The 144,179-nt window shown below is 38.4% G+C and overlaps 2 protein-coding genes, 1 long non-coding RNA gene and 1 pseudogene across 8 annotated transcripts; 2 read left to right on the forward strand and 2 right to left on the reverse strand.

Moving 5' to 3' along the window:
* Window positions 1-2,738: 2,738 nt before the first annotated feature.
* On the reverse strand, window positions 2,739-11,566 carry LOC139030233 (uncharacterized). The gene is made up of 2 exons (XR_011482530.1): window positions 11,117-11,566; window positions 2,739-10,747 (listed from the first exon to the last, which is right to left on the reverse strand). It is a non-coding gene; the product is annotated as an uncharacterized lncRNA (long non-coding RNA).
* Window positions 11,492-105,206, forward strand: PPA2 (inorganic pyrophosphatase 2). Of its 6 annotated transcripts, XR_011482529.1 has the most exons (13): window positions 11,496-11,705; window positions 27,042-27,106; window positions 30,987-31,031; window positions 36,519-36,572; window positions 37,973-38,092; window positions 45,520-45,606; window positions 53,583-53,709; window positions 74,383-74,510; window positions 76,793-76,878; window positions 87,745-87,814; window positions 90,086-90,422; window positions 101,698-101,734; window positions 103,000-103,207. XR_011482529.1 is itself a non-coding variant. In XM_070452258.1 (12 exons), exons 1-12 carry the CDS (start codon window positions 11,522-11,524, stop codon window positions 104,885-104,887), a joined length of 1,248 nt encoding a protein of 415 aa, XP_070308359.1. In that variant the 5' UTR covers window positions 11,492-11,521; the 3' UTR covers window positions 104,888-105,206. The 6 variants fall into 6 exon arrangements, 5 of the variants coding, with proteins under 5 accessions (XP_070308359.1, XP_070308360.1, XP_070308361.1 ...); XM_070452258.1 differs by lacking the exons at window positions 90,086-90,422; window positions 103,000-103,207 and adding an exon at window positions 104,643-105,206 and having other exon boundaries at window positions 11,492-11,705; XM_070452260.1 differs by lacking the exon at window positions 90,086-90,422.
* On the reverse strand, window positions 72,711-74,164 carry LOC110142136 (small ubiquitin-related modifier 2 pseudogene; annotated as a pseudogene).
* A 26,532-nt stretch (window positions 105,207-131,738) lies between the features above and the next one.
* On the forward strand, window positions 131,739-134,961 carry LOC110142139 (centriole and centriolar satellite protein OFD1-like). The gene has a single exon (XM_070452263.1). The coding sequence runs from the start codon at window positions 131,840-131,842 to the stop codon at window positions 134,849-134,851; it is 3,012 nt and encodes a 1,003-aa protein (XP_070308364.1). The 5' UTR covers window positions 131,739-131,839; the 3' UTR covers window positions 134,852-134,961.
* The last annotated feature ends 9,218 nt before the right edge of the window (window positions 134,962-144,179 follow it).

Consider the following 144,179-nt stretch of genomic DNA (forward strand, 5'->3'; position numbering starts at 1 on the left):
ATCTCTCTTGTCTAGTATCTGGAGAAAGACTCAAGCATCATTTTTAAGATGGAGAAATTTGTCCTTTATTGATAATGAGTTGAAAATGAAAGCCAATAGGAATTAAGTAAAATAACTGAATTTACAGGTAAGAACCAACTGTAGATTTCCAAAAGTTATTCAAAAGGCATCTTAGTTTAGTCACCTCCATACTCATCATTTTAAGGTTAAATTACCTTGTCACTTTTTATTTATATGTGTTCTTTCCTTTTTGTAGTTTTAAAGACGGTGAATGGGAATTTAATTTTAAGTACTACTTATGTGGGTTTTTCTTTTTTACTTACCAAAAATAAATTATTTCTTAGTCACTGAAGTAAAAATGAATAAAAAGGAAAATGATTTCAGCAAATAGAGCTATAAGTTATTGGCATTTTCTTTCTTAAAGACATATGGTAATAGTTTTCTCTAGGGAAACCTCATATATCTGTGATAAAGTGGACGGCACTGTGATACCAAATTCAGCCAAGAAGAGTCTAATGAGACTACTTAGGTAATTTTGATATTATTTTCACATATAAAGTTTTTTTAAGAAAAAGATTTTGAAATAAAATTTTGTATAATTAAATTTTATTCCACATAATTTATATATATGTTATAATAGGATGGATATATTTTTTAGTATATATAGAGAGCTTTTAAAAGGTATATATACTAGAATCATGCACCAGACTAACAGTCTAGCTAATAGCATACTTTGCTAAAAAGTTCTCCAAAGACCACTGCATACTCATTTCTTCTCAAACATGGAAGTAGTGAGCAGCTGTCAGAGATTTTTTTGGTGGCTTATGGTCTGCTTGACTTTAGGGGAAAGGCCTCCACTTAACTTCACTTCCCCACTTCCCTTTGCCCTCCATCAGATAAGATCAAACTCAGTCCTAGACAGTTCAGACAGCCCACCGGCTACTGCTGATTGAGCCACTGGCTGGTCCAGCCGAGGAGGATATTTTTGACATTAGCCTGACAGGAATTTATGAGCCCTGATTGGTCTTATATGAAAAGGCCTGGGGAATGTAGAATTCATGAATGGCTCTGATAAATGATGCAGGTTTCCATAGCATGAATAGCACGTATAATTGCTGCTGCCTTGCTCCAGGTCCTTTGAGAGTTCAGATCCTAAACTCAAGGACCATCTCTCCTTGAGGGGCTTCTAACCTGAGACCCAGCTGGGGCTGAGAGTAACTTATTCCACAAAATTTATAACTCCTATTGTTTAAAATTGTGTTAATTAAGTAATTCTACTTTGTGTTAGAGGTATTACTATTTATCTTGACTGCGGTGGAAAAGTTCTTTATCTCAAAGAATACAATATTAAGTGTCTTTATGAGAAGAAAATATATTTTAGAATTTAGCTTAAAAGGTAATAAATATACAATAAACTAGCTTCAGAAGTATCTTCTGCAACTACATGTCTGTTCAAATGTGCTGTATGACACCAGGTACCACTGAGCAAATGTTAACATAATTTTTATATTTTGTAAAAGAAGAGATACTTTTTAATAATAGGAAAAAACTGAAACCTGCTTAGACATAATAGCAGATATTGGTTTTCCAAATAAAAAAAATTTAAAGATATAACATTTAGTTTTTTAAAAAGTGCAGTCATTTTATCCTTTCTTAACTGATGCTCAAAGATACAAGTCACTACTTGTAGCTCAGTAAAGAATCTGCCTGCAATGTAGGAGATGTGGGTTAGATTGCTAGGTTGGGAAGATCCCCTGCAGAAGGAAATGGCAACCCACTCCAGTATTCTTGCCTGGAGAGTCCCACGGACAGAGGAGCCTGGCAGGCTACATGGGGTCACAAGAGTCAGACACGACTTAGCAACTAAACCATCACCACTCCTATTTTTTGCCCTCCAAATTATATCTCCACTCACTTTTCTAACTTTTTTTTTCCATTTTACTCTTAACTCATTCTTCCTTAGCTCCACAATTCTTAGTTCCTTTTTTCCCCTCCATGTCCAGTCATCTTTGTCCTTCTTTCTCTGAGACTGTTCTTTTCTGTGTGCTGAATTTATTCTTTCTCCTCCACCCTGGAAATTTTTTCCTATATCAGCTTCTCTACCTTTCTTATTAACTCCATGACCACAGAAGAGCCTCGTGTTTCCCATCATTTTTGTTGCCACTCCCACTGTTCTCACTGTATCTTTCTTGGACTCTTCCAGTAGCCTCTTAATCAGACCCCTAGACGTATACTTGCCCCTCTCTAGTGGACACTCCAACCAAGGTGATACCTACAAAAATTGAATCACAATATCCCCCAGCTTAAAATCCCTCACTGGGTTTCCAAAGTATTTAAGATAAATTTCAAAATTCTTAAAATGACCCATAAGTTTCTACTTAATCTATCTACTATTTTCTCGTTAACCACTGTGATCCATCCAGTGTGGACTGCTTTTTGTCCTGTCTTCCTCTCTTACTTTCAATCTGCCTAAATTTTTTTTTTTTTTAAATGAAGATGGTCAGAGTAGTGGTGATTCTTCATAAGTGTCTTAGGCTTATAAAAAAGAAAAGAGACTGTCCACCTGGGGGTTGAATGAAGCTCTGAAAATGGTTGGCTACTGGAGAACCCAGAAAATGCTATAGTGGAAGGCATCACTCTTTCTGTAAGATCATCTGAAGCTTTTGAAAAATACTAAAATAATACATGCTATTGTAACAACAAGAACAACATAACTACTCAGAAGTAAACTTCAGAGATGTCTTTCCAGATTTTTCTCTGCATTTATTAGTGTATACATAAACACAGGCAGATGGTGAAGGACAGTGTAGCCTGGTATGCTGCAGTCCATGGGGTCTCACATGAGTTGGACACAGCTGAGTGACTGAACAACGACAAAAAACACAGGTAAGTTCTTTTTTAGACAAACACAAATTAGAACATCTCACCCCAAAATAGCTGAACCTCAGAACAGAAGGCCAGAAATAGAGATGCGTTTATGATGAACCCCTATAGAATTTTCTACTTGCTTTTCCTGTGGACTATGGGGACAGTTACATGTGCCAGTCCATTTAACAGTTTAATTTCTGCCCCCGAACCCACTGTGGAAATTCAGCTTGGTCCCTGCAAACTCCAGTATACTATCTAACAGCGTTGCTTGCTCCTTCACGGAGGAAACTGTCTCACATTGAGAGAGACCTTTGTTTAGAAATCCCAGGATGAGCAGCAGTGTAACTAACTACACCTTCATCTTGGTTTTATCATCATTAAACTCTTTCCAATGCAATGTACAACAAAACACAAAGGCTTCTTACTCTATTTTGCATTTTTCTTGTTGCTAACAATGGGGTTGAACTTGTTTTTATACATTTGTTGATAATGTGATTTTTCTTTGCATTGCCTACTTTTGTCTTCTACTCTGTTGGTTATTGGGTTATTTGTCTTGTATTGATTTGTAAAAGCTCGTCATAATATTGAATATTGGGATGGATATGGACATGTGTTGCCCAGACCCTCCTTTCATGGAGGAGCTTGTAGTCTCAGCCGCAGGGAGTACTGTTAGCCGAGAGCCGTCAGCTATCAGGTCCTTCTGGGATGGTGTCAGAAGTGAAAAGCCATGTAGCCCAAAGTCACATCCTCACCACAGTGACTGATAGCCAAAGACTGTCATGATGATTGAAAGGTTTAAAGGTTCAGCCATTCTGGCCCAATAGGAGACAATCTTGACAGGCTCCCTGTGGGGTCAACCAGAGTTGTTCTTTGGGTCTGTGTTGCAGCGAACTTCTCCCTTGGCCAAATCCTAAATCCTTCCCCTGCGTTCACAGAGATTATTCCAAAAGTACTTCCTAACAAATATTCTGTCTCAGGTTCTGTTTCCTGGAGAATCTGTCCTGCCAAAAATATATATATTTCATATGTTGTGGCAAATGTTTTCTCAGAAAACATTTCTCAGGCACATATTGCCTTAGGACCTTTGCACATTCTCTTCCTACATCACTTTACCTGTACTTTACCTACCTCGCCTTTAGGTATCAACTAAAATGTCATATCCTTACTGAGGTCTTTCCTGTTCTTCAACCTAGATCAAGTTTCACTATTATTTTCTGTCATAGCTTCCTATGTTTTCCTTCATAGCACTTATCTCAGCTTTTAATCCTATCAATAAATTTATGTGATTATTGTTTATGCCCAAATTCTTCATCAAATTCTAAACACCATATGGATAATAATGTTCCTATTTTTCATCATTCTATATCCAGTTACTATCATAGTTCCTGACACATGAAACATCTTTAATAAATATTAGTTAAATGAAAGAAGGGATGAAAAAAGGAGGGAGGGAAAAAATGAGTTCCCTTTCTAAAAAAACTTTCTCAGGTATGGAAAACTTTCCAGGTACTGAGTTTCTAATATAAGCTTCATCAGCTGAAATTGTGAAACCATTCTGCATTCTTTTATTGGACCCTGAGATTCTTTTGTGATATGAGCATTAGGTTTGATATAAACTAATCCTGTTCATTTCTCCTGGCCTCAGATATGCAGATGGCACCACCCTTATGGCAGAAAGTGAAGAAGAACTAAAAAGCCTCTTGATGAAAGTGAAAGAGGAGAGTGAAAAAGTTGGCTTAAAGCTCAACATTCAGAAAACTAAGATCATGGCATCTGGTCCCATGGGAAATAGATGGGGAAACAGTGGAAACAGTGTCAGACTTTATTTTGGGGGGGCTCAAAAATCAAAATCACTGCAGATGGTGATTGCAGCCATGAAATTAAAAGATGCTTACTCCTTGGAAGGAAAGTTACAACCAACTTAGATAACATATTAAAAAGCAGAGACATTACTTTGTCAACAAAGGTCCATCTAGTCAAGGCTATGGTTTTTCCAGGGGTCATGTATGGATGTGAGAGTTGGACTGTGAAGAAAGCTGAGCACTGAAGAATTGATGCTTTTGAACTGTGGTATTGGAGAAGACTCTTGAGAGTCGCTTGGACGGCAAGGAGATCCAACCAGTCCATCCTAAAGGAGATCAGTCCTGGGTGTTCATTGAAAGGACTGATGCTGAAACTGAAACTCCAATACTTTGGCCACCTCATGCGAAAAGTTGACTCATTGGAAAAGACCCTGATGCTGGGAGGGATTGAGGGCAGGAGGAGAAGGGGACGACAGAGGATGAGATGGCTGGATGGTATCACCGACTTGATGGACATGAGTTTGAGTAAACTCCGGGAGTTTGTGATGGACAGGGAGGCCTGGTGTGCTGCGATTCATGGGGTTGCAAAGAGTTGGACATGACTGAGCGACTGAACTGAACTGAACTGAATCCTGTCCATATTTTTTTTTGCAATGGGTTACTTTAAATTTATTTCAAAGAACTGCCTTTGGAACCCAGGGTTCTTCTGAATCCAATTGGAAAATCTTTATTCCATATAATTAGAATAGTATAAAAGAGGGAAAAAAGGGAGTTCTATGGTTAAGCCATTTAAAAACAGAATTAATTCCCATAGCTCAAGGCCTAAAGGGAAAAGCTAGAAAAGGGACAGAGAAAATGGGTTGTCTCATTAGATTTTGTTCAGGACCTATTATTACCAATTTAGCAGCTCACCCCTGAATTGGATTAGAGTATTACTATAATTACTAGATTTATAATATTAAGAGGGATTTATAATGTGTCATTTGAGGCTGAAATTTCTCATGATTATTTTAGCCTAGAAGCAGTAACAATACTTAATCAAGCAAAACTTTCTATTTTTTTATGCCATTTAGCAATGTGTAGTTAAATCACATATGATTCTTGTATGATGGATAAATTTTATTACATCCAATTTAGTAGATAGCCAGAAAGACCAAAAGCTTAATATCAAATATATTCTGCATATCACTGGGACTTGGTTAAAAACAACTTGATTATCTTCTATTTTTAAGAGGTATATGGGCCTCAGGACACGGACTTATTTTCACATATATACAATCATTCAGAAAAGGATTTCCACATGCTAACAACATCTTTTTTTTTCCCCCAGACAAAGGGGAATAAAACTAATTTCTCATCTTTCAGCCAATTACGTATCTACTTGCTGGGTGAGTTTGCTTCTTGAGCCATTTGTTTTATCAAATCTTGGATCAATATCTTTTATAAAATAGGATAGAAAAAAAATAGAGGACACACAGATGACTTATCTGCTCTTCAGTTACAGCGATCTTTAAGAGGAATCCAATTCACCAACATACTTTATTCCTTTGTCCTCTATTCTCCTATTCAGCTCTTCTTAATCACTTCTACCAAATTACTCCTAAGAGCGAAGGGGAAATAATAGATGCCCCTTCCCCTAACTAGATGTTTGCCACTGGGGATTCTGAGGTAGAATTTTGGGGGTCAGTGAGCTTGGATTAAAAATAAGGATTTTCACATACCTTGATTAAAATTTAGCTTTTATGAATGTAGGCAACAAGCCCTATAGTAGTGTTAGTACTATCTATGATTTTTTTCCAACAGAAATGGTACATAATTGTTAAATTATTTTCCTGATATTGCAGATGTCTCTGAAGATCATTTATACCCATCATTACTTCAAAATTATGATAGTTATTAGTTTGATTTCACTTAATGCTTCAGTGAAGAAGCACATCTAACCGTTAGTTCACAATGTTTTTTCTAAAGTATTTTTGTAAATACATTTCAATGTAACTGGTCTACTTTTTAGCTATGTGTTTTATTTTATACATTTACAAACACTGTTTTGAGGAGTTTTATAGGCCTTACAGGCAGCTAATGGGGTATATAGAACAATAATGATCAAGCATCTATAAAATATTTATTTTCAAACTTCCTAGACCTAACTTTTTCCCTTTTCAAAAATTCAAGTGAAATTCACATAATATATAGTAAACCTTTTTAAAGCATAAAACTCAGTGGCATCTCCTGCACTCAAAATATTGTGCAACCAACCATCTCTCCAGTTTCCAATGTTTTTAATACCACAGAAGAACACAACTTATCCTTTAAGTATTCACGCCCTGTTCTTCCCTCTCCCCATCTCTTGAAAACTACTAATCTTTTTAAAAAATATCTCTAAGGATTTGCCTATTACGGACATATCATATGGAAGGAATCATACAACACGTAACTTTTTGTATCTCATGGCTTTCACTTAACCTTGATGATTTTGATGCTTATCCAAGTTGTAGAATGTTTCAGAACTTCATTCCTCTTTATGGCTGAATAATATCCACTGTATGTGTATACCTTAACTTGTTTATCCAACTCAACAACAAAAAGACAAATGATCTAATTAAACTATGGATAATGAACTTGAACAGACATTTTTCCAAAGAAGATATACAAATAGCCCAAAAAAGAATCACACAGGAAAAGATGCTCATTGGTCATTAAAGAAATACAAAAAAACAGAATGAGATACCACTACACACCCAGTAGGATGGCTATAATACATTTTAAAAAAGGAAATAATTATGACTAGGATGTAGAAAAATTGTACATTGCTGTGGGAATGTAAAATGGTACAGTTGCTTTGGAAAACAGTTTGGTGGTTTCTCAAGTTAAACATAGAATTGCCTTGTGACCCAGGAGAAATGAAAACATGTCTACAGAGAAACTTACATATGAATATTTATAGCAGTAATATAACAGCCAAAAGATGGAAATAATCCGAATGACTATTAATGGGTGAATGGATAAACTAAACTTCCTTTTTAATAAGAAATCTTTTGTAGCAACATCTTTACTTTCTTGAAATGGAATTGATAGATAATAAAAGCTACTACACTGATAATTTTAGAAAAAGTCAATGTAATGCCTCACTTTCATATAAAAAAGATGTAAAAGGAAAATAGTTTGTAATAAAATCATACATATTTTAATATTCAAATACTCAGGCACCAGCCCTTGTGATCTATGAAGTAGATGTATGTCGGCACCCATGCAGCAAATCAAAATGAATTAAGTTGCAGGTACAGACTGATACAGTATTAGAGACTCAAATATCATGAACATATTAAAAATGCAAAAATACTTTGTGACATATAAAAAATGACATTAGTTTTTAAACTGAGATAATTTGGGGGAAAAAAACATTTTGCATCTAAATGAATGTCTGGAGGGAAATTTGAGAGCAATGAAGGACATAGGATAATACTTTCTAGGGTAGGGTTTCTAGGATTTTTGGTGTTTTTGATATTAGGAAACTTTATGGTGTTAATTTAAGGAAGAATTCTCTGGGGAAAATTCTTTTCACCATTTTCAAAAGAAAGCCATTGTTTAATTATATTCGGTCATAAAAAAACGAAATTTTGTTATTTGTAACATCATAAGTGGACTTGAGGGTATTATGCTAAGTGAAATAAATCAAAGACAAATACTATATGATATCACTTATATTTAGAACCTAAAAGAATACAACAAACTAGTGAACGTAGCATAAAAGAAACAGACCCACAGATAACAGAGAACAAATATGTTGTTACCAATCAGGAGGGGGAAGGAAGGAATGGCAGGAAAGGGGTAGGGGATTTAGAGGTACAAACTACTATGTGTAAAATAAATAAGTACAAGGACGTATTGCACAACACAGTGTATATAGCCAATAATTTATAGTGACTACAAATGGAATAGAACCTTAAAAATTGTGACTCATTATGTTGTACCTGAAAGTTATATAACACTCTATGTCAACTATACCTCAATTTTTAAAAAAGGCCATCATTTTGAATGCCACAGAACAATAACGCCTAAGAGTCACACACCTGGAATGTTTGATCTTATTCTAAGAGTATCTAGATCATTAGAAAATAGCCCACAACTTTCTCTCAATAGGATTTTGTCTCATTGAACATCTGAACTTCAAAGGTTGATGGAACAATTACACTCTTTTTTCTATATAAGGAAACAATAAAATTATGCTGCCACTCTGATATAAAAGAAATTTCCCTCTTTTTTAATGGGAGAGTCCACTATATAGTTTTTCACCTAATCAAGATGACACATTACAAAGCAACTACTGTTGACAGAAACATTTTAGGATCTATGACCTAAGTAGGGAGTCTGTCTATTGACAGTATCTCCTAGAGATCTTTTTGGGAACTTGGGTAGATCAGTCTCTTAATTTTAGCTGTCATGAAACAGTAATTGGAGATGCTGAAAGAACTCAGGTACCCAAGAATGTGAACCTTGTTCACAGCTGGAGTAGAAATATGTAAAACTTCTCATAGACCTAAGGAAAATTGAACTATAGGAAAAGAAAATGACACTTGTGGCAAACTGCAGGTTGTTCTCCAATTTCCGTTTTTTCCATAGTAGTATGGTTCCTAATTTTTATCTGGGCTTTTGATCATCCAGAAAAAGGACTGCTAGTCAGTTATGGGCAGTCAACTAGGTGCTGCTCAATGGGATGCAAATATATGTGGTATATGCAGTATCTGGGATGTGTTGTTAAGGAAACAGCACATCCTACTTTTTTTTCTTTTTCTTCTTTCTTGCTAGGTAGAATGAAGATGTCATGCTTGGAGCTGTGGCAGTCATTTTGAGCTACAAGGTTACCTTAGGACTGGAGATGGAACACATCAGTGTAACAGGATAGAAATAATGTGGCTCCCTCATTAGGAGAGCCCTGTATCACTTACCTCCAGATACTGATGTTGATCAAAATCCTGACTACTGCCTAGACAGACGTAAGTACTATCCTCTCTATTTAAGCTACATGCTGACTACAGAGTTACCTTGGTAGGATTTCTGCCTTCAGATTTTTGTGAGTAAAAGCTTGTTTGCACCAATTTTTAAACATCTTATTTTATCTTGTTAACATTAAGAGCCAGAAGATGTAGTTTGTAGCCATGGAAGAGAGTGGTTAACTAGTTTGAATTGAATCAGATCTGTACTTGTGAGTTAATTACTAGAAATTAATTAACATAATCTACATAAAAATGTTTGTCTTATTCTGCAAGAGCCAGGATTTTAAGTTAGATTTATATTTTTCATGAATTTATGTATTCATTGTACTTAACATTTCATTTATTAGCTAATTTTTGTTATAGTAGTTTAAGAGATTATTTTTAAAATGGCTTCTCTTTCAATTAAAACTATTTCATTTAGTTTTTGCAAAGATTGTAAGTGAACTTTTTTGCCTCTTGTAAAATTGTTACTCTTCTCTTTTTAATTTTAACTAAAAATGTATTGAGGTATAGCTGATGTACAATATTGTTTCAATATTATGTTTATGTTGAACATAAAATTACTACTCTTGTTTTCACTTTTATAGACTAAATAACTGAAGTATTTAATTTTCTTTAAAATTTTAATTTCTAATGGAAAAGTATCCTATTTAATGTTCTCTTCTGGATTCTCTGATTCTGATTTATTATGGGCATTGACCTTTATATTCGACAAGTCACTGATAAACTGGTGAAGGTGGAGGAAGGAACCCATGTAGACTGAGATGAGGGAAGAATATGAAAAAGAAGAGATGATACCTGTAGATGATATTTCCATAAATTTTTCTGGAAAGCTGATAATTTCATATGTCCTTAAGCTTAGAATTTCATATGCTTACGACAGAGGTTTGGTAGAGAGGGAGTTCCAGGAACTCCCAATTTAACTCAACAACAAAGGAGCCATTATCTATGTAAGGCATGATGGATGCGCCATTCTTCACTAAATCTCAGATCTTAAGTGCTTGGCATGTAGACAATCCAGTGGGCAGATCAGGGTGAAATGCGGAAGTTTACAAACATAGAGAGGCACAGTACCAGGTGCCACTGTAGGAAAGAAAAGAAAAAGGAATGATAAATCACCTCTACTTGGATTAAGCATGAAGGCTTCATGGAGAAGGCATTTGAGGAAGTGACCATCTGGGGCTCTGTAACTCATGTCAAGCCTTCACAAGGAGGCCTGATTACGTCTCACAGTGCCGTTTTCATGTGTCTGCACGCCTGTCTCCTACATTGGACAGGATATAGAGGGTGCTTGGGACAGAGCAATCAGTCAATATTAAGTCACCACGGCTGGGTGGCCACTAGTGGTAAAGAACCTGCCTGCCAATGTAGGATACATAAGAGACACAGGTCCGATCCCTGTCGGGAAGGTCCCCTGGAGAAGGAAACGGGAACCCACGCTAATATTCTTACCTGGAAAATCCCATGGACAGAGGAGCCTGGCGGGCTACAGTCCACGGGGTCGCAAATAGTTGGACACGACTGAAGTGACTTAGCACACACGCATGATAAATATGATCGTAAATACCGTCTGGATGAGTGAGTGAAGGAGTGAATGCATGTATACATTAATAAGCGGCAGTGAGCTCCTCAAGGGTGGTGGGTCTTGAACCTCGGCCTCGCTGCGGGTACCCTTGTGCCATCCTGCCAAGTTGCCAGGCGCTCTAATTTCTAGGAGCAGTCTCCACGCCAGCGTGGCGGGGGCGGGGTTCCAAACCTCCGCCCGGGAGTGCCCACTCCGGGCAGTAGGGGGCGCCGGCGCGCGGCCGGGCGCGTCCCCCGGCACCACCCGCGCGAAGCCGGACCAGTGTCTACGCCATGCGCGCGCTGCTGCTGCCGCTGCTGCGCACCAGCTGGGCCTGGCCGGTGGGCGCCGCCGCCGCCGCCGCCGCCCGCCTGCCGCGGGGAGCCAGCGCAGGGCCCGGGCCGCGTCGGACCATGACCCTGTACCGCACGGAGGAGCGCGGCCAGCCCCACTCTCCCGATTACCGCCTCTTTTTCAGTAAGTAGGTCGCGGGAGGCCCGCCGCGCGTCGCACCCGAGGTTGGGGATGCGAGCGTGGCCTCCATCCCTGCGTCCGGCGGGCACAGCGCGGTCGCCGCGCGGTCCAGGCCACGATCCCGCACTCGGGGGCCCGCGCCGAGCCGCGGGAGCTGCGAGCGAAGGGAGCCGCCAAGTCCCCAGTCACGGAGCGCAGAGACGCAGGGCGGCAGGCGGGCCCGCGCCGGGTCACCCTGAGCGGGGGCCGCGGTCACCTACCCGGGCCCGCAGCCGTTAGCCCGGCCCCCGCCGGCGTTCCGGATTCAACTGCGGTGAACGGAGTTCCCGGGTCAGCCCGCCCTCCGGGTGGGCGTAACAAAGCTTCTCCGGCTAGGGCCGCTGGCGATTGGAGAGGCAGGCGGGACTTCGGAAATGCTTGGTCCAGCTGTTCTTCTTTTATGGGGCGGGGCTCTGAGGAAAGCGCGCTCAGCCGCCTGAATTTAATACTCGCGAGTTTGCACGTTGAATGTGATCCACGATCAAGGACCTCGTTGGTTCCAAAGTAACCCCTTCTCCCCCAAATTGAGCAAATCCAGAGGGCGAAGCGACATAGGACCTTGACCTGGCCAGCTAAAATGGGAAAGACCCAGGTCTCCCTTAGTCTCTCTCTCTCTTTTTTTTTTTTTTTGGCACCTGTATGTTTCACTGTGCAGGTTAGCTATGATGTGAAGTAGCGAGGTTGGTTGAGTTGTTGTCCTCCCTCACTGATCTGAGGACCCCCAAGGGAAGTAGTACCTTTTTTTTTTTTTTTTGTAAAGTCGGCCTTGCCTTACCGCAAATTAGGAATGTCAGCTCTAGAGACTTTGGGTTTCAGCTCGAATCTGGATTCTTTAGCGCTTAACTCTGTGATCCTGGACGAGTTTCCAAACTTGCCGAGCGTTGGTTTTTCTCATATGTAAAATAGGGCTGTGAGAATTACATGGCATAGTGTATGCAAAGAGATTAGTCACAGGGTCTAGAATATAAATTCTGTTGTTAATACTTGTGATCATTTTTGATACCTGTAATTTACAAAATGTTTACACGTTCCTACTTGAGCCTTGGGTGGAGGCGTATTTTATAGGAGAGAAGAATCAATTTGCATAGTTTTGTTGTTACTGTCTTTGGACTGGAGCAGGAAATGGCAACCCACTCCAGTGTTCTTACCTGGAGAATCCCATGGACAGAGTAGCCTGGTGAGCTATAGTCTATGGAGTTCCAAGGAGTCGGACACGACTGAGCGCCTGAGCACACAGGCACGTGGTCATAAGGCAGCTGATACTAAAATTCCTGTTTTCTTTAAAATTTTCTCCATATTCTTTTCCATCCTTATTTGGCCAAGGCTAATGGAGTAGAGAGGAACCATTAACAGGAAGACCCACATTTCTGATGGATTGTTGCAAAAGGTTACAACATGCTGGTTTGAGGAATAGCTTTCCATAGTAACAGTGTTACAGATTGGCAGATTTCAAAGTAGATAGAGGCTGTCTAACTCCTAAGATGGTGAAAGTATTTTAGATTTGTTATAAATACAGTAATAAATTATAGACCAAAAAGTCAATGAGTATTTATGAAGTCTGTGCTGGACCTGTTAGATGTGGCACTGAGAAAATTTTAGTTATGGGCCCAAGAGGTTCATAATATCAATATAATTAGTTAAGGAAAATATAAAAACACTAAAAAATATTTTATTTGAATGTTGGCTGAGAAAAAAACAGCCTTGAGGATCTTGGAGCATGTGGTGTAGCCTACTGAGCACTGACTTTGGAACGGAGAGTCCTAGGGTCTTGATTCCAGCTCTACAATAACTCGCTATGTGCTGTTGGCAGGCCGTGGCGTCATCTCGCATATGGCCGGTGTCTGTAGCTGTGAAAGAAAGCAGCTGACCTGCCAGTGATCTTCAAGGCCCTCCTTACTCCGGTATTCCCTGGAGGCATCGGATGACTAAGAGACACTCCTGACGTTACCTGTTAGGCATTTCTGAGATTCTGGTGACCTCTTGCTGCCTTGTGGTTTTTTTAGCTGCCTTGTGTTTCAGACTCATGACTTTTCTATAGCTGGAATGCCACAGATAAAATATATTATTATATTTATATCTCACTCAGTTGAAATCATTGACAGAAAAGAAGAAAAAAGATTTTACTGAGGTTGACGGGCAAAAGTTGGAAGCAAGTAAAGTAGTTTGGAGGAGAGACCAGGTGGTGAGGTAGTTTTCGAGATGGTTGGGTTGAACAATTCCTCAATTAAACGCCAGATGGCATCCTTGACCCAGGACAGTTTACGATTTGCTGGAAGGGGTGGGACAAAGTGAAATGAAGCCCCTTTAGTGTTAGGGGGTATGCTGGAAACAGCAATTTTCTCTTTATAAAGATAAATAAATTGGATATTTTTTCTCTGGCAGTATCCATGAGCAGTAGTATGGTGCAGTTCTCTCCCTTCAAAGAAGAGCATGAGTATACCACTTTTTTTTTGAAAAGTGTTGTTTAGTATTATTTAGCAGTGAAATCATTTTCCACATTTCCAAATATTTCCCAAGCCTCTGTAATACTAGTGAAGTTGGGAGGTAGGCTTTTTTGAATTTCATTTCTGTAAATGGTTCTCTTTGCCATCATTCAGAAGAATTAGAATAAATGATAGATGCAGGACTTGGTTTTTCCCTTTTAACTGGTGTTAAACCTTGTAGGAATAGTATTGACGTGAGACAAGGTGGCGGGGAAGAGCATCCTGGTGGCAATCATGAGGCCTCTTGGCCCTGTAATTAACTTTTTATGGGGACTTGTGTGAGTAATTGAACTTCTCACCACCTCATTTTATTGAACCATAGAAAGAGGAGATCGGAATCAGTCATTTTCTAAACTGCTTAGTTGAGCACAAGTATCCCATGGTGTGTTACTAGATTTTCTTTAAAGGAAGAGCTTCATGGTTTATTAAATTAGCAAACCGCTTCCCATTTTATTACCTTGGGGAGTCACAGTGTGTATATTAAAGTTCTTGGAAATTTGTATGTACCGTAACTTGTCCCAAACTTTTGAATCCCAAAGCCCCTGTTTCTCGGGACATTTAGAGTTTCATAGAGTTGTATTTGGGAAGCACTGAGTTCTAGATTAGTAGTCAGAACACTTGGGTTGTAGAGGGGTGGGATGGGGAGGGAGACGAGAGGGAGGGACGTATGTATACCTATGGCCGACTCATGTTGATTTATGGCAGAAACCATCACAATATTGTAAAGTAATTATCCTCTAACTAAAAATTTTTTAAAATGAAAAAGAAAACTAGGTCGTAGGCTTGACTTAACTATACCTTGGTCATCACTTGACTTCCTTTAGCTCAATTTTTCCATCGGTAAAGTGGGAATAGCACTGATGATTTTATAGAATTGTTGTGGCAGCTACATGATACCATATATATAAAGATTATCAGTGTCTCATGTGTGGAACATGGTTAATGTTTAATATGTATTATTTCTTTTTCCCTTTTGACTTAAGACACTAGACCAAAATTCTTGTTATATTTTATAAAGGATGAGAACAGTGGGATATGGATAGAATAAGATACTTTATGTATCTTATTAATCTTAATAAGATACTTTATGTCCCAGTTTATTAATTCCAAGTCTTAGGAGTTTTAGTGGGTACTGATGACCTGCAATCTTTTGAATTAGTTGTGAATCATGATGAAGTAAGACTTGTTCATATAGGACTAGAGACATAGCATTGTATACCAGTGTTCATTTGGTAGTCTGCCTGTGTTTGTTTTGTTCATAACATATAATTCATTATTTTAAATTTTTTAAGTTTTCTGAAAGGATGAGGAGAAACTACACTTTTCATAATTTGGATTTTTGTTACTGTGGGATAAGTGACTGGTTCAGTTAGAGAAATAATGCCATAGGTAATTCCAGTTGCTTTTATTTAGCATGAGAATGAATCATGCAGTTTTTTAACAATGAATTTGTTTTATCATTTATAATAAGCATATGTTTATGTTGAAATTATTATATGTTTTCTTTTTTAAGTACATCATTTGAATAGTAGGAGCAATGTCCCACTGAATGTACCACACATCTGGACTTAATAAAATTTACAATGATTACTGCACAAAAGGTGTGTTTTGAGCCTTAAATATATGAATTCTTATAACCTTTTTTTTTTTTAAATTTTGCCTATGTCACAGAACTTGAATTAACATAATAGAACATAATGGTTATTGTGTGGATATAGAAACATTAATTATATTTATTTGGTTTTTGTCATTGCTACAGCTTCCAGTAAGAATCTCTTCAAATAGTTTTAGTAATCGAATGTGATAGTATGTTGGTACTTGGCCTACATGTCGCTATTTGATGTATATAATACATATAATCAGATACAGGTTTTGCAGTCCATTTGATTTTCTCACTTGCTGATTTAAGTGAACTTTCATTCTGAAACAACTTGCTATTCTAAGAGAAAAACATGTAGATAACTTACAAAGTGATAGAGTGAAATCTCATTTCAGTCCAGTTGAAGATAAAGTTTTGATGTTGTTTGGCACTCTCTAATATGTGTTGATGGGCCTGATAGAATTTGTTAGCTTATGCTTAGTAGGTATGTACTCTGATTTTTGACAATGTGAAATACCACAATAAGGTGGTGGGGTGACTCCCATTGTTTTTCTCTCTCCTCGTAAATATCCAAGTGTGATAGTAGATGGATAAAAAAAGATAACCCTGAAACAATAAGAAGGAGCTATTAGAGCTGGTGATTGCAGAATATTTATAAAGAAGAGAAGCAGATGGAGGTGTGGTTATTGGTGAACAGGCACAGAGGAAGTCCCAACTGAAGTCTGTGTGCCGAGGGTCTGCAGTTTCAGAGGAAGCTGAGCTGCTTTGCAGAACCTCAGGGTCTGAGGACATGATGTTGTATGGGGGGAGGGTGAGAGAGAGAGACGTGTGGAGCTTGACTGGGAGGAGCCGTTTAAGTGGTCTACGGAATGGCAGGCACTTGGGTGTTTACTGCAGGCCTGGGGCTTAGGCCAGGGACCAGTTCCTTCCCCAGAAGTTGAAGGACGTGCTTGGAGATCAGCAGGACAACCTGATGGGGTTGCTGTCCCTCTGACTCAGGGATGTGAGTGTCACAGCCGGCTTCTTAAGCACACATCTTCACGGAAAGCTGGCCCGTCACCAAGCCCCTCCCACACACAGCAGCCTTTCCTAGGCTTTTATTCTTAACTGTAGACCAACTTGTCAGGGGTCACCTTCACACAGGTTTTCCTCACTGCTACTGCTGTCTACCACACTGCTTTGTCAAAAGGTGACCTTCGTGTGGCAAATGTAATGATCAACTGAAAATTCTCCTCTCAGGTGAATTCTCAACAGTATTTTCACAGTCTAACCCTCTTTCTGCCTTGAAATTTTTTTTTTCCCCTCCTGGGACAACACTTTCTTTTATCTTCTTTTGACGGCTTCTCCATCAGCAGTTTCCTTTGCCGGATTCTCTGATCTGAACTCTAACCTTTGAAATGGCCCAGGACTCAGAACTTTGCATGTATGTCTATCTTTTCTCTCTCTAGGGCAGGGGTTGGCAAGCCCTTTCTGAAAAGGGCCAAATAGTAAATAGTTTAGGTTTTGCAAGACCAGTGGTCTCTCACAAACTACTTAACTCAGTGTTGTAGGGCAAAAGCAACCAGCAAGTAAAGGTATGGGTATGGCCGTGTTCCAGCAAAAGGCTGTTCATAAAAGTAAGGACAGCTCTTGAGCTGGATTTGGCCTGTGGGCCAGAGTTTCTGTTGTTGCTTTTGCTGTAGATGATCCCATCCATTGAGATATCTCTGCCTCCCAGATTTGCAATGTTAGCCCTAGTCTCTTCTCGAGCTCAAGATTTACACATGCGGTAAATGTACTCTGTATTTCCACTGAAATGCCCCAGAAGTTAACCTAAAGTTAATGTGTAGAAAACAGAACTCCCTGTCCCCCACCCCTACCCAACTATTTCTGCCTTCACGCCTATGACCAGTAACTTAGGAACCATTGTTGTGGCCACTCTCACCCCATATCTAGTTACTAGTCTCTCCCTTCAGTCCAGCTTTTGAAATGTATCCAGAAGACAGTTACTCGTCTCCACTCCCACCCATGCTCCTGTATCCATGTCACCAACACCTTTCACTTGAGCGATTGCAGGGGCCTCCTGGTTCTTCACCCTGCTCCACCACTGTCCCCTGAGGTCTGTTTTCCACCAGAAGCCACGAGATGTAAGTGTGATCATGCCGGGTTCTGCTCTTACTGCTGCTGCTGTAAGGTCCTGTGTGACCTGATCCTGGGCTTCGCCACTGAGATCTTTGCTTACCGCTCCTCCTTGTGATCCCTGTGCTCCAGCCACCCTGGCCTCCTAGGTTTCTCCAGCCCGGCCTGCATCTTCTTGCCTCAGCCCCTCTGCGCTTGGCCTCGGGCAGTGTTCCTCCCTAGATGTCTGCTTGACCCTCTTCCTCACTTCCTTCAGCTTCCCTGGCATTTCCATATAAATATCTCCTTCCACTATTCTTTTCTTGCCCTATAGCTGATCAATTTAAAAATATTTTCATTGCTTCTATGCACCAACCTCCAACCAGAATATAAATTCCACAAAAGCAAGGAATTTGTGTATCTAGTACCCAAAACAGTGCTTAGTATACTGTATGTGTTCAGTAAGTATTTACTGAATGAATGATTTTAGGAAAACCTTATAAACGGGAAAAAAGAGAACCAGAATTTTTCAGAGTCACACAGGTATCCACTGAATATCAGGTATCCACTGGTTTCAGAAGGGATTTCAGAAGAAGGAAGAGGAGGCTATGAAGAAAAGGCCGTGAAAGAACAAGAGCTTTTGGAGATTAAAATCTGATTAAGACACAAAAGTCGATAGAGGGGGTAGTGGGTCAATTGGTGTTCTGTTATTTTAAGCCACCAAGTGTGTGATAATTTGTTACAGCAGTCCTAGAAAGCTGATACAGAGAAGTTAGAACATAAGGTAAAGAAATCTACCAGAAGGTGGAACAAAATGTCAAAGAGACTGCAGGAAAAAAAAAAAAAAGGTAGAAGAGACCTAGAGATTTACATTAGGAAGTCTTAACATTTGGATACTATGAGTTCCAGAAAGAAACAACAGACAAAATGAAGAATTTTCAAAGGAATAATGAAAGAGACCTAAGAATTTAAGTACCCAAGTGTTCTGAGTCCCTGACTCTTTACTATGAAAACTCAGAAAACAGAGGCTTTTATAAAGAAGACCCTAAAAGTCCCTGGGGTTGGGAGTAGAGGAAGGAGGGAGAACATGTCACCTGCAGAGGACCGAGAACAAGCTGGTATCTGACTTACTAGCAGCCGTGAAAGCTCAGATACTGGAGTTACGCTTTCAAAATTCTGAGATTGTTTTCCTTCTAGAATTTACCCTGGCAACCATTAATCCAGGGTGTAGGCTGAATCAAGACATTTCAGGAATTTAAGGACTTTGCAGACTTACCTCCCGTGCCTCCTTTGGTACACTACACAAGTTAGGAGTATGCTCTTGCAAAACAGGTAAAACAAAAAATGCTGAAGGCATGGAATCCAGAAAACAGATCTAAGCTGGAAACCAACAAAGCAGAGTCTCAAGGTGCGAAGAAAGCATCCAATCCAGATTGCAGCAGAAAGTATGAGATTTCCAAAGGGAGCTATTTCGTTAGAGAATTCCATAGTTCTGTGGAAGCTGTGAGACATTTGAATAATTGATAGATAATGATTACAACTGACTGAGGAAGGAAGGAAGAAAATTAGAAACACAACTCAAAATAGAAGTTGAACAGAAAAGGAAATTACCTGTAAGATTCTACTTGGCCAAAAATCAACATATAGCAATGCTTCTTAAACTTGCCTGACTCGTATGCTTACTAATAATATAGATATCCAGATTTCTCTTCTTATGATTCTGATTAACTAGGTGTGAGATCTGCTCAACAAGCAATCCAGGCTTTTCTGATCTTTAGGAAATACACTAACAGGAAAAGCATGGAAAACTCAATAGGATTATAGGACAGTTTATCAGCTTTGAGGTGAAAACATGTAAGTGCAGAAGATAGAAAATTAGGAAAAAGAATGAAGGAAGAGAAAGAAAAAGCCTGTTAGTTGAGTCAAGAAATGCTGTATATGTTTTGATGAAGCAAGGAGTAAAGCTGTGAAGTATTGGCCAGAGAATTTAAAAGGGATTAGGTTGCAGTCAGATGAACTAAACTGACCTTTCAGAGCTGAAATCAGTAGATAATATTCTAATATTGTAAATTAAAAACTATATGAATATATGACAGTATTTGAAAAAGTAAATTGGCAACAACTTGGTTTTAATTCTAAAGAAACAACCAGTCTGAGCTGCAGATAATGAAATTCTAACCTGAGATTATCACTACTTTATTCTGAGGCTCTAAGAAAGGGCTGTTTCTGATGTGTGCTTCAGTTCTATCTTTAAAAGGTGGCATATGCTGCCACAGTGCTTGCTGCATGTACCAAGTCTGTCCATGGCTCGTGGGCATGGTATGGATTACCCCATTCATTTTAGCCAGGATCAGAGAGAAGGCAATGGCACCCCACTCCAGTACTCTTGCCTGGAGGGTCCCATGGGCAGAGGAGCCCGGTAGGCTGCAATCCATGGAGTCGCTAGGAGTCGGACACGACTGAGCGGCTTCACTTTCCCTTTTCACTTCCATGCATTGGAGAAGGAAATGGCAGCCCACTCTGGTATTCTTGCCTGGAGAATCCCAGGGACAGAGGAACCTGGTGGGCTGCCGGCTATGGGGTCGCACAGAGTCGGACACGACTGAAACGACTTAGCGGCAGCAGCAGCAGGATAGATAGCACAGGTTTCTCTATCTAGAAGTGGAGTGGTCCTATGAAATCATCCACCAGCCGAAATGTTCTTAAGGAGCAATACCTTAGGAGACCTCTTGCCAACGAATGCACAAGATAAATGGAGAGAAAGCACAGGTGCTCAAGGACATAGTTCAGAGCTCTGGCAACTTGCTGCTGAGATGCTGAGTAGTTTCCAGGAAAGGAGCTTGCCTGGCCGCTCTCTCACTGCTCAGGGCTGCTGGATGCCTCCATTTCAGGGCTGCTGAAAACACAGGGAATGCTGCTTTCATTTCTTCTTCTTTTTTTTTTTTTTTTGTAAAAGTGAAAAATCCTCTTTGGATTTTTTGTTGTGTTGTTGTTAGCAAAACAGACACTAATATAAGTCTTTTATAAAAGTGAAGTGGCTTAAACCAAACTTTTTGAAAAGCAGGGGATACCAGAACCTATCTTTAAACCCACCTTTAGAGAATCTTAATGCATTTAAGAATCTTAATGCATTTAATGTTGCTTAGAACTCAGCATTCAGAAAACTAAGATCATGGCATCCAGTCTCATCACTTCATGGCCAATAGATGGGCAAACAAAGGAAACAGTGAGAGACTTTATTTTTTGGGGCTCCAGAATCACTGCAGATGGTGACTGCAGCCATGAAATTAAGACGCTTGCTCCTTGGAAGAAAAGCAATGACCAACCTAGATAGCGTATTAAAAAGCAGAGACATTACTTTCCCAACAAAGGTCCATCTAGTCAAAGCTATGGCTTTTCCAGTAGTTGTGTATGGATGTGAGTTGGACTTTAAAGAAAGCTGAGTGCTGAAGAATTGATGCTTTTGAACTGTGGTGTTGGAGAAGACTCTTGAGAGTCCCTTGGACTGCAAGGAGATCCAGCCAGTCCATCCTACAGGAAATCAGTCCTGAATGTTCACTGGAAGGACTGATGCTGAAGCTGAAACTCCAGTACTTTGGCCACCTGATGTGAAGAACTGACTCATTTGAAAAGACCCCGATGCTGGGAAAGATTGAAGGTGGGAGGAGAAGGGGACGACAGAGGATGAGGTGGTTGGATGGCATCACTGACTCGATGGACATGAGTTTGAGTAGGCTCCGGGAGTTGGTGGTGGACAGGGAAGCCTGGCGTGCTGCAGTCCATGAGGTCACAAGAGTCGGATATGACTGAGCGACTGAACTGAACTGAACTGAACGCCTTTCAGTGAAACCTAATACCATACTTATAGTGCTGACTCCAGAACACTTCAGATGGATTCTTATCCTTCCTTTGTATGTTAAGTCAGTGGTTAGCTCTCTGATTGTGCCAAGAGGACTTCTTTGTCTTTCAGTTTATAGGATGATGCTGATCCTGATAGTGTGTAGTGCGCCCTAACTTAGCTGTAGGCATTGTTCACATCTTAGCACTTTTGTATTCTGACATGTAATGCATTGCCTTTTGCATACTAAATTTTGCATACTACTTAATTAAAGGAAATTGAGAAAATTAAGTGTCAGAGAAATCGAGTGACTTTATCAAACTCAGCAACTACAAGGCAGCCTCTTGCCCTCTGTATTCATTGCTCCTGTACAAATTTATCAGTATTATGCCCATCAAAGCATTATAATTATCAGAGATCTAAGGCACTATTTTATTTTCCCAGACATTTTCCTTTTTTTTCTTTATTATTATGTTTTATTTACACTATTTCATGACCCAAATGGCTTCTAGTAGGTTTGGTTATCTGAGTCAAACCATTCATTTACCTTTATATTCTTTTTGCCTTCCAGAATGGCAATTAGAAAATTATTTTAATGTGTGTTGGCACTGCCTTAGTGTTTGAATATATTTAGATCCCAGTTTGAAGTGGTAGATGTCAAAGAACACTTCTCACAGATCTTTAGCTTTTAGTGATCACAGTCTAGCCCTATTTCCCCTCATACTTGAGTAGCTCATATTTCCCTTACCTCTTAATATTTGTTGAGACTTGTCCCCAGTTAACAAGAGCTTTAGGGAAACTTACCAGCAAGTCAGCGTGCTAGAGGTATCATTTAGTCTTATTTAATTCCAGGTAACCCAGCTATTCTGTAGAGTTTCCTATACTTCATTAAGTTTAATAACAAACTTTCCTGGTTTGTAGGACTTCCTGAATTCTTAGAGCTGAGGTTGTTAATTTCCATCAGTGATAGGTTGCAAATGTCACAACCTGTAGTAATGTGCTAATCTCTTTTGTTCAGAATTCTACCTTATCTTTCTGACTTAAAGTAGAGAAAAGAATTGCGGGTGGGTGATTGTTATTTGGAGTAAGTGCTCCTATTTATATGTTAAAATGTACTATATTTTTCTAAACTGCCTTGGTACAGAACAGTCTGTCACTCCCCCAGATTTTCTCCTGGCTCCTCTTTTAAGTCAACTCCACCGTCTCCCCTCAACCTCTGGCAACCTCTGGTCTGGTTTTTATCCCTATAGTTTTGCCTTTTCCAAAATGTTATCTTATTGGAGTTGTTTGAATCTAGCTTCTTTCACTTAGCATAATTGCATTATAATTTTTTCCATTTTCTTTTGTGTATCAATAGTTCATTTTTTATTGTGGACTAATTGCTGCTGCTTCTGGACTGCCATTGTGTGGGTTTAGTAGTTTGTTTATCCATTTACCAGTGGGATATTTGAGTTGCCTCCAGTTTTTGTGATTGTTGAGTAAAGCCCCTATAAACATACACTGAGAAGTTTTTGTTTGAGCAAAGTTTTCATTTTTCCTAGTTAAGTACTTAATAGTAAAATTTCTGGATCATATGTTTATAAGAAACTGTCAAACTATTTTCCAAAGTTGCTGTATTGTATTCAATTCCCCACCACTATATTTTATTTTAATAGGAAATATGTAAATGTGACCCGCTTAAGTAACCTTGTTATTTATAGAAAAGTAAGTAATCTTGCAGCAAACTGATAATTTTGTTTTCTGTTCTTTTTAAAAAAAATTTTTTTTTTATTGAAGGATAATTGCTTTATAGAATTTTGTTGTTTTCTGTCAAACCTCAACATGAATCAGCCATAGGTATTGTTTTCTGTTCTTTGTGTTGCTCATAGATGTCTTTAAAATCAGGCAGAGAATTTGAAATTTGATGTGGTATGTGAAAGAGAAGTTTTTTTTTTAAGGTGCATCCTTTTTAACTGATGGAAAAGAGCTTCAGTTCAGGGAGAGTTTTATATCCTTTGCCACTTGTGTGCTTTTTCTTATCTTTATCATAGTTTGTGCATCGGGTCATACATAAGTCACTTTGTTGCTAGGGTGGGAAAAGGTAAATTATATTAGCAGCTTGTACAAAGTAATGAAATAGTAATAGAGATATTTGCTCAGCACATATTAACTGAATGCATACTAAGTGCTGGGAAATTTTCTGGGTTCTGAGGATCCAGTAGAGAGCCTCATAGAACAAACAAACACAGCAACAAAACGTCTTCTTTCTTCAGGAATGTTAGTGATAAGGGTAAGGAAAACCCACACGGCGTGAGAAGAGGAAATAAAATTTTGGTGGAGTGTAGGCCATTGTTAAGTTACATATTTCTAATTTTATTGGACTGAAGGCATTGTTTGTATTTCTTCATTTGTTTAAATAAACTTTATTTTGGAATAATTTTAGATTGGACAAGGTTGCAGCAATTGTACAGAATTTCAGTACATATCTTACCGTGTTCCCTAACATTAACATCTTTCATTACCACTGTGCATTTGGCAAAAGCTAAGAAACCAACATTGATACATATTATTAGCATTTGGGTGTCACTGATTTTTCCACTAATGTCATTTTTCTGTCCCAAGATCCAATTCAGGGTGCCACATTCCTCTTAGGCATTATATTACCTTAGTTTCCTCTAGTCTGACAACTTCTCAGTCATTCCTTTCCTAAGTTTGTTTCTTGATGACCTTGAGACTTCTGAAGAATATTGGTTAGGTATTTTGTAGAATGTCCCTCAGTTTGGGTGTATCCAGTCTTTTTCATGACGAGACTGGAATTACGGGTTTGGGGGAAGAACATGGCAGAAGTGAAGTACCTTTATCTCGGTGTATCAGGGGATCCGTGCTATGAACACGACTTGTCCACTGGTGATGTTGGCCTTGATCGCTTGGTTAAGGATACTGATCATCAGGTTTCTCTGCAGAAATGTTTTTCCCCTTCCACACTCTGTTCTTTGGAAACAAGTCACTAAGTCTGGTCCACACTTGAGGAATAGGGTAAGCTTTACTTTTTTGGAGGGGAAACATCTACATATGTTGTTTAGGATTTTTCTGAAAGGAAGATTAGTCTCTTCTGTCATCTTTATTTATTTATACAATCATTTATTTGTTTTACTATGGATCATGTACATTTATTGTATACTTTGGATTATAATTCATTACAGGCATACCTCATTTGGTTGTCCTTTCCTTTGTTGTACTTTGAAGATCCTGAACTTTTTACGAATAGTTTTATGGCAGCCCCGTGTCAGGCAAGTCTGCCCATGCCAATTTCACAGAAGCGTTTACGCACTTGGTGCCTCTGTCTCACATTTTGATAGTTCTTGAAATGTTTGAAAGTTTCATTATTATAATATTTGCTATGGTGATATGTGATTGATGATCTTTGGCGTTACCAGTACAATTCATTGAAGACTCAGATGATGGTTAGCTATTTTTTTTTTAGCAATAATGTATTTTTTTTAATGTATGAATTGCTTTTTTAGATATAATGCTATTGCACACTTCCTAGACTAAATGTAGTGTAAACATAACTTTTATGTACATTAGGAAATCAAAAATTTGTGTGACTTTCCTCATTGTGTTATTCGCCTTACTAACAGTGGTCTGGAACCAAGCCCGCAGTGTCTCCAAGGTTTGCCCGTAACCGTTACTTATTTTGTTACTCAACTTGCTCCAGCTTTGGCCTTTGGGAGCTCTTTCAGGTTGCCTCCTTTTCCCTTTGATATGCCTGTGAGTGAGTGAGAGTTGCTCAGTCATGTCTGACTCTTTGCAACCCCATGGACTGTAGCCCACCAGGCTCCTTTGTCCGTGGAATTCTCCAGACAAGAATACTGGAGTGGGTCGCCATTTCCTTCTCCATTGACATACCCATAACTTTTTGCTTTTTTGAGCACTTGGTCACTTTCTGGTACTCCAGAACATTCCAAGCTCATCTTGTATTTTCTTTGCCCAAGGTGTAGAATAAGCCCCTTCTTCAAGAAACCGCAGTTCTTTTCATTGGAGAATGGAATTTAGAAACCAAGATTTGGGTGTTCTGTATACTCGTTGCTACTGGAGTGTTTGCCAGTCCTTAATTTGTTTATCAAAATATTTTAAAAGTCTAAATTTGAAAGTTATACCAAAGAAGTAGCAGGCCAGAAGTAGTACATACCTTGACTTTGGAAATTACAAAGTGAAAATTTTCTATGGCCATATTAAGCCCAGCTTTTGGAAACACACATTCCAATAAAAGTATGCATTCATATTTTGTTTAAATAATATATACTTTTAGATATATTTTACATATATATTTCAGTATGCAGTGAGGATAAAATAGTTTTGGTTATTGAAGTTTGTTTTTGTTTTAAGCTTACCTTAATATTAGCATCCTTATCACTCTGAGTGGAACAAATGACTTGTTTCTTTTAATTTGGTAAGACTTTTAATCCTTGTTTCATGTGGGTTGTAGGCAGAAATGAGGAATTATGTTGTTAGGTTTCTCTTGGGAAAATTGACATCACTTTTAACCCAGTTCACCTATTCATGAGCCTCTTTTTGAAAGTAAGATTTTTTCATATTTGGGGTTTTAGTCTAATTTATACACTTTTTACTCTGGATATTTAAGCCACAGGGATAAGTGAATGGTTTCAGCAGCCCAGATACAGTTGATTTGGTGTGTACAGCAGTCCCCCTTATTTGTGGTTTTGCTTTTCACAATTAAGTGTAAAATTGCGTGCCACTGTGTTCTGAGTAGCATGATGAAGTCTGGTGCTGTCTGCTTTGTCCCTGTCCTGGGCATGAGTCATCCCTTTGTTCATCCTTAGTAGGTAGATGTCTTGGTTTTCAGACCAACTGCCCAGACAGAGCTTGTGTTCAGGTAACGCTTATTTTACTTAATAATGGCTCCAAAGCATAATGATGCTGGCAATTTGGATATTCTCTTACTATGCCTAATTTGTAAATTAAACTTTATCATATGTAGGTGTGTATAGAAAAAAAAAAAAACCTATGTGGGGTTTGGTACTGTCAACACTTTCAGGCATCAATTGGGGTCTTGGAAGGCAACCCCCAAAGATAAGGGAAGACTACCGTTGTTCTCCTTGGTCATCAGACTAGAGCAAGTTTTAAAAGTTGAATTAAATCTTAAATTGGGAGTTAAAGATAATTTTGAAAAAACATTAACAGCTTGTTCAAAATTTAAAAGTGGGTAAGAGTATAATTACTCTAAAGAGTAAGCTAGTTCATTGCTTTAATTCTGTGTTTTTGTTTGTTTTCCTTTGCAGAGAATGTAGCTGGTCACTACATTTCCCCCTTTCATGATATTCCTCTGAAGGTGGACTCTGAAGAGGTATTGTTTTAACTTGTTTGGTGCATGAAAATATATACTTCTAGTATCACCATAAGATTCTTTTTGAAAGCATCTCAAAAAGAAAAGTTGTGGTTGGCAGTCAAGAAGGGCAGAGGAGAATTAGCATCAGTTATCATTGTAACAGGATTATAAGCCTTCTTTATGAATTAGAGTTTGGATAAGAATGGGTTTCTTCCAGAACTTGGGAAGAAAGAAGTGTTAGCAGTAGCCTATGACACTTAGAATTTGGTAGCAAATAAAAATCTAAGGTTAAGAATTTGGGAGGTTAACAAGAGGCTTATTTTTAATAAGAGCAGTAGTGGTATTAGTAATAATAAAATAGTAACATTTGTGGATTATCTTCTGTTTGCTAGCCACCGTGTCAACATATGCCATTTTATTTAATCCTTACAAGTTGCTGTTATCATCTCCAAGGACACTGGAGCTGAAGTGTCCTTGACTTGGACACTTTGACTGTCTAAGGTCACATAGCTGGTGAGTGACAGAACAAGGTTTTGATTTAGCATTTCTGACCACAGAGTTCATGCTCTTTAACCACTCTACAAGACAGATGCTAGAAAGGTACAGTTGGAAAAATGGTAGTCTTTGAATAGCTATTCTTTTAGAACCTGAAATTACTTGAGAGGTGGGAGGGTAGAAGGGATGTAAGTCAGGCTGGAGGGCAATCTGCTGAAGATGGAACTAAGAGGGGCCCAGAATATTGGAGCATTCCTCGGGCTCTCCTGACTAGCTGGCGAGATGGCATCATTGGTAGTGGACTTCAGTTGTCACCGCAGCCTTGGCAGTTCTTTCAGTGAGATCCAAGTAGTTAACTGGCTGTTTTCAGTAACCAGAACTACATTCCAGGGTGAGATTCCGTGGGGCTGGTTAGTGGGGTTGGGTTTTCCAGAACCGTGGTGGGATCAGTGTGGAGCAGAGACCAGGGAAGAAGTGGGAAGCTGCTGCCGCTGCAAGTCTGGTCTGACCTTTCTGGTGTTACCCCAGGGGCCGACTGTCAGGGGTCACAGTAAGCTTCCGGAGCATGGGAATAGGATTTATGCTGCCTCCCAGGTCTTCACAGGGTGGGACTGTCCATAGCAATGAGAATGGGGCGACGAGAGCCAAGAGTTACCGAGTGCTCCGAGTGCTTAGCCAGGCACTGTGCTCAGAGCTTGACTTGCGTCATTTCAGTACGTCCAGGGCCACTGTTACCATTTTTATTTTGCTAATGAGGTGAAGTACCTTGCCCATGGTCACAAATCTGGTCTGTGGAGATGAGATTTGAACGTAGGTGCTATAACTCCAGACTGTAATTTTTTTTTTTTAACGTTTCTTCGGGTTTTATTTTAAATAATAGCAGGTGTGAAGTCAAGAAGACAATAGACAATGGTGTCTTGATATAGTAAGCAAAAGGAAAGGTATTTTATTCTAAACTATTATTTGCAAACACATTTAAAACTATAGTCATTTCCTATAATGTCTATAAAATTTTTCATAAATAATTATCCCAGAGACATCCAAGGAAGAGGACGTTCAGCAGCATCCTCAACAAAGTCTGTATCTTAGCTGCTCTTGTGTAATCCTTCTAGCTCACTACTTCTGAGTAGTATTCAGCTACAGGACAAGGAGTCATGTAATCTGGAGAGAGAAAGAAACCGGTGAGAGAGCATAAAGAACTCTATAGTCCTGTGTGTGTCTCTGAGTGTGTGTGTGTGTGTGTGTGTGTGTGTGTGTTCATGTGTCTTGTTTTGGCCAGTGAGCTGTCCAACCTAGGTACCTCACATCTCCCAACCACTCTCTTTGATTTTGGCTTAAAGAAGGTGCATTCATCCATTTATTTGTTAATTAATTTGTTCATTCAGTAAGCAGTTATTGCATGGTTACTATGAGTCAGACAGTATTCTAAGCACTAGAGTTGCAGTGGTGAATAAGGTGAATCTAGTTCCCTCTCCGCCAGAGGAAACTAACAACCTAAAAATAAACAAGTCAAACAAATACTAGTCAAACAAAGGTGCTAGAAAACTAGAAGTGAGCAGTGAAGGTAGGAGTGACTAGTGGGTGCTGCTTCCTGTGGGGGGGCGGTGAACTGTGACAGTCTCTATACCTAATAGCAGTAGCAGTGATAATAGTATTAGAGGGAGGAATTGTGAGGTAGGTCAGGGTGTAAGTGGAACAAACAATGGGCTTCATACATCCCACTGAGTAATAATACTCTGCCTTAGGAGGATGGGTTTTGGGGAACATGAGATTTGGGCGTATGAAAAATTGATATGGCAGAACAAAGTGTAACAGGTTGTGCAAATGAATTCTGGGCCTGTGGAGATTGATACACACAGTGGTTGTGTAAATAGGCTTCCCTTGTTCGCAGACATAATGATTAGAACTCTTGCACATTATACTTTGGGTAGTGGTACTTTAGGAAAAGAAATAATGCATCAGAGCTGACTTGGAATAATTGTTTTTCTGTTTGTTTCCTTCATTAGCTGTTTTGGTGTGTAAAAGTTACATATAATGTGTGAGCATTTGGGAATGGTGTAATTTTTCTTTCCAACCCGCCACATAATGCTCTTTTAATTTAAAAGTGCTTGATGGAGACTTGGTAATCACACCTTGGTGGAAATCACAGGCAGGAGGCGCAGCCGAGTACTTTCATGGCTTGTTAGTCACACTCCCTGGAGTTTCATTTCAACAATGAAATGACTGTTTTAAGCATGATTACTGGAAACTGCCAGTCTTTCCTTAAAGACTGAACAGAGCCTTTGCTTATTTTATAAAAACTAGGAAAATACACTTGAAAGGGATTTAGCTTTTCTAATAATTTTTTTATGTAGCACTTTGATGCTCATGCACTGGAGATGCAAATGCGGAGAGAAAACTGTACTGGGCGTTTGGTGGATTCTCTTTTGAATCAGGTTTCTGGAAACCTCTGGTGGAATGTTTATACTATAGGCATATTTTTATTGCTCTATGGTCAGTACAGCTGTATTCTTTCATGAAATATTAGAGTCAAAAATAGCATCTTTTAAAAATTGAAGTATAGTTCATTTACAGTGATTCAGGTATATAGCAAAGTGATTCAGTTTTATATATATATATATACATATATATATATACACACACACATATGTTCTTTTCAGGTTCTTTACCATTATAGGTTATTACAAGGTATTGAATATAGTTCCCTGTGCTATACAGTAGGTCCTCGCTGTTTATCTATTTTATATCCAGTAGTGTGTATCTGTTAATCCCAAATTCCCAATTCTTCCCTCCCTGCCTTCCCCTTTGTTGATCATATTTGTTTTCTATGTGAGTCTATTAATATTTCTGTTTTTATAAATAAGTTCTTCTATGTCATTTTTTTAGATTTCACATATAAATGATAGTTTATGATATTTGTCTTCATCTGTCATACTTCACTTAATATGTTAATCTCTATTTCCATCCATGTTGCTGCAAATGACATTATTTTGTTCTTTTTTATGACTGATATTCCATTATATGTGTATAAAACATCTTCTTTATCCATTCATCTGTCAATGAACATTTATATTGCTTCCATGTCTTGGCTATTATAAACAGTGCTGCTATGAGCATTGGAGTCCAAGTATCTTTTCAAATTAGAGTTTTTGTCTTTCCTGAATATATGCTCAGGAATGGGATTGCTGGATCATTCTTTTAAGGAATCTCCACGCTGTTCACCATAATAGCTGCACCAGCTTCCATTCCCACCAGCAGTGTCAGAGGGATCCCTTTTCTCCACACCCTCTCCAGCATTTATTATTTGTAGGCTTTATTATGATGGCCATTCTGACCAGTGTGAGATGGTACCTCATTGTATTTTTGAATTGCATTTCTCTAATAACCATCTTTTCTTTTATAGGAAAATGGCATTCCTACAAAAAGAGCACGAAATGATGAATATGAGGTACATCTAAAGGTTTTTATTTGTGTGTATCACTTAATATTGTCTTTTAAAGACCTTGACGGTAGTCCACATTTGTACAGTGATGCTGAATTATTTTCCCTTGCAGAACTTATGAGTGCATCCTGATGTTTTTCTTCTAGTCTCTGTTTAAGGCAGCTAGGGACAACATTACTATTTTACTTTATTCCCTTATGGGAAAATATATATAACATGACATTTACCATATTATTTATTGTACACTTTTTAAGTGTACAGTTCAGTGACATTAAATTCTTTACCATGTTACACAACCATCACTGCTATCCATCTCTAGAACTTTTTCATTTTCTCAAACTGAAACTCTGGACCCATTCAGCAGTAGCTCTCCACTCCACGTCCACGCAGCCCCTGGTAACCACTGTGCTACTTTCTGTTTATGAATCTGACTATTCTAGGATTCAGGAATATATGCTATATTCCAACTATGTGCTAAATAAATACATTCTAAATTCATCTTTCAAGTATATGCCTATCAAATTTTTAATTTTTCTTGACTTAGGACTAGAACATTTGACTGATGTCTGTTTCTTTCTGTTGATGCCTTTTTATCTTGCTGATTCCAGGAAACATTTCCTGCCTCTTCCTTAGCCTTCTTTTCCCTTCCTCACCTTATTGCCCTCTAGTCTCAGCTGGCTGAAACTTTTGACCCCAGCCTTTGAATCTCCTTCTAAGCATAGCTGTGGGGCTGTTGAATTCCTATCAGCTTTGGCTGCCCCCCCCCATCTTGTATTTTACTAAACTGATATTTGTCAGAATGGTCCTAAACCATCTGCATTGGAACTGCTTAGGGCACTTGTTAATGTTTCAGATTCCTGGTCCATTCCATATCTAGTAAATCCATGCGGACTGGGGAGTCTTCACACTTAACAGGTGTTCTCTGCTCAGTCACCTTGTGTCCGACTCTCCGTGACCCGTGGACTGTACCCCTCTGGGCTCCTCTGTCCATGGGATTTCTGAGGCAAAACTACTGGAGTGCGTTGCCGTTTCTTTCTCCGGGGAATCTTTCAGACTCAGAAATCGAACCCTTGTCTCTTGCATCTCCTGCATTGGGTAGTGGATTCTTTACCACTCTGCCACCTGCAAAGCCCCAAACAAGTGTTCCGGGGCATCCTCTGCACTCTGAAGTCTGAGAACCAACCACTGCTTTACATAATGGATAAACAAACAGGCATTCAGGGGCTCAAGTCTTCATAGGTCCCTAGAGACTTCGAGTGTGACCCTGAGAACAGTTGTTCCAGTGGGAAAAATTGTTGACTGAGTATATATATACTAAGTACGTATATCCTGAGTACATATATGTTTATGTACATGGTGCACACTCAGTAGTGCTTGGTCTGTGTGACCCCGTGGACTGCAGCCCGCCAGGCTCCTCTGTCGGATTCTCCAGGCAAGAACACGGGAGTGGGGTGCCATGCCCTCCTCCAGGGGATCTTCCCAAACCAGGGGTTGAACCCAGGTCTCCCACATTGCAGGCAGATTCTTTACCATCTGAGCCACCAGGGAAACCAACTTAAAATTTAATTTTTAGAACATAGTTTGTGTGTTGGTGACTATCTGATTTTTGATTCGAGATATTTTTTTAAAATTCTTTTCTATTTCTCCCACCCCTCAGGCTGTGGCAACTACTTTTCTACTCTCTGTCTATGAATTTGGCTTTTTAAAACTTTTTAAGATTCTACCTGTAAGTGGTGCCATGCAGTATTTGTCTTTTTCTGTCTGATTTCTGTCAGTGAGCATAATACCTTCCAGGTTCACCCATCCTGTCACCAAGGGCAAGATGTTGTCCTTTCTTACACTTGATACTATTCCCTTGTGTATGTAAAAAATGTATTCATTCATTTGTTGAACGGCACTCAGGCTGTTTCTGTGTCTTGACTATTGTGAGTAATGCTATAATGGGCATAGGAATATAAGTACCTCTTCAGTATCCTGTTTTCCTTTTTATTGGATATATATACAAAAGTGGGATTTCTGGGTTATGTGGTAGTTCTATTTTCAATTTTTTGAGGAACCTCCATACTGTTTCCCATTGTGGCTGTACCAGTTTACATTTCTACCAACAGTGGACAAGGGTTCCTTTTCTCTACATCCTCGCTGATGCTGTTATTTCTTATCTTTTTTTCATGATAATCTTTCTAATGGGCATGACCTGGTATCTTATTGTGAGTTCGATTTGCTTTCTTTCCCTTGATGATTAGTAATGTTGGCCATCTGCATGTCTTCTTTGGAAAAGTATTTAAGACCTGTGCCCATATATTTTTGATGGATTGTTTTTTTGCTGTTAAGTTACATGATTTCTTTATATATTTTGCTTATTGACCCTTTAACAGATATATGACTTGCAACTGTTTTCTTCCATTCCACAGGTTGCCTTTTCATTTTGCCTTTGCTGTGCAGAGCTTTTTACTTGAGTATGTTCCCACTTGTTTATTTTTGCAATTGTTGCCTTTGCTTTAATGTCAAATCCAAGTTTATTTGATATTTTAAGGGTTAGAAAGAGGATAGAAGGGTTATTTCCTTTTTTTTTACACCTCAAGAATATAGATGATGCAGTGTTAGAGAATCTGCCTGCCAATGCAGGAGACACAAGAGTTTCATTCCTGGGGTCAAGAAGATTCCCTGGGGAAGGAAATGGCAACCCACTCCAGTATTCTTGCCCGGGAATTCCCGTGGACAGAGGAGCCTGGCAGCTCCAGTCCACGGGGTTGTAGAGAGTCAGACAACACTGAGCGCACACACATAGAAAATCTTCTGACTGCTTTTTCATCCTTTTTTTTTTTTTTTCTGCAATAAAAATAGAAGGGAAAAAAATAGAAAAAAGAGCTGAAGGAAGGGGTAGATGTCCCTAACCCAACTTTCCGAATTTGAAACATGTCTCCTTGTGTCTTTGTGATTTTCTAATAAATTTCAGCAGGCCACTTTTTTTTTGTAATCAGCATTAATCTTAGAATAAGCAGGCTAACGTTGGCTTTAAAACATTACAGGTCATGTGCATTTTAGCCTGAGAGAAGAAAAGCAGACTAGAAGTACACTCCTAGTGATCAGGAGCAAATGGTGAGGAAGAGCGTAGTTTGCAGGCTTACAATTCAAACCTGATCCATTGTTCTCTTGGTGTAATTCAAGTCTCTGTGAGGGGTTTTGGTAGGTGTCATTCTTTCTATAAAAGGATTGGCACTAGCTTTGTCTTCTGTGTCGCCTCTGAGTATTCATCTGCATGCACTTCTTCTCCTAGAGCCAGACTTTCTGGGATGAATAAATTATGTGAACATCTGCCGTTTACTTAGGTTTTTCTTTTTAACAGCTCCTTCAGACATATTTAAACAGGTGTTGGGGTACCTCATGAAAGAGCATGGAAAATGAAACCTAACAGCAGGCCTGTATATACGGTTGCTAAGATAGATATGAGACATATTTCTAAGGAGCAGTTGTTGAGAATGCATTCTCAACTTTGTTCTTTATCTCATTATGAGTATGCAGTTTTGTCATGGTAAACTTCAGTCTCATCTAGAAGAACTTAAAAACCATCATTACTTCTGTGGCTTGATTTATATTTAATTGTGTAAATGGCATTCTTTGAGTTAGCAGCTTTCCTGCTTTCACTAAGAAAACCCCAGATATTGTTTGAAGTGAAGTGAAGTGAAGTTGCTCAGTCGTATCTGACTCTTTGCGACCCCATGGACTGTAGCCTACCAGGCTCCTCTGTCCATGGGATTTTCCAGGCAAGAGTACTGGAGTGAGTTGCCGTGCCCTCCTCCAGGGGATCTTCCCAACCCAGGGACTGAACCCAGGTCTCCTGTATTGTAGGCAGATGCTTTTACCATCTGAGCCACCAGGGATATTGTTGAGCAGTACTTTAAACCAGAGGTTCTCAACTCTGGCTGCATATTAAAATTGCTTAGGAGCTTTTAAAAATAAGCAATGCCCTGGCTTCACTACAGAGCCACTGAATTCAAATATGTAGGAGATGGGGGCTCTAGAAATCTCTTTAAAAAAAAAAAATAAATTCCAGCTCTCCAGGTAATTTTACTGTGTGGCATAGTTGAAAATAACTATATTTAATCACTGCTTCTAAAATGGTCTGTGGTGAAAGGTAGTTTTTTGGTTTGTTTATTTCTAATCTTTTGTGAACTGGTACTGATACTTTTAAAAAGTACAATCAAAATGAACTATTAGAAAAACTTAACTCAAGTTCGAAATACTTATTAATAGGTTTGACAGTCATAAAAATTACTTGGTCAAATTGTTATCAATGTTTCTAAAGGAGCCGGTAACTGTCAACTTGCAGATTAGCCCTGGTCCATGTCCACACTTGGACGAAGACTGTTTTAAACCATTGCTTTGATAAGTTGTTAGTTACTGATATCAGAATGGGAGGCAAGCCAACTTTCAACATAGACTTTCTCTCTCTCTTTTTAAAAAATAATTTTATTTGTTTATATTTGGCTGCGCTCTGTCTCCTGCTGTTGCTTGGGCTTTCTCCAGCTGCAGCGAGCAGGGCCTCCTCTCTAGCTGAGATGCGGAGGCTTCTCATTGTGGGGGCTCCTCCTGTTGTGGAGCACAGGCTTTAGGGGGCATGGGCTTCAGCAGTTGCGGTTCCTGGGCTCCAGAGCACAGGCTCAGCAGTTGTGGGGTCTGGGCTCATTTGCTCCTTGGTATATGGGATCTTCCCAGCCTAGGGATCAAACACATGTCTCCTGCATCGGCAGGCGGATTCTTTGCCACTGAGCCACCAGGCAACCCCTAAGGCTTTTTCTTTGTAAGGCCATTACTGTTAGTCACCACTGACCTAGAGTGTCAAGTACTCTACGAGGTCAGAAGCAGTAAAAAGAGGCAGTGTTTCTTCTGTAAGTTTAGGGAATCAGAGATCACTAGATAATGTAAGCTAGGCTTTGTGACTCTTTGTAAGCTTTGTAACTACCTATACTGATGGCCTCAATTTTACATTATGATAATTCTAACTTGGATTTAAATATTTTTTTATGATTTTCAAAATATTTTATTTCTTAATTGTGTATTTTCATTTAAAGCATGTAACTGATCTTCACAGCCTTGTGTGGGATGAGGACAGAGATTATCACACTTACTTTATAGACTAAAAAAGTGAGACACTCAGCGCTCACTTCTATTTTAGTTGGAAAGTAATTGAAACACGTCTCTCGGCTCCATTCTGATTCTGTCCCTACCAAAAGGTATTTCCAGAAATGTATTAACTTCTAACACCATGTAGTAGTGGTCAAGTAATACAATCAGGCTTAAATTCTGTTCTGTTTTAACCAACTGCTTCTCTAATTTTTTAGTAGGAATTTAAGGCATAGGCAGATATATAATGCAGACTTTTTACATTTTTTGTAGGAAAAAAAGAAAACATTCTCATGCAAGAGATAAGTGAAAAAATAAAAGATGACAACATTAAAAAAATGTTTTCTTTGTTGTTTTTTTAAATTGCAGAATGTGTTTAACATGGTTGTGGAAGTACCTCGGTGGACAAATGCTAAAATGGAGGTATGAAATATCCTATTAACATCAAATGAAATAATTAATAATGATATAAAATTTTGTTTCAAGTTGTTTGTCATAATATTTTGAATTTGGGATGGTTGACAAGCTTCTTTATAATGAAGACAATGGAAAACATTCTTGTAAACATACTTTGAATCTATTTTCAAAAAAGAAAATATTATTCAAAGCTGAATTTACACTTTAAAGAGACTATATTCTCTTTTGCCTATTTTGTTATACACATATTTATTTAATTTTCCTTGACTCCTGTGTCTTTGAAAATAGCAAATACTTTTAAGATTTTCTTAAATAGGTTCTGAGATGTATTTGTTCATAGACACAATTGCAGCATATTTGAGGCTGACAATTTTGGTTCCTGAGGACTTAATTCTCCTTTAGATTAAATTTAACTCTAAGAGGAGTGAAAGTGTTTTTCTGGCCAACTCTTGATTTCTGAGTATTTTCTAAGAGCATCTGCTGTTCCCCTGGTTAGTTTTTAAAATTAATAATATTTTCTTGATTTTTCTTGATGGTGTGAACCTATCAAGAACTTAACCTTTTGCTTTTCAGAATTTTATCGTTTTATCTTCAGTTAAGTCAGGTCGCTATTTCTGAGTGAAATTTAATTTGTGGTACTTTGCTTAGTTATCTAAGTCTTCTGTAACTTTGGATGTAGAGGTAGGTATTATTTTAAATGTTTAAGTTAAGATAGTTTTATCAGTATATGTTTTGCAGATTCTTTATTTGGAGAATGATTTCTCTAAAATAGTAGGTTTTTCGGTTAATATTTTAATAGGAAAAAGTAATTAGATTCTTCTTTTGCTCTTTTTGCTTTTGGTACAATGTTTTATTATTCTTGGCTACTCTCTACCTCACTTGGGTGTAGGATCAAGAACCTGTGCGATCCTACCTAATTTAATCAGTGTTTATTCATTCAAACATGGCTTCAATTATTTTTTGTTTACTTTTGTAGGATAGGTGTTTTTTTTTTCCCTTGGCATGGCAATTTGAATATGATTGAAAGGTAACTTTAAAATGAAATCACTTAGTGAAAAATCTTTGTTATAAGATTGATGGTAGAAAACTCAAGTAGTAACAAAAAGCAAGTTGATTAATCCTTATCTTCTTGCCATTTCAATAATATCTATTATTTGTGTTAAAAAAATGAGTTCATAAGTAATAGAGTGCCTAAATATATTATCCTACGTTTCCTTCCCAGATAGTTTAATACAAAACAGTAAATTACAAATAAGAACCAGCTTAACTTATTTTAAAGTTATCTTTGATCAATAAGTTGGAATATGAATATTTAGTCTGATGATGGCAGATTTAAAAATCATGTTTGAATATAGGATTAACCATTTCTTATGCCCCACACCCCTTTGCTCCCACAATCTGCTTAGATTGCCACGAAGGAACCATTGAATCCCATTAAACAAGATGTGAAGGATGGCAAGCTTCGCTATGTGGCAAACATCTTTCCTCACAAGGGTTATATATGGAATTATGGTGCCCTCCCTCAGGTAACATTTTTGTTATAATGGTAAAACTTCTCTGTCTTCTGAAAAAATTTACCTTGTAAATCCTGTGAACTACTTGAATTTAAATTGAGGACATGTCAGTGTGAGAGATTTGTAAATTTAAAATTTTTTTAATGTGGAATTTTATTGTATCAATAAATTCTTTTTCAAACTGTATATATGTCTGTACTCAAATTCTCAGAGTTAGGTATTTAGAATACTCATATTTGGCATTTTGAACACATTTCTTTTTCTGGGCCTGGCTATTAAGAGTTAGTGGAAAATATTTTATTTCCTTTATCTGCAGTCATTTTTTTGGATATGACAAGTTATGCTTTTATATACATTCATACATGACAGCATGAATTTTATTTTTTAAACTTTAACAGATGAACCTATTAAATTGATACCTCTTTCAGAACTCATTGTGAATTGAATAAGGCAACTTAATTATATACTATTAAAAATTTATGATTTTTCAGTAGGAAGCAATGAAAACAATGGTTAAGTGATGGTAAAGCAGCATTCCTATTAGAGAGTAACACTTACTATTTGCTTTTATTCCTTTTTTCTTCTTTTTTTTTCCTTCCCATATTTCCTCATTCCTAGGAAGTGGTAACTTCTTCCAGATAATTTAGTGAGTAAAACTCACAATATGCAGAATCAGAAATCTAGGTTTGGATACATAGAGAAGCATCTGCCTTTATGTTTATAAGAACGTTTAGAGCATCTGTCTATCTGGTTATTTTTATATTTTAATTTTATTAATTTTAATATTTTGTGTGAAATTCCAAGATGCTTTTTGGGAAATATCTGAGAGAAAGGGGTTCTTGTTTTATCTAACTCAAAACAAAAAAAACCCAGCTGCCCATGTAGAATAAACAGTTGCAGGAAAAGAAAAAAGAAAATTGTTTTCTAAAGAGTCAGACTGCCTTTGATGGCAGTTAGACCACCCACATGGATACATTCTTGGTTAAAACAGGCGCTTCTAAAATGGTGTGCTAAGAATGAGGATGTTTGTTGAAATAGACCACAGGATTCTGACTTTCCAGGTGCCTAAGTAGACATTCTGTTTGACCTGGCAGTGAAAGGGTGCGAACATTTTTGTTAAGCTCTGGGAATACTGTCTGCAGAAGATGGAGAGATGAGGGGAGGGCCTCACAAGCCACTGAATTAAAGGAAGACATAAATAGACCTTTGAAAAGTAGAATAGTTGCTGTTCTTACTATTATGTGGTCTTTTTTTTTTTTTTTTAAGCATTTACAGTCTCCTGGAGGTGGGATGATCAACAACTAAATTAGTGGCTACAGTGGAGCATAATAGATTCTGATTAACTCATCTTTTGTAGTTCATCTATTTAAAGTCCTGACACATTTTTGTATTCCTCTGGATGTGTTTGAATGTTCAAGGTGCTCTTACATGCTATTATATTAGTCTGTAAGGTGCAATAGTTCTTCAGCTAGAGCAGAATTAGACTCTTAATGTTGGTTCTTAATGTCCCCTGCATTCACCACTGCCTACTGAAATTTCATACTGCACCTCATATCCAAAAGTACCATTTTTGTCCACATGAGAACCTTTTAATGGTTTCCTATTGCTGAAAGGATAGACTGAAGCATTGCTAACATAGCTCCTCAGCCCTTCATGGTCTGGCCCTACTTCTGCAGCCTCATTCTGCAGCCTTTGTCCTCCTCGCGTCCCTCCCACCACAACAGCACCTTCAGCGTCTCCAGCTGCCCTTGTAATTTTCACACTGGCCCTTGCTTCACAGAGCTGTTCATGTCTTCAGGACCCGGTGTTTGAGTACCTGATGTTTGCCAGAGCATGTTCTAAGTACTGGAGGTAAAGCAGTGATAAAAGTGACAAGAATTCTTGTGGAACTTTTATTCTAAGAGACAGAGAGACAGACGAAAAAAAGTAAAAACATATAGTATGACAGATGGTGGTAAGTGTGTTGGAGAATAATCAAACAGGAAACGGGTCTAAGGTGTGGTGGAATTGTTGCAGTTGGGAGGAAGGCCTCAGATAGGAGCTGTTTTCTAAGAGGAGACCAGAAGAAAGTGAGAGGGTGGCGTCTAAGGAAGTGAGTGCCATCCCAGGCCATTTAGAAGAACTCATCAAGAAACATGAGGTATGAAAGTCTAGAGGTGGAAGGAGGGCTCGTGAGTCTGAGTAGCAGAAAGGAGGCCACTGTGGACAGGATGGGAGTGAGGAAGAGGAAATGGACTTGTATTCTCGTTGCCATTTTTAACCAGAGATCTTTACTCTCTTTTTAGACCCGAACTGATGATGGTGGTGGTGGTGGTGGTGGTGTGTGTGAGTGTGTGTGAGTTCTCAGCAGAAAAATGTACCATAGATTGCACAGAAGTTAAACACCAAGCAAAACTAGCTACATTGATTCATGTTTATATAAAGTTGAAATTAGGCCAGTTGTTTATGGACAAGGTAATGTACCCAACTGTCTGAGTGGTAAAGAACCCACCTGCCAATGCAGGAGATGCGGGTTTGATGCCTGGGTGGCAAAGAGCCCCTGGAGAAGGAAATGGGAACCCACTGTAGTATTCTTTCTGAAATTTCATGGAAATTTCATGGACATAGGAGCCTGGTAGGCTGTCACAGAAGAGTCATACACAACTTAGTGACTAAATAACAACAAACATACTAAATAACAACAAACATACCCAATATTTTTTATTTTTATTTTTTGCTTCCTTGTCAACGTGAAGACAGAGTCAGCCTGTTAAATTGAAAGCCAGCCCCTGGCCCATTTATGTTTCTGATCTCATGTCCAGCTTCTCCTTCTGCTCCTCCTCCTGCTCTCTCACCCAACACTGGCCTTCTCATGATTCCTCTGAGGCTCTAGGCATACTCCTGCCTCAAGCTTTCACACTCGCTGTGTCCCCCACTTGGGACATGTTTTCCCGGTGTACACACGCCCTCCTTCCTTCAGTGTTTGCTCATCAGTTGCCTCCTTCATGATGTCTGCCTCTAACATCCTTTACTGTTTTAACCCCGTGTACTTCCATTGTTCTTCCGTACTTTATTTTTTTTTCCTTTTCCATTACACCTGTCGACTTCTTACATGCTATATAATCTGTGGTGGTTTAGTTGCTAAGTCATGTCTGACTCTTGAGACCTCATGGACTATATGTAACCTGCCAGGCTCCTCATGTCCATGGGATTCTCCAGGTACGAATACTGGAGTGGGCTTCCATTTCCTTCTCCGGTATGTAATTTAGTTGTTAAGTTTATTGTAAATGTGTTCTAGGTAGAATGTGGTCTCATGAGGGCAGGGATTCTGTTTGTTCTGTTTGTTGTTGTCTTTCAGTTGCCCCATTTAGTGTCTGGTGCTGAGTTAGGTGATCAGTAAATATTTGGGGGATAAATGAATCCACGAATGCATGGTGTGTGTTGCAGATGGTTCATAGGCATGTGTGGGTAATTGGATTCTGCTCTTCTCTTGTGATTCCTCTTGTAACAGCGGGAACTTTGTTCAGAGCAATTACCAAGCCAACCATGCTTGGAAGAACATTGCAGCAGCAGGAGACTGTTTACGTAGAAGCCTCTCCATTTGGTCATCCGTGTGCTCTCGTTATTTCAGACCTTCACCTGCCTGGACTGTGTAGCCCTACTAATATCTTCTCCTGCGCTGGCAATGATGACTTCCTCAAAGTTTGAGTTTGGACTGGGCAAAAATCATCTTTGTTTGTCTTCCCCTAATTGTTCATATTTCCCACATATTATTCAAGTGTTGTGACTTTCTGTGTAAATATTTAGAAGACTTAATCTGAATAATCTTAAAGGACTGGAATCACTAACTTCAAAATTTCTTCAGTCTTACTGGTATATCATTGTGTTATTATTTTGAACTTCATTATAATCTGGTTCGTTGACCCCAAGTTTCATTTTGTACTACTTCTTAGCTTTATAACCTGAAACCAGTGACTAAATCTAACCAGGCCTATTTGTTCATCTGTGTCATCCTGCCATCTTCCCCACAAGGTTATTGTGGAATTTGAATGAGATGATCAAAAACAAGGTTCACCCCTCAATGAGTGTTGGATGGTATTATCTCAGTGATGATACTGTTGCCACTGGTATTAGGTGCTACTAGTGAAATAGCTTCTGCTCCACATTGAAGCTGGTGAAGTACAGGTAGAGGTTGAGCAGATCTTACTTGACTTGGAGATAGGAGTTCTGATTGATCAGGACGTAGTACTCAAGAAGAATGGTACTCAGTTCTGTACCATTCAGTCATATTTTGGAGAGACTGAAGGGCCAGAGCATGGTGATTACTGATGAATTGGTTAATATTTGTAAGATTGTAAGGTAATGATCTCAGATACCTGCATGAGGATGAGTAGATTTGTTTTAGGCTAGATCAGTAGTCTGTGTATATTGAGTTTTTTTTTTTATATAGCTTTATAGCTATGCTTTGTATTAATTTAACATTATTTGTATTCCTCTTGGGAGATTTTTAAACTTTTTTTTAAAGCTTTTCATGGATCCTCTGCTAAAATTTTTCTGTATACATAATATGTATACATATATACTGCTAGGTATATCCCTGTGAGTCAGATTGCTAAGTTCTGAGTTACATACCCGTTTATTTTACTAGGTATTCCCAAATTGTTTACAAAAGAAGTTGTAACAATATACGCTCCTACCAGCAGTAGCATTTCAGGCTTCTTACATAATTATGAGTATTTAATGTTATCAGATTTTTTAAGTTTTTGAAATAGCAACTCATTTTGGTTTTAATTTGTATTTCTGTGATCAGATTGGTTATCTTTTCATGTACTTATAAGTCATTCATGTTTCCTCTTAGAATTATCTGTTCCTGACTTTGACCCATTTTGTATTGTGTTGCTTTTTCTTACTTAGTTGTAGAAGTTATTTTAAAGTCTGGATGCTAGCCTTTGTCAGTTTTGTGAAAAAAATATTAAGATTAGGAATTTCATCTTATATTTTTTTGCCAGCTTGACTGCTTTCCTAGTTGTTTCCTTGCTTAGTTTTAAGCCTAGACATTTAAAACTCCACTAGAGGGTGTAATTCAAGTTTTAACTTTGTCAAGATTTCTCCTGGTGATTGCTTGAAATTATACTGTATTTTCAAGTTAAGTTAGAAATCATTTAGTGTGACTCTTTTTTTTGTAGTAAAAAACCAAGCCCTGAAGATCTAGAGCACTAAATGCAGAACTAGAAATAGAAAGAACCAGTATGGTATTTTTTCTGGTGAGGGAAATCATGAAGAACTGGTCCTAAAATTGACAACGTTGTTATAGGTTAAGAATTTTGCCTGTATGTATTTATTTCCTCAATAGAAAGAACTAAATTGATAGGTAAAAAATGCAATTGGAGTTTCTGAAGGGGATGAAGACAGTTTTTGTGTCTGTCTGACCACAGTAGGCTAAGTTATTTCGTTAATTTGTGAGCTTCCTGGTTATTGGTAGTATTTATGCAGATTATGAATGACCACTAACAATCATAGAATTCAGAGATAGGATGTATCTAGCAATTGTCTTATTGAAGAACTTTTTGTAGGTGAGAATACTGAGGTCTGAATCTTTTGGCCTAGGTAGTTTGTGGCTAAAATAGGACTAGAATCTAGGTATTGTCCTTCAGGCTAGCATGACTTCTAGCTTGTCACAGTTGCTCCCTTCTCAGAATGAGAATGAGGTTAAGGAAGGTTCAGGAAAGGGTTCCTGCCTTAGACAGGAGGAACCTCCCAGATGTTTTCTGATTCTGCCTCTGGGTTTTCTAATTCCACTTTCACTTTACTCCTTCATGGTTTCTCCAGCACATTAAGATTAATTTTGTGCATTTATGACAGATGCTACACTACTTATTAACATGGTGTTCTTCAGGGTATTGAGTATGTCTTGTTAATTTCTATTCCTAACTCCTGGCCCAGAGTAGCTTATCAATAAATATTAACTCAATGAACGGATGCCTGGTAATAGAAAATAAGAAGCAGTAAGGGCAACAGTAGGAAAATACACTTAAGAGATTCTGAGAGTAAGAGAAAGAATTTAAAGGAAGAGAATTATGAATAAAGTTATATCTGAAAGTAATTGCAATTCAGTTACCATACTAAAATTTAGGCTTTGTAACATAATGATTAATAGCAAGTGTTCTCATCCTGTTGCCACCATTTAGAATGAGTGTGGACAAGTTTAAACTGTGCTTCAGTTCACTTATCTGTACAATGGGGTTAATAGATTGCACATTCTTCCTGGTATACATGTATGTGTGTATGTATCACTTAGGTTAGCTCTCACCTATAACCAATATGTAAGGTTGACAATTGTGTTTACTATTCTTATATTAATTATGGTAGTATTTGAGGGTAATGAAATGTAGTTAGACTTAGTGTGAATGTAATTAGACTTAATGTAGTTAGATTTACTGTGGGTTTTTTTTTTTTTTTTTTTTTTTGGTATGGTGAGGTAGCTTATTTCTGAATATGCTATAATTAGAATCAGAAAATGTTAGAGTTTATCTATTTGGCTTAGCTCTAAGTAGCATTCCTTTTTAATTATCCATGTAAAATTAGAGGAGCCAAGCTTAGATAATCTGAAATTCTAGATAAGATTCTTGAGGTGATGTTCTCTGCATATCTTACAAATCTGAGAAGATTAATTTCAGGGAATTTGTACAGTTCTATTCAGAATCAGCTAATCATGAGGGTTTTGAGGAAGGATGGTGCATAAGGGATCTTTAAACTTGATAGTAAATTTCTGTTATGCTGTTCATTTATAAAAATGCCCATGTATATAGTTTGTAGGCAACAAGTTATAATCTCTAAAGTAAACTAAAAAGTTGACATCTTTTCATGCTTTTGTCAAATTCTTAAGATTTGATGAAAAGGTGGAGGATCTTTTAAATGGAATGAAATGAGACAAAAATGAATTTTTCTTTTCTTTGGTAGATGCTATCTTGTTCTTTAGTTTATGAGGGGAAAACTGGGTTTGTTCTATTAGAAGTCATTTAAAGTATAGGAAGTTTATTTTCAAACCTGGAAAGCAAGACCCAGTGCTGTTACCATGTCAAAGAAAGCAAAAATGGAAGCAGCAATTCAGACATTTTGTAGAAACAAGGGCACAGACAACAGGAACATCTGAACTGAAGTTCCAAATAAAAGTGAGCATGAATTTAGACGATGACTAAACTTGGAAGAAGAGTGTGTTTGGAAATACCACCCACTTTCAGATGTGATTATACAGACAAATGAGAGACAGATGGGAGGAAATAGTATAAATCTGTTTTAATTATTATGATGCTTAAGAATGTACTGCCATGTTGGCATTGAGCCTATTTAATTTCTGAGAATTTTTCCCTTGGATTATGACTATCTGTAAAACTTCCTGATGATATGGAAAGATTATAGAGAGTATTAACCTATATTCCACCCCTACTTCTGTTTTTTAGACTTGGGAAGATCCCCATCGAAAAGATAAGAGCACAGACTGCTGTGGAGATAATGATCCCATTGATGTTTGTGAAATAGGCTCAAAGGTTTGTTTCATAGACTGTTGTTCTAACATATGTTCTACTTTAGTCATGCCATAAAATTTCAGTTCTTTTCAGAAGGCACCAATTCTTCAACTCTTCAAAGTTCTTGCCTGTTTATCCCTCTCATACCAGTCCCTTTTTGTATCTTTACTTCCTTCTCTTAAACCGTGGGTTGGTAAACCCGAGCCCATGGCTAGTCAAATCCAGCTTGGCACCAGTTTTAATAAAGAACACAGCTCTGGCCGTTCATTTACATATTGTCTGAGCCACTTTCGCACCGCCACCGCAGTTGAGGTTGGAAGGGATGCTACAGTCCGCAAAGTCTCAAGTATTTGCTCTCGGTCCTCTTACGGAATAAGTTTGCCGAGTCCTGCTTCATCGTCCTTGCCCATTATCCAGGCAGGATGTTCAACACTGATGAGAACTGGCTGGCACTTTTTTGTGTGCCTGCTTCCAGGCTGCTGCGTACAAACAGAACTTACACTTTCACAGGTTACTGCGACCCGCAGAATTCTGCGTGTCTTCACTCACTTTCTTTCTCCTTTTCCTGCCGCGTTTATTGCCAGTATTTATTGTTCTGTATTAAACTCCTTGCACTTCGTTCTCACTCTCAGCAGAGCGTGTTGTCTTTAATTTTGTAGCGCTCCTAGAAGCCTGCAGATAAGGATCCCTTTACTTTCCCCGCAGGCTCTCAAACAGATGTGCTGCAGATGCTCCTTCCCTTCCTTCTGTTACTGAGACCAGGGCTTCCCCTGTGCTCTCAGCCCTGTCCCTTTCTGCCGTTTGAATGACACTGTTTTCTTTACTCTTCTTTGTCCTGTGTTTACAACTGCCCTTTCTTTATTAGGGGCTTCCCTGATAGCTCAGTTGGTAAAGAATCACCTGCAATGTGGGAGACCTGGGTTCTATCCCTGGGTTGGGAAGATCCGGTGGAGAGGGGATAGGCTACCCTCTCCAGTATTCTGGCCTAGAGAAGTCCATGGACTATATAGTCCATGGGGTTGCAAAGAGTCGAACACAACTAAGTGACTTTCACTTTTCTTTATTGACTTTCTTCCATATTCCCTTTCATAAGAAGACTTGTAAAAAGAGCAAACACTCATCTCTATCTCCTCCTTCCCATTTAATCTTCAGTCACATTAAAATTGTTTTCGTGCCCCCATTATTTCAATGAAACTGCTCTTAGAAAGATCACTGGTAGCTTTCTCTTAACCAGATCCAGCCAGCCCATTTCACATGTTTTGTATGACTTGAATTTACCTTGGAATTTTATGCCTTTGACCTCTTCTTCCTTCTCCTGTCAGTCTCTTTGCTTGACTTCAGCTGTACCGGGGTGACTTGCATATCCTCTATTCTGGCTCCTCCTTGGTTTCTCTGTAGGCTGCTTTTCTTCTACCTGCTCCTTAGGCATTGCTTAGCCTGAGAGTTGTGCCGTTGTTCAGCTCTTCTCATGTGAGGTGATCCAGTCCCAACCGTTTGTGGTTTTGTTCTCAAGTTACTGTCTCCAGCTCAGACCCACATTCTTAGCTATCTGCATTTACAGTTGACTGTCTCCCAGGCATCTCACACTTGTGTCCAAAACTGAATTCCTCGTTTCCTCCTCTCCATGTTTCTCCTCTCAGTGAAGGACACGTGTCTTCCTTCCCTCCTCGCCTCTGGATTCTTGAGACAGAAACTGAGAAATCTTACAGATCATCCTTTGCTTCTGTTCATCCCATTAAAGTACTGACTCTGTGACCTAAACGGCCTGTAAATCTCCTTTGCATTATCACTGGAGCTAGCTTTGTCTAGTCCTCAATTATATTGCACCTATTACTCCTATCACCGCCCAGTTTCCTTGCTGAGCCTTATTTTCCCTACCATCATTTATACCAGACTGTTTTCCTGCTCTGTTCGTGTTTAGGCCTTGTCCCCTGATTTCTGACTTTCTCCCCCGCCACCCCTCATTTGCACGCTGCCCTGTAGCTGCACCATGCTTTCCACTCCTGTGACGCGTCTGCCCTCACTCAGTCCAGGCCTTCACACAAGCTGTTCCCTCTGCAGAATGGAACACGCTTCTTCCTTCACTTGGTTTTCCTCCCCCCTTCTTTTCACTGTGCATCCCCCTGCGCATCCTTGGATCTCAGCTGGAGTATCACTTCTCGGGAGTCTTCCTTTACCGTAGACGAACACGCTGGCTCTTCGGTCTGTGCTTCCTTAGGACCAGCTGTCTATATTGTTTGCCTCATTCTCCCCTCAGATGGCAGTGAGCTCTCCGGAGAGAAGACCCACCACTGTAGTGTTCAGTTCAGTGTCTGGCACAGAGCGTGTGCTTAATGAAAGACATGCCAAGTGTGGTCACTGCTTGACTTGTGTTCTTCTAGCTGAGATCAACTCCGTCATCTCTGGAAATTCATATTAGCACTTTTAGGGTTCCAGAATGTTGTTTTAGTAAATGGTTTCCTCTGATTCATTGTTACTTGTTTATTTGCTGTGATACTTTGTTACTCTCCTCTTTCTTTCTCCTCTCCTTCCTTATTCTCCTTTCTTATTCCTGTTCCTCTTTTCCTTCTCTTCATCTGCTCCTTAGATTTTCTGTGCCTTCTTTCACTTTTTCTTCTGTTTTTCCTCTTTTTTCCTTCCTTATACTCTTCCGCCTGCTATCTCCCTCCCTCTTCTCTTCCTTGCCCCTGTCTCTCCTTTCCTTCAGGAGAGATCTGCATCCAATTCTGATTTCTAGTTTTATACCCAGATAAGGACAGACAGGGACTAGACTTCATTTGTGTGTGTATGACTCTATAGTTCCTCTGTCTCTCCAGCAGAAAAATGGCTAGATTGTTTGCTTTAGTTCAGATTAAGCTATAGTTGAGCATTTTTTTGGACATTTTCTCTCCAGAGGGATAGTAAAATATATATAAAATGCGTAGATTAGAAGGAAGAATATAACTATTTTAATGAGTACCTCCTCTCTTCTACCTTATAATAAATGCTCTGTTATATTACTTTGGTCATTTTCCTGTGTCTTATTTTGTGATAAGAAGAGTTACTAAATTAAGCAACATTACATTGATAGAAAGGTTATATAGTAGAAAACTCTTCTTCTTTTCTTGAAAATTTATTTTATTGAGATATAGTTGATTTAGAGTATTGTATCAATTTCCTCTTGGAGCAAAGTGATTCAGTTTTTTGTATATATATGTACACACACACACACACGCACACATTCTTTTTCACATTCTTTTCCTTTATGGCTTGTCACAGGATATTGAACATAGTTCCCTATGCTATATAGTGGCACCTTGTTGTTTATTCATTGTATAGTATATATAATAATTTGCCTTTGTTGATCCCAGAATTCCCATGCAGGAGACTCGAATTTGATCCCTGGGTAGGGAAGATCCCCTGGAGGAGGGCATGACAGCCTACTCTAGTATTCTCGCCTGAAGAATCCTATTGACAGAGAAGCCTGGTGGGCTGTAGTCAGTGGGGTTGCAAAGAGCTTGACATGACTGAAGTGACTTAGCACGCGTACACACATAGGAGAAATTGTATCATATTTGTCTTTCTTTTTCTGATTTAACTTTACTTAGTATGATCATCTCTATGTCCCTCCATGTTATTGCAGATGGCATTATTTCATTCTCTTTATGGCTAAGTAATATTCCATTGTATTTATGTACCACATCTTCTTTACCCATTCATCCATCAGTGGACATTGAGGTTTTCTATGTCTTGGCTGTTGTGAATAATGCTGCTATGAATATAGGAGTGCATGTATTTTTTTTGAATTACAGTTTTGTCTGGATATATGCCCTGGATTGGGATTGCTGGATTATATGGCAATTCTATTTTCAGTTTTTTGCGAAACCTCCATAGTGGCTATACCGATTTACATTCCCACCAACAGTGTAGGGGGTGTCCTAGAAAACTGTTATTCTGAAGGTATAATCCTTGGGGCCACTTGGCTCATATTAAATGCAGGTTGTTAATTTAAATTCCTATGCAGATATTTAGTGGGTGAAAAGGTTAAATGAAAATATCTTATTTTCACTGATGTAAAAATTTGACAGTAAACCTGTAATTAATGAGATTGGTAACTGAAAATCATGAAAATCTATATACCTGATAAATTGATTTGACTTATTATCACTAATTCATTATTGACTAAACAAAGGGATCTAGAAAAACTTGATGTACAGGCTGTTGAATAAACTTGTTAAAGTCACTATCTAAAATAAAATTAAAGGTCTTAAATGTAAGTTATTTTTTAAAAGTGTACATAATCTTGAAAGCATTCCTTTGTATTTTACATAGAATGTTTGGTACATAGCAGGTGTTTAGTTCCTTCCTACTGAAGAATATGTTGACTGTTGTTGTTCAGTCACTAAGTTGTGTCTGACTCTTTGCAGCCCCATTAGATGGCTGCACACCAGGCTTCCCTGTCCTTCAGTACCTCCTGGAGTTTGCTCAAATTCATGTCTGTTGAGTTGGTGATGCTATCTAACCTTGTCACCCTCTGTGACCCCCTTCTCCTTTTGCCTTCGCTGTTTTCCAACATCAGGGTCTTTCCAGTGAGTCGGCTCTTTGTATCCAGTGGCCAAACTATTGGAGCTTCAGCTTCAACATCAGTTCTTCCAATGAATATTCAGGGTTGATTTCCTTTAGGATTGACTGATTTAATCTCCTTGCAGTCCAATGTATATATTATTATATGTAATAATATATAATATTATATATTAATATATAGTATATATTTATATAGTATATATTATATATAGTATGTTTATATAAAATTATATATTATAAAAGTATATATAGTATACATATTATAATATTAATAACATATATACTATATATTAATATAATATATACTATGTGTCTATGCATACACATATGCATATAACCAGAGAATCTAGCAGTGTTGTACCTGGACTCATGATGTATGGAGACTGTGAGATAATAAATTTACACTATTTAAGGCTTTAGATTTATAATGATTTGTTACACTGAAGTATATACCTAATACACAGGATAACAGGTTTTAAGCAGTTTTACTTTCCATGGTTTTTCATATTGATTGGGTTCAGTTGAAGTTTTACCTCCTTCTTCATATTGTAAATCCACATAGACGTTTCACTGTAGGTCACTGTCATATTCTGCTCATTCCAGCTTCCCAGGAGTTAGCAGTTGACAGGTGTGAGCAGTTATGTGTAGATCCCAGAGAGAAAATTAACATCTGTAGAAGACCTCTTATGTTATAGTTCATGTGTCTTTTGTTTCCTTTGCTCTTTTTCTTTACATCAAAGAATGTGTGATATGATCTCCACTTTACTGTTGAGAAACCAAGTTCTGAAGTAGTGTGTGGCTTGTGTGAAGTAATTGACCTCAATCACCTCAAAGAATGGTGGAGCAAGAATTCACTCCTGCATACTTGTGACTTAAAAATCCTATCTTTTGAAATGTTTTTGTATAATTGCTAGAACAGTCTATGATAACCCTAGTCTAGTTCTGTGTAAAATTTTGAGGCATACCTGTATTCTTGTTGCAGAATGTAAACTCATTTTTGAAACAAGGTCAACTGTATGATTCCCAAGGAATTAGTAACAGTATCTGCTATGTACATTAATTTCCTTGCAGAGTAGATGGAGAGTTTTATAATGGAACTGAGAAAATAGGTCTCATATCCAAAGCAATTTATTCCTTTAGTTAATGAGACCTGAAATAATATTTAGTAAACATGAATTACTTAATCACCATCTAAACAGTGGACCTTGATTGAGACTGTGTGCGTTTTAAGTGGTTTCAGTCATGTCCAACTCTTTGCAACCTCATGGACTGTAGCCCACCAGGCTTCTCTGTACATGGGATTCTCCAGGCAAGAATACTGGAGTGGGTTGCCATTCCCTTCTCCAGGGGATCATCCTGATCCAGGAATCGAACCCAGCTCTCCCACATTGCAGGCAGATTCTTTACTCTCTGAGCCACCAGGCAGGACCTGGTGTTGAGACTGCGCTCCTCTATCTTGTCCCTGGCTGTGCCTGGCTAGTCCTTAAATCACCTCTAAGGAGCATCATAGAAAGAAAGCCTCTTTTAAGACCATATTTGTAAATGGGCAAAGGAAAAGGAGCAGAGTCTTAGAAGTTGATCATAGACTTAGAATACAGATGCAGACATTTTTAAGGCTAAGTTCTTTGAGAAATATTATTCACTGGATGTCTAACACTATGTGTTCTGCAAAATTTGTTGAATTGAATTATGGGCTCTTCATTAGAATCTTACCATTTGTCCCTAAGCATCTTATCCTGAGTTTTTGTTTTGATTGAGAGAATTTTCTTTTCAGATTTTACATGTGTTATATATAGCAAGACAGTGTTTTGTCTCCCCCACTTCTGTTGTTTGTGAGATCAGAGGGCAATTATCACTCTGATGAAACTTGATAATGCCCAGACATACTTCCTGCTTGTCCTTGTAACCATGAAGTCTCAAAGTTATATGAAATTTCAAAGTAAATTGATTTTTATGAATAAATATAAGACAATTTAGAATGTGCCTTTAAAAACTATATGGTTTCCAGTAATTCTGATAGACACCCCTGCCCCCAGAGTCTACTGCAGGCTCCTCAGCTGTGGCACTGTTGACAGTTTGGGTGGATGTTTCTGTTACAGGAGACTATCCTGAGCAGCATCCCTGGCCTTTTGTCACTAGATGCTAATAATACCCACTAAGTTGTGGCAACCAAGAGTGTTCCAGACATTGCCAGATGTCCTCTAGAGAGCAAAATTGCCACTGGTTGAGAACCAGTGATCTAGTTTATCACTGAGTTAGCCAGTGTAGTAACCTTTCCTTGATGGTTATGTGATAACTTTGAACATTTTTGTTTTATAAAGGCCCTCCTGGCACGAGGTGTGTAAGTCTCTCCAACACGATTGTAAACCTTTAAGAAAGGAGGTGCTTTCTTTTTGTATACATAGTGTCTAATATGGTGCTTGGGTACTTAATAGAGCCTAAGCATGTGAGAATCTGGTCAATATAGTTGTGTATGTTCTCCTAAAAGTGGTATTTCAGTTTAGTTTATACAGTCACATTAATCTGTTGGATAAACTGATTTCAGCTTCATGCCGATTATATTAAGATTGCAGATTGATTTTGCAAATGTTCGGGAAAAGATGTATTTGACTTTATGGTTTAAGATCTGCTTTTTTCTCTCAAATAATTTCAGGACACAACAGTGACTTTAATTTGCATACCTTGATTTCCAGTTGTAAAGCTGCATTTTAAATCTTGAAGGAATTATTCTGAGGCATGTGTTCAGATTTCAGCTTACAGTGAAACTCTATAGCCAAATAAACCTTTAAAAGTAAAAAGGCTATAGAAGGAACGCATGCATATAAACTTGGTATTGGCAACTTAAAGGAACCACTGAAATAACTTGCTTTAGCACAAGGAACATCTGCTTCAACATCATGCTCTTTCTTGATTTCTCTTAAAATCTTTTTAACACATTTTGTGAAATCTGCTTTGTCTGTATCTTTAACATATTCATAATTCTTTGATTGTCATTCATTATCTTAAGGCTGCATTCAGATATGGTAAAAATTTACTTTTCATTAGTAACCGGTAAATATAGTTTGCAAAAAAAAAGGTACTGTTAAGCAGTTTCAAAGAATTCTCATGTCTTTTTTTACCCCCAAGCAGCAGAAGCCAGATTTATACTATATCATGATGTACGTGGCTTTATTTCCTGCTTAGTATGAGTTTCTAGGCCTACTACATTAAATTTTAAGATCTATACATAATTCCAGTTTCTAAAAAGGGCTCAAGATATCTATTCTAAAAAGTGTATCATAAAAGGCTTTATGATTGAATTTATAATAATTTTAATTATTAAAGTTTATTAAGTTTCAATCTGTAGTGCTTTTAATCTTTCATATGGATTTTTATAATATATGAGTAAACGTCTCCAAAGCCTTGTAGATTCTGAGTTTCTTTTCTCTTTAAAGGTTCTTTCTCGTGGAGAAGTTGTTCATGTGAAGATTCTTGGAGTTTTGGCTCTTATTGATCAGGGTGAAACAGATTGGAAGTTAATTGCTATCAATGTGAATGATCCTGAAGCCTCAAAGTTTCATGGTAAGTCTGGAACTCTCCAGAAACAGAAGTAGATCAGTGTGACATTGGAATTCTTAGAATTTAAAAGGGGCTTGTGTAAAGCACAATGTGTGTATTTGGGAGTTAAGTGTATTTTTTTTCCTAATTCTCTCTACGGACTGTGAAGGGCAGTTCAGCATGATTGTGTCTGCGCTGTGTCATACTGCTGGGAGAAACAGCAGAAAGAAATGGATGCAGACAAACAGATGTTAGTTCACACTAAGAAAGTACATTCTCTGGCTTCCCTTCCCCTCACCTCTTTCCCTCTCACCCTCCTCCTTTCTTAGACCTCTTATTTTATTCATTTGAATAACAGGAGAAAATAAAGTGGGGGGGTGTTCATCAAGCACATGTTGTTGGCTGTGTTCGTCACTCAGTCGTGTCTATTGCCCCATGAACCATGGCTCAGCAGACTCCTCTGTCCGTGGAGCTCTCTAAGCAGGAATCGTGGAGTGGGTTGCCATTTCCTTCTCGGGATCTTCCCGACCCAGGGATCAAGCCCTGCTCTCCCGCATTGCAGGCAGATTCTTTACCAGCTGAGTCACCAGGGGCGACTAGGAGAGCCATCGAGGACATAACGTGCTCTTATACCTTGTTTCTGTTTTCTCTTGTACAATTGAAGGGAACGATGACTGCCCTCTCACAAAATTCTCATGACCTGGAAATTTAAATTCCCAGAATAGTTTGTGTGATGAAGAGTTGACTCTCCTTGGAGTCAGACAGACTTCAGTTTGCATTCTGGCTGTGCTACTTCCTACCCAAGTGACTTTGGATAAATCATTTAACCTTTCTGAATTTCAGTTTGCTCATCTATCGGTGGAGGTAATTATACCTACTTGTGAGGTTGTTCACAGTATAAGAGATGATTTACTTAAAGCATCCGGCTGTCACATCAGGTGTTGAATATATGGCCACTGTTATTATTCTTTCACCAATTTCCCCCGCTGTTTTTCTAACCTTTCTCCTTTTGGTGTCATCCTTATTCAGGATCCTATTTTTTTCTAGATCTCAATTCTTACCTAAACTGGAAAGTATACCATTTCTGAATTGACTGAAACTCATTAACACATTTTTCTCTTAATTTGTATGCATTTAAAATCTTTTCTTGAACATGGAGCAAGAGAAATTTTATGCCATTCTTGCTTGCAATTGAGGAAGGAAGGGGTCTGATAGGGTGAAGTACATAAACCTCAGGGGCAAAACTAAAACATGAAAACGACAATTAAAATATGAGACTGAGCCCATATTAAAACATATATATTTCTTATCTAATTATTTTGCCCTGAGTTTATTATCATATTTCTCATATATATATGCATATATATGTGTGTATGTATATGCAACAAGAAGAAATATCCAACTTGAGTTTTTTCTAATACATTAGCTTCTCCTCTAATGAGACCTGATAATATAATGATGAAACAGCCAGCAGAAACAAATCGTTCAGCTAATCACTTGTGATGTGGCACACCAAAGTCACGAAACTGTGCTGACGAATGTCCCTGTAAACTGAAGAGGCTGAGAGTCTAAGGAAACTTCTTCACCCAGTACTGTTGGAGATGTGATTTAGCATCTTAAATTCCCTAACATATGCAAACACTGGTTATTATTCTTAATTTAGAAGACTCTCAAAGGATTTAAATAATTTGCCCAAGTTTGCACTTTTACCAAGTGGTAGAACCACGACTTGAACTCATTTTGGTCTGATTTTATAGCATGCTATCCATCTACCATATATTTGTGTAATTTTTACAGTATTTGTAACTAGCAGTTTTGAAACCAAATTACATAGGATAAGTATGTTACTCCTAGAGTTTCCTAAAGGTTAGAATGCAAATATTAATGGACAGAGATCATTCCTAACCTTACTTTTTCCTTCACTCCTTAGCCTGGTGTGTTGTCTGTGTTTTCATGAGCACCTCTCTTGAATCGGAGGGGATGAGAACTGAGTGATGCTCACTAACACAGGGTTTGAAAGCTTCCTAAATTTGTGAGGAAATTTTTACAAAATCAGATTATATGACTTGATCACAATATTTAATAGCTCTATCTTGTATCATAATAATTCATCTTCTAAAGATACATAACTTATAATTCAGGAGGAGTTTAAGTATTATAAGTGCATGGCTTATTTTATATACTGTTCCAGGTTACAGATAGAACCTTGGCAAGGGTGAGGGAACCTCAGAAATAAAGGAAGCAACTTCATGATTTTGAGATTAGGGGAAATGTCTTTTGTAACAACTCATGGTTTTAATGTAGTAACATAAGAATGTATGTTTGGATTCATATGATTAAATAAATACTAGTTAATAGATATTAAAAGTTTGATGCTATTCTCTTATCTACTGTAAATCTTTGAAAATAAATCAACAGTATTTAATCTTAAACCAAGTAACTTATAAACATTTTATTATACGTCCCTCTCATGTCTACCTTCTAAAATCACAAACACAAGATTTTGGATGACTTTTTTTTTTTAATTATAAAAATAGTCATGTATTTAGAAATAAAATCTCAGAAGTATAAAAAAGATACAAAAACGAAAAGTAATGTTCTCTTTCCCACCCCCACCCCCAGTATACTTCTGGTATCTTCTTCCCCGTATGTTTTTAGTTCTCGATTGGTAGCGTCTCTTCTGTAATCAATGCGCCTCATGCCTCTGTTTCTTTTCTTTCAAGTCGCTGCTCTGAAAGATTAGAAATTTAACATCTTATACATTTCTCAGTTTTGTTACCACATTTCTTCTTCTGTTACTTAATAGCTCTAGGTATTACACTTCAAACTATATTTATTGCTTCATTAATTTTGAACAGTAACTCATGGCTGCCCAGTGTAAAACCGGGGCAGTGAGGATTCTACCCTTCTTTCCTTCTCTGCCCCTTACCTCCCAGCTTCCCTCAGCTATACTATGAGTTCTGTAGTGTCAGCATTTAAATGTGTAGGTTCTGCTCTTTCATCATAGCTGTTTATCATGTTTTGTCTCTTAAATCTGATAGTTGAAAACTACTGAATGGCATTTACAGTATTATATGAGTATATGAGTATCGTTAACTTTGTTTATCATGCTGTTTATTGAATGACTGATTTTGGACAGGCTGTATTATTAAGCCTGCTGCCTAGCTGTCATCATGGGCTTTCTTTTCATTGCCTTGCTGGGTTATTAGTCCTATTCTTTCTTAGATTCTTTCATATTCTCTTCTTTATTTTCATTTTTGGCTGGTGTACCTTTCCAAAAATTTTTATGGAAGATGCCTGGGAAATTGAGCTCATACATGTCAGAGTCTATATGTGTCAGAAATAGTTTATTTTGTTTTGTTGGTCAACTTATACTTAAATAATCTTAAAATATCTAATGCAGTAACCTTAAGTATAAGTTACTGTATATGAGTTGAAATTTCTATCACAAAGGAGTAAGTGATTTTTTAACAGTTTTAAACATTGTCATCTATACTTGGCATTTTTATTCAATATGAAGAAGGGTTAAAACCATGTAAGGAAGGGTAACTATCTGGAAATTTTTTTTAAAAATCAGTAGTTTTCTGAAGATGTGTGCAATGTAGAAATGTATAGAGAAATTTTTTTATTATTTCCTATATATTTTAATTGTTACTTAGACATTTAAAAAATAACTCCCTGCTATTCATTTCTACTACCTAAAGAAAAGCTGTTTTTTACATGGTCAGTGCCTATTTTTTTCTTTTTTGAAAGCAAAGACAATTTATAGACAGTGCACTTTATTTTTTTTTCATATTAATCCGAACACATTTATGTTTCTGCAAGGAAGTTCTGGTGTTGTTTTATTTGTTAGGTAATAACTTGTTTGATCCTAATGAACATGTACAGACTTCAGTAGACTGTAATATTCTGTTTTAATGTGTATATGTTTTTAAACTTTGACTCGACTGAACTAAAAATGTCGTTGCATGAGACAGCACATTTCAGTTAGAAGCTAGTTGCTAGCTATATTTGTCATTTTAACATTATTATTTAAATCTTCAAGTTTTGCCTCCTGAAATTGGAGTAGCCACTTTGAAAATCTAAAAAAAGTCTAAATAACACTTGAAAACAAATTCCTTATACTCTTTGATAGAAATTTGGGCACTTTGACTGGCTCATTAACACGTGAAGAGCACCAAGACCTTTTAATGCCCTATAATTAGGTTCCAACCCCTAATGCTCCTAATGATACCTTAATTTGTAAGAGTTAATAAGACGTCTTATGTAGGGCAGCTTAATTGTTACTAGATAATGCCTTGGCTGTTAGGAATAATAGTGCTTGGTTATGAAATAACCAAGTTCAGAGCTTTTTAAGAAGATTGAAATTGTAATCCTAGGGCATATGTCATTTCTTTGGTTAAAGCAAGCAGTTCCTATAATGTCAAGCTTCAGATACTCACCAAACAGATGTTTGAGCCTCTTCAGAACTGCCAACGATGCCTAAGGACCTTATGTCAGGTAAAGTAATGTCATAAGGAGGTATTTTAAGCCTGGAAGCTATGTCAACTTGCAGAGTTATAAAAATTTATTTTCTTTGGTATTAAATGAAACCTGCTCTTTATTGTCCTGTAATAAATACTGCCTGTGCAGTGATGTTAAAGTTTTCAAAAATTGATAAGCAGAACAATTATATTGATGTAGATACATTCTGGGATGAATAAATCACAAGTAATAAGGGAATTATTTAAAAGAGGCTTTTGGGACTTTATCAAAGGCCAGCATTACACTTGTCCTGAAATTATCAGAATTTATCTTTATTTCATATTTGTAAAATTTCACCTTACGTTTAAAGAAATTTGAAAGTCAAACTATGTAGTTTCTTTTATTTTCTTTCAGAGAAAGAAAGTGTTAGTTACTCAGTTGTGTCCAACTCTTTGCGATCCCATGAACTGTAGCCCGCCAGGCTCCTCTGTCCATGGAATTCTGCAGGCGAGAACACTGGAGTGGGTTGCCATTTCCTTCTCCTGGGGATCTTCCCAACCCGGGGATTGAATGGGTCTTCTGCACTGCAGGCAGATTCTTTACCTTCTGAGCCACCAGGGAAGCTCATTTTCTTTCTAGGCCAAATGTATTTGACTTAAATTTTCATGTGCTAAATAAATACTTCTAGTGCCCCTTCAATTATTATTTTTAAAAAAGCCAAATTAACTAATATTTGATTTCCTTAATTCCTGAAAAACAAGTTAATCATGTCATTTAGGGGAAAAATAGGCACAGCATAGTAATCTTAAGGGAAAATATCCATGCTAACCTCTGTAACCTGAAAGGATGGAGCTCTGTTTGCTTTCCTGCACATGTACTTGGTGCAGACAAGGGCTGGCATGTCACCGTTGTCATCCTCAGAGCGCTGATATTTCTGGAACAATTACTGTATGCCTAGTAACTATGCTGAGTGCTTCTTTTGCAATATCTCTTAATGTTTGCCTAAGTTCAATCAAGATGTGCTAGTGTTCTCTCTCTCTCTATTTTTTTCAAATTAGGAAACTGAGACATTGGTTGTTGGGGGCAGGGGTCAGTTGGTGTCTTCTCTGAAGGCTTATGGGAGCCTCTGGAACCCAGTTGCACTCCAGAGCCCATGCTCTTCACCACTGCATCGATTGCCCCTCAGAAGAGTATCTGTGGCCTTGGTTTTCTGGGAGTGCTGACCACTTGCTCTTAAATAATTGAAGCATTGGTGGGATAATTATGATTAGAAGTTCTAGTAAAAAATGATGGCTCTTTTGATCTTCATTCCTTTGATTTCATTAATAGGTATGGCTTAATAGGGCATGGGTGGGTAGGGATGGAGTGTGGGAGGAAGTGGTTGAAGAATAGGAACAAATTGAGTAAAATGTACTATAATTAGGAATAGAATTAAATTACTGGGAATCTTCAGCCTCTTTTTTTGAACCTTGACCTCTCCCAGTGTTTTTTCAGGCTTCAGTTATATTCCTGTGATGTGAAGAGTAGAGGAGACCTTAATTCTAAAACCTTCTCTTGTATTTATTAGTTATCTGATCTTGGAAAGGTCGCATAACCTTGAAGCGTTCTTCATCTCTAATGTTGTGGGTTTGATCCTCTAATCAGTAAATGGTCCCTAGAGTTTTTCTTCTCTAAATTTTGGTTGTTTTAGGAATACTTCAATCCATTATTTTTAGCCTGTCTTCTTGTAAAATAGAAAGACCTAAATTATCTTCAGAGTTAGTGCTTAACAAAACACTTACAGGATCATGAAATAGATTTCTTGGGTACATTGGCACGATTTTAGGTACTTTAGGGAAGCTTTAAATGGTGGAGCTGAAACTTCAGTGAAAGGCTGGCTGACCCAAAGTCTAAGCTTTTAGCCACTGGATTATGTGTTTCCAATTAAAATTAGGTTAGAAGACCATTTGGATTACTACATACAAGGCACTCGGATGGTTTTCATTTTGTTGGTCATGTAAAATTTCTCATGAAATGACAATGAATGTTTATATTTTGGGAAAGAAATCTACCAAGTCTTTTCCAGGAGAGTTTCTTGATACAGTACAGATAGTCTTCTATGTAGAAATGCTATGATTGGTTTTAACTTATTTTGAAGTGTATTAATTTCCACTTTTTCATGATGTTAGTATATATTTTTCTTACAGGCATTGGTAAGATATGTAAAACAGTGTGGAAAACATGAGAACCTTTGAGAGATCCCGAATAGTATAACTATTAAAACTGTTCTCTGAGCTGAAACTTTTATTTTAGATGCAAAAAATACAGTGAGTATTACAGGATGCAATTATTATTTCTTGTGAATGTTTATTAAATGTCATTAGAAACATATGTCCTGCTTCCCGTGGACCTTATTTAGAGGCCGGCCATGCACATGTTTAGGCCTATGAAAGCAGCCTCAGCAGTACTGGGACAAGAGCTTTATGTGCTTATGTCACTTCCCTTGGAGCATCCCATAGAGTTGGAAACTCCTTTTCTTTTTTACTCTCTTTGGGGAGAACTTCAAACATAAGCACGTTATCTATTATCTTCTTTTTTTTTTTTTAAGTAATGTAAGGAGATATGGCATTACATTTGAGTTACTGGCCTTTGTCTAAAAATAGAAACAAAAATCCTCATCTAATTATAATGCTTTTCTCATTTCATGTTGTTGTTTGTGAAAATAATGCTAGAGAAACAGCATTTTCACTTTCTTTTCTCTTATCTTTTTCATGGAGGTACAGTTAGTTCCCCACATGGGGATGTGGGTGGGAAGTTAGAGGTGTGCATGATCTATAGTTTGATAAATCTCCCTGAGTGATTTTATGGATTCTTTCTAGTTGAAAACCGTTCTGTTAATCTATTCTTCATTGCTGGCTAGATAATCCAGTCTTGGAACTAGAATAACTGATGACAGTTTTGATATATGTTCAGTTAGGAGATGAAAGCACCTAACCAAATTTGATGATGTTCGTCTCCCCACACATGTCCCTGGCCTCCATGTTTTCCGGAAGTCTCCGTGCAGTTTCCCATAGTGACTGGACCAGTTTACAGTCCTCCCACCAGCTTACAGTGGCTCCCTTTTCTCTATACTCTCCCCAACATTTGTTATTCCTTGTGGTTTTGAGAATAGCCATTTTAGCAGTGTGAGGTGGTATCTCATTGTAGCTTTGATCTGCACTTCCCTGATAGTGATGTTGAACATCTTCTCATGTGGCTGTTGACCATCTGTATGTCTTTGGAAAAATGTCTGTTCAGATCCTCTGCCTGTTTTTGAATTGGGGTTTTTTGTTGTTGTATTGTTATTGTAATGAGTTCTTGATATATTTTGGATGTTAGTCCATCATCAGATATACAACCAGCAAATATCTTCTCCTCCCATTCATTAGGTTACCTTTTCATTTTAATGATGGTTTCCTTTGCTGCTCAAAAAAGCTGTTTAGGTTGATGTAGTCCTATTTGTTTATTTCTGCTTTTGTTTTCCTTGCCTTTGAAGTCAGATCCACAAAAACATTATTAAGGCTGATGTCAGTGAGGTTACAGCCTGTGTTTTCTTCTAAGAAGTTTATGGTTTCAGATCTTTAATCGATTTTGAGTTAATTTTTGTATCTATTATATTTAGACCACTCTTTGTTTCACAGGTCACTGAAACTCTCTTCATGTCTTTTCAGTTTTTCTTTCTTACTGTTCTCCAGACTTCATAATTTCCATTGTTCTGTCCTTTACTTGCCCGATTTTTCTGACATATCCAAGTTCTGCTATGAAATTCGTCATTTTTCATTTCTGACTACCCGTCATTTGTCTTCTTTTTTTTGAAAGTTTCATAGTTTTTATACCTCATCTGAGATTTCCACATGTTAATGCATTGTGAACTTTCATATATTCCTGAAAGTCCTGGGACGTATTCATAATAACTACTGTAAAATCCTTGTTTGTATTAGCTTGATTAGCTCTAGCAGGTATTCCAATACATACAATAAATCATATGATTATCCTGCTTTTACCTGACAGGTATTTTTGTTCCATATTGAGTCAGCAGGGTGCTTTTTTGTTTTTAAGTATTTTGAGTTTTCCTTTTTTATAATTTATCTACCTTGCTGTGGGTTAACTTGAGTGAACGTGTTGAAACATGAGTTCTTTGCCTGAACTTTGTCAGATGTGTCTGTTTTTTGTAAAGTTAAATGCTTTGGAAAGTTGAGCATTATTTTTAATTCCTCTCTGTTTTAAGTGTTAAAAAAGTTGATTATTTAACTTAAACATATTAGAAAAAGCTATAAAAACTCAATTGCAATAATATTAGAAATAAAGGTAAATATGACAAATTAAGAAGTTAGTTACAAATTCATTTGAGGACTGGTCTTTACCATAAGGAAAAATAGTATGTTTATAGAAGAACTTTATGAATACATTATTTTTAGTGCTTATTTATATTATTCATGTCTGTGCCTAATTGTCAAAAGTGAAAGTCGCTCAGTCGTGTCTGACTCTTTGTGAGTCAGACTATACAGACTATACAGTCCATGGAATTCTCCAGACCAGAATGCTGGAATGGGTAGCCTTTCCCTTCTCCAGGAGATCTTCACAACCTGGGAATCAAACCCAGGTGTCCATATTGCAGGTGAATTCTTTACCAGCTGAGCCACAAGGGAAGCCCCTAAGTGGAGAAGGGAATGGCAAACTACTTCAGCTTCCTGCCTTGAGAACCCCATGAACAGTATGAAAGGGCAAAAAGATAGGACACTGACAGATGAACCCCCAGGTCAGGAGGTGTCCAGTATGCTACTGGAGAAGAGCAGAGAAACCACTCCAGGAAAAATGAAGAGATGGAGTCAAAGCAGAAACAACACCCAGTTGTGGGTGTATCTGTCGGTGAAAGTAAAGTCTGATGCTGTAAAGAACAATTTGTATAGGAATCTGGAGTGTTAGGTCCATGAATCAAGGTAAATTGAAAGTGGTCAAACAGGAAATGGCAAGAGTGAACATCGACATTTTAGGAATCAGTGAACTTAAATGGGCTAATTTAACTCAGGTGACCATTATATCTATTACTGTGGGCAAGAATCCCTTAGAAGGAATGGAGTGGCCCTCATAGGCAGAGAGTCTGATGCTGTACTTGGGTACTATCTCAAAAATGACAGAGTGATCTCGGTTTGTTTCTAAGACAAACCATTCAATATTGTAGTAATCCAAGTCTATGCTGCAACCACTAATGCTATAAAGAAGCTGAAGTTGAACAGTTCTATGAAGACCTACAAGACCTTCTAGAACTAACACCAACAAAAGATGTCCTTTTCATCATAGGGGACTGGAATGGAGTAACAGGCAAGTTTGGCCTTGGAATACAAAATGAAGTGGGGCAAAGGATAACAGAGTTTTGCCAAGAGAACGCAGTGGTCATAGCAAACACCCTCTTCCAACAACACAAGTGATGACTCTACACATGGAAATCACCAGATGGTCAGTACCAAAATCAGATTGATTATATGCTTTGCGAGCAAAGATAGAGAAGCTCTATACAGTCAGCAAAAACAACACTGGGAGCTGACTGTGGGCCAGATCATGAACTCCTTTTTGCACAATTAAGACTTAAACTGAAGAAAGTAGAGAAAACCACTGGGCCATTCAGGTATGACTTAAATCTCTTATGATTATACAGTGGAAGTGACAAATAGACTCAAGGGCTTAGATCTGATAGAGTGCCAAAAGAACTGTGGATGGAGGTTTGTAACTTTGCACAGGAGGCGGTGATCCAAACCATACCCAAGGCGGGGAAAAATGCATAAAGGTAAAATGGTTGTCTGAGGAGGCATTATAAGTAGCTGAGAAAAAAAAAAGAAGAGAAGCAAAAGGCAAAGGAGAAAAGGAAAGATACACCCATCTGAATGCAGAGTTCCAAAGGATAACAAGAAGAGATAAGAAAGTCTTCTTTAGTGAACAATGCAAAGAAAGAGAGGAAAACAACGGAATGGAAAAGACTAGAGATCTCTTCAAGAAAATTAGAGATATCAAGGGAACATGTTATGCAAAGATGGGAACAATAAAGGACAGAAACTGTATGGAGCTAACAAGAAGCAGAAGATATTAAGAAGATATGTGAAGAATACATGGAAGAACTATACAAAAAAGGTCTTATGACCCAGCTAACCACGATGGTGTGATCACTCACCTAGAACCAGACATCCTGCAGTGTGAAGTCAAGTGGGCCTTAGGAAGCATCACTATGAACAAAGTTAGTAGAGGTGATGGAATCCAGCTGAGCTATTTCAAATCATAAATGATGATGCTGTGAAAGTGCTGCACTCAGGATGACAGCAAATTTGGAAAACTCAGCAGTGGTGACACAGTTTTGGAAAACTGACTGGAAAAGGTCAGTTTTCATTCCAATCCAAAAGAAGGACAATGCCAAAGAATGTTCAAACTACCTCACAATTGTCCTCATTTCACATGCTAGCAAGGTAATACTCAAAATCCTTCAAATAGGCTTCAACAGAACATGAACTGAGAATTTCCAGACGTACAAGCTGGATTTAGAAAAGACAGAAGAATCAGAGATCAAATTGCCAATGTTGGATTATAGAAAAAGCTAGGGAATTCCAGAAAAACATCTACTTCTGTTTCATTGACTATGCCAAGCCTTTGACTGTGTGGATCACAACAAACTGTGGAAAATTCTTAAAGATGTGGGAATACCAGGCCACTTTACCTGCCTCTTGAGAAACCTGTATGCAGGTCAAGAAGCAACAGTTAGAACTGGACTTGGAACAATAGACTGATTCCAAATTGGTTAAGAGTGTGTCAAAGTTGTATTTCATCACCCTGCTTATTTAACTTATATGGAGACTATATAATGTGAAATGCAGGGCTGGATGAAGCTCAAGCTGAAATCAAGATTGCCAGGAGAAATATCAATAACCTAGATATCCACATGACACCACCCTTATGGCAGAAAGCAAAGAGGAACTGAAGAGCCTCTTGATGAAAGTGAAAGAAGAGAGTGAAAACACAGCCTTAAAACTCAGCATTCAGAAAACTAAGATCATGGTATCTGGTCCCATCACCTCATGGCATATAGATGGGGAAAAAATGGAAACAGTGACAGACTTGATCTTCTTGGGCTCCAAAATCACTGTGGATGGTGATTGTAGCAATGAAATTAAAAGGTGCTTGCTCCTTGGAAGAAAGGCTATGACCAACCTAGGCAGCGTATTAAAAAGCAGAGACATCACTTTGCTGACAAAGGTCCATATAGTCAAAGCTATAGTTTTTCCAGAAGTCATGTACAAATGTGAGAGTTGGACTGTAAAAAAGTCTGAGTGCTGAAGAATTGATGCTTTTGAACTGTGGTGTTGGAGAAGACTCTTGAGAGTCCCTTGGACTGCAAGGAAATCAGACCACTCAATCCTTAAGTAAATAAACCCTGAATACTCTTTGGAAGGACTGATGGTGAAGCTGAAGCTCCAATACTTTGACTATGTGATGTAACGAGTTGACTCATTTTAAAAGACACTGATCCTGGAAAAGATTGAAGGCAAGAGGAGAAGGGGACTACAGAGGATGAAATGGTTGGATGACATCACTGATTCAGTGGATATGAGTCTGAGCAAACTCTGAAAGATAGTGAAGGACAGGGAAGCATGGCATGCTGCAGTCCATGGGGTTGCAAAGAGTTGAACAAAACTGAGCGACTGAACAACAGCATCTAAGTACATTGATTTTTCAATAAACTTATGTACATTAAAAGTAAAATAACTATAGTTGCAAAAAAGTTAAGTAATTTTTAAAATCATTAATTCATATTTGTTTTTCAGAGATAAAAGCATGTCGAGTTATAGGTTTCCTTTTGAGTATCTTTGGCTGCATCCCATGGACAATGTTTTAAGGGATTGCAGGGAATTAATATTTGTTAAGAATTATTCCATAGTTTTTAATATATTATTTATTAAAAATCATCGCAAGCTTTATGTCTTTTTCTCCACTTTGTTTTTGAAGAGACAAAGTAATGTACTTTTCCAAAATAACACAAGATATGAGTGCTAGAAGTAAAATTTGAACTTAGTACTCTGATTCCAAGCAGAATGTTTTTCCTAGTTTACCTTATTTCTTCTTGTAAACTTTTTGAATATTCTTACTGTCATTATTTTCTGAATATTCTAAGTGAGAGTTTGGTTTTCTTTTATACCAAGTTATTTATTAATAAGTAAGTGTTTCTTTGTTTCTGATATTCACTATTTATATCAAAAGTTGGGGGGGCTGAGTGTGGCTCTTTTTTGGTAGTCAGGAGAGTTACTTAAACTATTTTAAAATTGTTGTTGTTGTTGTTGTTGTTCAGTCACTAAGTCATGTTCAGTCTTTGCAGCCCCAGGAACTGCAGCATGCCGAGCTCCCTGTCCTTCACTATCTTTCAGAGTTTGCTCAGACTCATGTCCATCGAATTGGTAATGCCATCTAACCATCGCATCCTCTGTCACTCCCTTCTCTTTAAATTCATTTAAAATACTTAATATTAATTAATTAAAATGTTGTTTAATAATCAGTGGTTTAGGTATTACAGAATGTGTTGTGGTTTTCTCATGATTGAAGTTTCTTAATTTTTTTGTTTTTGGTGAATAATTCCTTTTAAAGTTCATTGTATCCTTCATGCCTACAGAGTAAAAGGCCTCATAGGTTAGACAGTCCATGCACTCTGTCTCTCTTATGGTTCGTGAGCTGCAGGTATGAAATGAACCTTATCAGTTCCATTGTTTTCCTCATTTATGTCATTACTATTTGCTTATTTGGCAAAAATAGAACATCAAAGTATGTTTAAGTCTGAAATCTGGGTAAAATGGAAATCTTGTCAAACACATGTGTTTAGAAACTACTCCTGTTGTAAGAGAATGTATTTTTTTTATAATAAAGATTAGAAAGAGAGTCAATTATCAAGCCTTTGTTTTTCTTAGAGCACAGTTTGTGATATTCAGTTACATTTTAGAAACACATCAATTGGTTTATACTGAAAAGAAACTTGATTACATGTTGAAAGATATACAACATCCCTAATGAAGGGATAAGATAAAGTCATAAAGATTGCTTTTAAAAAGTTAAAAGTATTATGATCCTCTCATGTCTATAGAAATAAAGTGGTAGGTTTTAACTAAGATATTTTAGCTTAATTTCTTTGCTTTTATAAATTCCTAATTCAAAATTAGTTAAGACAGACCAAATTAAAATGAAAAACTCTGGATTTTATTTTATTTTATTTTAAAACTCTGGATTTTAAAAACCAAATTGAACTTAAAATTTGTTAGATTGCATCATTATTTCTGTTTTGCTTTTTACCTAGCATTTAGTAAAGAAATTTACAAAATTTCCAATGAATTGATATAGAACTATCAGTTCAGTTCAGTTCAGTTGCTCAGTCGTGTCTGACTCTTTGTGACCCCATAGACTGCAGCACGCCAGGCCTCCCTGTCCATCACCAACTCCCGGAGCCTACTCAAACCCATGTCCATTGCGTCGGTGATGCCATCCAACCATCTCATCCTCTGTCGGCTCCTTCTCCTCCCACCTTCAGTCTTTTCCAGCATCAGGGTCTTTTCCAGTGATTCGTTTCTTCACATCAGGTGGCCAGAGTATTGGAGTTTCAGCTTCAGCATCAGTCCTTCCAGTGAACATTCAGGACTGATTTCCTGTACTATTGACTGGTTGGCTTTCCTTGCAGTCCAAGGGGCTCTCTAAGAGTCATCTCCAATACCACAGTTCAAAAGCATCAATTCTTTCACTCTCAGCTTTCTTTATTGTCCAGCTGTCACATCCATACAAGACTGCTGGAAAAACCACAGCTTTGACTAGATGGACCTTTGTTGGTGAAGTAATGTTTCTGCTTTTTAATATGCTGTCTAGGTTGGTCATAGCTTTTCTTCCAAGGAGCAGGTGTCTTTTAATTTCATGGCTGCAGTCACCATCCGCAGTGATTTTGAGCCCCTAAAAATAGAGTCTCTCACTGTTTCCACTGTTTCCCCATCTATTTGCCATGAAGTGATGGGACCAGATGGTATGATCTTAGTGTTCTGAACGTTGAGTTTTAAGCCAACTTTTTCACTCACCTCTTTCACTTTCATCAAGAGGCTCTTTAGTTCTTCTTCACTTTCTGCCATAAGGGTGGTGTTAATCATACATTTTTAGTTTTAATATAAACATCCTATTAGGGATATTCCATATAATCTTTGTTAATTAAACTTTCAAATTTAGAAACAGCTTGCTTATAGTGTAAATCATGGCTGTACACTATTTGTCAGAACTTAAGACACCTATTATGAAAATTTTTAAAAACAGGGTGATACTTATTTGAAAGTGAAGTCTCTCAGTCGTGTCCAACTCTTTGCGACCCCATGGATTGTAGCCTACCAGGCTCCTCCGTCTATGGGATTTTCCAGGCAAGAATACTGGAGTGGGGTGCCATTTCCTCCTCCAGGAGATCTTCCCAACCCAGAGATTGAACCCGGGTCTCCCGACCTTGTAGGCAGATGCTTTACCGTTGGAGCTACCAGGGGAGTCCCATTAATAGATACCTATTTAGGTGACTGCTTTTAGCTGTATTATAATTTGAATTGCTACTTAATGTTACAGACGAGTCCATTTTAGCTCTTTGATTCTTTAAATGTTATGTAAGTCTGATTTTTACTGGGTTTTGTTATTTTTTGTTTTTTCTTTCATTGGTGATTCATCTCAGTTCTATTTTCTAAAATTAATCCAAAATGACCATTTGTCACCACCTTCCTACAGTTACAGTTATCAAAGCCCTCCCTCATCATATTTCACCTACATGCACAGTCAGTAGCCTCATGTTGGATTTCCTGCTTCCCCTTCTTCCTCTCCACAGTCTTTTCCCTAAAAGACAACCAGAATTCTTCCTGAAAACACGTACTTCTCTGCCCAGAATCCTGTATGGTTTCTCATTCCAAAGTCAGGTCCGTGTGACCCCTGGAGTCCTACATGACTGCTTCTCTAATCTCGTTTCCTAACACTCTTACTTAACTCGGCTCAGATACAGGGCTTTCTTACTGTCTCCTCAAGCCTTCAGTGCGCACGCATACCTCAGAATATTGGTACCTAGTCTTCCTCCCAGGACTCCTTTTCTGGAGGTTTGAATGAGTCGCTCCCACACTTCACCTAAGAATTTACTAAAATACTTTTTGTTAGAAGCTGTCCTTGACCTCTCATATCTAAAATCCTCATTTGCAGCGTGACTGACACATATAATTATACATTTTAATGTCTTTGTCTCGTCTTTAACTTACCCAGAGCTACTTTGACAGCAGATGTTCTTAACAGTCTCTTTTACTGATTTCTTTCAAAAGCATTCACAGTAATTTTATAGGAACAAAATCTCATTTTTGTACTAATAAAGTCACTGCCTTATATAACATTTTATTAAATTCCATAATTAGAACAATAGACTTCATTGGCATGAATATTTGGAAATAAATACACCTGATGCTTGGCAAAGCTAAAATTTAACTCGTGGGAGCAAAGTGCAGGCTTCATTCTAGGGTCATCTGCTAGACTCAGCAGACAGACTACTGTCGACATCAGGCAGAATATGCTACAGAAGTAGAGAGTCTTTGTTAATCGTCCAGGGAGTTGATTGAGTAGATCTCAATCAAAAGAGTTTGATTTGTAGTTAAAAAGAGAACTGAAATAAGCTTAGCTTGATTAGATAAAGGAGCACTTCTAGAGTATTCTTTTATTTCTGGATTAGCTCATCTTGAAAATAAATTATATAATTATTTATAATAGAAACTTTCATATAAAATTAATTCCAGGAGTGGAAGTAGATGACCACTAGAGAATTGCTGCTTTTCTTACAATGAACATATATTGTAAACAATTCTGAAGATGGCTAATAGTGCTGGTTGTGCAACACTGTGGATGTACTTAATGCCACCAAAACAAACACTTAAAATGGTGAATTTTATGTTATGGATATTTGACCATAATAAAACCAAAATAAGAATACATCTATACTTTAAAATAATATAAATAAACCTGTGACAGATTATCAATGTGCAATATAGAAGAAAAGCTAGGATTCATGGAATTAGTGGACTTGTATTTGTATAATACTAGTTCTACCATGAATGAGTTGGAAGCATTTTCCCCAAATTTTACATTTTTTTTAGCTGTAGTTTTCTTAACATTTAATGCAAATTTACTTTTCACAACTGTCAGGAGTTTTATGAGGAACAAATGAGATTATTTATATAAAAATCTTTAAGGAACTGTAAATCAGTTTATAGACTTAGGTAGAATTTTTCATATTTTTGGAAGAGTAATTCATTGAACTGACTTAGTATTGTATGTAAAGTCTTGGCTGGAGACATTTGCTATTGAGGTTTTAAAATGTTTAAATTACTTATTTTAAATGTTTTGGTTCTTTTGAAAATGCAGCTGATTTTGCTTCAGGGTATAATTAATTGGGAATGGAAAAGTTTGACTTATATTTGGAGAGTTATACTTCTTATTGGCATTATTAAATGTTCAGGTTTTTTGTTATTTATGTCATTTCTTAACAGATCCCCTTTATAACTTCTGAAGGGAAAACCTTGGAAACTGATATGGATACTGGATAACTTAGCTTTTCCTTTCTTATTTGAAGTCAGTGTGTTAAAAAGCAGTTATAAAAAAAAAAAACAATGGTTTATGCAGTGGGACAAAAGATGGCAGATTGGGCAAGGTATAATGATACCATAAATCAGATTTGTGTGTGTGTGTTAGTCACTCAGTCGTGTCCGACTCTTTGCAACCCCATGGACTGTAGCCCACTAGGCTCCTTTGTCAATGGGATTCTCCAGGCAAGAATAAGTAATAGAAAATTATTCATTTTGGACATTGATTAAAGTGCATTTCTGGTTGCTCACCTTCCATAGACTAAAAGATATTTTTTTCCTGCCAGTAAGAAAACAGTGATTTGAAGGAGCTCAGTTAATTTACAGAGATTTTTTTGTTTTTTGCAAAAATAGAGATAGAATGTAGGAAAATGGTCAATACAAACTCACTTTGGCAGGAAACTTTTTTTATAAGATAAAGGGGAAAAAAATCAGAATTTAATTAGGTGAAATCTATTGAATGTTCTATTGGGGGCATAACAAAGAACTCTGTGTCCTAGTATACAGTGTACAATACTAAAACAATGTGATCTTAATCTTTGGAATTCACTGTTTTAAACATCTTCTGTCAGTTAATATGTACTCATCTGATTAATAGAGCTGGTGTAGTCTGTGTTCAGTTTCAAGGGATTCTTTTTCCTCTTAGCTAGTTGTAGCATTTCTGCAGTTTGCTCCAGAATTATTTTAGATAATGTGGCCCTTTGACATGTTTTAAAATTTTAAATTTGAGTGCCTTTAGGCAGCATACTCAGTTGTTTGCCATAGTCTCTGCCATTCCTATGGTTTCTGCCTTACTACACTTATTTCACTTATGTGAAACATCTGGCCTTTAGAGACATGTCACTCTTGCTCGATTTTTACATAAGGCACAAGGCAAGCATAAAAAGGAAAAGGATAATTTCTCTCTGTTCAACCCATACCTTTTCTTGTCATGCCTAGTGAGTGGGGATTCCCACAAGACTTGGATGAGCAGATCTGAAACTGAGTGATCGTTAAATGATCCCTATGCTTGGTGTCATCTCCTGGTTTTAGTTACAGCCTTCTAATCTTTCAAGTGCTATTTGTGTCGTTTGCCATAACATATTGTGAATAAAGGACTATGCTAAATTTCTGTTAAGCCACAGTCTAGTGGAGGTAAAGACTCCCAGTTTTATCTAGATATTTCTCATACTTTTTTCCCCAAGGTATGTAAGAATTTTTATGCTGTTCTTTTTTTGTTAAACAGAGCAAAAATAACAGTGGAATATAAAGGTAAGAGCTGATGAGCATGCCACTAATGGAGAAAAAGGGGTATTTTCACAGAATTGTTTTTTTTCCCCATTCCATCTATATTTGATGCCAGTCAAAACATACCATTGGCCATTCAGTTAAAAAAAAAAATGCAATATGCTTGTGCACATACACCAGTTGCTTCATGTACAATAAAGGAATGAGGAAGGGAAAATGAAAGAATAGAGAAACTGTATTGTAGTAGTCAGAATGTGGTGGAACCAAATTACAGTTTTCTAGTTGAAAATGTCTTCTTGATCTGGAGGAACAGAATTATGAAGTAAAGTGTGAAAGTGAAAGTCACTTGCTCAGTCCTGTCCGACTCTTTGTGAGCCCATGGACTATACAGTCCATGGAATTCTCCAGGCCAGAATACTGGAGTGGGTTGCTTTTCCCTTCTCTAGGAGATATTCCCAACCCAGGGATCGAACCCAGGTCTCCCGCATTACAGGCAGATTCTTTACCAGCTGAACCACCAGAGAAGCCCATGAATACTGGAGTGGGTATGGGTAGTCTATCCCTTCTCTAGAAGATCTTCCTGACCCAGGAATAGAACTGGGGTCCCTTGCATTGCAGGCGGATTCTTTGCCACCTGAGCCGCCACGAGTAAAGGATAAAGTTCCCTGTTTAGTCGGCACCTCTTGTCCGCTGCTGAAATACATCAATGGTATCTGCATCTTCCATCTCCAGCTGTGCAGGTGTGTCTGTCTCCTTGATTGGATGCCCATCAAATCGGGATCTGATCCGTCTCCTTGACAAGCCCGGTCGTTCACAGTAGGCTTTCATTAGTTTACTAAGTGGTGTGTGCCTCTTGATTTTAAACTGCCCCACCAATTTCAAATGACTGTGATCGTTGTTCTCAGTCTTGACTGGGGCTTGGGGTTTTTCGTCCGCCGTGCGAGCGCCGGGAGCGTGCTCAGCCCCGCCCCACGGGAGGTTCCAGGTCGGCACGGAAGCGGCGCACAGTGGCGCCGGGGGCGCAGGAGGAGGCCGCGCTGGAGCCCGGGAGCCCGTGTGCCTCTGTGCTTCCTGAACTGATACCTTCGGAAATGATCCGTTGCTGGGGGCCTCTTTCGGGGGAGGAGGGTCTATTACTAATGCTGTAGTATTTCCAATTATATTAATATTTAAATGAATGTCCTCAAAATGGAATGGTTAAGGTGTTTACATGGTAATAGAACTTGAAGATAAACCCTATAAATCATTATTAGTTTGAAATGAAAAACTGAACCATTCATGTAATTCTGTTTAAAATAGCCCTTGACCACATTCTCTGTCTTACTCCGATTTATTTTTCTTCATCAGACTTTTCATCCCTTAAATTTTGTATTTGTTTCTTTATTTGTCGTCTGTCTCTTCCTTCTATGTAATCTTGTGGGCAGGGACTTGTTTCTGATTGCTGTTCCGTTTCGTGGCTTACAGCAGTGTCTGATACATAGTGAGGAACTTACTAAACAGTCGATGCAGGAGTCGGTGGAAGCCTCCCATGCAGCTGTCGTGGTTTCTATTATGGGTATGCCCCCCCCCCCCCGAGTCTCCCCTCAGAGTCCTCAGCTTAGTGCATACGGAATTCAGATCCTGACGCTGTGACTCTTCCTGCCCTAAACCCCGGCTTGTCCTCAGAATGACAGCTGTCCTCAGTATATCTCACTTAATGCAGTTTGCTGTTTATCTGCTCGTGGTTTTTTTTTTTTTTTTTAATTAAAACTTTTACAGAACAGACTTTTGGACTCTGTGGGAGAAGGCAAGGGTGGGATGTTTCGAGAGAACAGCATCGAAACATGTATATTATCAAGGGTGAAACAGATCACCAGCCCAGGTTGGATGCATGAGACAAGCTCGGACCTGGTGCACTGGGAAGACCCAGAGGGATCGGGTGGAGAGGGAGGGGGGAGGGGGGATGGGGATGGGGAATACATGTAAATCCATGGCTGATTCATGTCAATGTATGACAAAAACCACTACAATATTGTGAAGTAATTAGCCTCCAACTAATAAAAATAAATGGGAAAAAAACAACTTTATCTCTTTGAGGAAAAGATCTTTGTTGCCTTCACCAACTTATCCCCTGTACCTAACATGGTATCTGAAGGTGCTCAAGAAATGCTTGTACAATAAAGGTGTAATAGTTTACATATAAAAAAATGGAAGTTCAGAGGTGATATGATACACGTTGGTGATTATGCCGCTAGTGAGCGACAGAATCGGACTAACTCCCTTCCCTCAGTCCAATGCTCTACCTCTTAAAGGAGTGGATTTCGATTTTAAACGAAAAGTATTTTTGTTTCTTCACTTGCAGATATTGAAGATGTTAAGAAGTACAAACCTGGTTACTTAGAAGCTACGCTTAATTGGTTTAGATTTTATAAGATACCAGAGGGAAAACCGGAAAACCAGTTTGCTTTTAATGGAGAATTCAAGAACAAGGTGAAGTTGATAATCTTTATTTTAAAATGTGCCTGTGATACCTCTACCACATTGTTTTCACTTTAGGGGATTTCTTATGTGAATATTTGTGGATAGTATGATAATAAAAGTACCACTGTCTACTGACTTTCATGTTTAAGGACATTATTTTTATTTTTTAAAAAGTTTTAGGAGCTCTAAGTAAATCAGTAAGACTGGTAAATATCCATCCATTTATCTATCAATATCTCCTTCATCTCAGAAAATAAAAGATTTCCATGATCAGTCTAACTCTGTAAATTTGTAAATGAAGAAAAATCTTTCATTTTACTTCCCTGGAGAGGAGGGAATTACTTACCATTAATGCAAATCCAAAGGGGCTTCCCTCCTGTGTTCATTCTATCATGACTGAATTCAGCTACTTAACAGTTAAGAAAGAATTTGAATTGTCTTACTGTCAGAGGGTTTTTATATTACAGAACCACAAAGTTACCAAAAAGTGACTCTAATATGACACAAATGGAGAAAATGGACCAGAATTAAAGTCTAAAACTATTAGACTGCTTGTTTTATTTATTTATACTACTTTTAAACGTATTGCCACTATCTAAGTTTCACGTTATAAACCTGCCTTTAAGTGGGTACTAATAAATACAGTATGTTTTGTAAGTTAAGTAAGCCATGGTCATAAAAACTTCAAAATTATAGTAAGTATTTTGTTATACAAGAGCTTATTGCTGAACCCAGTATTTTTAAAAGGTATATTAACCCTTAAGATCTTGAAGGCTTTGTCTAGGATTTATTAAATATGGATATAAAACTACTAGGCTGTGATCTCTCACATAAAATACTAAAAATTTATAAAATAAATTATTTTTTTCCTTTTCCTCTAAAATGTATGTTGTAGTTTATGTTTGAAACAATACACATTTCAAACCTATTTGTACCTTTGTGGCCCCTTATTACCTTGGGGTTGAACTGCCAAGTCATTCCATGAGTTTATAAAAGAATGAGGTAGTTTGGGAATTGGGGGGTTTGATTTCGACAAACATTAATTTTTTTCTGAATGAAGACTGGGTCATTTATGCATCCCTTCAGAAAAAAATCATTTTATGCACTGCTTTTTATCCCTGCTGTTTAATATATTGAGCCTAACCCAGGAAAATTGAATTATCTCTCTTCAACATGGTTGAAAAGATGGCTGTAGGCTGTAATCTAAATTTTTTTTTTCATGCTGACTGCTTAAAGCAAGTGCTAGAATCTGTTTTAATAATCAAAATTATCCGAATAATATAGTTAAAAATCTTTCCATGTATTTTCCAAATAATAAGTTGACTTTTTGTCCCATACCTCAGGAGTCTCCCCTGCACCACCTCACCAAGCATTAAGCCATCTTCTTCATCTCAGGCAACAGAAGACCTGAGGGAAAGTTTTCCCTTCAGAAGTACATTTGCCATCATTTTCTTCATATCATAATGTGTTTAGTTGTCACTGAGAAAGAGAGGAGCTACTATGACTTAGTTAATACATAAGGACTCTGCTTAAGGAAATTTAGCAACATTTTGAGGGAAAAAATGATCTTAAATGGTCTTACTAGATATGTGTCTATTGTTGAGTTTTCATTTTTAGACACTATATGAATTCACACTTACGAAAAAGATTTTTAAAATGTTGAGGTTTATTACCTTTAGCAGTAGATAGTCTAAAATGATTATTCAATTAAACTACTTGCAGCATTGTTGATGATGAAATTATTAAGTTTGTGCTTAGTTACAATCCAGACAGTAGGCTAACCAGTTTACATGCAGCCATCTTGTTTATTCTTTCAGCAACGCTGTGATTTAAATCGGGTTGGCAACTTTTTCTGTAAGAGCAGATAGTGAGTATTTTAGACCTGCAGGCCATGTGTCCTCTGGCACACCTACTCAGCCTTTCCGTTGTAGCACTAATGCAGTCAGAGGCTGTGCACAGATTTGCATGGATGAACATTACTGTGCTCAATAAAACTTTATTTACAAAAACATGTGGCAGGCTGGATTTGACCCGAAGGCCCAAGTGTGCCAGCTCCCGATTTAGTTGATTTTGATTACATTCCATCTTAAAGAAGAAGAAATTAAGACGATTACATTGAATAACCTGCACAAAGTCACACAGCTGGTAAATAAGGATGTGAGAAGTTATACTTAGGTTTGCCTGACTCCAGAGCTCATGTTCTTAATAATTAACTGTCATACTATGACTAGTTCCAAGTTATTAATAGTATAATAATGTGATTGCTATATCTGTTTTTGGTTTTTAACCAGGCTTTTGCTCTTGAAATCATTAAATCTACTCATGAATGTTGGAAAGCATTGCTTATGGACAAGTGTGATGGCGGGGCTATAAATTGGTAAGAATTTGTCTTTTCTATGTAGTGTTAATTTTTATCATTAATTGGTACTAAAGAGCCATATGATACTGCTCAGATCTTTTGTTTATTTTAAACGGAATTGCAATTTTTTTTTCTTCATTTAAAAAGTGTTTAAAGAGCACCTATTTGGAAAGCATTACCAAGTACTGGGCACTATAAAATTAGAAATTGACATGATCACTTTTCACAAGGGATTTATAGTTTAGTAGGGAATATTGTCAAGTAAACAAGCATTTACTTACAATGAATTGTGATATATGCAAAGGTGGAGCAAAAAACTGTGATTTTTCAACATGCAGACATATGATTATTTAATTTATGTTGTACATACCACATCATTTCTTGGTAAGAGTAAAAAAAGCCTTCTTATCCAAAATGATCTGGGTCACCAGCTAATTAATTAAGGGGAATCAAACATAAGATGTATAACTCAAACATTTTATTTTACTTTAAAACACTTAAATGTATGTTTATTTATCAATCCGTGGATGTAAGGCTAAGACTTTTTCTGTAGAGATTCCATGTAGACTATATAATAGAATAATGTAATGGACTGTATAATAGAGAATAAAGATCAGATCCTGCAATCTTTATACTCCTTATACTTAAAAACCTTTGTAAATTTTTAAGATTCTTTTTATCTAACCTTTTACAGTTGTCTTGGTGGTGGTTTTGTTGCTAAGTTGTATTCGACTCTTGCGACCCCGTGGACCGTAACCCACCAGGCTCATCTGTCTGTGGTATTTTCCAGACAAGACTACTGGAGTGGATTGCCATTTCCTTCTCCAGGGGATCTTCCCAACCCAGGAATTGAACCCAGGTCTCCTACATTTCAGGCAGATTCTTCACTGACTGAGCTATGAGGGAAGCCCTCATAGCTGGGTTGTCTTACCCACACCTAATTTAACACCCAGGTTTTTATAGTGGCTCAGTGGTAAAGAACCGCCTGGCAATGCACAAGATGTGAGTTCAGTCTCTGTGTCAGGAAGATACCCTGGAGAAGGAAATGGCAACCCACTCCAGTATTGCCTGGAAAAATCCCATGGATAGGGGAGCCTGGTGGGCTGCAGTCCATGGGGTCACAAAGAGTCGGACGTGACTTAGTGACTAAACACCAACAGCAGAGCCTCGATAGTGTTCACAGTAGTTTTAGAGCCCACTTGATGTCCATAGAAATAATTGTTCCCACTTTCCCTTCATCAGTGAGTATACATATAGCTTAAATTATGAAATTATAATAACAAAGGCAACTGACATAAAAGGTTTGAACATGAAAACAACTGATGCTTGGTAAGCCTAACTAACAATCAAAAATACAGTCTGGCAGGCAGAATCCTACCCAAGTTCATTGTCCTCTGAATCAAGAGAAAATGGGAAGCCATTTACTTTTTCAGTAAGTACTCGTTGAGGGTCTCCTGCCAGGTACTGTGCTGATAGTAGGATTACTGCTGTGAGTGCAGTGAATATAGTCCTTGTGCTCTTGGAGCCCAAAGTCTGGGAATCAAGAGAGAAATCATTAAAAAAAAAAAAAAAAAGAAAGAAATCATTAGACCAAAGTAATATGGGATAAAGAATTAGTCACTCTCAGGGAATGTTTTTCCACATTCAGAGGCGTACTTTGTAAATGCTTGGGCATTATATCTTCAGATTCTATTGCTGTCTTTTTAAAAAATTTTAATTAGAGTATAGATGATTTACAATATTCCATTAGTTTCTGCTATACATCAGAATATATCAGTTGTGTGTATATATTATATCCTTCCTTTTTTAGATTCTTTTCCCTTCGAGGTCATTACAGAGTATTGAGAAGAGTTCTGTGTTTTACAGAAGGTCCTTAATTAGTTATCTATTTTATATATGTGGTGTGTACATGTCAATTCCGGGCTCCCAGTTTATCCCTCCCTCCCCTCAGCTCCTGCTTTCCCTGCTGGTAGCCAGAAGTTTGTTTTCTACATCTGTGACTGTTTCTGTTTTGTCAATAAGTTTAATTCTGTCATTTTTAAAATTCCATATATAAGGAATATCATATGATATTTCTTCTTGTCTGACACTCCACTCAGTATGACAGTCTCTATTGGTCCATCCACAATATGACAAGTGGTATTACTTCATTCTTTCTGTGGCTGAGTAATATTCCATTGAATATATATACCATATCTTTATCCATTCCTCTGGCGATGGATATTTAGGTTGCTTCTATGTCATCAGATTCTGTTTCTCTTTCAGGCTAGCATGACGCTGTGAACTTGATCTTCCATTTTTCTTTTGTAGAACACTTTTTTTTCAGCATAGTTTTAAAAGTTAATTGTTTCTAACGTAAATATTGCAGTTTATTAACAAGAAAACTGGGTATAAATTAAATGTCATCTGGCCGTTGCTATCCTAGGAACTAATAGGCTGAATTCTTCTTTCTGGTCAGATATTCTAAGTCATATATTAATCTGATGGGCTCCCAGGTGACACTTGTGGTAAAGAATCTGCCTGCCAATGCAGGCAACCCAAGAGACATGAGTTTAATCCCTGGGTTGGGAATATTCCCTGAAGGAGGAAATGGCAATCCACTCCAGTATTCTTGTCTGGAGAATCCCATGGACAGAGAAGCCTGGTGGCCCACAGTCTGTGGGTTTGCAGAGAGTTGAATACGACTGACCGCGCATGCACACACACACACACACACACACACACACACACACACCCTAAAAAGAGGGGTTTCTGATTGTTCAAAGAGGTATTTGCTTGCTGTTTGCTTTTATTTCAGAGAAGCTTGGTGGCCTACAGTCTGTGGGTTTGCAGAGAGTTGAATACGGCTGACCGCGCGTGCACACACACACACACACACACACACCCTAAAAAGAGGGGTGTCTGATTGTTCAAAGAGGTATTTGCTTGCTGTTTGCTTTTATTTCAGAGAAGCTTGGTGGCCTACAGTCTGTGGGTTTGCAGAGAGTTGAATACGGCTGACCGCGCATGCACACACACACACACACACACACACACACACCCCCCCTAAAAAGAGGGGTTTCTGATTGTTCAAAGAGGTATTTGCTTGCTGTTTGCTTTTATTTCAGAGAAGCTTGGTGGCCTACAGTCTGTGGGTTTGCAGAGAGTTGAATACGGCTGACCGCACGTGCACACACACACACACACACACACACACACACCCTAAAAAGAGGGGTGTCTGATTGTTCAAAGAGGTATTTGCTTGCTGTTTGCTTTTATTTCCTTCCTAATAGTACTTTCTGAAAACCTTTTGCAGTCTTTGATGGGGTTTATATGGTTCCCAGGTTTTTTCAGCTGCACATTTAGAGAACATCTCTGATTAGTTTTTCTATAGCTTGACATCATTCCTTCTATGCTGATTCCAATTGTCTTTACTGTGAAAGTAAGTTTATTTATATGCTCTGAAGTCATTTTACTGTAGCCTCCTAGGTAATGATATGGATTACATTAACAATAAGAATTGACATTTATTGAACTGTATGCTATGTTTCAAGTTATGTGAGCTCTATATGTATCATCTAATTAATATTCACCAGAACTCTGTAAGATGCATATAATTTTTGTACCCGTTTTACATATGAGGAAACTGAGGTCATGTAGAGATTATGACCTATTGATGGTCTCTATGTGATGGATTTAATCCAGACTTTAAACATATTCTCTTAATAGCTATATTCTTTCTCTGTTTTCAAAGAATACAGCAAAATTATTTTATTTAGCTAAAAATTGTTATAAGCCCTGGATGTAAATTTTATGCATCTAGATAATTTAAAGTCAAAATCTTCAGAATTTTAACTCACTTTTGTCCATAGTTTCTTTATTTTTTGTCACTTACCTGATTTGTAAAATATATTTAGAGCCAAGCTTTTCTTTCCTTTGTCTTTACCTATGAATTGCTTCTCTCTCTGAGTTCCTTAGAGTGTACTGTTATTGATTACCAAACCTTCCCACCTTCCTTTTTAACCTGTTCTCTCCTTGTAAATAGGTTTAAGTCTGGACTGAAGGCAGTGTTTATCACAGTAGTTCTCTCAATGAATATAGTACAGCACAGTTACCTAGGGAAACCGTTTGAAAGTTCCAGTTTGTTGTCCTCTTCTTTAAATCTGATGAATTAGGATCTTTGAGGAGAAGTATCTAAGTATCAGTATGTTTGAGAAGCTCCCTGGCTTCTGATGAGCCCTTTTGCATAAGAACCATAAAATCTAAATTTTTCAAAGAACAAACAGTTGGCCCCTTCTTGCCACCCAGCCTCATTTCCCATCACTTCTTGCCTTTCATGTTCCAGCAACTTAGAAACACCTGTCACTCCTCACAGACACCGTGCTTTTATTGATCTCTGGGGCATTTCTCATTTTGTCTCCTTTGCCATGATTTTCTTCTCACTTCTTAAACTGACTTACTCATCTGGTAAGACTTTGTTTTGACTTCGCTTTCTCTAGGAAACTCCCTCATCCTAGCCTTGGGCTCACTAAGGTGCCATTATACCTAGCTAAAGTGCTATTCCTTGCCCCTCTGTGTAGTCTTACCACTGCATTTATTAATTGACTGCTTGTTTTATGAATTTGTCTCCTCTAGAGTATAATTTCCTCAAATGTAGATGAATAAAGATGCCGTATTCATCTTTATATTCTTCATAAATATTCATATTTATATTCTACATGCCTGACATGTAATAGCCACTCAGTAAATACATATTGGAGTGATTGTTGGATAATATTTTAAAGTCAAAAAATATATATTGTGTTCTAAGTCCAGTAGTAACTCTTCTGTTTCTAGGAGCCCTGCATTTACTAAGTTACTTAATTCTCTTTTTTTCCAATAAGTTTTATTGTTGTTATTTTTATCCTTTTCCCTCACTGCTTACTGTTTACTCTGGAAGCTGCATATTTTTTTTTTAGCAGGGATAATTAAGTTATTTCTGTTTTTACTGAAAGCAACTTGAAATTCTCTGGAGGAAAAATACAGTTTTTTGTCATTTGGTTTTATTGCTTTTCAGTTCTTCTCAGATTCTCTTTAATCACGATTTATATATCTACCTTCTTCTTAAGAAATCAGGACTCTACTCTTCATTTCACCAGTTTATTTTATGTCACTGATCATTATTCTGATACAGAATTTTCAAGTTTTGACTGATTCTCGGCTACCCTTCTAATTATAAAACTGCTTAAATTTCTTTACTCATTAATTGTTTTATATTGTAGCTACTCTGTTTAACATAGTCTTTACAAGACATACCATTAGATTTATCTTTGAAAAATACAGATGTGATTGTCATTTTTATGGTTAAAATCTTCTTGTGACTGTCTTCAATTATAGGATCTAATCCAACTCTTCTCTGTATTAAAAGTGTATCTAAACCTACTTTTCCAGCCTCATGTTCTTTTTCTCCCCTTTCATTGTCTTCCCTCCATGAATGCCTGCTCAGTCGTCAAAAAAAAACCAGTTTAGATGTTACTTCTGCAAAGTCGTTTTATTTTTGGGGGGCATAATTAACTGTACCGTCACCTGTGTTCTCATATCACTGCTTTCCACACCTCTAGGTAGAACTTGGAGTGTTTTATTACTTCTCTTATGCTCTAAATTGAGTTTATACTTTAGCCCTAGTGATAGGACATGACACATAGCAGGTAGTTTGAACATGCTTACTGAATGAAAAAAATTATATAAATATTTATATGAAGTTTTCAACATATATATATATATATATATGTTTTTCACATATATGTATATTGTGCCAAATTATTTAAGTCTTAAAGCTGTTTCTTTCTACCTTTCCAGAGAAAGATATATTTAGTCCATATATAGCTCCAGTTCTTTTAGCTTTATGTAGATTTACATCAATGCTAGTTTTCTTCAATGAACTCTGGAAGTTATGGTCCCAAATCATCGTCATTCTTATCTCTCTTAAATTTTCTCTCTCCTTTGTCCTTGACTGTTTTGCTTTAGAAAGAAGAGCCTTGACCAGTCTGAATCTTGGACACTGTCCTTGGGGATTTGCATGAGTGTGGGCCTTTGTCTGATTTGATTGTCTTGAAGAAAATAATTTTCTCTTTATTAAAATTCCATATTGCTGGTCCTGTAAATTTCATCTTTTAGATATTTTTTATTATTTGCAGGTAGTTTTCTCTTTCTTTTTATTTAATCACTAATTTTCCTTATTATGTATCTGTTAATATTTTTTTGTTATTTGTAAATTTGCTTTGTTGTGCATAGAAATTTTGGTGTTGATCTTTTGCTCTAGTATGTCTGCTTATTTTGGTCAGCAAATGATGTAGTCAGCAAAGGCTATACAGTGATTAGAAATTTAGAGCAAACTATTGAATGTCTTACTATTAAATGGAAAGCAGCACATTCTTCCTTGTGATGATGATGATGATTTTCGGCTGCACTGCATAGCATGTGGGATCTTACTTTCTCAGCCAGCAGTCAAAGCTGTGGCCCGTGCATAGGCAGCGTGGAGGCTTCACCACGGGACTGCCGAGGGAGCTCCCCCTCGTCTTTCCTCACCCATGTATGGTGCGCACCATAGTTTAGTCATCCCTCCTGGCAGGCTTATCCTGCCTTTCCTCCTGTAGGACAGAGGTGCAGCTAGAAAGAACCCTGAATCTTTTGATGTCCAGGCAGGTTCCATGGTTCAGTGTCATGTCCCCAGCATTTAAAAATGTCCTAAACACTTTGGTATAAGAATAATTTTTTGAGTCAATCAATACATATGAATCAGTGTAAATTATTTTTATATAAGAGCCAGTTCAGAAGAAATAATATTTCTTGATAACTTGCCTTTTATCATACCTTCAGACATCCAAAGTAAATCCTGAGGAAAGCATATTGCAACCCAGGTTATATTTTTCATTAACTAGAAGGATGTTAGTGAGGAAGGTGGCACTATTTGTGGCAATAAAATGCTATTATTATTGTTGTTGTTGTGGTTACTATTGCAGCAATAGTAACAAGGGGCTTTGTTACTTCTTATCTCTCCTCTTTTGTATGTTATATATCATGCAAGAATCTCCTAAGTCCGTTTGTACATACCTTCATTTCATTCCTAAACAGCCATGCTAATAATTTGTCCAGGGTGAAAATGTCAAAGCCTCCTGACTTTCCTACGTTTTGCTGGTTACTTGTCGAGATATTTTATTGGGGATATTTTTTAACATAGAAGTTTACTTTAGAAATAGGTTATCAGATTTAACAGATAAAAATACAGGATACCCACTCAAATCTAAATTTCAGACTTTAAATGTCTCATGCAATACTTGGGACATATTTATACAAAAAATAATTTGCCATTTATCTGAATTTCAGACTTAACTGTGTTTTCTGTATTTTATCTGACAACCATTTTTACAGAAGACTCCCTTTTCTCTCATCATCATTTTCCCAGAATCCCCGCTGAATGTTTCCCTTTGGTGTAATTATAATGTTAAAAACCTTGTGTTGTTGTAGTTCAGTTGCAGTCGTGCCCAACTCTTTGCGACCCCATGCACTGCAGCATGCCAGGCTTCTCTGTCCTTCACTATCTCCCTGAATTTGCTCAGACTCATGTCCATTGAGTCAGTGATGCCATCCAGCCATCTCATCCTCTGTCACCTCCTTCTCCTCTTGCCCTCAATTTTTCCCAGCATCGGGGTCTTTTCCAATGAATCAGCTGTTGGCATCAGGTGGCCAAAGTATTGGAGTTTCAGCTTCAGTTTTTCCAATGAATATTCAGGATTGACTTCCTTCAGAATTGACTGATTTGATCTCCTTGCTGTTTAAGGAACTCTGAAGAGTCTTCCCCAGCACAGCAGTTCAAAAGCATCGATTCTTTAGTGATCAGCCTTCTTTATGGTCCATTTCTCACACCTGCACATGACTACTAGAAAAACCACAGCTTTGACTAGACAGACCTTTGTCAGCAAAGTGATATCTCTGCTTTTAATATACTGTCTAGGTTTGTCATAGCTATTCTTCCAAGGAGTAAGCATCTTTTAATTTAGTGGCTGCAGTCACTGTCTGCATTGATTTTGCAGCCCAAGAAAATGAAATCTGACACTGTTTCCACATTTTACCCCTCTGTTTGCCATGAAGTGAATAGGACTGGATGCCATGTGTATATACATAAGACCTTATGTATAGCATATTTATTATACACCATGCTTTCTTCAGAGGAGTAGCACTTAAGAGTTCACAGTGGCTGGTTTTTTTGCCTTGTTCCTTTTAAATTTAGATTTTCTTTAGAGAAACATCTCACTTATAAGACCTTACCTTTTTCAGTATTTAGCTTACTTAAACAAGGACTGTGGAGAAGAGAGTAGTTTAGTCTTAAAGATGATAAAACCAGCTTTCATCAAACATCAACATTCATGCAAGGAAAGAAAACAAGTTCCACACTGAATCTGAGTAAAAAGCAAAATTGCCACTTTCATAATCACTGTGTACCCAGTATCTGATTATAGACAGATGTAGTTTAACAGATAAATAGCTAGACAGATCTTTTTATCATATATGTCCCAGAATATATATGTCCCAGAATATTTCATAAAGCCATTGCCAAAATAAAGTTGATAGAGTGTATCCCTCAGATCCACTTGGGGAGCATGTGTATGTGAATACGTGTATGCATGTGTGTCTGTGTTTCATCTATTAATTATCTCCCTTAGGGATCTGCTAATCATTGATTTCTTCAATTTTGAAAAAATTAATTTGGTTTTAACTCCCTTCTCTACTGCCTTTTTCTGTATCCACTTTAATCTGATTTCTTTGATGGAATATTTTTAAAAATCAGACTTACAAAGTTTGAGGGGAGTAATGCCTGTGCTTTCATCTAGGAAGTAAGAAAGACGTGGCGGGCGGCATACTTGTGGAGAGAGTAGGCTGGTCCCCGTTGTGTTTGAAGGCTCTGGACTTACAGAACCTTTGCTAATGGTGGGAGCAGCTGCTGTCTGTGCCTTGCTGAACTTCTTCACTTGCACAGAAACTCAGTCTTTGTGTTCATGTGGTTTCCTCTCACCACTGAGCTTAGTCTTTTATACCTGTCTGAGACTCTACAGTGTTTATCTCCTCACTTAGAGGAAAATTCTTCCTTATGATGCTCAGTCTGTGGGTCAAATTTGGTGTTTATTTTCTTCAGAAAAGGTGAAGGGTAGTGGAATAGCCTTTTACATATTCCAGAAGAGTATTTAAATTTGTATACTAGCATACTATAATTTGATTTTTTTTTCAAGTTTTGAAGAGTGCAATGCTGTGGAACACTCTAACTTTGCCTGAAGGAATGTACAAGACTCTCATTTGTCCTAATTTATATTCATGCCTGTCCTTTTTTAGGGTATCTTGATCACATTCCTACAGTGGTGTAGCATTCTACATTAGAAGATCCCTTGTCTCCTTTTGAGGTTGGATTAGGGGGGAAAGAGAGAGAGTGTGCGTTATCAAGTGAGATCTGGAAACTGTAACTATTGGCTGGGATCATACACTTAAACACACTAGTAAAGCTAGTAAAGTAAATACGCTAGTAAAGTAATGCTCAAAATTCCCCAAGCCAGGCTTCTGAAATACGTGAACCGTGAACTTCCAGATGTTCAAGCTGGTTTTTGAAAAGGCAGAGGAACCAGAGATCAAATTGCCAATATCCGCTGGATCATCGAAAAAGCAAGAGAGTTCCAGAAAAACATCTATTTATGCTTTATTGACTATGCCAAAGCCTTTGACTGTGTGGATCACAATAAACTGTGGAAAATTCTGAAAGAGATGGGAATACAAGACCACCTGACCTGCCTCTTGAGAAATCTGTATGCAGGTCAGGAAGCGACAGTTAGAACTGGACATGGAACAACAGACTGGTTCCAAATAGGAAAAGGAGTACGTCAAGGCTGTATATTGTCACCCTGCTTATTTAACTTATATGCAGAGTACATCATGAGAAATGCTGGGCTGGAGGAAGCACAAGCTGGAATCAAGATTGCCGGGAGAAATATCAATAACCTCAGATATGCAGATGACACCACCCTTATGGCAGAAAGTGAAGAAGAACTAAAGAGCCTCTTGATGAAAGTGAAAGAGGAGAGTGAAAAAGTTGGCTTAAAGCTCAACATTCAGAAAACTAAGATCATGGCATCTGGTCCCATCACTTCACGGGAAATAGATGGGGAAACAGGGGAAATAGTGTCAGACTTTATTTTGGGGGGCTCCAGAATCACTGCAGATGGTGATTGCAGCCAAGAAATTAAAAGACACTTACTCCTTGGAAGGAAAGTTATAACCAACCTAGATAGCATATTAAAAAGCAGAGACATTACTTTGCCAACAAAGGTCCGTCTAGTCAAGGCTATGGTTTTTCCAGTGGTCATGTATGGATGTGAGAGTTGGACTGTGAGGAAAGCTGAGCGCCGAAAAATTGATGCTTTTGAACTATGGTGTTGGAGAAGACTCCTGAGAGTCCCTTGGACTGCAAGGAGATCCAACCAGTCCATCCTGAAGGAGATCAGAGCTGGGTGTTCATTGGAAGGACTGATGCTGAAGTTGAAACTCCAGTACTTTGGCCACCTCATGTGAAGAGTTGACTCATTGGAAAAGACCCTGATGCTGGGAGGGATTGGGGGCAGGAGGAGAAGGGGACGGCAGAGGATGAGATGGCTGGATGGCATCACCGACTCGATGGACATGGGTTTGAGTAAACTCCAGGAGTTGATGATGGACAGGGAGGCCTGGCGTGCTGCCATTCATGGGGTTGCAAAGAGTCGGACACGACTGAGCGACTGAACTGAACTGATACACTTAAATGTAAAGTGTTTGAGAGTTGGTTTTATTTTTGGTAATTGCTCTTTTTTATCCCATTTAACAGTTATATTCTCTTTTCCTCTCCAGCACAAATGTGCAGGTATGTGATAGCCCTTTCCATTGCTCTCAAGAGGAAGCAAGATCATTAGTTGAATCGGTAAGCAACAGATGTCCAAAGCATCCTTTATTCTAATAAATGTCTAATGGAAATTCTGAAAAATCTATCAGTGAAATGTATCATGTCTTTTGGGGAGCATAACATTAAAAAATAACATTAAAGTTATTTTTTATCCAAGGAATTTAGATTTAAAACTTTTTACTGTTCTGTTTTCTGAAGTACATTAACCATTTAACTGATTTCATATGGTACTATTTTTCACCAGTTTATTATTGTTTAAATCCATTAGCACTCCTCTGCACTAACCTGTCCTCACAAGTTATCCACCACTCAGGGTCTAAATTGTGACTGGCTGCTGGCACAGGTGCATTTTGTCTCAAGAAAAAATAAATAAGTTTCTTTTCCTTTTTTTTTTTTCCATTTAGTTTGGTTACCTCACAAACTTTCCTTCTCTAAAGAGGATATCTTCAGATTTTTGCAGGTCTTAGTGAGTAATGCTGCCTTGAGGCAATTGAATTTAGTAAAGTAATACTTGACCTGGAGACCACTAAATAAGAAAATTCAAATTCAGATGATCAAGTAATATTGCTGTGTAAAGCGTGTTCAGGAGTGATCTTAGGCTAGAAATCCCATTTATAAATTAAAGGTTTCTGGGGTTTTTTTCTTTAATTATCAGAAAACTAGTGAGTTTAGCTCTTTACTTTAGGACCAACAAAAATGTTTACTCAAATGGCTGCTTTGAATTGTTTTTCACTAATTAATAAGCTGTTTAATTACTGCCTGCTATGTGTGGTTAGATTCTAAGTACTGGAGATGCAGTATTACAGAGAAGATACAAAAACCCGTCCTTGGGTAGCTGACATTCTAGTTGCAGTGACGGATAATAAATACTCAAGTGAAATATAAAGTGTTTCTGAATGCGATAAATGCAGTGATGAAAAATGAGCCAGAGAAGAGGGGATACAGTGCCTGGAGTCAGGGGGGTGGGCACTGTAGTGACTAGGAAGCAGTGGGGGACAGCCGCGTGAACCGAGAACTAACCTGAATCTAGATTTGTAGACGGTAAGGGACTATGCCATGTGACTGTCCTAAGAGAGAGCATTCACACTGCGGACCGAAGGACATGAGGCAAGTGGGTACTTGATGTGTTCACGAAATACCCAAGAAGCCACAGTGAGTGGTGGAGTAGGGGAGTCTAGGGGAGAAAGGAGGAGCTGAGATAAAAAATGATTGGATCTGGGCTGAAAATGGAGGCAAATTATTATGAAAGACCTTGTGAAAAACACCCTGTAAAGACTATTTTAAGAATTTCATTTCTTATTCTGAATAAGATGGAACCATTGAAAGGTTTTGAGCAAAGGTATGATGTGATGATATGATCTGACTTAGATTTTAACAAGATCACTCCGGCTGTGTTGGCAAGAATGGGCTCCAGGGAGGCAAGGAAGGTGCAGGGGAGCCCTGATAATCACGCTCACTACGATGTCAGTTTATTTTCTCCACGTTTTTAGTTTTGTATCTTGTGTCGCTTACATTCTGAACTTAGTTCTCATTTATTTTTCTTTAAGAAAAAAACAGAGGAAAACAAGTTAATATCTTTTTATCTTTATTCGTGTAGTCTCCCATTAATCTCAGATTAAGACCATTCCACTTTATGGGACTTCACTGGTGGTCCAGTGGCTAAGACTCCACACTCCCAATGCAGGAGACCAGAGTTCGATCCCTGGTTAGGGAACAAGATCCCACATGCAGCCAAAAAAAAAAACTTCCTTTTTAGTTTCGAATTTATAAATGATAGGTATAACAGACTTTTGTTTTAAAGTTAGCTGCAAGATCAAAGCTTCTATCTTACATCTTTAAAAAAAATATTTCCTAACATATTAGTAGGAAAAGTCCTCTTAAAAAATAATTGGAGGACGTGGATATGATTTAGGTACTTAGATTTAGGGGACAAGATTAGAATTCAGAAACATTAACATCCAGATTTAATTATATGGTTTGGTAGCTTTGCTCTGTTTCATAATGATGAAGAAGGTGCTATGCTGATTTTTCACTGAGAAAGCTGTAGTAGAAAATAAAAATGCAGAGAAAGTAGTCCTTCATCAGCTCTAGTGGAACTTACTGTATATGGGATTTCACCACTAAAAATTTGTAAGTCAAAGAATTGCTCTTTTATCAGCCTCATTAGTGATTTTGGAGTTCAGGTTAGGTAACACTTAGTCATGAGGATTTTATCAGCTTGTGATAATGAAATGAAAATTTTGTAGTCAGATCATTTTTTGACTTGGCATTTTCTCTCTTCCCTGGTAGCTCAGCTGGTAAAGAATCCGCCTGCAATGCAGGAGACCCCGGTTTGATTCCTGGGTTGGAAAGATCCCCTGGAAAAGGGATAGGCTACCCACTCCAGTTTTCTTGGGCTTCCATGGTGGCTCAGCTGGTAAAGAATCCACCTTCAATGCGGGAGACCTGGGTTCGATCCCTGGGTTGGGAAGATCCTCTGGAGAAGGGAATGGCTATCTGCTCCAGTATTCTGGCCTGGAGAATTCCATGGACAGTCCATGGAGTCGCAAAGAGTTGGACATGACTAAGCGACTTTCACTTTATATCTTCAAAACCACATTGAGTGGTTTGAATCAGCATTGCTTAGGTATAGATTCCCATATCTCTCTATTGCTATATACTGAATGTTGCAATGACTTCAAAGTACTGTTGACTTTTGTTTGTCCTTTGCTTGCTCAGAATAACTTAAAACATCACAGTCATCCATCAAATTTGATCATATTCAGACCACATCAATCCTGGGCCTATATGGAAACAAACTATAATCCCAAGGTTTATTAATGGGCTTAGAATAAGAGAACTCATTCTTACAAGTTAATTAACTTAGGTAATATTATCTTAAGATAGATGTGTAGATGTTAAATGAGTCTGAAGTAATAGTTAAAACGAAGCCAGATAGCAATAAGTTTTCACTTTCTAGATGTATCTGTGTGTGTGCTCAGTCATGTTTATTGATTAGGTGAGATTTTAGGATAAAGTAATGGCTTTGATGAACAGATACTCTTAAAGCACCGAAAGAAAAGAAATGGACTAAGCTTTTGAGTGATTAATAGAACTGTTACAGAAAGCATATACTTTTGAACATATATTGATCAAAACATAGTTAAGTGTAGTAGCATTGAGACCCCCCCCTAAAATCATTAAGTAGTCACCCAAAAATATGTACAGATCAATTAGGAAAAATAGTGTTACCATAACCAAGAAAAATAAAAGCCGACAACATGATGACTATAATTTGGAAGCATCTTAGAAACAAAACAGAAAATATCTACAGAAGTAATTTGTGATACTTAGGTTAGAGATCTTAAGGAAGATAGTTGATCTAAGGACGATAAGGAGAGTTGAAGTGGTCAGGAAGGTTAGTGAATTTTGTTTATAAGTATAGATGCTTGAATTATATACAGTCATGTAAGGCATGGCTGTGCCCAAAACAAGGTTTGTTACCTAGACCTGAACACACTTGGTATCCACAGAGACAGATTGTTACTGTGTGTCCAGGGTACTGTGTGTGACCACTGGCTACCAACTGAACCACCCAATTATATATTTTTTTGGATAGTGTCACTTTTTTTTTATAGGCAAAAGTGTAGAACTCTTTCCCAATTTTTAAATACTATGTGACTAGAAATTGGAGCTTTATTTCAGGGAACAAGGTTCAGAGCCTTTATAGGGAAGAAAGAATGTATCTTTGTGTATGCATGTACACACATGAGTGTGCATTTGTGCATACAGATTTAGTTTTCCTTTCAGATCTAATATTAATATTGAAAGACAGTTGATTTGATGGCTGGGATCTAAGATGCTACTTTTAGGGTCCTTTACTATATTTAAAGTATTTGGAAAGTATGTTGAGAAGATAGGAACAGTATTTATAAGTTTTGTCTAATAGACATACAGAATTAGAGAATACATTGTTTTTTTTAGAAATGTGGACACTTGCAGATATTAAGTATATGTTAGGCCACAAAGAGAGTTGGAAAAAAACTGCCAAGGAGTTGAGGTAATGCAGACCACGTTCTCTATCAGTAGTATGACAAAGTTACCAGTCAGTTAAAAAATATTAAAGGAAAAAATCCCAAATCCTTGTTGTTTGGAAACTAAAAACACTACTATATGTTGTGCCAAAAAAATGAATTGTAACAAATCATACAATATTTAAAAAGAATAACCAAATCACTCTGTGTCAAAACTTGCATGATGCTGCAAAAACAGTTTTTGAGAGAAACTAAATATACAGCAGCAATGAAGAAAGAAAGTTGAGAGACTAAATGTTCAACTCAACAATTTCTGTTTTTTCCCTGTCTTTTCACATTATGGGAAAAAAATTATATAGGGTAGAGCAAATATTTAATGACATAGAAAACAAGGAGATACAGAAAGAATCTGTTAAAACAGAAGCTGGGTTTTCTTCACATAGAGCTGACAGTATGGACAGACTTAATTCCCTGGTAGCTCCGTCGGTCAGGAGTCTGCCTGCAGTGCAGGAGACCAAGTTCAACCGCTGGGTTGGGAAGATCCCCCGGAGAAGAAAACGGCAACCCATTCCAATATTCTTACCTGGAGAATCTCACGGACAGAAGAGCCTGACAGAGCTCCAGAGCCTGGGGGACCGCAGTCCACTGGGTCACAAGAGTCAACACAACTTAGCGACTAAACCACCGTTACAGGAAGGATCGTAAGAGAGAAGACATAAATAACAATATCCAAAGTTAAAGCGAAGACATTACGGACATAGGAGGTATATAGGTAATCAGAAAGGAATACTCTAGGTTGCTTTTGGCAATACCTTTCTAAACATAGATGAATTGCCAGTCTTGTTTAAAATATAAATAGCAATGTTAAATCAAGAACAGACAACCCAAATAGACTTATCAACAGTTCAAGAGAATACTTAGTTATGAAAATGACAGTATCTCCCATGTTAATTAAAGAAGTCAACCTGTTTTTATAAGAATTCCAATAGGATTTTCACTAAACTTGGTAAGATAATCCTAAAGTTTATATGGAATTTTAAAGGGCCAGGGATAACCTAAAGAAGACTGATAAAGTTTTTTTAATCTGTAAACAATTAAAGATACTACAGAATAAGTTAAAAGATATGCCACCGATTGGGAGATCTTTGTATGAAGTGACAAAAGGATTAACAGTTTATTCAAATCAACAGGAAGATAATAACCCAGTAGGGGGAGAAAATGGGCAAGCAGTTTGAATGGGCAACTCACGAGAGAGGGTATTTACATTATCAGAAAACATGTGAAAATTTGCTGTATTACTGCAGTGATCACTGAAATCAAACTTAAGACACAGTGCAATTTCATGGTTATCAGATTGGCCAGCATTTATCATTTTAAAACATGTGGAAAGGAGACCTCTCGTGCTAGTTGATGTGCTTGGGGGAGTATAAATTAATATAACTACCTTGAAAAGCAGTTAAGTAATTTCTAGTATGGTTGAAGGTGCTTATAACCCACTACTCTGAAGTTACCTTTCTAGGTATACATTCTATAGAAACACTAATACCTGTCTTTTTATAAAAGACATGGGCAAGTTGGAACCTGAACAAATGTCTGTCAATAGAACACTGGGTAAATAAACTGTAGTATACTTATACAGTGGAATACTAGACCATAGGTAAAATATGTGAATTGAAACTATATAACTCTACATGGATAAAATCTGAAAGTGCAATGTTGGGTGAAAAAAATGTTTGCAACATCGTGTGCATTGTTGAAGTACATTTTAAAACACTCCAAGTAGCACCATAGATTTTTAGTGAATATAAACAGACATGTTTTTCACATTTTTGAAACATAAATAAGAACAATAAACACTGGTTTCAGCCAGTGTTTCTCTAGTGGTTAGGAGAATTTACTTCTGAGACAGAATAAAAATAAATAAGGTTTTTATTTTTGATGAATAGGGAGAAAAAGAGACTTCAGTTATTAAGTTTCTGAAATAACAAAATGTTAACTCTAAAAAAAAAATCCAGAGAATAGATATTTGTTATAATGGTCTTTACATTTTCAGTGTTTTTGTAGTATTTCATAATTAACAGAATTTGAATGCCCAGGAAAAAAAAATAAAATTAATGAAACCAAAGCTTTATTCTTTGTGAAGACCAGAAAAATTGATAAACCTTTAGCCAGAATGATCAGGAAAGAAAAGAGAAGGCAAATCTTTAATGTCAGGAATGAGACAAGTGACATCACTACTGATTTGGGAGATAATGGGAGAACAGTAGAGAAATATTGTGAAAACTTTGCATCAGTTAATTTCAGAATTTGGATGAAACTGGACAGATTCCTTGAAATACATAAAATACCAAAGCTCACTGAAGAAGAAATAGGTATAAACAAATTAAATCTGTACTTAAAATATCTTTCTGTAAACACAACTCTGGGCCTTGACTCCTGCTACTTTTATTCAGCATTTACCAAAGGTTCTAGCCAGTACTATGAGGCATTAAAAAAGAAGGAAAGGCATCCAGGTTGTAAAGGGAGATGGCATGAATGTCTATATTGAATATTCAATAAAATGAACCTAAAAGCTATTGTAATAAGTGATTTTAGCAAGGTTGCAGGATACAGGCTCAGTACACAGTAAACAGTTGTGTTTTTATGTATTAGCAACAAAAATTAGAAATAAAAATAAATACATTATTTATAATGGCTTCAAAATAAATCAGAATAAATAAAATAAATCAAAAATAAAATAAATCAGAATAAATCTGGAAAAAAATTATGTGAAGATCCTGAACCCTGAAAACTATCACATATAGCCCATAGATGTAGAACTAAATAAATGGGAAAATATTTCATGTTCATGACTTGGAAGATTCAATATTGTTATGATGTCAATTCTCTAATTGATCTGCAGGTTTAATGCAGTATCAATCAAATTTCAATACACTTTTTTGTAGAAATCAGCAAACTCATGTATGTAAATACTAAGGACCTAGAATTAGACACAACAACTTTGTGAAGAACAAGGTTAAAAAACTAATTCTACCTGACTTACAGTCATTTTACACAGCCACAGTAATGAAAAGAGTGTAGTAATGGTGTAAAACTAGAGATCAGTGAAAACAAATCCACAGATAGACCTACATATATGTAGACAACTGATTTTTGAAGTAATAATCTTTTCAACAAATGGTTCGTGAATAGTTGATTATTCCATATGGGGAAAAAACCTACTTTAATCCATACCTTGCACTATGTTTTATAATTCTCTAAAGTGTATCCTAGGACAAAATTTAAAACAGAAAACTAAACCAATTTTGACCTTGTATTAGTTAGGCAAAATTTCTTAGATATAACACTAAGTTCAGTTCAGTTTAGTCACTCAGTCGTGTCCGACTCTTTGCAACCCCATGAACTGCAGCACGCCAGGCCTCCCTGTCCATCGCCAACTCCCGGAGTCCACCCAAACCCATGTCCATTGAGTTAGTGATGCCATCCAACCATCTCATCCTCTGTCGTCTCCTTCTCCTCCTGCCCTCAATCTTTCCCAGTATCAGGGTCTTTTCAAATGAGTCAGCTCTTCGCATGAGGTGGCCAAAGTATTGGAGTTTCAGCTTCAGCATCAGTCCTTCCAGTGAACACCCAGGACTGAGCTCCTTTAGGATGGACTGGTTGGATCTCCTTGCAGTCCAAGTACAATCTGTTTTGTTTAAATGTTAAGTTGAACTTCATCAAAATTAATTTTTGTTCTGTAAATGACAGTCTTAGGAGAATGAAAATAAGCTACATGCTGCAAGAAAATATTTGAAAATTGTATACCTGATAAAAGGACTTGTATCTAGAACTTAAAGAATTCTCATAATTGAATAATAAGAAAACAAAACATGACCCTCCCACCACAAAAATTGCAAAACATTTGAATGGTTACTTTGCCAAAGAAGATGTACTGAAAACAGGAGATGATGCTCAACTTTACCAGTCATTAGGAGGATGTGTATCTGCAAATTGAAAACCAAACTGGAGCTCCCACACCCTGCTTGTTGGAATGCAAATGGTAAAACTACTTTGGGAAACAGTTTGGCATTTTCTTAGAAAGTTAAACATATACCTACCATATGATCTAGCCACTTCACTCTTAATTAGATATCTCCCCAATAGAAATGGAAGTCTTTGTTCATACAGAGACTTATTTATGGTGGCTTTATTTGTAATAGACAAAAATTGGAAACAAACCATATTTCTGTCAATAGAAATAAATTGTGGTATATTTGTGTGAGGAAATGCTCAGCCATAAAAAGAAATGAATTATTGATACATGCTATGACATGGCTAAATTTTAAAAAAAATTATATGGAATAGAAAAAGGCAGATATACATGTATTATACCATTTATAATTTTAGACTATACAGACACTAATGTATACTTACTTACACAGAACAGGAGATTGGTTGGAAGGATTACAATCACAGCAATGGAAGGAACTTAGGATTGATAGTGACTATGATTATTATCTTAATAGTGTTAATGGTTTCATGAGTATGTGTGTGTCTGTGTATGTCAAAACTTATCAAACTGTACACTATAAGTGTGTGCAGTTTATCCCATGTCAGTTTTGGTTCAGTAAAACTTAAAGGAAAAAAAATTTTTTTTTCTGGAATCAGACTGTCTGTATCCAAATCCCAGCTCTTACTCATAGTTGGAAGCAAATTGTTTAACTTAATTATGCCTTGGTTTCCTTATTTATAAAATAAGGAGCTAATAAGAGTATCTTCCTTGTGCTGAGGGCTGTTGTGAACTGAATGAGGTAGTCCAGGTAAAATGGAGAGCAGCTAGAAAGTATTAATTAAATATTGGGTTTTATTGTCTCTATTGTATTAATAGTATTGTCAAACTAATTTGACCACAGAGAGAAACCCCTTCTTGAATATTTTTTGAGTATTCCAGCCTCTTGACTACTTCCAGTGATGAAGAGAGCACTTCTTCATGAAGTGTCCCGTTCCATTAATGCATGGGCATGGCAAAGTCAACCTAGTCTACATCACTCTATGAAAAGTAGTCCTTTTTCAGAGACTTAAGCAGAAGGGATTAGGAGAAAGAGTGAGTCAGTGTCCACAGCATAATAACTCATTGTGGTACTTAACCATTTATCCTGTCTGGGAATTTTTTGCCCTAAAGTTCTCCCCCACACTTCTTTCTGTTCAAGTACTTTCCTTGTATTCTGTTCTCTCTGGAAGTGGACACCCTCTGGGCAGCATGCAAAGTTGGGAGAAATTTGAATTAGGTTATTTGGTAAGAACTTAGTATGCACTGATTATAGTTATTTTACTGGAAGGAAAAAAAAACACAAAGTTTGAACTTTGTGAGATTCTGCACACAATCTCGGTGCACACCGGACTGAGAGAGAACCAGACTCATTGCAGTGGAACCCTAGCCTAGCCTCAGACCCTGCACAGCCCAGTAGCCACAGAGATTTAAAGCTGTTAGAATCTGGAATTGAGGCCAAGGAGAATAAGTAACCACGCTCCTGCTTAGTTGCAGGGACCCAGTCCTGTGATACTGTGCACCTTTAGATCACAGTAGTGATGGAAAACTTCCCAAAAGGGGAAAGACTTCTAACACTGGGAGGAAAGAAGGCCTCCCAGGGAAGTCTTGGCTGTCTCAGTCTGACTTGTTTCGCCTTCGCCTGAGCAGACTTCCACTGCAAGCAGTCTCCAGAGTGCAAACCTGGAGCACAGCAGGCTAGGCGATGACGGTGCTGATGGTGCGTGGGTGCACGGAGAGCAGCGCTTTGAAGGAAGAAAGTGAGGGGAATCTCAAGTTTAATTAAAAGTATTGTTCTGACTACATTAGGTAGATCTTATTTATTCAGTAAATCAGTATAGCCACAGTGCTGTGTGAAATTTTGGATGGTCATTTTATATTTGATGTCAAGACTTCTTAGCTGAATTATAAAGAACAGTGCATTCAGGAGACCAGGGCCTTAGAAGGAATTCCAGTGGCAATTAACGCCATCAACATACACTCTAGCCGTCTCTCATCACTAAAGTTTACCAACAGTCTTATAAATGCATGTTTGTATTTACATACTAAGTCAAAGATGAATCCAGAGGAAGGACTTTAGAGCTAAATCCATCATCAACAGTGTCTCATGTGAGTAGGAGTCTTTTTTTAAAAAATTCACACCAAAGTTATATTTACATTTTTCTGGAGGCCCACAACAAAGATAATCGATAGACCAGATAGTTTAGAAGTGTGTATTTTGGGGTTCTGTGTCCTAATAGGAAATTACCAGTGAGTGAATATTGTTAAATAGTTTCAAATATGAGAAGTAATAACCAGCAGAATGATGTTGCAGTTCATTAGGGTTGTTGGACAGGACTTTTAGCCGCATGCTTCTCAGATGATTTCCTTTGGGCATGCACTTCGTCTCTGCTTAGAGCTACTTGGGACGGCAGCCTCAGTTTCCTTGCACATCTCAGAACAAGATGACCATCCTTGGCGTCTGGTTGTTGAAATCAAGGCACCTCAGAACTAAGTTTTGAAGTCAGTCTGACTGGGAGGTCCTCTTACCTGGACTGCTTGGACTGCCTCCTCAAGAGACCTTCCCTCTTTGGGCACTCACTCTCAAGTCTCTGTCAAAGATGACTGTGTTTCCCTTAGAGTAGAAACTTTCTGTGGGTGTGATTTTTCTAATGAGGTCACACTATACTATTCATGCCATACAGACCTGTCTTATTTGTGATTCTGAAAATAAACATCTTTGTGGGAGTGCACTATTAAAAAAACCTTAAATAAGGTATTTTCTTGATAAATCCAGATCCAATGCTAGTCAACTTATATCTCCTTTGTTTTCCTTTTTTTCCTTAAAAGCTTAAAAAGCTTTTGCTTAAAAGCTTCACTGCATTACCACTCAAAGATGAACAAAGAAGGTGAAAGTAAAATATTTTAGCCAATTGTATACATTCATGAAAGGAAGAGAACATTTATTAAACTTAGACAAACTTAAAATACTCTTACATCTTGTTTATGGATAACTAAGAACTGGTCATGTTTTATTGATTCATAAATCAGAAAAGAAATTGTGAAAATAAAGTGAATATACTTCCAGTTACCAAATAGGTGAATCATGGGATGAAGTGTACAACAAGGGGAATATGGTCAGTATCATTGTAATATCTTTGTGTGGTGACAGATGGTAACTAGATTAATTATGGTGATCATTTTATAATGTATAGAAATACCAAATCACTAAGTTGTGTGCCAAGAACTAACATAGTGTGGTAGGTCATTCATACACTCATAGAAAAAGAGATCAGATTTGTGGTTGCCAGAGGTGGAAAGTGAGAGGATGAAGAATTAAATGAAGGCAGCAAAAGGTACAAACCGCCAGTTATAAGTAAGTACTAGAGATATAATGTAAAGCATGGTAAATATAGTTAATACTGCTATATGTTATGTGTGAAAGTTGTTAAGAGAGTAAATCTTGTAACTCCCCTGGTAATTCAGTGGTTAAGACTTCTCCTTCCATTGCAGGGCGAATGGGTTTGATCCCTGGTTGGGGGGCTAAGATTCCGCATGCCTCATGGCCAAAGGAAACAAGACCATAAAATAGAAGCAATATTGTAATAAATTCAATAAAGACTGTAAAAATGGTCTGTATAAAAAAAATCTTTAAAAAAAGTAAATCCTCAGAAAAAATTTTTTATTTAATTTTGTATCTATATGATAATGATGTTCACTAAACATATTGTGGTAATCGTTTCATGATGTAAATTAAATCACTGTGCTGTACACCTTAAACTTACAAATGCTGTATGTCAGTTATATCTCAATAAAACTGTAAGAAGAAAAACATGAATATAGAGTAACTGCTTTATGAACCATGGAAACATAATGCCAGGAGAGAATACCCAAGGTAATGTATTCAGCTGAAACCCTACTGCACTTGAATGAAAAATCATTTTCATTCAGAAACTTTTTTCTCTTTCATTTTGAATCCTTATAATAAAGTAAAAGAATATCAATCCTCATATCATGTAGTAAAGCAAGATTTTATGTTGTATCATGTTTGTTTATTAATTTGAACAAATGTAACCTACAGGTGAAAATGCTTTCACAGGGATCTGGTGGGGTTATCGGAAGGAGTACAAAGCAGCTGTATTAAAGTTATATTAATTTAGCATTAAGTTTACACATGAATACGGACAGAGGCCAGAGCAAGCCTTCTTTGGTTGATTAAAGGGTAATATTTCGGTAATGAAAACACTAGATTTGTTTGAAAGAAATTAAAGAAATGATTATTCATGAGAAATATTTTTGGAGCAGGAAAGGAGAGGAGACTGCATGTTTAGAATGGGTGTATGTTGTGGCTCAGCTGATAAAGAATCTGCCTGCAATGCGGGAGACTTGGGTTCAGTTCCTGGGTTGGGAAGATCCCCTGGAGAAGGGAAAAGCGACCCAATCCAGTGTTCTGCCCTAGAGAATTCCATGGACTGTATAGTCAGTCCGAGGGATCGCAAAGAGTTGGACAAGACTGAGCAGCTTTCACTCACTTACTCGTAAAGTAATTCATTTTCCTGGACAATTTATCTTCAATGAGTGGAGGGTGCCCACATTCATCCCCTATAGAGAAATTAGGAGAAGGAAGTAACTGAAAATCCTCCCTTTATTTCTTACAAGGAAAATGTAGTGATGGTGACTCCTGGGAGTGAGGGTTGGGATTAGGTCACTTTACAATGTAGCTCTGTGCTTTTTTTGTTGTTGTTGTTCTTCCACTTTCTGTAAGTGTTATGTTTAAGAATCAATTAATGTTGGTCTCTCTTTTGGCATATATTAATATTATTATAGAAAAATGTGAAAAAACTTTTATTCCCAGACTTTCATAGTTATTATCTCTGAGTGTTATGGTTCCTTTTCTTTTACAAAACAGGGCTTTATACATTCTGAATATATCCTACCAACCAAGAAATTTAAGAGTAGATAAATAACAGGTTCTTAGAATTATTTTTTAGATTTAATGATAAATGCTTTAGTTAGAATAGCATGTTCATTTCTTTTCTGTAATGCTTTTTAGGTTGAATACTCAGGCATGTGGTACATGGTCCCTTTTGCCACTGACCTCAAATATCAGCCACTTTCCTACCGAGGCTGAGCAGATTGAGAGAATTATAACTTGATGATTACATTTGAAATCTGAAAAGTGTGTTATAAAATCAGGGTGGTGGTTATTCCTCAGGGAGAAGAGCTTATGATTGGGGTAGTGCCTGGCATGTTCCATTTCTTGACTTGGGTGATGGTTACATAGATTTTATTCTAATATTTTGGAGCTTTCTGCATTCTCCTCTGTGAGTAATAGATCTCTCAATAAAGTTAAAAAAAGAAAAAATCTTTTAAATGTATTCATAATTAGGAAAAAATCTTATATCTCAGAAAAACTTTTCTTTCAATCTTGTCTACCACAGATTATTCTAAGAATCTTGGCACAGTTATCAAAATAGAAAAATTAACTTAAATACTCTAGGAGACAGCTCAATAGTGTGTGTGCTTCTTTGCACATGTGCATGTGTGTCTATGAACGTGTGTGTTGGATTTTTATTCTAAAGAACCAGCCAAGGAAGAACTGAAAGAAAATGTCTCTTCATATTCTCAGTAGTTAATGAGAGAAAATAGTTTTAAGAATGCTTTTTATCTTATTTGACTCTTAAGCCTATGGTTTGTTTATTTAAAAGAATGGGCAATAACAATAAAAAGGTAAAGAGGAGTGTTTACTTTTTTCAGGTTAGAGAACCATTGTGTGTAAACTTTGTTCTATAATTTTATGGTTTTTTTAAAAAAAAATTCTGAGTATAGTTTCCACATCTAAATATTTGTTATAACAGACTCTGTTCTTATTCTTTCAGGTGTCGTTTTCATTGAATAAAGGAAGTAATGAAGAAGGTATGGTATATGTTGGTTCTTAAGGAGCTAGATATGTAAATTTATTTGTTTACAGTACTGGAGTCCAAAAAAATGCAGTAGATTAAAAATGATATAAACTAAGTAAAGTACATCCTAAAATAGTCACTAAAACTTTCAGATGGAATCAGTTGTTTTCTAATTTCAGAAAATAAGGAACACGTTTGTTACTTTTAGTCTGGAAAACAGTTTGTGCAGACTTTGCTGGTGAAGTACTAAGTTTCCAGCTAGTTCAGATAAATTTTAAGACTTCTAATGTCTGCATTGGTGAGATTTTATTTATCATCTATCATTATTTTAATGAGTCACTCATTTTGTATTCTTATTGCTTATTTATTTGGCTGCATCAGGTCTTAGTTGCAGCACGTGGGATTTTTGTTGTGGTGCGTGGGCTTCTGTCTAATTGCAGCGCATGGGCTTGGTTGCCCTGCAGCATGTGGGATCTTAGTTCCCCTGGGCCCCACCAGGGGTAGAACCTGTGTCCCCTGCACTGGAAGGCAAATACTTAACCACTGAACCACCAGGGAAGTCCCCACTCATTTTAACTGAAGATGTTAAAATCAAAATTTAAAGTAGAATTAAAAACAGAATTTTTAAATTACCATTATTTAAAGCTGTTGTGAGAAACAAAAATGTTCTGTAGTAAAAGCTTCAAAATATGTATGTGTTATCTAGCTCTTAAAATATTGCAAGGCTTTTTGTCTTTTTGTTTTAATATATTAGAATACTCAACTTGCAAGTTTGGAGGAAAAAATGAGAACTATTTGCTGTGAGTCCAAGTTCTAAGATGTTTAGAAAGGAGCAAATCTATAGACAATGATTTCATGGGGAGGCAAGCTCTGTTCCTTATAGGGGGAAGTAGCAGATTGTTTCTTTGCGATACTGTCCCATCTGGGCTATTTGACAGGCAGTCACATTTTACAGTACAGGGTTTGCCTAGACCTTTTGTGCCGCAGCTAAGATGCTGAGCTTCAGTATTAATCAGTAAAGGCTAAAGAACCCAGCAAGATGCATGGACTAAAGTGGGAGCCTCTAGAATATCAGACCTGAGCCAAATGAGAGAGCTTAGAATGAGAGTTTAAAGGTGAGTGCCTTTAAGTATAGAAATGTGTCACCCTAAGTTCTGGTTGTTTTTATCTGCCTAAATACTTCTAGAAAGTCTAAATTTAATTTGTCTTCTCTTTTCTTCCCTCCTCCCTCCCTCTTCACCCCTTCCCTAACACCCTGCTTCCCCATTTTAAACGCAGATCAAGTATGGCACTTCCTTGGCCAGTGATTAGAACATCTGAAGGTCTTCCATCAGGATTCCAGTCTCTAAGAATGCCGAGATTCAATCTCCCCCAAGTGCTAGAAACAGGCAGAATTTGCTCATTAACTTCCTATTGAAACTTCTTTTTTTTTTCCTTCAAGCTTTTTGCAATATGCAATGTGTAAATAAACATTGACATTTTTGAATTAGTTGCCTTTGAATATTTATTGATATGAAAAGATTTTGTTGAATTTCATAGGCAGATGTTTAGAGGCACTGAGTTTTTTTTAAATTAGTTTAATTGGAGGCTAATTACTGTACAATATTGTGGTGGTTTTACCATACATTGACGTGAATCAGCCTTGGGTGTATGTACATGTGTCCCCCATCCTGAACCCCCCTCCCACCTTCCTCCCCACCCCATCCCTCTGGGTTGTCCCAATGCACCAGCTTTGAATGCCCTGCTTCATGCACTGAACTTGCACTGGTCATCTATTTTACATATGGTAATATACATGTTTCAAGGCTATTCTCTCATATCATCCCACCTTCATCTTCTCCCACATAGTCCAATAGTCTGTTCTTTACATCTGTGTCTTTTTTGCTGTCTTGCATATAGGGTCATTGTTACCATCTTTCTGAATTCCATATTGGTGTTTCTCTTTCTGACATACTTCACTCTGTATAATAGGCTCTAGTTTCATCCACCTCATTAGAACTGACTCAAAGGCCTTCTTTTTTATAGCTGAGTAATATTCCCTTGTGTATATATGTACCATAATGTCCTTATCCATTCGTCTGCAGTGGACATCTGTGTTGCTTCCATGTCCCAGCTATTACAAACAGAGAAGCACTGAGTTTTGACCAGTCCTAATTTATATGCATGAAGGAACCCTATGGTTTTATTAGCTTTTATTTTTAAGGGTTAATGTAAAAAGGATAAGTGTAGTAAACTAATAAGATTTTTGTAGATACTATGGTTCTCATTTTTGTACACTGTTATGTCTTTTTGAGTCCATTGCTGGTAGAGACTTATTTAGCCAACCTCTGTCCTCTTTAGTCCTGTGTAAATGTGTTTACCTTTATTAAGACTCTTTCCTATAATTATTTAATAGATTCTAAACTCTGATTCTCACTGAGCCCTATCAGATTTACTTCTCATCTCTATGGCGATGACTCCCAAGTCTACATAAGAAACTCAGGTCTTTCTCCTGGGGTCTACTGGACATATTTTTAAATGCCTTTGATTCCTCTTGTACCAAACTAAACTCATCCTCCCTTGTTCTTGAATTAACATTCTCCTAGTCACCCACTGCAGAGAAGGCAATGGCACCCCACTCCAGTACTCTTGCCTGGAAAATCCCATGGGCAGAGGAGCCTGGTAGGCTGCGGTCTATGGGGTCGCTAAGAGTTGGATACGACTGAGCGACTTCACTTTCACTTTTCACTTTTCACTTTCATGCATTGGAGGAGGAAATGGCAACCCACTCCAGTGTTCTTGTCTGGAGAATCCCAGGGACGGGGTACATCTATGGGGTGGCACAGAGTCGGACACGACTGAAGTGACTTAGCAGCAGTCACCCGCTCAGGCCCTTGAAACCACGTTGAATCTCCCTTCTCTTTTCTTCCCTGGTGGCTCAGATGGTGAAGAATCTAAAGAATCTGCCTGCACTGCAGGAGACCTGAGTTTGATCCCTGGTTTGGGAAGATCGCCTGGAAAAGGGAATGGCAACACACTTCAGTATTCTTGGCTGGAGAATTCCATGGACAGAGGAGTTCCAACGGGCTACAGTGCATGGGGTTACAGAGAGTCGGACACAGCTGAGCAGCTAACACCTTCACGCTTTCCCTTTTCTCCTTTCTTTTACTCAAGAAGGCCATCTTAATTTCTTTATCCTCTTTATTGCTTTACACCCTTAACGTACCGGTTACCCCTTTATTTCACTTGCACTGTTACAACCATCTAGCTCTTCACCTCCAGACCCAGTGCTCTGCCTCGTTCCCCTTGTTCAGCCCAATTTCATGCCCTCTTGTCTCCTAACCAAGTTGTTGTCATGCCTCTGGCTTTTCTTCCTCCATATCATCTTCCACATTCCCAAAAAGTATTTTCCTAAAGTGTAGATACTGCCTTGTTAGACTTTGCTCCAAATGCCTTTTACGGCTTTTCGCATTTTTGAGAATAAAAATCAGGAGTGCTATCCTTCAGCTATGTCATGTTACCCCTCTCCAAGCACATCTTGTACTTTTCACACTCCCAGTACTGTGCCTCTCTTGCCAGTTCTGTTTTTATATTTTTCTCCTCTTTCTATTATCACTGTGAACACATTGCATTTACACTGCATTATGTTTTATGGTTTACATGGCACCACTATTATAATAGCTAGCTTTTCTTGAGCATCTGTTGTATGTTGTGCATGCATATACCCTATAAGGTAGAGATTGTCCACTTCATGTTGCGGCTCCGAGAAGTTTAATGGCTTGACCGAGGTTGCGCAGCTAGTAAGTTTCAGAGCCAGAAGTAGAACTCGTGGTTGCGTGGCTCTGAATGCCACAGCTTTTCCATCCTGCTGTGCGTGCTGCTTTGCACATACAGCCACCTTGTGATATGGGCAAAACCCAGAGCATGCCTGTTTTACAGGTGAGTTTAAATGATTAGCCCAAGTGAAACAGGTCGCTTGAGATGTCTTTGGAAATGTGTAAACCTCTGATGGACATCAAAGAATGTAAAGGGAGAATCTCTTGTTTTTAATTTTGTGTGTTATAACAGCTTGATTTAAGTTAAGGAAATAATAGTACACAGAGAGTTAGCGAGAACACCCATTGACACGGTCCCTTGAACAGCATGAGTTTGAATTGTGCGGATCCAGTTTTATGCAACCTTTTTAAGCAGTAAATACTACAGTACTACATGATCTGCTCTGATACTTGGTCTAATCCATGGGTGTGAACTGCAGATACGGAGGAACCTTATATACAGAGAGCGAACTGTAAGTTAAATACAGATTTTCAACTGTGAGGAGGGTCTGTGCTAAGGAATAAGCTAAATTATCAAAGGATAGATTATTGGTTTGTAACATGTGGCATGTTAACCTCCTGAGAGTTGGAGAAGACGCTGTATCTGGTGGGCCTCTTGTAGAGTGACTCACACCTTGTGTTTAGCTCCCCTTCTCCTAGTGGTCCGTGGGACTTAGATGCTACCTGGTTAGGGAGTCTTGCCCACCACAGTAGAATCAACCACGATTGTCTTCACAGTATAGGATTTTACATAGTTATGATCTTAAATACACCATTTTGAATTTTAGCTTTTCTTACATGAATCTGCATTGCCGCATACTCATTACGGTGACAATTACATTTCAGTGAACATCTGTTTCATGTTGTTTCAGAATATCTTCCAGACATATCTGGTTTTTGCCAGCCCATTCTCAAGGAACTAACTTTAACCTGAATAGATTTTACACTATATACTTATAAAGGAAAACTCCTGCGGGGATATGAAGGGGTGGAAAAAGAATGATTCATTTTTAAAAGTGCCTAAAACAAATGAGGAAACCAAAGCTGACCCATGGGTGGGATTTTAGGTAACATCCACAGCCAGTTCCATGGATATGAAAAAATCAAGGGATGAACTGTCCAAGATTTATTCTTCTCAAACTACCTATTATTGCAAATATCTGAAATTTTTTGAGTTTTTTTTTTCACTTATAGACTGAATCATTTTATATATGATACATTTAGTATTGCTCCATTATTCTACAGAAGAAACACAGTGAATTTCATAAAACCCAGTTCTCCATCAAGGACTACATGCATTTTTAGTAGTTTGTTTACTCACCAACAGCAGTGTTTGATGATTTGCTTCTGAGAATAAATCACTGCCTTGTCATAGGTGAAGCTGTCTTTTGTGACTGCTGATTTATTTTTGTTACTCACTGTTGCTATCTTATTATACAGTGGGTCACATCTTTAAGTTCTTGGGTCAGGTGTGTTCTTTTCAACCTCCTTTCTATATTCTGTCCAAGGTGTATATCGGTGTTTGCCAGTGGGGTCTGTGAAACAGTTTCTCTGGAATCACTTAGAATACTTCTTAAAGTACAGATTTCTGACTTCCCCTAAAATCTGTTAAATCAGAATTTCTGGGGCTGAGGCCATAACCTTGTTTCACCCCACCCCCATCAGTCTTCTAAAATTTTAAGCTCATTGGTTTAGATAACCCAGGGATAGATCATACTGGGAATTTCTTCATGTTAATGTTCTGTTTGAGGTTATCTTTGCCCTAAAAAAGAGCAGAAAGAAAACTAGGTGTCTGCCTTCAGAGTGGACTCATGTATATTATCACAACCTCCTGTTAGAAAAAAATGAAAGGGAATAAAAGTTATACAAAGTTTAGTATTAAATACTAAAAATAGTAATGTTTAATATTAGTGTTAAATATTTGAAAATAGTTTCCATTTCAAATCAGAAAAATGTATACCTGATGAGAATCACTTCTGATTTATAAGTTACCGGAGTTACTAGAGTCCCTAATGATTGGTCCGCAGCCCCACACCTGGCTTCTGTCTTCCTAAGACACAGTGAGAGTGAAGCGGCTGCTCCTGATGCTACAGCCTGGAGGAGTCAGAACAGAGGTGGCTCTACTCTGATGGGAGCAGGGAAGACAGCGCTGGCCGCAGAAGTCGGGAGAGCTCTGTGAAACACGCGAGCCCGTGTTAGCCAGAGGCCAGCGTTCCTGTGGCCAAGCTGACATGTGCCCTATTTGCTGGAAACAAGCTCCACTTCTCAGATTATTCCCTACCTTAAAAGGAGCCAGGAGGCCAGTGCAGCCGGGACAGAAGGCATAAGCTGTTCTTCCCTTCAGTCAAAAAGTATTTATTGAGCTCTCTCTCATCAGGTCCCGCAGGGCAGCTGTCAGTCCTTTTCCAGCTGTCCTCAGACCCCGCGAGGGAAGCCGCCAGGGCTTCCCCTTCTCTGTTCAGAATCCCTGACACAGAAAGGGAGGGCTCTTTCCTCTTCTTAAAGTACCTGGTTTCAATGGGTCCAATCAATGCAGAAAGATTTGGGGGTTTAATGACATCAGTCCAGAATGCCTCCCATTACTGTAATTTTGATTAGCCAACCGTTTTTCAGACATGCTTCCTCCTTTTTGCTATTTTAAACTTCACTCATTCAACAGTGATTTATTGACTGTGTGTAAGTGCAATGTAGTAGTCCGAGTTTTTAGGATATATCAGTGCAAAACTGACAAAAATCCCTGCTCTTGCGGACCTTGTATTTTGTGTGAAGAAAGAGCATAAACATTGTAAATACTTCTATAGTATATAGAAGAGAGTGAGGAAAGGGAGAGTCAGAAATCCAGCTTTTATTCAAGGATAGGAATGTGAATTAGAGTTTTGAACCGAGGAGGTCAAAGACAGGCATCTTGGGAAGATGACAGCCAGGAAGAAGGTGGAGAAGCAAAATGGGCCCATGCGGGTCTCTGGGGGAACAGAACCGAGGCTAAGGAAACGCTCGGGACAGAGGCCCTCAGGTAGGCGCGTGACCAGCCTGGAGGGCCAGCGAGGAGGCTGCGTGGCCGGAGGGGAGAGTGAGCGCCGAGTGACGGGGGAGGCAGCGGGGAGGGCCTTGCACGCCCTTGTCGGCCAGCGTCAGGCGTGGCCTCGGGCTGTGAGCGAGGAGCCGTGGGACAGTCCTGAGCGCAGGAGTGGGTCGCCGCCACTGCTAAGCTGAAAATAGATCGTGCTGGCGGTGGAGAGGCTCGGGAGTTCGTGTAGCACAGGATGGAGACAGGAAGACCCCTTGTGAGATTTCTACACTAGTCCAGTCAAGTGGCAGCTTTTCCTTCTTTGAGCTCATTTTCTTAGTATAAATTCTGTTAGATGGCATCATAGGATAAGAAACGTTTTATGGTGAAATACATTCTCATTAAAGTTTTTCCAGTTACATTGCCAGCAGCTGTATGTGAGATTTTTAGTTTCTTCTTTACTGTCCTTTCTAGGATAGGATATTTTGTTGTTGTTTTTACTATGATAGTTATATATATGTGTATATGTGTGTATATATATGTGTGTGTGTATATAACACACACACCTGTGTGTGTGTGTATGTATATTATATATAAAGTTATTTTGTCCCTACATTTTTACTATAGTGTCTTTTGTGAATGTTCTCTTTTTTTACTTTGCCTGTTTATTTACTGGATCTTAATGTTTTTAACAATTTGTATAATATCCATATTTTCAGGTGCAAAATTTGGATCCTGAAGCCTGGATTGGTGTGTAAATAGATTTGCTCCCATTCAGAAATCTAAACCTGGGCCCTGAAAATGTTGATGCTGAGCTAATGTGGAATGCAGCCACAATTAGGGTTAGGGTTAGGGTTAGCTGTACTAATTTTCCCGGTTTGAGGCAGGACTCGCTGTAGGACTATCCTTATTATGTTCCCTTATCACTGTTTTTTGTTCTCTGTTAAAAAATGGGGGGAGGGATGGAAAGTAAAAAGGGAAAGTTAAATTTTTAAAGTTAATACCTTAAATGAAAAATGGATAAAATAGTACAACCAGTACAGTTTTAAAAGAAATGTTGGAAGAATAACAAACAATGAGTTTATCCAATTAAAGCAGCTAAAACTGGATGGCAGGTGTCCACCTGTGGCCCTCAACCAGAAGAATTTGGCAATTGGCAAGATCGGGGATTACCATCCTAAAGCATAGGTGCTCCCCACTTGGGGAGCAGAACGTGAAGACTAGGATTCAGGACAGAATCTCATGGGTTGGTCTCATTGCTGTGTACAAGTAGGCGGAAACAGCTCAGCCCACATGAAATGTGTAAGTAGACTTTGCTGTTCTTTCCCGTCTAAGCCATCAGCAAGGCAGACAAAGCCCTGGCCCAGGGCCCTTCCTGTGCCGGAAATGCCTCTAGGCGAGTGAGTGGTGCGGGCAGATGTGGAGCAGGACCCGGGATGTTAACTCCAAGACTGATGCTCTTTCCCCTGTATCTCTTTGCTACTTGAGCTCTTATACTCCAAGTTCAGCTTAGACGTTGCTTTTCCTGTGAAACCTTTCCCACCCTTGTCTTTGCAATCAATCATGTTCTCCACAGGGAGTAGAATATAGCACTATTGATTTATTCCTCCATTACAGGATTTCAGTCACTCTGGCTTATATTATTAGACTCGTTCATACTGCCTCCACTGCTGGATTATACTCACTGAGAGCAGAGACTGTGTCATGACAATTGTAGCATTTTTTTTCACACATTAACAATTCATGTTGGTTGTATTAAACCAATACAGCATCCTGTGAGAAAGACAGATACTCTCTTTTTTTTTTTTTTCCTCTTTCACTTATGACATTAACTGAAGTTTAGAGGTTCCTGGAAATCATCTGAACTTAGTTTCCTATTATTGCATGGAAGGCATTTTGAGGGTCTCTCTGCTCTATTCCAAAGCCAGGTAGGATTTTTGAAATATAAGAATCTGTTCCTTTTCAGGATCTCCGAAAGAGGAGATTGAACATATCTAGCCTACATACCAGTGCTTTTGCTGTTGTTGTTGTTACTTTATATTGGAGTAGAGTTGATTTACAATCTTGTGTTAATTTCTTTTGTACAACGTAATGAATCAGCTATGCATATATCCACTCGTTTTTAGATTTTCCCACATAGACCATTACAGAGTCTTAAGTTGCTTGTGCTGCACAGTAGGTCCTTATTAGTTATCTATTTTATATATAGTTATCATGGCATCTGGTCCCATCACTTCATGGGAAATAGATGGGGAGACAGTGGAAACAGTGTCAGACTTTATTTTGGGGGGCTCCAAAATCACTGCAGATGGTGATTGCAGCCATGAAATTAAAAGACGCTTAGTTAGTCCTTGGAAAGAAAGTGATGACCAACCTAGATAGCATATTAAAAAGCAGAGATGTTACTTTGCCAACAAAGGTCCGTCTGGTCAAGGCTATGGTTTTTCCAGTGGTCATGTGAGAGTTGGACTATAAAGAAAGCTGAGTGCCGAAAAATTGATGCTTTTGAACTATGGTGTTGGAGAAGACTCCTGAGAGTCCCTTGGACTGCAAGGAGATCCAACCAGCCCATCCTAAAGGAGATCAGTCCTGGGTGTTCATTGGAAGGACTGATGCTGAAGCTGAAACTCCAGTACTTTGGCCACCTCATGTGAAGAGTTAACCCATTGGAAAAGGCCCTGATGCTGGGAGGGATTGGAGGCGGGAGGAGAAGGGGACGACAGAGGATGAGATGGTTGAATGGCATCACCGACTAAATGGACATGGGTTTGAGTAGACTCCGGGAGTTGGTGATGGATAGGGAGGCCTGGCGTGCTGTGATTCATGGGGTCGCAAAGAGTCAGACACGACTGGGTGACTGAACTGAACTGAATGTGTGTATGTCAATCCAGTCTCCCAGTTTATCCCTCCTGCCCCCACTACATACCAGTGCTTTTAATTGAACTTTATTTTTAATGTGTGTGAACCTGATCAACTGTACTCAGAAAACTCCTCATAAATCTTAAGGCATAAACTTAAGTATTAAATTTTATTTTTTTCTCCAAGCAGCATAATTCTTGCGTCCTAAAATTTTATTCATCAGTGATATTTGTCTCGAAAATCCTTCTATTTTGTTGGGGGTTTTTTGTTTGCTTGCTATAGAGCCCTCAAGTGAAAACAGTAAACATCTCTCTAGTGTTTAAAAAAAAAAAAAAACTTCACTTTTTATGCATTCCATATACTTTTTAACAAAGCCTAGAATATTCTGTGCTTTCCAAAACAATGGTTAGTGTTGCTCATCTTCATGTTCCCAAGTGAATCTAAATGATATTGAGAAAGTAAGATTTTCTGGGCAGGATTTTGTCTATTTTTAGTATTTAGGGCATCTTGAGAGTTCTTACATGAGATTTCTCTAATGGCCCAGGGGGGAAAGTTCAACTTAACATAAAAACAGTACCTTAATTGTGAAAATACAAAGGGTGATCATCACATGTTTACTGCTGCTTTTTTTTTTTAATGGACTATGAGGCAAAAATAAACATGGAATACATCAAAATAAAAATAGGCTCAGGGCTCAAAGGCCAAAATTCTTGTCCCAGAGTGGCTTCTGACAGGAGTTTTGGTTTAATTATTGATAATAATTTTCATGTTTGAAACTTGACCTTCTGAGCTTAAAAGTAGACGTAATGTATTTTTGTTTTCAGGTTAGGAATACCATAAGAAGCACCATGATAGAAAACCTGAATAATCTCAAAAGAGTGGTAGAACAAATAAGATTAATATGCAGTGATAAATGAGAAAAAGGAATGCAGATCTAATATAAATAGTTCAGTGAATCTAATATAAATACTTAAGTGGATAACCTCTTATTAAAAAAACCCAGAACTCCACTTAACTTTAAACTAGTGTATTTTGGGGAATATTTTCTCATAGAAAAGTTAGCTTTTCCTACTCTTCCCACAATATCAGATTTCCCTCTTCTGATTTCTCCTTTTCTTTCATTTTTAAAAACAATTTAAAATTCAATTTATTCATGAAGATTTTAGAAGTTCTTGGTAGGCTTTCAACCAAAATTTGACTTTTACCAGTATCCATCCCAGCCTCGATTCTTCTGCCCCTCAAAACAAGTCTTATAAATGCAATTTACAGTAGTGTTAGTATTATCTGTAGAATATACCTAACTGCTTATGAACAGATTTTCTGTAACTCATAAATGTGCCAAAAGCACAATAGGTATAGACTGTAGGTTGCTTTTATGAATCTGACAGTGGATTTAGAATGCAGAAAATTTTTGAACTGGAAAGTCTTGCCTGTGAGTTGAGACAAGGTGGGCCCAGGGAGGTTACTTTCTCAAGCCACCTAGTCATGGAGAAGGGAAGACAGACCTGAAACTAGATCTGAAACCACGCCTGTTGTGGTTTTGCTTCTGGTTTTTGTCATACTTTTCTGTGTACTTTGCAGACTTTAGAGTTGAAAGGTAATCGTTGACCCTTTCCTGTGGTATGCACTGAAAAATAATTGTGTGTCTATGGAAATGAAAATATTGTCAACTGGAAAAAAAAAAACACAATGTGAGAGTTGTGAGTTAAGTTTTACTGGAGGCAAAATGAGGACTGTATCCCAGGAGACAGCATCTCAAACAGCTCTGAGAAACTGCTCCAGAGAGGGACGGGGAAGGTCAACATTGTATATGAGGGTACGTGCAGTCAGGCACACATTAGAGCCTTGCTGGTAATCACAAGGAGCAAATGTCACAACTAATGCTTTCAGTGCTTTTCTAGATATGAGGGGAGACACAGGTTCAGCTCAAGAAATCTCCTCCTGGACTCACAGAATTAGAAAGTGAACTTAAGGTTGCCGGAGTTGAGGAAGTGGGGCAGGGTGAGAAGGGGTAACTAGGAACTTTGGGGTGGACATGTACATACTGCTAGATTTAAAATGGATAACCAACAGAGACCTATTGTATAGCACATGGAACTCTGCTCCGTGTTATGTGCCAGCCTGGATGGGAGGGGGGTTTGGGAGAGAATGAATACACGTATATGTCTGGCTGAGTCCCTTGGCTGTTCCCCTGAAACTGTCCCAACATTGTTAATTGGCTATACCCCAACACAAAATAAAAAGTTCAAAAAATACAAAAACTAAAAGCTGGTTGCTGTTTTGAGTTGAAAGCTAAAAGGAAAAAAGAAATCACTTCCTGAAAAATATCTGAAGACCTAATTTTTTAATACCAAAAACATTTCGTATTGGGGTATAACCAATTAACAATGTGATAGTTTTAGGTGAACAGTGAAGGAACTCAGCCATACATATACATGTTTCGATTCTTCCCCAAACCCCTCTGCCATCCAGGCTGGCACATAACATTGAGCAGAATTCCATGTGCTATATACAATAGGTTTTTGTTGGTCATCCATTTTAAACATAGCAGTGTGCACATGACCTTCCCAAAGTCCTGAACTATCCCTTCCCCCCAGCAGCCATGAGCTTGTTCTGTAAGTCTGTGAGTCTCTGTTTTGTAAGTATGTTCATTTGTATCATTTCTGTTTAGATTCCACATGTAAGGGATGTCGTATGATATTTCTCCTTCTCTGTCTGACTTACTTCACTCAGTATGACACTCTAGGTCCATTCATGTTGCTGCAAATGGCCTTGTTTCTAAACGCCTCATTCTTGATCTCCACCCTGCACTCCTTTCATGGGGGTGTTGAAGGTCAGCAGCTGCAGCGGCTCATGATTTAATCCTTACAGAGGTCGATGGCAAGTGCAATTTGTAGTTGGCAATATACATCAGTTTTCACTTCTTTAGTGTAATTTTTTTTCCCAGCTAATAGCTTTTTAAAATGTTTATGCTTATAATACAAAACAGTATTCTTTATATGGAGATTTCTTTTTTGTAATTGAACTTTTTGATAGTCTCTCAAACCATAGCTTGAATTTTTTTCCACGGCCCTGTCTGATAATATTTCTTGTAACATGGCTTAACATTTTAAATAGAAAAATAGTACTTCTGATTGACTTATAGCAACTTTGCATGGATGGGGGGCAAAATTATGTCTAATTTTTGCATGAGCATCTGACAACATGCTTTTTGTTAATCTTTGATGTGTTTCCATCTTCTGGCTCCCAGCATCCTGTGCTGGGAACAGGAGAAAGATGAATGAAAATCTGTGGCTATTTTCCCCTTAACACTTGCATTAGACAGTGAAAGTGTGGATCAGTCTTAAGTTTTTCATGATGTGTTACTATGTTGAGCAAGTGGGAGGAACACAAACCAACCATGCTGTTAAAAATACATCTTTTTGCTTGCATCTGTTTGGGTAGATGTTTCCCATGGTATAAAACAAAAAGTGCAACAAATTAGGTTTGCCACTCCTTAGTGCTTTTTTCCAATGTGCATTGAATGAAAGATTTAAAACAGAGATGGCATTCCAAAGAAAACAGGTGGTGTGAGAGCTGGACTTGATGTTGGCCAGATCCTTTGTGGCACAGATTCACTCTCTCTAAGCAACTGTCTGTCCCATGAAAGCTTTTTGCAACTGATTACAAGGAACATGACATATGATGAGTGTTGAGAGTTGACCTCATGGTTGGACACTTTGGGAGGACTGTGAGAAAGGATTGTTTGCTGATACCTACATGTACATGAAAAATTATCCGCTTTATTATGTAATTTTGAGTTAGATTGGTGCTTATTTCTTTGGAAAAAGAGATAGATTTAATACTCAGATGGCATTTGGCTTTCTGCCTTTGTTTCTCCCCTAGGCAGGATCTCACTGGCAAACATGGTTATACCTGACTATACATGTGCATCTGTGAGTATGGTTAAGGCAATGCCTCTTGAAGAAAAAAGGGTGAAACAATGAGTCTTTGTTTATTTTCTTCACAAACTGAAATATGGCAAATATCATAAATCTTTGATGATAGAATCAGTCTAAAAATTATGTTCCCAAGAAAATAGCTCACAAAAACAATTATTTTTCTGTAATTTGTGAAAATAGGAGTACAACAACTTCACATCCAAAGAAATCAGGTTATCATCAGGTGGTGGGTGCCACTTTGGCTTTTTACTGTCACTGAGAATATGGTCATTAACACCAAAGTTGTGACAGCATCATAAGAAGAGGTAATTACTTTATTACAATTGATAATTAATAGACTGGCAACTTGCTTTGCATTTCACTTGTGATTAATTAATTTCAGATCATAAAGAGACTTTCCCCTACTATTCTCATTAATCTTATGAACTTATATGTTTATATTTTGAAATTTTATTTTTTAATTTTTTCAGATCTAGTATGTGCTTTTTTTCAATTTTTATTTTATATTGGAGTCATGAAAAACAGGAGATACAAAGGAATGCATGATTTAAAGGGAAAATAAATATACTTAACTGCCTAAAAAATACCAGCTATGGAGAACTGTAGAGATTTTAACCTAAAACTATCAAGGAACATAATCCTGAAAGTGCCGATAGTTTGGGTTTCTCAGGCGTGAAATTCTCCAGGCCAGAATACTGGAGTGGGTAGCCTTTCCCTTCTCCAGGGGATCTTCCCAACCCAGGGATCAAACCCAGGTCTCCCACATTGCAGGTGGATTCTTTACCAGTGAGCCACAAGGGAAGCCCAAGAATACTGGAGTGGGTAGCCTATCCCTTTTTCAGCAGATCTTCATGACCCAGGTATTAAACTGCAGTCTCCTGCATTGCAGGCAGATTCTTTACCAACTGAGCTATCAGGGAAGCCCTATCAGGGATGAGTTTGTTGAATTTGAGGTGGCGGCATGTGACGATACTGAACTCATTTTTTCTGTTCCCAGGTAAGTCTGGAGGTGACCAGAGCTACCGTGTTCTAATGACCACTTAGTCATAGTTGGTTAGCCCTAGGTGAGCACCTTACTCTTTCCCGTGACTGGACCCACAGTCAAAGTTGATTCATTCAAGACCCAAGCCTAAGCTGAGCCAATCCAGATCCTTTCTTAGAGACTTGGAATTGAGACCCAGACGCTGGAGCCTAGTCTCCGTGGTCTCTGTGATGAAAGAGGTGTGAATTCGGTCTGCCCAAAGGAAAATGAAACAGACACAAAAAGAAAACAAAATAGGCAAAAGAAGAAAAGCTCACATCTTTTGAGCCCCTATTCTCAGGGCTTCCTAAGGCACAGCTTCATTCTTGCCTGGGATCCTTCAATATCTTTTACACTTTTATATTGTTTCAGTTTTGGTTTCCATTACTTGCTACTCTCAACTAATCCTAAGAAGCCACATGCAGATGATAATTGCAGGTATTTGGAGTGGATGAACCCCCTGAGGAAACAGGAAGAAACCATGAAGGGAGCAATAAAGGTGCAGTGGCGAGAAACGAGAGCAAAGCTAACATAGTTGTGGGCGCCGCGGAGCCAGGGCGGGGATGGAGGGGTAGGTGGGCAAGAATGCCAAATGCCACAGAACGGTCAAGGAGAATAAGAGAGGAGGAATGTCCATTCACCTTAGTTTTTCATTTTAATTAAGGTGTTTAATTAAAATGCAAGTTTTTCAAGTTACCACGGGTGGGTAACTTTAAAGCTGTCTATCATTCTTCACAGATTATTGTTGTTGTTTTGTCTCTAAGTCCTGTCTGACTCTGTTGTGACCTCGTGGACTGTAGCCCACCAGGCTCCTCTGTCCATGGGATTTCCCAGGCAAGAGTTCTGGAGTGGGTTGCTATTCATCCTCCAGGGGATCTTCCCGACCCAGAGACTGAACCTGAGTCTCCTGCATTGGCAGACAGATTCTTTACCACTGAGCCACCAGGGAAGCCCTCTCAACAGATTACCTGTAATGAAACCTCTAGGTTAAAACTGTTTTGTGTGTGTGTGATAGTCGCTCAGTCATGTCTGACTCTTTGCGACCCCATGGACTGTAGCCCGCCAGGCTCTTTTGTCCATGGGATTCTCCAGGCAAGAATACTGGAGTGGGTTGCCATTTCCTTCTCCAAAAAGGCTGGTGAAAGTGTGTAAAATCAAGATGATGACCGTACTTAGCAAGCATGAGGCTCAGCAAATACTATTTCCTTCTTTAGAAGTTTCCCTAGCACACATGTTGAATATGTACATACTTAATTTAGAATTGTTGGGAAAATGGCTTAACTGCATTAAATCTATGTTGGTTGTGGTTTAAAATGATCTGATCTTTAATGGCAAGGTTACTGATGATGGCTGAGTTACTTAAGGTCTTACTGAGAGTGACATCATTGTGGCCACTGTAACAGGCAGGAGAAGACAGGGTATTTCCGGCTGCCTCAGGAGGAATAGAATGGAGACCATCACAAAACAGAGCCGCTGATCAGAGGTACTTACGATCTGGAAGAATGATCGTGACCAGAGACAGGCTTCTCAGAATCAAGAAAGACCCAGAGTAGGCCCATTGAGTATATCGGAGCTTTTGGCACCTGAGTAACGTAGTAGCAGAGTTTACCTTTTTAGACATTGAAACTTGACTTAGAAAGAAGAGTTAATCCGCTTATAAAAGTAAGGCTGAGCATAAGCACACGGAGAAACATACAATACCTCTCTTTTAAGTCCTTTGCTTTTTGTGTTATTGTGTGGTTCCATGTCTTTGTGTTTGACAAGGAAATTAATTGATTTGTTTTGAAGTGTGTGTGTGTGTGTGTTAGGATAATTAGTAGGTTTTTGCTTGCCCAGATTTACATTCCTACAGGCCTAAATCACTGCCTTTTCCACTAGCCAAAAAAGGCACACAAGCCCTCTAGAATCACTGAGTGATGGTCTAGAGGACAAAAAAATTCAAAGATCTCCCCTAATAGTTCCAGAGGTATCTCAGGCACCTCTGAGTCTTTGCCACGGTCAGAAGGGAGAAAACGCAATCGTGGATTTCCCTGTCACACATCTGGGACCTATGTGCACAGAAGACAGAGGCACACCGCCTTTAAGTGCTCATGAAAAATACGAGTTACCGTTGGAACTGCATGCCTCCTACTGACTGGCATTGCTCTCAGGACAAGAGACCTCGTTGCGCTGATCCCCAGCTTCTTTATCTCTTGCTTTGGGTCCCTAAATCAGGTATGAAAACTCTCAAAATCTTCTGCCAAAGAAGTAATGGGTGTGTATTTACCCACTTCCAGGCAGATGAAAGCTGATACTATCGTGGCATCGGCTCTCCTGTTATCATTTGGGTTTTTGATTGCATGTGGCCTATGCTTGTCAACACTCGTGCTAAAGATGTGACTATGAGCTTGGCACCTAAAAAGCTAAGTAGTTACCAGATTGAGAATTGTTTAACGAAGTAACTGGAAGCACTGAAAGTTTTTAGCATCTGACATAGGTGATGTGGCCTCCCAAATGATAATGTAAAAACTTAGCAGTAGAGAAAAGTGCTTCCTGACTAGTTAGCTGAAAGGAAACTCAATACAAAGTAGCATCTGTTGTGATTACAACTAGGGAAAAAGTATACATGTGTCCAACAGAGCGCATTTCTTTGTATGTTTTTTATGTAGACAAACTGAGCGAGGTAATTTATTAGAGTGGTGGGAATCTGGATGATTCTTTTAAAATTCTTGTTGACGTTATAATACTTGGGAGTGTAATGAATTTAAAGTAACCAAAATTAACGGATTTGTAGCAAGTGATGGTTTTTTGCTTGAACAACAATAAAAACACCTTGAAAGACAATAAAAACATCTTAACCTAACCCATGCACATAATCACTGAATCAAAGAGTGGCTGGAGTCCAGATTCTTGTGAACCAAGTAGTTATATGGGGTGATACAGAGGGAGGCCTCCCATCCCAGGAATGGAGCTCAGAAAGGGTAATAGGATCATTTAAGTGAGCTTTCATTCTCCATAAAGAAAGGCCAATTGCTCAGCTCTGAAGTTGGGCTCTACAGAAGTTATACCAGTCACTCTGAGTTCATGGCTAGTTGAGAGAAAAAAATATGTCAATTTCTTCTGGGAAACAGTCCATGAAGCTAAACAATAAGGATGGTCTAGTGATGATAAATTGTGCATAGAAAATTGACCAGAGGAAAATAGAAATTTTTCTTGAGAGGAGATGCATCTAACTTACTGAAAATCTATGTGTTCTGCAAAAGCAATTACAATTACAGTCCTTGAGAGATGGCCAACTCAGCTAGAAAGCAGGAAGTTTCACTTCCCTCAACTTAACGATGGAGATGAAAGTACAGAAACTCTGCCTGTCTGTCTCCAACGAGCATCTGTTTTTGCATATTAAACTTTAAGAAGACACGGTAATAACCCCTGAAATCACAGAGGCTCTAGCTTAGTAGATTCAGATAGCTTTAATGATCCACAATGTATGTTGAAATGTTTAGATCTAAATTTAATCTGTGGTGAAAGGACAAACTTGGGGTTGAATTCCACTTTTTACTATCTGCGTGATCTTGGGCAACATCTTGCTTAGACTCTCGGAGTCGCAACAAAATGAGAATAAAAATACTCTCTTAGAGACCATTGTGTTAAACTGAATGAAACTTGCTCAAGGTAATTTAAGAAGAAAGGAGAAATAATTGTAAGGATTCAGACTGTCTCTTGACCTTCCAAGAACAGGAAGTGTGGCAGACCTCATAAGCAAGTGAATCCAGGAACTGAAATACGGCCAGGCACCAATGTGACTTCTGAGTCAGTCAGTCTGTCCTAAGGCCACGCAGCCTTCCTCTGCCTCATTTCCCCAAAGATTTGCAATGGATCCAACATGGCCTCCCATTAGACATTTATCTGTTCTGATGTTCAACAGAGACTAACCTGGTTTATCTATATCCAACTGAGAATTCCTAACAATATGAATTTGATTGGCACAGTCTACCTGTTGTCAAATGTTTGGCTCTGGTCAAGTCCATTGTGAGTGGTGGATCAGGATTTTGTCATATGAAAGCCAACCCCTCCCTGAAATGTGATAAGCAGGTAAGAGTAAAGAGAAAATAATAGGCATCTCTAGAAATGAAACTTGACTTGCCAGGGACATTATGAAGATCAAATGAAATACTGTGTGTGAAGGATACAGAACAGCTCCTGACAAGTAGCTCTATAAGTGGAGTCCGAAGTAAACACAGCTGATCGGCAAGGGCCATAAAATCTCCTCCATCTAATCTTTGAAGTCATATTTTGCCGAGCCTGTCATTAAAGAAGGAAGCTCAGGGAATCATTAATTATGTAAAATCCATGAGAAGTTTCTTTTGTGGTCAAAGTGGCCAATATAAGAAGAAGCTGCCTGAGCAGCTGATTTTATTGTGATCAGGCTCTTCCAAGCCAGTGAATGGTCACATCCCCGTTCCCACCTCTGTGGTCTCATTTGAGTTTCCTATGTATGTTTACTGAAAGTAGATAGTATCTTGAAAAGCTACTTAGCAAAATGATTAAGTTATTTGGACACTTTCCATGAGTTTATGTAAAAGACATGTGGCCACTGACTAAAATTTTTTTTTGTTAAATTGCTTTCTTCTCCTTTGTTGGTTTTGATGAGATTAGAGAGCATCAGAGGCAAGACACTGGGCCTAAATGAAAGATCCTGCTTTAATACTGAAATGGTATTTACGTTTCATAGGCACCTCTTCTCTGATTCTGGGAAAATAGCCTCCACAAAGAAAGAAGCAGTCAGTCACCCAAATAGCCAAGCTCAGCTGAAACACAAGCTCCTCCCTGAAATGTGCTATTTCATTCCTGCTTAAATCAGGTTGTCTATTTTTAGAATTTAAATATCCCCTTTAATTAAAGAAACATTATGAAATGAGGATGAATGTCCTTTTTCTTCTGCACCTGCAGCAGTCCTGTTGTCCAGAGGTGGTGCTATTTATAAAAGAAAAATTATCCCAATAAACTGGACTTCTGTACTTGATATTGTATACTAGAGAAATTTTTGAAAAATTCAAAAACCCAAATGCAGTGAATAGTTTCTCTTTGAGGTGATTCGAATTTATTGTACCAATTTAAAGCAATGCCTTTCCTTGTTGCACTGTCAGGATTTAAAAAACCAAAAGTTATAAGTAAATACACAGAAAAAAGTTAATTTTTCTCTGAAAGATTTTTTTAATGATTCCATACTTTAGGAAGACATTACCTAATACATTATTTCTTTTCTTGCTTGCAGCTTTCAGACTTTACCTTTCAGGGCTAAATTCTGCTTTAGTTTAAGGTCAGTATTTATTTCAGAAGGAAGGGCACCAGTGCAGTTGTCAGGAAATGTCTCAAAGAAAACCATGATGTACACAAGTTATGAGATGTACATCTTGCACATGTCAGTGAAGTGGCTATAGCTACCTCTGGTTTTAGGCTGAAGAATTTGGGGGAGAAGTCCAGTTGTCACCTGGCTTAGGATCACATAAGATAACTGCATTTTTCCTAACTGGATCCAATCCACTTTGGTGCAAATTTCCTAAAATTACCCCCAGATAGCCTTCATAAGAGGGCTTCCCTGGTGGTTCAGACAGTAAAAAATAATTTGCCTGCAATGCGAGAATCTCAGGTTCGATCCCTGGGTCAGGAAGATCCCCTGGAGAAGGGATGGCAACCCACTCCTGTATTCTTGCCTGGAGAATCCCAGGGACAGAGGAACTTGATGGGCTATAGTCCATGGGGTCAAAAGAGTCAGACATGACTGAGGGACTTTCACAGCCTTCATAAGATGGACTTGGCGGTCCCTCCACTGCTGGGGAGTAGAGATGATATGGTTGTGGATACATCACATCAGTCCTGACACGTTCTGGATTGCATGAACATTGTGGAAGATGTCAGAGGGACGCTGGTTATTAAATGGATAGTACTGGATAGAGATAAAGTGAAGGTACCAGACCTGAATCCCGATGCTGTAGGACACTGCTCTGGTGGGGCCCCACCCTCTTATCAACTCAAAGTTCTTTCCTGGGTCTGACCTGTTATATTCAGCAGCCTTTTTACATCTCCATCTGGAAAATGTACAAACCCTCACCATGTCCAAAAATTGAACATATGGTTTTTCCCTCCAAAACCTTACATATTTCATTGGTGAATGGGTTCCAGCCTCTATCCTCTTGCCTCAGCCAGAAATCAAGGTGCTACTCTTCACAATTCCTCTTGCATTTGTCTCCATATCCAATTTCACTTAGTCAAGTCAATTCTGCATCCCAGTAAATCTTTTAAAGTCCATCCCTTATAATATTTGCTTCTTTCAATGGAAGTGATGATTAGTTTCTTAAAAGTGGGCCATTTAAAAAAATATACAAATGAATTTTCCACAAGAAAAACAGCAGCATTAGAGGTATACATTCAAGTGGATAGAATAGTTATGCTGGAGTAATATGAGTTTAAAACAAAAAACAAAAAAATGAATATAGAAAATGTTTTTTCATGAAAAAAAAATGTTAATGATGATGACCAAATAAGCCACTGGTTTAAACTCATGCTTCCTCAAGTGCTAATGTGCTCACAAATCATCTGGTTGTTGTTGTTCAGTTGCTATGTCATATCCGACTCTTTGTGACCCCATGGACTGCAGCGCACCAGGCTTCCCTATCCTTTGCGATCTCCTGGAGTTTGCCCTAATTTATCCACTGAGTCAGTGATGCCATTCAACCATCTCATCCTCTGATGCCTCCTTCTCTTCCTGTCCTCAATCTTTCCCAGCTTCATGGTCTTTTCCAATTAGCCAGCTCTTTGCATCAGGTGGTCAAAGTATTGGAGCTTCAGCTTTAGCATCAGTCCTTCCAATGAATATTCAGGACTGATTTCCTTTAGGACTGACTGGTTTGATCTCCTTGCAGTCCAAAGGACTCTCAAGAGTCTTCTCCAGCACCACGATTTGAAAGCATCAATTATTCAGTGCTCAGCCTTCTTTATGGTCTAACTCTCACATCTCTACATGACTACTGGAAAAGCCATAATTATGACTACGGGCCTTTGTCATAAAGTGATGTGTGTGCCTTTTAATATGTTGTGTCGGTTTGTCATAGTTTTTCTCCAAAGAGCAAGCATGGCTGCAGTCACTGTCTGCAGTGATTTTGGAGCCCGAGAAAATAAAGTCTGTCACTGTTTGCACTTTTCCCCCACCTATTTGCCATGAAGTGATGGGACTGGATGCCATGGTCTTCATTTTTTGAATGCTGAGTTTAAGCCAGCTTTTTCACTCTCCTCTTTCATGCTCCTCAGGAGACTCTAGTTCCTCTTCACTTTCTTCCATTAGAGTGGTATCATCTGCTTATCTGGGTTGTTGATATTTCTCCCAGCAATCTTGATTACTACTTACGATTCATCCAGCCTGGCATTTCACATGATGTACTCTGTATATAGGTTAAATAAACAGGGTGACAATGTACAGCTTTGACACACTCCTTTCCCAATTTTGAACCAGTCAGTTGTCCCATGCCTGGTTCTAACTGTTGCTTCTTGACCCGAATACAGGTTTCTCAGGAGATAGGTAAAATGCTCTGGTATTTCTATTTCTTTAAGAATTTTCCACAGTTTGTTGTGATCCACACAGTCAAAGGCTTTAGTGTAGTTAATGGAGCAGAAGTAGATTTTTTTGGGGGGGAAATCCCTTGATGTTTCTATGATCCAACGGATGTTTGCAATTTGATCTCTGGTTCCTGTCTTTTCTAAATCCAGTTAGTACATCTGAAAGTCCTCAGTTCATATACTGTTGAACCCTAGCTTGAAGGATTTTGAGCATGACCTTGCTTGCATATGAAATGAGCACAAATCACCTGGTGATCTTGTTAAAATGCAGATTCTGATCCAGTTGGTCTGGGGTAGGGACTGAGATTCTGTATCTCTTAGAGGCTCCAAGGTGATGCTGATATTGCTGATTAGAAAACTGTGCTTTCAGTAACAAGACCTTTACTGTACTGCTCTCACTTATGTTCATTTGCATCTCAAGGAATTCTTGCTCCGTATCGTCTGTCTCACAGGGACGTTTCAAACTTGGCTCTTAACTGTTAACAACGTTGTGCTGATGCTTTTCCTCTGGCGAAGCAGCTCCTCAGGGAAGTGACCCTTCACTTTGTTTCACTGTAGGTGATAACCTCTGTTTTTAGAACAGGTGGAGAATCTGCAATTTGCATGATTCACAGTGACATTAAATGACATTTGACAGACATGTAAACACTTAAAAGATTAAAAACTAAGAAACAAAAACAGCACATCATAAATACATGTGTTTACAGAGCATGGACATAAAAACACCTCAGCAGCAACTGAGAAATCACTTCATATCATCCTTAACCACTCTCAGCATGAGAACTGGTGTTGCCAACAAAAGTCTCCAAAAATGTTGTAGGGCAATATAAACCATGGTATCCCGAAAATAACACACGAGTACTTTCCCTGAAACAATTTTGAATTTTTTTCATCACTTTTTTTCTGAAAATAAAAGGAGATTTGAGTTGCAAAATTTAATATTTTCTTAAAACTTTTCTATTTATGCAAATAAGATCATGCTATATATTCAACTCTCTCCACTTAACAATTGGGCATCCTTATTTACTAGTACACTATATTGTTTTTAACAAAAGCTATTTAATGCCTGTGTATCAAAACCCTTACTTTTGTATATTTGTTTGCCTCTTGAAATTTTATTTAAAATCCATCTCACCTGAGGTAGAGGTTCATATCCATTAACTGGAAAAAAAAAAAATAGTTGCATGACTTTAGATTACATTTTGTTGCTAACACTTTCTAAATACTTCCTCTGTCCCAGATACTGTACCAACTGCTTTACAAGCGTTATTTCATTATATCTTCAGGCAAAATTTAATGTAAGGTATTATAAAGCTAATGTGTAGAAGTGAAGTGAAAGGACTAGTTTGAGGGCCAAAGCTACTCAAATGGAAGAGAAAGATTTAATAAAATAATTAGAAGTCATTATGGTATTTTGACGAGCACAGGACAGGAAACTTGAAACAAATTTGGGGGGAGAAAGTCAAGAACTTCTATAGACACCGCCATATTCATTCACTGCGAGTTTGTAGGGATAATTTCCTTGTGAATGGCAAAGACCGGCTGGAGCAGATCTTTTGAATTCGTCTTCTTCTCTCTGTCCCCTCTGGTGCTCACCTAGTTCAAACCTTGGTGATTCCTCATCTGGACTGTTGCAGTAGACTACTTGGTCTCACGATCTCCAGCCTAGCTGCTCCTCCAACCCCAACCCATCTTATTTTCCACACTGGCAACAGAATCACCTTTGTAAAACACATACCTAATTCTGTCATCCCTCTCCAGATCCTTCAGTGAGCCTCCAACAAGTACAGGGTGACATCTCAGCAGCCTCTTTGGTCTACAAGTTCCCCTCAGCCTGGCCTCTCTCCCTCTGTCTACCTCCAGAAATACCATGTTACATCTAGCTCTCCAAATACATGAGGCTACTTCATCCTCTTGGGGCCATTGCCTATACCACCAGTTTCACCTGGAATCACTGGGACACGGTAGGCATCTTGAGTACGGGGACTATCTATCTGACTCTCAGAAGCCGACACAGACGTCCAGTGTGTATGGGATTGAGGCCCCTTCATTCCTTCTGCCTCCTCTCTGTGTTACTGCCATACCCAGCGCGTGTCTCAGGAAGTGGGTCTTCTGCTACTAGAGAGGAAGGGGTTGAAGTTTGTAACTGAAGACAATTTCTTATTCATCTCTGTTAGGGATAACTATTTAGCATGAGGTCTAACAGGGCTCACTAATTTTCTTTTTTACATAAATTACAGTATATATACATTTAGTTAAAAGGTATAAACTTACTTTTGGTTGTTACTGCCTATTACCAGCTGCTCTATGGTTTCTTCTATTAAGTGTTTCACCACTTTAAATGCCAGCAGTGCCATATTAATGTGTTCAGTTGTACTGAAACTTCATCTGTGTGAGTTTATTGTTTAAATACTTACTATTTCAAAAATAATGTAGTAGGCTTATGTGTGTGACAAATGGTGCTGCAGATTATTTTTAGATATATTTCTTCAGTTTTTCTAAGCTGGCTTACTTTGAAAAGAGAAAAGAGGAATCAGGAAGTATGAGAGGCGGGGGCCTCCAGGGTCTGCTGGGATGGAAAACTGGGACCCCAGGACATCTCTCTTCACTCTCCCCCGCTTCCATTGTATGGACTTACTTTAACTAACAGTCCAACCCTATGCACGCACATCCTCAATCAGGATAAACAATTGAGGCAAAAACCCTTCTCTACTTTCTCCTGTCTCAAGCAGCTTCTCACTGTTTTCTCTTGTTCATGAATGATTTCTGATGTTAAGCCTTTTTAGTTTGCTTAATTGATGCTTTTTCAGTAATATTTAAGTCCTCTGGGTCTGTTTTCCTCATTTGTCATCTACTTTTGGGGTAGGAAATATGTCTGAGTGACTTAATCTCACCCACACACGCTGAAAACACACCTTTCAAGAAGCAAATGGAGGTGGGATTCTTTATGAACAGAGCCTCTCACTGCTTATTTCCACATGAATCCTGTGATGGTAATAAAGCCTTTAGGAGGCGGGTGGGAAGAGAGATGCATGGGGAAGGGGCAAAGGAAGCGTGTGTCAGCTATTCCAGTCCTCATCATACTTTCTGTGTGGACAGCACATCACATTTGGCTGGAGCTGAAAAGCAAAATCCTATATTTAATGAGCCAATAAAATGCCTGGAGCACCAGTGGGCTTGGGGAGGCTTGACTTTCCACTAAGCTAAAAGCCGGTAATTGAGCCTGTGTGCCAGCTGAGACCTGGAGGTTTCTGCTGAAAGAGCCACGGCTTTCACAATTTTTTTCTTCTTTCCCTCTCACATGCAGCCAGCTTCTGATGAGGACTCCAATTCTCCCGGGAGTCAACTGCTATCACCTAAATTATTTTGATTAACCCTTAACTCTGAGAGTCTCCATTTACTGACATGCTGCATTAACGGCCACGCTCCTGTGTAAATGCCTAAGTTGGGGGAGTGATAAACCAGGTCTATTACCAGGGGATGAGGTTGAGCTGCGGTTTTTTTTTTTTTTTTTTAAGCTTGAAATAGAACTATAACTGTGTCTGCCTCAGGAATGCACAAGGGAGAGGAAAACGGTAGCACCAAAGACCATTTTGTATCATTTTAAGCAGATTCCTCCCCGCCCCTCTTCAAGTGGCAAGTTTAGCTGTGAGATTGCTTTAGGGGGAATGTTTTTTAAAACATTGAGTGGACTCCACTCCTCGATCATGTCTTTCAACAATTTTCATCGTATACCTGGCCCCTCATTCCCAATAGTCCTCACTGTCTGTGCCCGACTTAGTGTGGGTTCTGCTGAGAGTTCTACAGAATGCTTTCTGGAGCTTTTGAGGCTGGTAGTAGAGAGTGGTTTGAGACATTTAAGAAACTTAAAATACAACAAAAGAAACATTATTGTCTTAGTCCATTCAGGCTACTATAACAGAATACCACAGGCTGGGTGGCTTATGTTTAGTTCCGAATTCTGGAGTCTTGGGAAGTCAAAGATCAAGGCACCTACAGATTCAGTGACTGTTGAGAGCTTTATCCCTGGTTAATAGATGCCATCTGCTTAATGTATGCATAATTTCTCTTTTATAAGGGCACTAATCCCATTCAAGAGGACTCCAACCTCCTGACCTAATCACATCTCAAAGGCCTTGCCTCCCAAACCTATCACATTGGACATTAGGAACTAATATATGAATATAAGGGGACAAAAACCTGAAGTCTCTAGCAATTATGATAGATTAATTCAACTAGTCTCTAGCCATTGTGAAAAACTAATTCAACTACATCTGTGTACATAAAAGGCTAGTAATGTGATGACTTTTGAACTTCATCCAGAACCTGGATCCTATGGTGTGTGATATGATAAAAGAAATCAATTATATGGCCAAAGTCCCCTGAGACTTTGGTTGAGTTTTTCAAAGTGTGTAAAGTGAAACTCAGGGAAACATTCTCTAATGACTCATCTGTCAAGGTTAATACATAGCTGTGATTTGTCATTGTTCTTGTTGTTTGGTCACTAAGTTGTGTCTGACTCTTGTGACCCCTGTGGACTATAGCTTGCCAGGCTCCTCTGTCCTTGGGATTGCCCAGGCAAGAATACCAGAGTGGGTTGCCATTTCCTTCCCCAGGGGTCTTCCAAACCCAAAGATTGAACCTGTGGCCCCTGCATTGACAGGCGGATTCTTTACCACTGAGCCACCTGGGGAGCTGTGTTTGCAGGTAACTGTGATTGCACACACCCAAATTTCATGGGCAGCAAGTATTGGTCACCTGATATAAAGAGCCAACTCATTGGAAAAAACCCTGATGCTGGGAAAGACTGACGGCAGGAGGAGACGGGAGTGACAGAGGATGCTGCTGCTGCTGCTAAGTTGCTTCAGTCGTGTCCAATTCTATGCAACCCCATAGACAGCAGCCCACCAGGCTCCCCTGTTCCTGGGATTCTCCAGACAAGAACACTGGAGTGGGCTGCCATTTCCTTCTCCAATGCATACAAGTGAAAAGTGAAAGTGAAGTCGCTCAGTCGTGCCCGACTCATAGCGACCCCATGGACCCCAGCCCACCAGGCTCCTCTGTCCATGGGATTTTCCAGGCAAGAGTACTGGAGTGGGACAGAGGATGAGATGGTTAGATAGCATCACCGACTCAATGGACTAGAGTTTGAGCAAACTCCAGGAGATAGTGAAGGACAGGGAAGTCTGGTGTGCTGCAGTCCATGGGGTTGCAAAGAGCTGGACACAACTGAACGACTGAACTAAGGTGTATTATATGACAGGCTAGAGCAGCTATGTCAGTTTTTTGCCATTTCATTTGCAGAGAAATTTTATGCCCTGTTACTCTTATTTCATTGTAAAATTGACTATAGAACATTTATTTATAATACAGTTACATAAAAGGGTTTGTTTAGCATATTTTAGTGAGGAAATAATTCCCCTCCAACCTATATTTTCCAACTGTATGCACACACATAGTTCTTCCCTGTAGCTCAAAAGATAAAAAATCTGCCTGTAATGCAGGGGACCCGGGTTTGATCCCTGGGTCAGGAAGATCCTCTGGAGAAGTGAATGGCAATCCACTCCAGTATTCTGGCCTGGAGAATCCCAGGACAGAGGAGCCTGGCGGGCTACAGTCCATGGGGTCACAGAGTCAGACATGACTGAGCCACCAACACTACTACTACCATGTACACACAATTTGGCCAGTTGAGAAACTCAAAAACTCATCTTCTGGAGCCAGCTCCTGTTTTCTCTCCTCCTCCTCTCCCTAATACCCCACTTCTCTGCACCAATCTCATTTCACTTGAGAGTTAAGAGTTGAGACTTCAGAAGAAGTCAAAAGAAATGAAAAAATTGCAAATCAAGGAGGCAGATAATGAGTAAGAGATGAGTGAGGCCTGAAACATACTTCTTAGATCCTCCTAACTATCCAAAGTTGAAGGGGTTTCCAAGTTCCTGTATGGAATTCCTCAGTTGTTCTAAATTTCACATTATCCTCTGTGATTGAGGACTTTTCCCCTCAAAGTAAGACTCTTTTTCATGAAGATACATTCAAAAAACTTGTTTAGGGAAATAAAAATTTCATTTGTATCCATTAAAAATGAAGTTGACACATATATATGTAAAACTGAATCACTTTGTTATACATCTAAAATTAACACAACATTGTAAATCAACTATATTTCAACTTTAAAAAGTTAAACTGCCTTATCAACAATGAAAATAACTGGAATCAGTAATAGCTGATGTAATTAATGCAGTCACTGTATTGACACTATAAAAATTTTATTAAAATAAGTTCCTTCTAGAGATTTACTTTAAAACTGAGAACTGGTTTACTTGGCTTTAAGTTTTGAAATCGAACCACGTAGTTTAATACTTGTCACAGTTTTTCTTGAACATAGGTGTGCATGGATTAGAATCATCAGACAGGCGTGTAAAAACACAGATTGCTGGGCCCCATTCTGAGTTCTGATTCAGCAAACCTTGGGCTGAGGCCAGAGAAATTTTGAATTTCAGAAAGTTCCAAGGTATAAAGAAGAATTCTAAAGCTGTCTCACCAGTAATCCCATGCTCTCCTTATTCAATCAAATTCCAGACTAGGAACCCCTGTGAAGGGATTTTGCTGAAGGAATTCAGGTGTTACTAATCAACTGACTGTAGGCTGTCCCAGAGTTTCTGAGTGGATCCAATGTAATCACGTGAGCCCTTAAAAGTGGAAGGAGTGGGTCAGCGCAGAGAAACCTTCACCATGCCCTTGCTCGCTTCAAAGATGGAGGAGGCTATAAAGCAAGGTCGAGGTCTGTTCTAGAAACAGAGAGCTCCAGACAGCTCAAGAAAACAAGGGCCTCAGTCCGACAAGGAACTGAACTCTGATTGAAAAGTAAAAAGTTAGTGGCACGATCGTGTCCGACACTTTGCGATCCCATGGGCTGTAGCTTGCCATGTCCTCTGTCCGCGGAATTCCCCAGACGAGAGTACTGGAGTGGGTTGCCATTTCCTTCTCCATACAACCTGAATAAATCTGAAAGTGGATTCATCCCTAGAGCTTCTAGAAGAAGTGCGGCCCTGACGACAGCTTGATTCTGCCCTCATGAAGACTTGAAGACTCCAAGCAGAGAACCAGCTGAGCCACCCTGGGTCCAGGCATCTGACATACAGGTAATACTTTGTTATTTATTTTTTAAACAGTTATTTAGTTCTTTGGCTGCACTGGATCTTAGTTGTGGCATGCGGGAGTTTTTTTTTTAGTTGCAGCCTGAGAGATCTTTATTTGGCATGGAACTCTTAGTTGTGGCCTGTGGGGTCTAGTTCCCTGACCAGGGATGGAATCGGGGCCCCCGTATGGGGGGAGCGGGAAGTCCTGACCAAGAAAGTCCCTCATTTGTGCTATTTTAATTATTAAATTTGTGGCACTTGTTAACAGTGGCAATTGAAACCTAATACACATGGTGATACTGGTCCCAGGAACACAATTTGAGAATCATTGTTTTCTGTTGTGTAAGTCTCTGATTACCAGTTTGGAGACATCTGAAAAAGTTAAATCACTTACCTTCTTTTTCTAACTTCAGTGAATGGATTCAAAAGGGAAGGTTGCTATTTTATTGTTTAAACTGAAAATAACATTTAAAATGTTTAGGAGAAGAGTAAAGCTGCTCTGTTTGCCGGACGGCGGGGAGGGCTGGGATCGGCTCTGGGCAGCGCGAATCCCGGCCGATGCTGCGCTTTCTCTAGACTTCAGTCTTCCGGTCTCCGCCCGCCCGCGAGAGTCGCGAGTCGCGCGTGGGCCGTAGCCACGCCCACCTATCGGAACTTCCGGGAAATGTGCGTCTCTGTCCGAGTTCCTAGTTCGCAGTGCGAAGCGGAAGGTTCACGTTGTTCCTCCTGGTAAACCGTAACCGATTCTCTTCTGGTCCGTCATGTTCCCTAAATCTGATGTGTTGAGTCAAGATGATCTGCGCAAAAAGCTGTACCAGACTTTTAAGGATCGGGGTGTACTGGACACACTCAAGACACAACTCAGAAACCAGCTGATTCACGAACTGATGCAGCCTGTTCTAAATGGTAAAGTGCAGTCCCCATCCATCTCAGTGGAGGAGAGCTCCCTCTTAATAGGAGCTTCCAACTCTCTAGTGGCCGATCACTTACAGAGATGTGGCTGTGAGTATTCGCTGTCTGTCTTCTTTCCGGAAAGTGGTTTGGCAAAAGAAAAGGTACTTACTATACAGAATCTCTTGCATCTTTTAAAAATCAGTCCTGAATCCAGTCTCTACAAGTCACTGATTTCAGGATTTGATAAAGAAAACAAAAAAGGATTTCTTATACAATTTCTGAAAGAATTGGCGGAACATCATCAGAATAAAGAAAGTCGCAATATGGAAACCCAGACATGTTCAACATTTCCCATCAAAGACTCTCTTGAGGAGAAGCTTCAGCTTATTGACAGTGAGTTTGCCGGTGCTTGCCCTCAGCAGCCAAAGTTAGAATCCTTAGAAGTCAAGTTAAACGAATATAAGAGGGAAATAGAACAGCGGCTACGGGCAGAAATAAGTCAGAAGTTGAAATACTTTAAAGATACTGAAATAGTGAAAGTTAAAATGGAAGAGAAAAGGAAGTGTGAGAAGGAGTTTGCTGAGTTCCGGAACAAATTTGAGAGAAATTGTCAAGCAAAATCTGAAGCCCTGATGTCTCAGGAAAAGATAACCCTTGAGAGAATTCAAAAGCACCAGGAGAATGAAACAAAAGAAATCTATGCTCAAAGGCAGCTTCTACTAAAAGACATAGATTTGCTGAGAGGCAGAGAAGCCGAGCTGAAACAAAGAATTGAAGCCTTTGAATTGGCCCAGAGGCTGCAAGAAGAAAAAACTAAAAGCGTGACTGATGGACTGAGGAGACGGGAGTTTAATATAAAGAGCATTGAGGAGACCTATGACCAAAAGCTCAAGAACGAACTTCTAAAGTATCAACTTGAACTGAAGGAGGACTATATCACTAGAACCAACAGACTGATCGAAGATGAAAGGAAAAATAAAGAGAAAGCTATACATTTGCAAGAGGAACTTGCAGCTCTTAATTGTAAAAAGGAAGAACTTGATCGTTCCATAAACCGTGTGAAAGAACTCGAGCTTGAGTTGGAGTCTGTCAGAGCACAGTGTTTGGCATTAACAAAGCAAAACCACATGCTAAGCGAGAAGGTTAAAGAGACGAGTGACTATTCTCTACTGAAAGAAGGAAAACTGGAGCTTCAGGCACAAAATAAACTACTTAAACAACAAGTGGAAGACATGAAAAGTGAAAACATGCATCTCCTAAACCGCATTTATCAGCCATCTTCCGAACTGCTGATTTTTCAGAAAGAATTAAGGAAAGCAGAAAACGCTATTGCATTTGAGCATAAGGAGTTTGAAACCCACAAGCAAGCTCTACAAAAACAGCTTCAAAGCAAAATTGAGCACTCCACCCAGCTGAAGGCCCAGGTATTAGAATATGATGCTTCTGTCAAGAAGTTAACTACACAGGTTTCAATTTTAAAATCACAACTAAAACAAACTCAGACAGTGCTAGAGAATGAAGTGTACTGCAACCCAAAGCACTATCTGCTGAATCACTCCATCAGCGGGTTAATGAGCACCAGGGCGGTACCTCGTGATGGCGACATCAGTGGGGATTTCTTGAAAAATCCTCTGAGACCAGAGGAGGCGACAGCAGGCCCAGTTACACCGCAAATCCTCAAATACCCAAATGCCAGCGCAGAGGGCAATTCCCCTGATTCTGACCTCGAGTTTGTAGCCAGTACCAAGGTAAGGGTGAGAGAGCTGGAACAGGAGGCAGAGCGCCTGGAAAAAGCTTTCCAGAGCTACCGTCAAAGGGTCGGTCAGTGCCCTGCCAAGAGCCACTTGGCAGCCAGGAGCCCACCCCCGCTGCGTCTGCCCGGGACTTTCAAGAACATCACTGCAGCTGTTCCCGAGAGGTGTGTGTTTGTGGACGCTAGAGTCACCTCTCAGCAGCCTCCGGTGAGCACATGCGGAGGGGACGAGAGCGAGGTGTCCGAGGTGCCCAGCAGCATGGCCTCAAGGTCACACAAGAGCATAACCTCCAGACGGCTCTCCTCCACGCCACTCCCCAAAGCGAGAAGCCTTGATAGTGAAATGTACCTGGAAGGTCTGGGCCGGTCCACTGTGACTGCCACCTGTCCCGACAGAAAGCCACAGCCTTCGCCTGCCGAGTCCAGGCCCAGCCTTTCTGCGCACTCGCTGTCCAGCCCTCTGGAGCAGAAGGCCGGTCTTTATCAAAGACCTACAGAACTTCAAGACAAAAGTGAATTTTCAAATCCGGACAAGCTCGTTTTTAAGGATAATGAGGAATTTGAACCATCTTTTGAATATAGACAGAGTGTGCCAGGGCAGTTTGAGAGAGATGGCCTCCATCATGCTGGAGACATGCCTCATGGGGACGGCGCCACAGCCCCTGTTCCCACCAGGCCCATCTTGTTTCAGTACTCGGGTGTCAACCAGAAATCGCCTGGAGAACAGAAGGAAGAAGAAAAACTCCGAGAACAGCAGGCGAGGGAACGAAGGCAGGGAAAGGAGCAGAGGCAGGGCGAGAGGCAGGAAACTCTGCAGAGGGAGCGGCGAGAACTTGAGAAGCTGGATCAGGAAAGGAGGCTAATTGAAGAATCGTTGAAGTTGGAAATAGAAAAAGAATACAAATCAAGTGTTCAGGAAATGAAAGACAAATCTAAATCTGTTTGTGGTGAAAATCCTCTAGAGAAATACATGAAAATCCTGCAACAGAATCCAGACCAGGACACCACGGATAAGAGTTCCAAAAAGGTGTTCAGAGAGAGCTCACAGTTGGACACGCTACCATCTAGTGACAAAGATGAAAGTTTTGCGGCCTTTTCCCATGAGGAACCAGATGACATTTGGTAGCCGTGTTTGCTGCCCAGCCTCTTACTCTGATATCATAATTAACGGCCTGTGAGTTCTCTGTAGTGAGACAAACTCCTCAATAAAAATCATGTGAAATCCAAAAAAAAAAATGTTTAGGAGAGTACTTAACCCTTGATGAGTGTTCAAAGAGAGTAGCTATAATAATAACTTTTATTAGTGGGTAGCATTTATTAAAATCTCCATGCCAGGCACTGTGCTAATTATTTACTATGAATTTGCCAGATGTATCCTCATTAACTCTGAGGTAGATGTTATCATTGTTCTCATTTATCAATGTGCAATCTAAGGCTAGGAGGAAACTTGCCCAGAATCAGGCAGTCAGTAAAAACTGGGGGTGATATATGAACCCTGACAGCGTGACTCTAGAACCAAAAGTCTTAATTGCGGTTGAGTTCCTTTATGTTATTTCATATCTTATGTATGCACATCTAGTTTGCCACTTGAGTTAAGCATCCCTATATAGTTTTACAAAATAATAAAACCTAAGCTGTATGCTTTTGTCTTTGTTAAACTTGGCTAACTAGCATAACAAAGTATATCTATATCATTTATCCAGTCAGTATATATTAAACACATGTTGTATATGAAGCACTGGGTTGGGATTGAGTTTACAAATTTACGAGTGGTTTCTACCCCTGTTGGATTTATGATATTAAGATCAGCACCCCTGGGGTACTTAGAGAAACACTATAGCATCATTCCTAGTAAAATCAGAAACAATACAATAATGCTGTCATATTATTTGGCATGATCCATGCAGTGCAGCTAGCCTTACCAAATTTAGCAAGTAAAAATGTAGGATGCCCAGTTACACATTAATTTCAGGAAAAAGAATTTCTTATTAGTATCGGTATGTTTAAAATACTGCATGTAAAATACTTAAAGAGTTACCAGTTCTTTAATAACAATGTTTTTGATCTCTTATTTTAATCTGGCTACTTTAAACAGCTTTGGTGCCAAAAATCACAAACAAGACTGATGTCAAGGGGTTTACTACCTATTTTTTCTTCTAGGAGTTTTGTGGATTTAGGTCTTATGTTGAAGTTTTAACCCATTCTCAGTTAATTTTTGTATATGGTATAAGGTATTAGTACAGTTTCATTCTTTTGCCTGTGGCTGTCCAGTTTTCCTAGCACCATTTTTTGAAAACGGGCTTCCCCAGGGACTCAGCAGGTCAAGAATCCACCTGCAATGCAGGAGATGCGGGAGACTTGGGTTCAACCTCTGGGGCGGGAAGATCCTTTGTAAGAGGGCATGGCAGCCCATTCCAGTATTCTTGCCTGAGAAACCCAGGGACAGAGGGTCCTGGTGGGCTGCAACCCATATGATCACAAAGAGTGGGACACGAGTGAAGTGACTGAGCACACACAGCCTTTCCCCACTGTATATTCTTGGTTCCTTTGTTGTAAGTTTATTGACCATATATGTGAGTTTGTTTCTGGGATCTCTATTCTTTTCTACTGATCTATGTGTCTGTTTGTATAACAGTACCACAGTTTCAATTACTCTAAGTTTGTAAAATATATTGAAATCGGGCTTTATCCTCTTTCTCAAGATTGCCTTGACTCTTTGAGTCTTTTGTAGTTTCATGCACATTTATCAGTTATTTATTCTATTTCTGTGAAATATTCCAGTGGAATTTTGATAGGGATTGTAATAATTATTGGAATAATAACAATTAACAATAATAATATGTTAATATTAAGGATATATTAATTTTTGTATCCTGAAAGTTTATTGAATTTATATATTAGTACCAACAGTTTCTTGGTGGAGTCTTTAAGTATTCCTATACATAGTATCTTGTCATCTTCAAGTAATGACAGTTTTACTTCTTGTTTCCCATTTGGGTGCCTTTTATCTATTTTTCTTGCACTAAAAACAAATTAATAATCAATAATAAAAAGATGAAAGTTACCAAAAAATATGAGATAACATGAAGGAAAAATGTAAGAGGGATGAAAATTTTTGAAGAAAATGTATAGCCATGTGAAACATTTTCAGATGTCATTTCTTCTTGAATAGTATATTTAATGCAATCATAGATAAAATACTAGTGGCATGAGGGGTGAAAAGTGAGATGAGGGAGTTTGAAAAATGAATCTAAAATTTTCTAAAGAGGTTCAGTTCAGTTCAGCGGCTCAGTCGTGTCCGACTCTTTGCGACCCCATGAGGAGCAGCATGCCAGGCCTCCCTGTCCATCACAAACTCCCGGAGTTTACTCAAACTCATGCCCATCGAGTCGGTGATGCCATCCAGCCATCTCATCCTCCGTCATCCTCTTCTCCTCCTGCCCCCAATCCCTCCCAGCATCAGGGTCTTTTCCAATGAGTCAACTCTTCGCATGAGGTGCCCAAGTATTGGAGTTTCAGCTTCAGCATCATTCCTTCCATTGAACACCCAGGACTTACCTCCTTTAGGATGGACTGGTTGGATCTCCTTGCAGTCCAAGGGACTGAAGAGTCTTCTCCAACACCACAGTTCAAAAGCATAAATTTTTCGGTGCTCAGCTTTCTTCACAGTCCAACTCTCACATCCATACATGACCACTGGAAAAACCATAGCCTTGACCAGACAGACTTTTGTTGGCAAAGTAATGTCCCTGCTTTTTAATATGCTATCTAGGTTGGTCATCACTTTCCTTCCAAGGAGTAAGCATCTTTTAATTTCTTGGCTGCAGTCACCATCTGCAGTGATTTTGGAGCCCCCCAAAATAAAGTCTGACACTGTTTCCACTGTCTCCCCATCTATTTCCCATGAGGTGATGGAACTAGATGCCATGATCTTAGTTTTCTGAATGTTAAGCTTTAAGCCAACTTTTTCACTCTTCTCTTTCACTTTCATCAACAGGCTTTTTAGTTCCTCTTCATTCTCTGCCATAAGGGTGGTGTCATCTGCATATCTGAGGTTATTTATATTTCTCCCAGCAATTTTGATTCCAGCTTGTGCTTCTTCCAGCCCAGCGTTTCTCATGATGTACTCTGCATATAAGTTAAATAAGCAGGGTGACAATATACAGCCTTGACGTATTCTTTTTCCTATTGGGAACCAGTCTGTTGTTCCATGTCCAGTTTTAACTGTTGCTTCCTGACCTGCATACAGGTTTCTCAAGAGGCAGGTCAGGTGGTCTGGTATTCCCATCTCTTTCAGAATTTTCCACAGTTGATTGTGATCCACACAGTAGAAGGCTTTGGCGTAGTCAATAAAGCAGAAGTAGATGTTTTTCTGGAACTCTCTTGCTTTTTCGATGATCCAGTGGATATTGGCAATTTGATCTCTGGTTCCTCTGCCTTTTCTAAAACCAGCTTGAACATCTGGAAGTTCTTGGTTCACATATCGCTGAAGCCTGGCTTGGAGAATTTTGAGCATTACCTTACTAGCTTGTTAGATGAGTACAATTGTGCGATAGTTTGAGTATTCTTTGGGATTGCCTTTCTTAGGGATTGGAATGAAAACTGACCTTTTCCAGTCCTGTGACCATTGCTGAGTTTTCCAAATTTTCTGGCATATTGAGTGCAACACTTTCACAGCAGCATCTTTCAGGATTTGAAATAAAAGTGTATAAATAGCTTAACTCTGCAAGAGAAAAAAAGGGATGGGGGTTGAAAGGGACAGAGGTATAGACAAATATTTTGTGCAAGAGAGTTGGCTTGATAAACAGTCTCCTAAATAGAGTTAAGCCCAGGAATTGTTTGTGTAACTCCTATGATGAAAGAGGGATGTAAGTTCCAAGTATAAAATTTTTGTGGAATAGCACTGTGTAGCCCCACCATGTACAGGATATTGTCACTGGGCTATATGCCCTCTGCCACTGACATTCTGGGGTGTGGGCAGAGGAAGCCACATTGAGGTTTGAAGCATTTGCCTCAGCTTTGTGCAGCCACCTCATTTTAGCAAATTGGCTAAATAAATCAGAAAGTGTGTGTATGCGAGTGTGCGTGTGTGTCATACTCTTCCTGCTAATCTGTGGTCCACCTGACTTTCTGCAAAGGCACAAGTTAATATTAACTTATTTTGAAGCCAAGGCAAAAACCCATAATGCAAAAAGATTTTTAGATTGGACTTTACAAAAAATACAACTTACACTTAGATATTATAAAATAGTTTCTTTGAACCTAATCTTTTTTTTTTTTTTTGGTGGTGGGAGCGGATAGTTTTTATTTTTTACAAATACACCAAAGAATCATGCAATGCTGTCAGCATTGAATGCAGTCCTGCTTCACATTCCTTTAATTGGTCCCACGATGGCAGAACCTTCCATCTTGCTTTTACAGTTTACTATGACCTCTGCATTATCTTCAAAATAAACACACCATCTTTTCTGCAGTATGATTTTCATTGTTGAATTACCACTGCTGGATGTACCTTCTTTCTGAGCTCTGGTTTGCATTTTTTGACTATGGCCATCAGCATCACCCACACCAGCAACAGGAAGTCTACTCTGTCTTCCCTTGATCCCCTTCACAGAGATGATACACAGACTTTTGGCTCCTGTGTCATCAGCACAGGTGATCGTGGATGGCTTCAACTGGAAGACCCAAAGAAATCTGGAATTTTGCACCAGAGGATGACCCACCATATCCTCACTTTGGCGTGTTGAATGCTGGAAAAGGGACAAAAAGGATAATGCCAATATTCTTAATATACAAATAACAGTATCAATTTTATACAAAAAAGAAAAAGACACATAATAGAAAATGGGTATTTACCAAAAAAAAGCCATAGTAAAGATCAATAAACCTATAAAAATTTCAAGTAGTTTTTAAGTTTCTATGTTTTAAAACCTCTGAGCCTGATGAGGTTTGAGGTGGATAATTGGCAAAAGGTAATGAACACTATTGTAAATAGTGGAGGAAATGTGTCATGAGTTGGGGAGCAACTGAGAGTCTACCATACTGGCAAGACCAATAAGCTAGGCTGTCACAGTTCTTGGATGCCCAGGTCAGAGACAAAAGACATTATTACTCACAGCAATAACAGCAGCTAGAACAGCAGCATCTTTAGTGCCAATTCTCTAAGACTTACTTCCTATGAAGTGACTCTTACCTGGAATTCATTCCAGGGAGATTATTGGAAAAGAGTGCAAATGTACATGCACAGACATATACCTGTGTTTTCACTGCAGCATTTTTAATAACCTCAAAAAAGTTGGAAACTATAAACATGTGATTGTTTAAATGATAGTACATCCATAAAAGGGAATATTAGGTAAACTATTAAATTTTCATATAGGTTTATATTTAGTAGTGTGAATTTAAATATCCTTAAAGCTTTTAGATGCTTACTCCTTGAAAGGAAAGTTATGACCAATCTAGACAGCATATTAAAAAGCAGAGACATTACTTTGCCAACAAAGGTCCGTCTAGTCAAGGTTATGGTTTTTTGCAGTGGTCATGTATGGATGTGAGAGTTGGACTATAAAGAAAGCTGAGGGCTGAAGAATTGATGCTTTTGAACTGTGGTGTTGGAGAAGACTCTTGAGAGTCCCTTGGACTGCAAGGAGATCCAACCAGTCCATCCTAAAGGAGATCAGTCCTGGGTGTTCATTGGAAGGACTGATTCTGAAGCTGAAACTCCAATACTTTGGCACCTCATGTGAAGAGTTGACTCATTGGAAAAGACCCTGATGCTGGGAGGGATTGGGGGCAGGAGGAGAAGGGGACGGCAGAGGATAAGATGGCTGGATGGCATCACCGACTCGATAGGCATGAGTTTGAGTAAGCTCCGGGAGTTTGTGATGGACAGGGAAGCCTGGTGTGCTGCAGTTCATGGGGCTGCAAAGAGTTGGACATGACTGAGCGACTGAACTGAACCGAAAGGTTTTATGGAGGATATTATGGATGGAATTCTCTCTCTCAAAATTCCTATGTTGAAACCCAACTCCCAGTGTGACTGGTGACAGAGCCCTCAAGGAGGTAATTAAAGTTTAATGAAGTAATTAGGGTGGGACCCCTAACCTGACACCTAACTCTTGGTGTCCTTATAAGAAGAGACATCAGACTGCTCTCTTTGCATTCACAGAGGAAAGGCCATGTGAAGACATAGCTAGAAGGCAGGTGTCTGCAAGCCTGGAAGACTACTCTTACCAGAACCCGTCCTGTTCTCTTCTTGATCTTGGGCTTCTACTAGCCTCTGTAATGGTGAGAATATAAATTTCTGTTGTTTAAATCACCCTGTCTGTGGTACTCTGTTATAGCAACCCAGCAGGTTTGAGGAGACATTTAACCACCTTACTTATTCTCTTCTATGTTGTTTAACTTTCTACAGTAAATGTGTTATCTTTTATATTCAAGGAAAAAAAGTTTTGATTTTTGGGAAAAGGAGTGCCTTTTGATGCTAACCTCAGCGTAACTCCATTTTTCATTAATTATCTGGCTTGTCAACTTCTAGCCACTTACATGATTGTAGGGCACATGATTGTTCCCTTTCAAGTAATGATTTCACTGATTATTCATCTCAGGGTATACTTGACTTATTTTAGATTTTGTAAAAAGTGGCTCCTGATGATGAGTGGTTGGAGGCTTAGGAGACGGCTAATTCATTTTGAATGTGAACTTGAACAGGTAGGAAGCTATCCAAGATAAAAGAGTGAACATCTTTTGCATAATCTCTTCACTCCTTAGAGTAATGCTGTCCTATTTTAGGTAGTTCTTTAATGGTTTCCTGTTATTGACAGTTTTGATTTATATGTTTTATTGATAAGATACATTTTTTTAGTTTTAAAATTTTTATTTTATATTGGAGTATGGTTGATTAGCAATATTGTGTTAGTTTCAGGTGTTCAGCAAAGTGACTCAGTTATATTACTACAAATACATATATCTATTGTTTATCAAATTTTTTCCCATTTCGGTTATGAAAGAGTATTGAGCAGAGTTCCCTGTGCTATGCAGTAGATCCTCGTTGGCTCTCTGTTTGAAATATAGCAGTATGTACATGTCAATCCCAAACTCCCAATCTATCCCTCACCCCCATCCTTTCCCCCACTGACCATAAGTTCATTCTCTAAGTCTCATTTTATAAATAAATTCATTTGTATCATTCTTTTTAGATTCTGCATATAAGTGGTATCATATATTTGTCTTTCTCTAACTTATTTCACTTAGAATGATCATCTCCAGATCCACCTATGATCCTGCAAATGGCATTACTTCATTCTTTTTAATGACTGAGTAATATTCCATTGTATATAAGTACCACATCTTTCTCCATGCCGCTGTTGGTGGACATTTAGTTTACTTCCATGTCTTGGGGTGCTTGTACCCTTTCAAACCATGTTTTTCTCTGGATATATGCCAGGAGTGGGATTGCTGGGTCATATGGTAGCTCTATTTTTAGTTTTTTAAGGAACCTCCATATTATTCTCTATAGTGGTTATACAAATTTACAATCTCAACAGCATAGGAGAATTCCATTTTTTCCGTGCCCTCTCCAGCATTTATTTTTTGTGGACATTTTGATGATGGCCACTCTGACTGTTGTGAGGTGATATATCAGTGTAGTTTTGATTTGCATTTTTCTAATAATTAGTGATGTTGAACGTCTTTTCATGTGCTACTTAGCCATCTGTTTGTCTTCTTTGGAGCAATGTCTATTTAGGTCTTCTGCCTATTTTTTGATTGAGGCTTTTTTTTTCTTTTTAATACATTGAGCTGCATGAGCTGTTTGTAAATTTTGGAGATTAATTCCTATTGGTTGTATTGTTTGCAAACCTTTTCTCCAATTCTTTGGATTGTCTTTTTGTTTTGTTTATAACCTCACTCAATTAGACATCCTCCAAGTACTCAACATGGTGCTTAGTGGTAGGGACACAAAGACATAATAATGAGGTAAGTGTTTTTGAAAGTCTTTTCCACAGGAAGAAAAGAACAGAAAGTTACAAAATTTGACAACTAGGAAGGCTCTTGGAGGTCAGCTGTTTGCACTTTTCATCATGATATGGATGAAAAACTAAGGAATACAATTTCACACCTAATGGATGGCAGAGCTGGGACTGGTACCTGTGTCTGCAGCCTCTTCATCTAGTTCTTTTTCCTAGACATTTTGGGATACGGAGGATGTTAACCAAGTGAGGCACAAGTGAGATAAGATGGAGAAACATCAAGGGGGAAAATGTAAGAGGTGTACAGGGAAGGAAGAAATGAAACAAGCAGGGTGTCCTGATAAGAAAAAGTGAAAGAGGACATCCTAAGCCCCCGGAGAGTAGTGGGCTCATGCAGATAAGAGTGGTTCACCAGCAGACTGTGGTTGTTGCAAAGGAAATGACACTGGGTTTTATATATCAGTAAGTGGGAGTAGGAGAGAAAAATGTAAAACTAGTATTTCTTAAAATGTGATAATTTTTCATCTTGTTTTTTCAGAGCGTCTGTTTGAGCCCCAGATTTTTTCTAATGTCACTTTTCTTAACATGAGCTATGACAGTAATAATTGGTAAATTTTTGAGAAGTCATGCCATCTTTGTGGGATTTCTAAAGGTTGAGAAAATGAACTGGATAATATTTTTTTTTTAATTCTTTTTCTCAAAAGCTTTGTTGAGATCACAGGAATAGACCGAATAGCTCCAGATAGTAAAATTAACTATGACAATGTTATCCAAAGGACCTTAGATACAGACACAAATACATGATTTCTATGGTCTAGAAGCTACACGACATCAAACTGCCTGGAAATGGTGATTGTTGTTGTTTAGTCACTCAGTTATGTCCGACTCTGTACCACCCCGTGGACGGTAACCTGCCAGGCTCCTCTGTCCATGGGATTCTCCAGGCAGGAATACTGGAGTGGGTTGCCATTTCCTTCTCCAGGGAAGTGGTGATAGAGGGTTGGAAATATGACTGAAGACTTCTGTATGTTCTCTAGTGCATTAAAAATGGAAGTACCCATTATGCTAAGAAATGCCTTTTCTTACCTCTCTCATATAATATTTTCTTTCTTAATCAGTAAGCTATTTGACCTTACACATGAATTAGCAGCCTCAGCTGCCAAAAATATAACCCTTTTTTTTTAAGTTTATTGCTTATAAGGAATAAAAACCCATGTAAGCTAGGGAAGAACATGAACATTTAAGAACAGCAAATGACATAGAGCAAGGTAATACAGAAACTAGAACTGGAAATTCAAGAAATAAGATACTTCCTCTGTGATTTAATTTCTGTGATTAGCCACATTTATTTCTGCAAGTTCTTTTTATACCTGCTTCTGAACATCTCTTCCCAAACCTAAATGACTTTATCACATGGCCCAATATGGCAGCCCCAACCCGACTGGACATGACCTTTCTTATAATTCTTGTCCCTATGATCATATT

This window comes from Odocoileus virginianus, chromosome 21, assembly GCF_023699985.2.
Source record: "Odocoileus virginianus isolate 20LAN1187 ecotype Illinois chromosome 21, Ovbor_1.2, whole genome shotgun sequence".
NCBI classification, from domain to species: domain Eukaryota; kingdom Metazoa; phylum Chordata; class Mammalia; order Artiodactyla; family Cervidae; genus Odocoileus; species Odocoileus virginianus.

Coding starts and splice junctions, on each gene's coding strand:
- PPA2 (XM_070452258.1), top strand. CDS start 11,522: ATGCGCGCGCTGCTGCTGCCGCTGCTGCGCACCAGCTGGGCCTGGCCG. Junction 31,032..36,518: donor CACGAAATGATGAATATGAG/GTACATCTAAAG, acceptor TTTAAATTGCAG/AATGTGTTTAACATGGTTGT. Junction 38,093..45,519: donor ATTATGGTGCCCTCCCTCAG/GTAACATTTTTG, acceptor TCTGTTTTTTAG/ACTTGGGAAGATCCCCATCG.
- LOC110142139 (XM_070452263.1), top strand. CDS start 131,840: ATGTTCCCTAAATCTGATGTGTTGAGTCAAGATGATCTGCGCAAAAAG.